Source organism: Strongylocentrotus purpuratus, unplaced genomic scaffold (genome assembly GCF_000002235.5).
Source record: "Strongylocentrotus purpuratus isolate Spur 01 unplaced genomic scaffold, Spur_5.0 spur5_scaffold_17, whole genome shotgun sequence".
Taxonomy (NCBI): Eukaryota; Metazoa; Echinodermata; class Echinoidea; order Camarodonta; family Strongylocentrotidae; genus Strongylocentrotus; species Strongylocentrotus purpuratus.
In genome coordinates, this window is record NW_022145602.1 from 6,066,302 (window position 1) to 6,210,480 (window position 144,179).

Below are 144,179 nucleotides of genomic sequence, written 5' to 3' on the forward strand. Positions count from 1 at the left end.
TTTTGTCAATACAGACATAAAAATGCTTGAATAAGCATTTTCTGCGATGTAAATGCTCTATTTGGTATGCATTCTTAAATTGTGCTTTGGGCCATTGTTACTTTCGTGCCTCCGACCTTGTGCCCGGTTAAGTTGATTATGTAATGCGGGCTTATTTTTTGGTGTAGCATTGAAAACTATGGAAATGAGACTGCCCAAAACAAATCGTTAGTGACTGTTTCATTGTAGTTTAATTATTATATATTACATACACTCGACTTTTTGACATTTTTTGGCCTGCATGGCTGGTTTTGTTTTGTCAATACATACACAAAAATGCTTGAATAAGCATTATGGCGATGTCAATGCCCTATTTGGTCTGTATTCTTAAAGTGTGTCTTTGGCCATTGCTACCTTCGTGCCTCCGACCTAGTGCCCGGTTGAGTTGATTATGTAATGCGGGATATTTTTTGTAGCATTGAGTAATTTTGCAAATGAGACTGCCCAAAACAAATCGTTAGTGACTGTTTCATTGTAGTTTAATTATTATACATTACATATATCGCCTTTTAACTTGAATGCCTGGCCGAGTTTCGACTGATTTTTATTTGTTACTATTGGGCAACTTTGGCTATCAATACCATGCCCGGTGTTCATTATATCATTGTCGATTTCACGAAACTAGTGTACTATTGCTTGTTTTTTGTTGATGGTTTTTCTTGTTTTAAACGTAGTGCGTGGCGACCATGTCTGTGGGCGTGGCCCGCGGTTCACGGTTAGATGATCAGCGGCCCTCACCCGCTGGACTGGTTGCCATGCCGGTTGTCAGGGAGGGACCAACAAGTAGCGTTTGCGCTGCTCTGGCGTTTCGTTGCCTGGTCTGGTGGCTGGCGTATCGTTGGTATTTCGCGCTCCATGATGACGTGACTCATTTGGCGCGGTCTCTCCGCGGTATGCTGGTTCGCCGGTGTCTGGCGGTGTTTCGTCGGTGTGACGTGGATCGGCATGATGCATATAAATTCATTTTATTTCAACTTAACTATTGCTTATTTGTATTACTTGTGCTAAAGCCAAGGTATTATCATACCCCCTGTAAATCCCTATTCTCATGTCAATCATAATCCAGTCATTAATGCTGAACGTTGTTTCCTTCTCACCCCCTTAGGTATAGCACATATGCTTACCTACCTTTCTCTGTAATTTAAAGGTAGTACGTTTCGAAAACAATTCATCACTGTAAATTTAAACGATAACAATACTCAAAACAAAAAACAAAAACAAAAAAAACTTTCTTAAAGTACAAATTTCTAAGTTTTTTTATTTTTTAATTAATGACCACGTTTGAACGCTGTCACCGGCCCCGAGTCTGTCTGATAGTCACGCACAAGTGAACATCATGTACACCCCCCTGATTTTGTTGGTTTTTGCCGACACCCATTATAAATGCACTTGCACTCTTACACGCACATGCACGCACCAAACACATAGTTTTCATTTATACTGGTCGCAATACCACATTTTTAATCTTAATGGCTTTAAATGATATTCTGAATGATCAAGTTTATACACCCCAGAGTAAATATTATACTACTAGTGAATTTAATTCAAATTTTAATTCAACGGGACCCAATAATAACCTTCACTGTTTTAGTTTATTAAACATGAATATTCGAAGCTTACTAAAGAATTTCGATAATTTTGAAGAATTTTTAACAATCCTAAACACATTTTCATTTTCTTTGATAGGATTTACCGAAACCTGGTTACACTCAACTTCTCCTCCAATATTCAACATTGAGAATTATGAATTTATTCATTCAGACCGTAAAAACGGAAAGGGAGGAGGTGTCGCGTTTTATATTCGTAATGATGTACAATTTAAAATAAGACATGATATTCAACTGGAAGGAATAGAAACATTATTTTTAGAAATTATTGATGATAAACATAAGAATAGAATCGTTGGGGTACAGACCACCTAACAATGTAGCCGACACATTTTTTGATGAATTAGAATCATGCCTTGAATTTATTTCTAGAGAAAATAAAGATGTATATATTATGGGAGACTTTAATATCGATATATCCTTACCTTTTACCGTTCTTGGCCAACACTTCACTAATTTATTATCTTCATTTTTTTTTAAACCTCTCATTAATAAACCAACTAGGATTACAAACTTAACACATACTATAATTGATAATATTTTCTCAAACGTATTAGATAATAAACAGAATGGAATAATATACTATGATATTTCAGACCATTTACCAATATTTACGATAGGTCCTAATGATAAACACCTACAAATTCCCAATAAAGAACATACAACACGACGTAAAGAAACCAAGCGTAATATTGAATCCTTAAAGATAGACTTGAGTCAAGAAGATTGGTATGATATTTATTTTGAAAGAGATGTGAACAGTTCATATGACAAATTTATAAACAAACTTCTTTGTCATTATAATAAAAATGTGCCCCTCTCAAGGATTAAGTCAAATAAAAAGAAAAATAAACGACCATGGATTACTCAAGGTATACTTAAATCAATATCTACCCGAATTCGTTTATATAAAATCTCACTTCGATCACCTACAAATGGAAATCAAAATAAATATAAAAAGTACCGTAATAAATTGACTTCATAATTCGTTTATCACGCAAATTATACTATGGTAATAAAATTGAAAATAATAAAGATAATAATCAATCATTATGGCAAACAGTTAATGACATTTTGGGGAAGAAAAAGGATACTCCAAATAATATTGAATTTAATGATAATGGGCATCACATAGACCCAAATGATGTTGCTGAGGCATTCAATAAATACTTTACTAATATTGGACCGGATTTAGCTTCCAAAATAATCAATAAAAAGAATGATTTTTTTCAAATACTTAAATAATAACGTTAATCAATCCTTATTTTTTAATCCAACAAATATTCAAGAGATTTTAGAAATTGTTCGTTCATTAAAAAGCAGTAAATCTAGTGGCTACGATGAGCTAAGTGTATCTTTATTTAAACAAATAATTCACTTCATAGCTTCCCCGTTATCACATATCTTTAATTTATCTCTTTCCCAAGGGGTTTTTCCCGACCCACTAAAAGTTGCAAAAATAATTCCGATATATAAAAAGGATGATCACTCTAAAGTTTCAAACTACCGACCAATTTCTTTACTACCAAGCATTTCAAAGATGTTAGAGAAAATAGTTTATAAACGATTATATTCTTTTTTAGATATCAATAACTTTTTAATTCCTAATCAATATGGATTTAGAAAGAACCACTCTACTGATTATGCTATTCTACAATTATGTGACAAAATAACTGATTCCCTTTCTAAAAAAGAACACATTGTAGGTGTTTTTATGGACTTATTGAAAGCATTATATACCATGGACCATCGTATATTAATACATAAATTAAAAGCATATGGAGTTAGAGGGATTGTACTTTCTTGGTTTGAAGACTATTTGCGTAATAGACATCAATATGTTATGTTTAAATTTACAACATCTAATATTTCCACCATAGAATGCGGAGTACCACAAGGCTCCATATTAGGTCCCCTTCTGTTTTTAGTTTATATGAATGATATTGTTAATGCATCACCACTCCTAACATATGTTCTGTTCGCAGACGATACCAACGTATTTTATTCGCATAAAGACTTAAACATTCTTATTACAACCCTCAATTTAGAACTAAATAAATTATCATCTTGGTTCAAATCCAATAAACTCTCTTTAAATATTAATAAGACTAATTGTATTTATTTCAAAAACATACACTCTAAACATGTACTTCATTATGATATTTTTATAGATAACATGCCCATAATTGAAAAAGAAGTTACAAAATTCTTAGGTGTAATGATTGATTCAAACCTAACTTGGAATAGTCATATTAACAACATTTGCATGCTAGTATCCAGAAGCATAGGCATTTTATATAAATTAAAATATTATCTATCACACTGAAAGTCACTATTCATGCTTTACAATTCCTTCATTTTGTCATACATATCTTATTGTAACATAGTTTGGGGTAATAGTAGTAAGATGAAAATTATGTTAATATATCGTCTCCAAAAGAAAGCACTTCGTCTTTGTACACATTCACATTATTTAGCCCACACTGATCCAATATTTTGTAAACTAAAAACATTAAAAATCGCTGACATTCACAGTTTTCAAATTGCAATCTTTATGTATAAATGTTGGATAAATACTATACCTTTGGCATTTCGAAATATTTTTGTTTACAATAGTGATATACATTCTTATCCCACACGACACTCATCCGATTTCCACTTAACAAACCCCAAAATTATTATGGCCTATAAATCGATAAAACATCATGGTCCAGACATTTGAAATGCTTTACCTGACAATATTAAACACTCTGCAACTCTTTATTCATTCAAAGCATCGATGAAAAAATATTTAATATCTACATATTCAAAAACATCATAAGGGTCTCAGAGGTTTTGATTGTTTATTTAAATTAATTTTAGATGGCCAGTTCATGAACAATACGAATCGAACACTTACCTCACCTGCACACACCCACTTGCACACACTTGCACATTTTTCTTCTTTTTTCTTTTATTAATTTTTTTCCACTTTTTATTCAGATATTTTCTGAACAAAATCTTTATATGTGACTCTCTATTCCCCTACATTTTTCTAAAACAGCGCCAGCGCCAAACATCCAAGGCCATCTGATCAACAACCTCCGCTTCGTTGACGACATAGTTCTTCTTGCATGTAACGAGATCTCCAGTTCATTGTAGATTGTGTGCACCAGTGGAGCTCAAACTTTGGCCTCAAAATCAATATTGCCAAGACAGAGGTCCAGGTCATCAGAAAAAAGCAGCAATACATTAACATTAGCATAGGTGGAACCAAACTACTACAGGTGGAAAAGTTTTTTGACCAGGGAGGTACCATCACTCAATCAGGAAAATGTACAGAGGACATAAAGAATGGGATTGGAAAAGCCCTGGGCGCTGTTCAAAGTCTTCACAGCATATTGACAGCCAAAGACATTAGAGATGTTACAAAACTTGAGCTATATAAGGTACTCATCCTATCCATCCTTATGTATGGATCAGAAACATGGACAAAAAAGATGAGAACAGGCTCCTTACCTTTGAAATGATCTGCCTCCGAAAAATTGTGGGTGTAACAAGATTAGATTAAAAAAAAGGAAATATATACAACAATAAGACAGACTCTATAGGACTGGATGTAACCATTCTGGACAATACGGATGAGACCATCACGATACCCAAAGATACTCCTAACTTCTAATATTCATGGTGATAGACCCCGAGCCGCTAATTTTTTTTTCCCAAACAGGTTTGCCAATGCTAATATTTCCGGTCATCTGATTGGCTGATATGTTACGTCATTAGCAATGACGTAATCGTTAGAGTGAGTGATAGGGTTATAGAAATCATGCAGAAGCACTTTCATCAACCCATCGTTGGCTCAATCGGTAAGGTCAGCGTAATACAATCTAAAAGTTGTGGGTTCAAGTCTCAGTTTTTTTGCCTTTATAAATAGTGAGACAAAGCAATAGAAAATCAAAGTCTAATTGTTTGTGACCTCTTTCCAAGCTGCTAATTAATGACGTAGAACATATCCGCCATTGAGAAGAACGGAAATATAAGAAATTGCAAATCTGTTTGGGAACAAAAATTGCACCCCGGGCCAGACCAGCCAAGAAATGGTTAGATTGTGTAAAGGCTGATTGTGAGGATGTCTAGCTTGGGGTCATGAAGCAGAAGCCATCACACATCTCCCTGGTGGTATGGAAGGCTTAGGTCAAGGGTCAAGGTAAAGGCTATCATAGTCTCAAGCAAACCTACACCATTAAACTTTAAGCTCACTCACACATGATATATTGCGACAACTTCAAGGCTACTTATCATTCCAAGTTCAAGTATATACACTGTTGGTCATAAAGGTGGAATAATTGTTTGTCACCCTCAATTTATGGAATGATTTTGACAATGATTTATTCCTAATAGATCTAGATAATAGTATACATTCTCAGATTTTATTAAATAACAATTTGCGAGTGTTTGTTTTGCGTGACTGCTAAATCATGTGTGTGCTACTATGCTAATCAACTAGGGGACCTACGTCCTTAATTCATAACTGACAGTAATGAGGATTAATGCCTCACAAATGGGCACTTATACAGCTGATCGACACGGTTTTTATTTTGGGGCCTGACAGTAACGAGGCCATTGCTTAGCCACTGAATCATCACGCAGCGGGGGCTAGCTAGGGTACGTCGCCGCCCGACAAATACAAAAAACAAAGAAAATGCATTAAATTATTAATGCATTGCATCCCCCCCCCCCCGGGTCCCCAACAGGAAAAAATCCTCTTAAGGGCCATGCATTATGGTTCAAGGCATGCCCACACATGAATTGGGGGGGGGGGGTAGGACAGTGCTGTTTGCTGTTTAAGAAATTAAGGTACATGTACCTAAATACGCTATATAAATATACAAGTCAAAAAATAGAAAGAAACAAAAACAAAATCAACAACAAAACACACAAAGATAGAAAGAGAGAGATAACGAGACAGATATAGAGGGGTGCAAAGAGAGAGAGAGAGAGAGAGAGAGAAAGAAAGGGGAGGGATATATATATAGAGAGAGAGAGAGAGAGAGGGGGGGAGAGAGAAAAAACATCAACAAAACACACAAAGTTAGAAGGAGAGAGAACGAGATAGACATAGAGGAGTGCAATTAGAGAGAGAGAGAGAGAGAAAGAAACGGGGAGGGGAGTGAGGGAGATATATATAGAGAGAGAGAGAGAAAGGGGAGAGGGAAAGATAGAATTCTAGGACTTTACCTTATGTTTGTTTATCCGTCTTTTTCTTTCACAGGTTGATGTCGATTGCATGGGGTGTTTACACTTCGACCTTTGTTTATAAGAAATCTATAGGTAGCCATAATTTGTGTGCACTGGTGTCAATGCGCCACTGAGCATTTACATGGGTTTTATCACTTTAGCCTATAATTAGTCACTGATTAGGAATATATTTCCATGAACACTTTATGTTTATTCTCTCAGCTAGTTTTCCGTTTGTCCTTATCAAGATAAACCTATGTTCTTCCAATAAGTGTGGTGGGTAGTATCGTTTGTTTGATGCCATACTCGTGTTTTTAAAAAAAGAAGATATTTGAGCGCTTTAATGGGCCTCGATCTATATAAAGCTATCCTCACAATAACTCTCTTCATAATAATATTTACACACACCACTGTCACGTATGGTTCAGTGGGTTTTATTTGCATGTGGTTATTGAACAACGGACGATACCATGGTTAACATAATGTATTGTATATTAGGTATAGCCTTCATCTTGGCAATACCGGGTGCGTTTGTTACGTACATTGCCAGACTAAAGCTGCAGCAAGCGGAGTGTAAATAGGCTGAGATATATCAGTACCCATTGCGATATTTTGTTACCTCGATCGCCGCGCACTGAGGACAACATTACTATATCTACATGACGTGTTTCGCTTAGATTCACAGTGGTTGTATACATGCTGCAAAGCTCACGCAGTTCCTGCTACATTATCATTTGAAACAAATGTTGCAAAAACATGATGGAGATGGATCGCCCCTACGCAATCACACTCTCCCTGTGAATTCAAGTTTGTTCTGAAAGACAGTCGTGATTAAAGATGTCTCCATCCATCGTCGGCGATCCGGCCTTGAAGTCGACAACGAGTCGACCATCTCTTCGACATCGGGTGAGGAGACGATGGGGACGTGTGGTGGTCGTAGCGACGTTCGCCCTCTACTTCGTACTATATGGGATCCTCTTCAGCTACAGTTTGCTCTTTGTCGCATTTCAGGAGGAGTTTAAGAGCAGTGCGACGTTGACAGGTAAGCATGTGCTTGATTTTGTTTCGAGATTTAAACAAAATATATAGCTGTTGCCAAAGTACTCCATTTGTTTTGGCTAATTATGATCGACCCCCCCCCCCCCCCTCCCCCCCCCCCCCACACACACACACACACACACCTTCTCTTTCTCTCTCTCGGTCTCTATCTGTCTTTGTGTATGTCCCATTCCCCTTTCTCTCTAGATGCTGCTCAGTGTAGATGGTAGCGCTCAAAATACACGGGGGCGGTGGGCGATTCGCCCCCGTCAGGTTGCTCACGGGGGCGATTGCAAAATTAAAAATCGCCCCCGTGGAATTATGAAATAAAGATTATCTTTTCTGTTATATCTTTAACACAATATTGAGTTTCAATTTTCAAACCTTAAACCAATGAAATAGAACTTAGATTAGCGTGCAAGATTTCCCGTTCTATGAGTAGGCCTATTATTACCGATTCAGCTCGCAGTGCAGTGCCGCCGTCAGCAGTGGTTATAGGCCTACTGCGCCGTTAGTAACGGTACGTGTGCACGCTGCCGCGCCATGTCTGCTGGAGCTGGAGGCGATCGCGCAAGGGCAGAAACCCCGGCCCCCCACTCAGTGTTATTTAGGGTACGCATATGCTTGTTCCCTCTTTTTGAAAGCACCCCTATCTGAGGACTGCCAACATTTCCGAACCCCCCTTTCGCGGGCTTTTCGTGGGCTTTTCCTGCCTTGGAGACCCCCTTATTCATGAAAATGCTCAATGTACCCACCTTTTTAAAGAAATCTCCGGGTGAAAAGTTAAAACACCCCTTTTTTTCAATTCTCGGGCCGGACTTTGTCGCACGAAAAGTACCCCTTTTTACCGGACATTTTGGTAACACGCATGGGATCCGTCTCTACTCGGAGTGGGGGGAGGGGGGCAGAAACATGGTTATGGAGAAGTTTTTCGTTGTGAAAGCGTAAACCCGCTGAAGTCTGGTGATTTCAAATGATCAGCAAATAATGAACCTCGACCATTAAATTAATATTAGGGACTTTTAGATTTGCACGATGAGAACGTGGGCTACAACGTGTGACTGCCAGTGCCTTAAAAGTACGTAACACGTCCACGTCCACGCAAATCTAAAAGTCCCTATTGAGAGGAAGAGGAAGACCATGATGTCGTGGAATGATATGGTAACATGGGCAGATCTACGGGGGGTAGGGGGTTTAACCCCCTCCTCCCCCCCCCCCGGCCCCCTTGGGCTGCCGAGTGAAAATGTGATGTGCATAGAAAAACGCCATTATGTGTCCAGATCGACCCAAACAGTAAGATGTTAGTAGATGCCAGGGAAACATTACGGGGGTTCAATAGCAACAACAAAATGTTCACCTCGCCGCTATGTGGCTCGTGGACGATGCTTCGCATGTAAGTAGATACCAGGAAAACATCACTTACGGGGGTCCAAAATGAGGGGCGGATCCAGCTGGCGGCAAGAGGGGGGGGGGGGGCCAAATCTTGAGAAAATATTTAGCGGCGAATCAGCCAGCCGGCGATCGGCGATCGACGAATGAGCGGGGTGGGGCTGGATAAATGCACATATATTTGTTTAGGGGGGTCCATTTTTGGGGGAACATTTTTGCGCTGACTCAGCCGGCCGGTGAATATTAAAGCGGGAGGGGGTGCTAGACAGGAGGACCACTAATCTATTCTATTTTTTTCAGGGGGGATGTGAAGCGCCGTTTTAGCATGACTTTCTTTTTAACTCTTACTTTCACCTATCTCAGATAACTCTAAGTTTGTGGTTGCTGCTTTATAATGTAGTTGATAATGCATGATTAAAATAAAGAGAGAGAGAGAGAGAGAGAACCACCATCATTTTGCAATGGTTCAGGGTTTGTGTATTGTACATTTGAAACCATTTCTTAGCGTCTCAACCCTAAAAAAAATAGCGAAACTATTTTTGAGGAAAAGCATTATACTGAACTGAATAAAGAATAATAGCTTTATATTGGCTCATACTAATACTAATACGAGCTAAAGACAATGTGGTATTTGTAAAGAGGTATTCCAAAATGACATTCTGATAATCAACATTTTGTTCTGGTATCATATGTATATACGCATAATACAACTGACCTTTATAATTTCTTAACGTGACATAGCTTCTTCTTCTCCCCTTGCAAACAAAAAAGAAAACAAGGTTATTTAATAAAAGGATCATGCGACAAATAATCATTGTGACTCAAATTGATGCTTACATTTACGGACCCTCAGAGAAGACCTAAAGCCGTCTGTCCTCTGGTTGCTTACTAACAAGCATTTATGCTATCTTGGCAGTCAGGCAAAATAACCACCACATCATCATCATTTACTTATTCTAAAAAAAAACGTTAGTGAGTACTGATTTTTATTGATAATATTTCTTTTTCGATATTACCTTTATTTGGTTTATTCTAATGAAATTTATTAAAAGACAGGATGGCGGCTCCACAGCTGAATTAAATGTCATGAACATACATTATGCAAAGGAATGCAAGGTTAAAGAAATGCAATCAGATATTATACATTCATAATCTCTAAGAGAGCAATAGGTTTCATTATTCCTGTTTTATGCTTCTTCTCGGTGGTTATATAGACCATTTTGTGGCTCGATGATATTGGCGATTATTATTCTCATTATTCTCAAAGAGAAAGACAACTGAAAAATTATTCGTCAACATGTTCACGGATGTCTGGAAGTGATAAGACGATTTTAATCACGATGAAAGAAAAATAAAAGAGGAAGTTATTACCGGGAATAGGGTTGGTTGTACCGTTTAAAATGGTTATGTCTTCCCCCTATTGTTTCTGTTTCAAAGATTCTTTTGTCGCTTAATCCTTTTATTTTCAAAGAAAAGGAAAGTTTGAAAGAGCATTATAAAAAGATGTCACAAATTATAATGCTATGATTTGAAGCCTGCCTGTTTCTTGGATTTAAAAATGAGAAGGGAAGGAGCTGTTGTAGATCGAAGTGAATATGATGGTCTCTACTGCTCAAAGAGGGAGATGTATATGAGGAAGAATAGTTAAAGGGAATCACTCGTCAGTTTCCATGTGCAAAAGGCCATAATTCGCTGACACCAGACTTGGTGGATAATAAAAATCATTAAAGTGTGTACAGGTATTAGGCCTCCACACAGCGAACCCGTTGGCCAATCGACAAATCCCCCTCGTCTATCGAGAGTCTTCGGGTGTCGGAAAAGTGAGATGACTTTACCATCTGGGGAATGGGTGGAAAACGCAGTACGTTACATAAGGCCTGATGGTCATAAAACTGAAGGCTAATTCTGGTGATTGACAGCACCTCTTATTTGGTAAACACCTGAACGGTGTTGAATTCCCAATGAGAGCTAACTACTGAGTGTCTTTAAGCATTTTGTTGTATTGGATTGTTTATATGTTTGTTTATTTTCTTTCAGGTTGGGTCGGTAGTATCCCGCTCAGTATCTCGCTCATGCTCGCCCCATTCATCAAGCTGGCTTCGGAAAGATTCGGCTATCGCTCGGTATCCATCTTCGGCATCGTATTGGCTTCGGTCGGAGTCTTTGTGACGTCATTCTTACCGAGTCTTTTACCCATGTTTGGTACGTACGGGTTGATGGCCGGGGTGGGCACCGGGATCGTCACCGTGTGTGCCTTTGATCTGATCGTCCTCTATTTTCCCGAGAAGAATACAATGCGGGCAGTCGCCATCGCTGTTACTGGATCGACAGCAGGTAAGCTATCTTTTATAGTTTGCCCTTTGTTAAATTTAGTAGAACTTTGCAGAGAGGTGAGACAGTCTCACGTCTCTGCTAGAACGTAGAATCAAAATAAACACACAGCAACAACAACAAAAATGACAACAACAACTAAGTTCATCAGATATTGAAAATAAGATGAGTCTTATTTGTCGGACTCTTCCTTCCTTTTTACTGTCTTTCTTTTCTTTTTCTTTTTTCTTCTTCTTCCACTTCTTCTTCTTCTTCTTCTTATACTTCTTCTTCTTCTTCTTCGTGTTCTCCTTCTCATTTTCCTCATTCGTCGTCGTCTTCTTCTTCTTTCCCTTGTTTTCCTTCTTCTTTTCAATCTTTCTCTGCTTCCACAACACTTCAGTTAATCTTCTACATACATTTTCCACTTGTGTTTATTGTATTCATTCTCTTTTCAATCTTTCAGGTATGCTGGCTTTGACACAAGTCATGGCTCTCCTCATTACGAATTACGGCTGGAGGATCACACTACGAATCATGGGAGCTCTTCTTCTCGCCGTCGGTCTTCCATGTGTCCTCACCTACACCCTTCCATCAGATCACTATGGGAACAGAAAAACGAAGAACAGATACTGCAAAGTTATAACAAAACAGGACGATTATGCCATCGACAGAATCGCTGAAGCTATGCCGGACGATCTAGACAAATGTCCTTTAATTGGTTTACGACCCAGCCCATCCAAGATGGATAGAGAATGCAATAGTAAACTAATTCCCGGTAGTCTGCCAGCTTATATACTTGTAGATGGACTGGGGGAGAATAGGGAGAGTTTGCTGTTAGATGAAGAGCAGCGCGCAGACGACACAACGGTGATGGAAAAGTCAGTTAACGATCGTAGTCTGATATCGGATGCTTGTTCCGAAGATAAGCAGGTAGTAGAGAAGGCGGAGAATGCGAAACTTGACGATAAGAGATACTATCATCAACTGACGACGAACTGTGACGTGTCGTATCAAACCCCATGCGATGAAAGCAGCAACGGTGATGCCACGGTCGATGTTCTTGATTCTGAAGAAAAAGTTTTCACAATGGATCAGTCGAGGGGCACCCAACAGGCTTGGCAGAGCGATGACTGTTCCCCAGCAAACGCGGCCAGACGTTACCCTATCAACAACGACAAAGAGCTGGCTAATGAGGCCCTTGATATCTTAACATCGGAGAAGCCTCTAGAGGATCTTCAAGACCCTGGGATGCTTCTGAAAATAGGTAGGGCCCTGACCTTCCCAGAGCTCTGGATGATTTCTTTGGCAACCATCCTTAATGGAATCGGTGACTGCTTCTACTATGTAAACGCGGTGAGGAACGAGGGTAAAACAAATATTCCAATACACACTTTTACGTTTAAGGCCGCCATTTTTATTTCCGCGTAAACATTGCGTTATCAATGTTTTCAGATGCGCATGCATTGTTGCGTCACTGCCTGCGCTGTACGCTTACATCATATTTACATGGGCGCCATTTTAATTTACGAGTAAACAACTTTGTTTACTCGTAAATTAAGATGGCGCCCATGTCTGCGCACGCGCACTCTTGTAACCGTAAGAGGGTGTGCGCCATTTTAAACAAAGCCAATGACCTAGAGGTCATGTATTTATGCGTAAATTGAGATTGCGCCCATGCAAATTATGATGATATCACTGCTTACGCGCTGCATTGTGCGCGCACATCATCATTTGCATGGGCGCAATCTTAATTTACGCATAAATACCACTGACCTCAGGTCATTGGCTTTGTTTCAGGGCCAATGACCCGAGGTCAACTGTCTGCGCATGCGCACTGATACAACCGTAAACTGGTGTATTGCTCTAACTAAAACCCATGGCTAATAGCAACCAAGAGCAACAAACAGCAAACGGAATATGAGAGTCGAAAATAAGCCGACGAAAAATCCCTGAGCAGCTAAGACAGAGCCAAGATGTTCTTAAAAGACTGCAAGGCTGTTTCAAGGGGTTTTTTTACCACATATTCAGACGGAGATTTAATTTCAGGTCCTAACACTTAAAAACAGATGAGGATCTTGTTTTGAAGATCGATGTGGCCTTTTGGTCGCTTGCATTATGTCAGACGTTGTCAGCTACTGGTGGCTCTTAGCTGCTCTTGGCTGTTTAAGCAAGGATCCCTGTTCAATTCAATTTAATGTTTTCATTTGTCCAATGTACGTTCATCATGGATATTTGTTTCGCTCACATGTATTAAATAATGGCTCAGACAAAGCTTACAAAGAACAGGAATAGGATACAAAATATCAATACATGTTGGTAATGACAAAATAATAGTCATACATGATATTGATTTTCGTTTGGTTACGGCTTGTTACAGTTTCTTAGGTTACGTAATTCAACTGTCTTCATGTATATCTATGAATAACAATTATTTAAAAAACCGATATATACTTTAGGCAGTCTCTAACAGTATGATCGAAAAAAAAGAGTATTGAAATCAGCTACAATCAGCTATCACCTACTTCTTAAACGTAGCAATGCTCCCGAAATTGAAGTGCCGCGCTTCTGATGACGATGAAGGATTGAGAGACAACTTAAAAGATTTGAACCGCTAAAGCGCTTTTGTCTAAAGGATACATGATACCCGATTATATTACACTTTGGTTGTCTCGGCAAATAGTTACACAACAAAAACCAGTAAAATGCACTTCTTTTCTTTATAATTCTGCTGTAATGGTAACAGTTAATTGGTCTCTGGATTGTATCCTTACAGGTCTACCGTAAACTATTTCCACCCCCCCCCCCCCTCCCCATGTTTATATCATACATGTACGTTACAATTTTGGGCCCTGTTGCTTAAAACTTTGACATTGGTGGTAACTTTGCCATTAATTTGATTTGATTGGCTGTTGGGTAATGTTGCCATGGTTGTTAATATTGATGGCAAAGTTACCATCAATGGTAAGTTTTATGCAACGGGGCCTTGGACCTTCGTTATTTCTCCCCAGATCAATTACCTAGTGTCTGTTGGTTTCATGGAGCAGACAGGCGTTCAGTTCGTGTCTTTCACCGCCTTGGTCATTCTTGTTGGTAAAGTGGCTCTAATTTTCATCGGGGAACATCTTCCCTTCCCGAGAATCTTCATCCAAGTCATTTCCAACGTCATCGGTATCATCGTCTGGATCTTACTTATGATCGTGAGGAGTGTTATACCAGTTTATTGCACAGCCATTGGTAAGTTGAATGCACCTTGCCTGCAGTGACCAATCATGAACTATTCTTTATTACATCGATGGTAGTAGTATGATTGCATTTCTTTACGGAAGCCAATCATGTTTTACAATTTTGTTTGTATCGATGACTGTATTTTTTGATTGAATGCAACTTCTATCGCACTAGCCAATCACGATCGACTTTTTGTATAACTGATGGTAATTTGGCGATTTAATGCAAACTTTCTAGCATTAGCCAATCACGATCAACATTGTGTTACATCATAGATGGTAAATTTGGGGATTGAAAGCAAAATCTCTAGCGTTTGCCAACTATTATCAACTGTGTAATGCAGCGCTGGTGATAAGTTCGTAGTTGAATGCAAACTCTATTGCGTTAGCCACTAATTTTGTGGCGTCACTAATCATGCCAATAGATTTCCGGGGGGTTGAATGCCAACTCACTTGCGTTAGCCAATCATGTTTAACATTTAGTTGCATCGATGATGTTAAATTTGGGAGATTGAAGGCAAACTCTAAGGTAAGCCATTCATGGTCAACCTTGCTCAGTGGCGTACGCAGGATTTTTTTCAAGGGGGGGGGGGTTAACATTTTGAAATCGGGCCGAAAATTTCGCAACGACTCAGCCAGCCGCTGAATAAGCATTAAGTTAAAGGTATAGGGTTAGGATTAGGGTTGCAATTAAGATTGAGGTTATATGTAAGGGTCAGGATTTTATAAATTGTGATGGGTCCAGGGATGAAGTTTTTAAAATTCATTAAAAATCACATATAATTGAATTGCCTTTTAGGCGCTGGCATCTCAGTGGCAATAACCAACGTTGTCACGTTCAGCCTTGCTCCTGATTTCTTTGGCCAAGAGAGGACGACGGAGACTTCAGCGGTGATCTTCTTCTGCTATGGTACTGGGTATCTTCTCGGCTCTCTCGTGGGTAAGGAACTGATGTCAAAGTTTTAAAGTAGATACAGAGTAGTTGTCAACAATGCGGGTACTCGAGCATTCGACTACACGTTGCAGCCCTAGTAAAGACCAGTTCTGGTCATGCCATTGCATTGTGAAAGAAACGTTGGGGAATCGACCAGAAAAGGTTGGTCATCTAGCATATAAGTATTGGTGTGTACTGCAAGGTTCCGGAATCATCAAAATGATAAGAAATTTGGCCCAGTCTTGGTAAAGTTACAAGCACTAGCTGTACACAGAAAGATGTATATGGGACTACGCGACACATGCGCGACACGTGCGCGATATCTATCAGGTCCAAATAGATGATTTACCAAATATATCAATTAGTAGTCGGTTTCTCGGCAAAATTTGTATCATCACGTATTAGTCAAAACATATTCTTTCACACGATTGGGAATAGGAGTTTCCATTTCATATTTTGAGAGGAGGGCGTTTCCAAAACTGATCTTTACCTTTAAATTAAGGCAGGGTATTTTTACCGACATCGCTACGACTGCTGTAATGTATTTTCAATTGCGCCATCTTTTGGTGAAGGCGTGTACTGGAGTGATTTCTGGTTCCTGTACCCTAGCATCATAAGTAAACGCGAGCGACATAGGATGGTCGGTTGGTGATACATTGTGGAACAAGGTTGTCGACACATCGGGAAATGTGAGAAGCACGTGGCAGGTTACGTAAATCTGAATTGGTGTTAGTAGAATACCCTGCCTTTAACATAGTTTCTTTGTTTCATATTGATTTTATCAATTTATATCTGTTTCAATATGGGCATGATGACATGCACAAAGCACATATACATGATTGATAAATTCTGTAATCGACATAACGCAATGTAATAAAATAGTACAGATAAAAAAGGCAAAATAGAAATATTAAAGTACTAAGCATGACATCAGAATATTGTTGAACTGAATGTATACTTTGAAACGGAGTGGCATGATGTAGAAGCAATGGTTTTATTGAAGAACATGACATAATCTTTTACATAAAAAAGAAACTGGTAATAGTAGATTAATCAACATATATTAACTTGATTACACCATAAAATGAATGGTATTGGGAAACCTTTAGGAGCTAAGCTTGTGAGCGGGGCCCTATAGTAAACAAAATAAATACGTTAACAATATGGCAACGTGAGTAAAAAAAAATATATAACTATTTTGAACACTTGCCACCTCTTCGATCTTCGGAATTTTCTAACGATGCCAACAGTTTTTCTGCAGAAAATGTATAGGATCCAAGAAAACCGGTGCTGCATTTTAACGTAATCTACATCTAAGTCAGCGCGCTAGCGTTCGCGAAACAGGCCGAAGTTCTCCTCACGCTTCGGTTTCGCGTCTGTTGCACCAAGGAGTTACTACACTCCTTGGTTGCACGCACGTGAATACGTAGGCCTACTGCGGTCGCGTCGTCCGTAGTCGTATTTTACCCGATTTTCCCCGAGTGGGCCTCGGGAAAGACGCATAGTCTCGGCATGCTACAGCCCCTTTAAGTTGTGAGCACTACATATTTATCATTATCATTATCGAATCGTTGGAATATGTCAAACCCTGTAATTAGATCACAATATGTTATTTCCTGTTGTAGATAACATTATTCTCGTTTTAAATTATCAGGTCAAAGCATAGACAACACAGGGTCCTACATAGGCGCCCTCTGGGCTTTCATTGGTATGTACATCACATCCGGGATACTGCTCCTAATGGCGCCCCTTTATCAACGCATCTTCGCGCCCGAACGGTTCGTGACGTTTGACATACATCGGAGGAAACGGGAGGCGAGGAGTGAATGGAGTCGGCTTAGGAAAAAGGACAGACATCGCTGCACGGTTTCAAAGGAAGAGATCATCGTGTGTGAACTAGTGTCAAGTGTGTGACCATGTATGGACCTACTCCAAGGTGTGACCATGATGAATGTTTGTAGGATATCAGTATATTCTCCGTCGACTACTGTTGTTCCGATGTACTTTCCTACACTAACCAAATGCCTAACTACAATCCTAAATTGATTGAACCCTTAACCTAACCTAACCTATAAGACAATAATTGTAGCTTTTGACGAAATGAAGCCCGTGCAAAACTATTTTCGCCAGAATAAATGTCGGATCGCCGTTCAACTGGATTTGGCTAATCATAAAAGGGACCTATGAGACTTCCTTGAGGGACACCACATACCTTCGGGCAGAGCGATTATACTGCCTCCCGCCGCGTGATTATGCTGGAAGGTATGATTGGTTGGTTGAGTACACCGAGAGATGTGTATCCGGGTAGCTGATGTTTTTTAATGGAATATTGGTAATATCGAGATAACCATGCTTCTGGGGACCGACAGTTTTATGGTACCGCTTGCAATATATTCAACTGCAAATAAAGGGAATGATTTGTTGAAGTTTTGATGAAATAAGATATTTAGGTGGGCTGTATCTAATACAGACCACCTTATAATTTTGTTAAAATTGCCTTTATTATTATTATTTATTATTTATTATCAGGTGGGCTGTATAACGTACAGACCACCTTATAATTTCGTTAGAATTGCCTTTATTTATTTATTATCAGGTGGGCTGTATAACGTACAGACCACCTTATAATTTCGTTAGAATTGCCTTTATTTATTATTATATATTTTTCTTATTTCTAACCACTTTTTTGTGAACAAGATAACTTGGAAATGGCTCAATCAAATGCCTAGAAATTTGGCACACATATGTATAGACATATGTACAAAGCACAATAACGTTTTCAACATTGACCTTCACTGATGACGTCATCTAGGCGCCATTTTGTAAAATTTTACGAAAATCAACTCATGATCATATCTTCATAACCAAAAGGTATTTCTCGTTCATATTTATCATGATCAAGGTCAATATCCGTCCGGTCAATAAAAGGTCAAATAACGCGCGCGTGCGCGTACGTCCGCGCGTCAATGCGCGCGCAAAAATTTGAAATGCTCAAAATCGTCTGAAAATCATTTTGCATACGTTTTAGGCCATTCTAAGCATTTTATAAAAAATCGCGCGTACGAGCATGCGCGCGCGTTTTCGCGCGTAAAACTTTTGCACAACATTGAATTGCCTTTTTTTTTTTCTTTCATAATATACCACATATATTTACAAACATATTGATACCATGTTTGTCTCTTTATGACTATTAATAACGGAATGATCGACCGTTTAACATAAATCTCCATGCGCGCGAGCTCTTGTAATACATAGCATATATGGGCAAAAACACGCCTATACAAAATCCATTGTAGCTCTTTAGGATGCAAGGTGACCCCAATTTGTTTTCATATTTTAAAAGAGTATGATTCGGAAATATTGTTTCATGTCTCATTTGACCCTCAATTAACTCATGACGTCATCATAATGGCCTCCGAACTCAAAATTCCAATTTGCATATTATGACGTCAGCATATTTATGGAAAATTGATTGTATCTCTGTAAATATTGATCAATTTTCTTCCAAATTTTAATATGTTCTAGCTGAGACAAATTTCTACAAATGCAGTCAGTACTATTCTTCATTTTGACAAAGGTATCATGGCGTATTTTTGCGATTAAAGGAGGCATGTCAATTTTTCACATTTTGCGTGTATTCTCTATGGGACATGACTTTTTCTCAAAACTCGATTCTACATTCCCGTCTTTCGCGGGCAACATCTACGTCATTTTAGCTTCATTTACGCTGAACTTCGAGTATGATGTAGCTGAGACAATTAGCTATCTCAAATGTGCCCTTCATTTTGTCTAAAATGTTAGCTGGACCAGCCCACCTATACTTGTACCAAACAAGTATTACAAATCTAGTTATATATTTTTCTTATTTCTAACCACTTTTTTGTGAACAAGATAACTTGGAAATGGCTCAATCAAATGCCTAGAAATTTGGCACACATATGTATAGACATATGTACAAAGCACAATAACGTTTTCAACATTGACCTTCACTGATGACGTCATCTAGGCGCCATTTTGTAAAATTTTACGAAAATCAACTCATGATCATATCTTCATAACCAAAAAGTATTTCTCGTTCATATTTATCATGATTAAGGTCAATATCCGTCCGGTCAATAAAAGGTCAAATAACGCGCGCCTGCGCGTACGTCCGCGCGTCAATGCGCGCGCAAAATTTTGAAATGCTCAAAATCGTCTGAAAATCATTTTGCATACGTTTTAGGCCATTCTAAGCATTTTATAAAAAATCGCGCGTACGAGCATGCGCGCGCGTTTTCGCGCGTAAAACTTTTGCACAACATTGAATTGCTTTTTTTTTTCTTTCATAATATACCACATATATTTACAAACAAATTGATACCACGTTTGTCTCTTTATGACTATTAATAACGGATTGATCGACCGTTTAACAAAAATTTCCGTGCGCGCGAGCTCTTGTAATACATAGCAAATATGGGCAAAAACATGCCTATACAAAATCCATTGTAGCTCTTTAGGATGCAAGGTGACCCCAATTTGTTTTCATATTTTAATAGAGTATGATTCGGAGATATTGTTTCATGTCTCATTCGACCCTCAATTAACTCATGACGTCATCACAATGGCCTCCGAACTCAAAATTCCAATTTGCATATTATGACGTCAGCATATTTATGGAAAATTGATTGTATCTCTGTAAATATTGATTGATTTTCTTCCAAATTTTGATATGTTCTAGCTGAGACAATTCTCTACAAAGGCAATTGCTATTATTTTTCATTTTGACAAAGGCATGGCGTATTTTTGCGATTAAAGGAGGCATGTAAATTTTTTACATTTTGCGTGTATTCTCTATGGGATATGACTTTTTCTCAAAACTCTATTCTACATTCCCGTCTTTCGCGAGCAATATCTACGTCGTTTTAGCTTCGTTTACGCTGAACTTCGAGTATGTTGTAGATGAGACAAAAAGCTATCTCAAATGTACCCTTTATTTTGTCTCAATTTTTTGTTGGATCAGCCCACCTATACTTGTTCCAAACAAGTATTACAAATCTAGTTTCTTTATTTTTATTTCTTCCACTTTTTTGTGTGCACGATAACTCAAAATTGAACCGTCCAATTTCTTTCAATTTTGGCACAGTCATAGGTCATTGCCATAAGACGTGACAGGAACCTTTTCAAGGTCATCAAGTCTTCATGACGTCATCCAGGCGCCATTTTGTGTTTTTTTTGGAAAATTTCAAATGATCATAACTTCATAACTGAAAATCATTTCTCATTCATATTTACCATGATCAAGGTCAATATCAGTCCGGTCAATTTCAGGTCAAAAAAAGCGCGCGTGCGCGTACGTCCGCGCGTCAGTGCGCGCGCAAATTTCAAAATGCTCCAAATCGCCTCAAATTCATTTTGGATACGTTTCAGGCCATTTTAAGCATTTCATAAAAATCACGCAAAACACGCATTTTTGCGCGTTTTCGTTCGTAGCGGCCAAACGAAGAATAATTTTCTGTACGTCTTTTTGACGAGGGTATTCCTTATCTTTTTCCGAACAATTTGATACCATGTTTAGCTTTCCATGACCATTATTGACGGAATTAGCGTCCGTTTAAAATACATGTCCGTACGCGCGTGATCTTGTAATACATAGCATATATGGGCAAAAACATGCCTATACAAACTCCATTATAGCTCTTTAGGAAGTCCACAAAACCCCCAATTTTTTCTCATATTTGGATAGAATATGAGTTGGAGATATGATTTTAGGTCTCATTTGGCCATTATATATATCGTGACATCATCATAATGGCCTTGGAACTCAAAAAACGAATTTGCATATTATGACGTCATCATATGTATGGCAAATTGATTGTATCTCTGTAAATATTGATTGATTTACTTCCAAACTTAGGTATGTTGTAGCTGAGACAATTCTCTACAAGATCAGTGCCCATTGTTTTTCATTTTGATGACGTCATCATGGTGAAAATTTCAATTAAAGGCGACATGTCAGAATTTTCTTCATTTGCGTGTATTGTCTATGGAAGGTGAATTTCGTTCACATCGTGAATCTACATGACACTCATCTTTGAGCACTATCTCGCTTGTTCGTGCTCTATTTTATCCCAACTTTTGGTATGTTATAGCTGAGACCATGGGCTACAAAACCGGTGTACTTTGTTTTTTGATCAGATGTTGGGATCATGTCAGAATTTTCAATTGAAAGTTGAAATTGCACATTTTCTAGAACTTTGAAGGATTTTCTTTATTATTATTAGGTGGTCTGTCTTCGACAGACTACCTATTGTTTTCGTCAGAATTTTCTTTCTTTATCAGGTGGGCTGTATAACGTACAGACCACCTTATAATTTCGTTAGAATTGCCTTTATTTATTTATTATCAGGTGGGCTGTATATCGTACAGACCACCTTATAATTTCGTTAGAATTGCCTTTATTTATTTATTAAATATTTTTCTTATTTCTAACCACTTTTTTGTGAACAAGATAACACGAAAATGGCTAGATTAAAATCCTTGAAATTTGGCACATATATGTAAAGGCATATGTACAAAGCACAATAACGTTTTCAACATATTGACCTTTACTGATGACGTCATCTAGGCGCCATTTTGTAAAACTTTACGAAAATCAACTCATGATCATATCTTCATAACCAAAAGCTATTTCTCATTCATATTTATCATGATCAAGGTCAATATCCGTCCGGTTAATTTCAGGTCAAATAACGCGCGCGTGCGCGTACGTCCGCGCGTCAATGCGCGCGCAAAATTTTAAAATGCTCAAAATCGTCTCAAAATCATTTTGCATACGTTTTAGGCCATTCTAAGCATTTTATAAAAAATCGCGCACACGTGCATGCGCGCGCGTTTTCGCGCGTTAAACTATTACACAACATAGAATCCCCATTTGTTGGTCTTTCATAATATTCCACATATTTTTACAAACAAATTGATACCATGTTTGTCTCTTTATGACTATTAGTAACGGAATAATCGACCGTTTAACATAAATTTCAGTGCGCGCGAGCTCTTGTAATACATAGCATATATGGGCAAAAACATGCCTATACAAAATCCATTGTAGCTCTTTAGGATGCAAGGTGACCCCAATTTTGTTTCATATTTTGATAGAGTATGATTCGGAGATATTGTTTCATGTCTCATTTGACCTTCAAGTAACTCATGACGTCATCATGATGGCCTCCGAACTCAAAATACCAATTCGCATATTATGACGTCAGCATATTTATAGAAAATTGATGGTATCTCTGTAAATGTTGATTGATTTTCTTCCAAATTTTGAAATGTTCTAGCTGAGACAATTTTCTACAAATGAAGTCATCACAATTGTTCATTTTGACAAAAGCATCATGGCGTATATTTGCGATTAAAGGAGGCATGTCAATGTTCACATTTTGCGTGTATTCTCTATGGGACATGATTTTTTCTCAAAACTCGATTCTACATTCCCGTCTTTCGCGAGCAATATCTCCATCGTTTTAGCTTCGTTTACGCTGAACTTCGAGTATTAATGAGATATCTTAAATGTGCCCTTGATTTTGTCTCAAATTTTAGTTGGATCAGCCCACCTATACTTGTTCCATCAAGTATTACAAATCTAGTATATTTTTCTTATTTCTAACCACTTTTTTGTGAACAAGATAACTTGGAAATGGCTCAATCAAATGCCTAGAAATTTGGCACACATATGTATAGACATATGTACAAAGCACAATAACGTTTTCAACATTGACCTTCACTGATGACGTCATCTAGGCGCCATTTTGTAAAATTTTACGAAAATCAACTCATGATCATATCTTCATAACCAAAAGGTATTTCTCGTTCATATTTATCATGATCAAGGTCAATATCCGTCCGGTCAATAAAAGGTCAAATAACGCGCGCGTGCGCGTACGTCCGCGCGTCAATGCGCGCGCAAAATTTTGAAATGCTCAAAATCGTCTGAAAATCATTTTGCATACGTTTTAGGCCATTCTAAGCATTTTATAAAAAATCGCGCGTACGAGCATGCGCGCGCGTTTTCGCGCGTAAAACTTTTGCACAACATTGAATTGCCTTTTTTTTTCTTTCATAATATATATATTTACAAACATATTGATACCATGTTTGTCTCTTTATGACTATTAATAACGGAATGATCGACCGTCTAACATAAATCTCCATGCGCGCGAGCTCTTGTAATACATAGCATATATGGGCAAAAACACGCCTATACAAAATCCATTGTAGCTCTTTAGGATGCAAGGTGACCCCAATTTGTTTTCATATTTTAAAAGAGTATGATTCGGAAATATTGTTTCATGTCTCATTTGACCCTCAATTAACTCATGACGTCATCATAATGGCCTCCGAACTCAAAATTCCAATTTGCATATTATGACGTCAGCATATTTATGGAAAATTGATTGTATCTCTGTAAATATTGATCAATTTTCTTCCAAATTTTAATATGTTCTAGCTGAGACAAATTTCTACAAATGTAGTCAGTACTATTCTTCATTTTGACAAAGGTATCATGGCGTATTTTTGCGATTAAAGGAGGCATGTCAATTTTTCACATTTTGCGTGTATTCTCTATGGGACATGACTTTTTCTCAAAACTCGATTCTTCGCGGGCAACATCTACGTCATTTTAGCTTCATTTACGCTGAACTTCGAGTATGATGTAGCTGAGACAATTAGCTATCTCAAATGTGCCCTTCATTTTGTCTAAAATGTTAGCTGGACCAGCCCACCTATACTTGTACCAAACAAGTATTACAAATCTAGTCAGGTGGGCTGTATAACGTACAGACCACCTTACAATTTCGTTAGAATTGCCTTTATTTATCAGGTGGGCTGTATAACGTACAGACCACCTTATAATTTCGTTAGAATTGCCTTTATTTATTTATTATTATATATTTTTCTTATTTCTAACCACTTTTTTGTTGGCAAGATAACTTGGAAATGGCTCAATCAAATGCCTTGAAATTTGGCACACATATGTATAGGCATATGTACAAAGCACAATAACGTTTTCAACATTGACCTTCACTGATGACGTCATCTAGGCGCCATTTTGTAAAATTTTACGAAAATCAACTCATGATCATATCTTCATAACCAAAAGCTATTTCTCATTCATATTTATCATGATCAGGGTCAATATCCGTCCGGTCAATTTTAAGTCAAATAACGCGCGCGTGCGCGTACGTCCGCGCGTCAATGCGCGCGCAAAATTTTGAAATGCTCAAAATCGTCTCAAAATCATTTTGCATACGTTTTAGGCCATTCTAAGCATTTTTTAAAAAATCTTTCGCGCGTAAAACTATTAGACACCATAGAATCGCCATTTTTTTTCTTTCATAATATTCCACATATTTTTACAAACAAATTGATACCATGTTTGTCTCTTTATCACTATTAATAATTGAATAATGGACCGTTTAACATAAATTTCAGTGCGCGCGAGCTCTTGTAATACATAGCATATATGGGCAAAAACATGCCTGTGCAAAATCCATTGTAGCTCTTTAGGATGCAAGGTGACCCCAATTTTTTTTCATATTTTGATTGAGTATGAATCAGAGATATAATTTCATGTCTCATTTGACCCTCAATTAACTCATGACGTCATCATAATGGCCTCTGAACTCAAAATTTCAATTTGCCTATTATGACGTCAGCATTTTTTTGGAAAATTGATTGTATCTTTCTAAAAATTGATTAATTTTCTTCAAAATTTTGATATGTTCTAGCTGAGACAATTCTCTACAAATCTAATCGTCACAATTTTTCATTTTGACAAAGGCATCATGGCGTATTTTTGCGATTAAAGGAGGCATGTCAATTTTTCACATTTTGCGTGTATTCTCTATGGGACATGACTTTTTCTCAAAACTTGATTCTACATTCCCGTCTTTCGCGAGCAATATCTACGTTGTTTTAGCTTTATTTACGCTGAACTTCGAGTATGTTGTAGCTGAGACAAAAAGCTATCTCAAATGTACCCTTTATTTTGTCTCAATTTTTTGTTGGATCAGCCCACCTATACTTGTTCCAAACAAGTATTACAAATCTAGTTTATTTTTCTTATTTCGACCCACTTTTTCGTGGACAAGATAATTTGAAAATGGCTCAATCAAATATCTTAAAATTTGGCACACATATGTATAGGCATATTCACAAAACATAGCAAATGTTTTAACCTTGACCTTGACTCATGACGTCATCTAGGCGCCATTTTGTGAAATTTTCTGAAAATAAACTCTTGATCATATCTTCATAACCAAAAACCATTTCTCATTCATATTTATCATGATGAAGGTCAATATCCATCCGGTCAATTTCGGGTAAAAAAATGCGCGCGTGCGCGTACGTCCGCGCGTCAATGCGCGCGCAAAATTTAAAAATGCTCAAAATCGTCTTAAATTTTTTTTTGCATACGTTCCAGGTCATTTTAAGCATTTCATAAAATATCGTGCACACGCGCATGCGCGCGCGTTTTCGCGCGTAATACCATCACAAAACATAGAATTGCCATTTTTTTTTCTTTCTTGATATTTCTCATATTTTTTCGAGGAATTTGATACCATGTTTATCTCTTTATGACCATTAATAACAAGATGAGCGTCAATTCAAGAAAAATGTCGGTGCGCGCGAGCTCTTTTAATACATAGCATATATGGGCAAAAACATGCCTATACAAAATCCATTATAGCTCTTTGGAATGAACCGTGACCTTCAATTTGTTTTCATATTTAGATAGAGTATGAGTCGAAGATATGATTCCATGTCTCATTTGGCCATTAAGTGTATCGTGACATCATCATAATGGCCTTGGAACTCAAAATACGAATTTGCATATTATGACGTCAGCATATTTATGTAAAATTGATTGTATCTCTGTAAATATTGATCGATTTTCTTCCAAATTTCGATATATTGTAGCTAAGGCAATTCTCTACAAGTTTAAATTTTTACCATTTTTCATTTTGATGACGTCATCATAGTGAAAATTTCGATTAAAGGCCTCATGTCAGAAATGTCTTAATTTGCGTGTTATGCCTATAGAAGGTGAATTTCGTTCACGTCATGAATCTACATGATCCTGTTTTTTAAGAATTTTTAAGCAGTATCTCGCTTATTTTTGCTCTATTTTGTCTTAAATTTTAGTGGACCAGCCCACCTATACTTGTTCCAAACAAGTATTACATGTCTAGTTTGTTAGTAGAGTTGTTACGAACCTTATTGAGTTATTTCCATTTTCTCGGTCTATTTCTAGAAGTATATATTAAATGTTTAATCTTCTGGTGCTTTTATACTGATGTAGTCATGGTAATTGGGATGTAATTACCGATATTGGTTTTTTGTTCATTCTCTCTCATATCTCTGTTTCGATATGTCAAAATTCAAAAAGTAATCCGTTCGTTCCTCCGCGACGTTTTGTGCCTTATCATTGGCACCTCTTCAATTCGTTGCCTGTTATCATGATGTGTCATTGAAGGTGCAATCTACTCAAAGTTCACCCACTCTTCAAAATTTTAATATTCATCATTCGATACTAAGGGGGCCAAAATGAATTATTCGTCTTGCCTTACGAGTATCATAATCTTTTACCAATCACACTGGTTTATTCATTTCTCTTACTCACATTCTTTTCTTTCATTTAGGTGGACATTTCTTTTTCTTTCCGTCCTTTCATCTAATTCACATTCATTCCTGCAAGATTCCTTGTTTATAAAGTGTAACATAATGATTATATAATATAATTTCTCTCATTTTCCGTTTAAAGCAATTTATAAAGTCATATATATAGCCCAATCGTGTTTTATCTAAAATGTATAAAACCGTCACGTAAAAGATGAAATTATACTCATCCATCGTACGTCATTGTAATGTAATAAAGGTATACATATCGGTAAATATTAATAACAATATATGTAAATGGTTTTATGCATCATTGTATCTTACGAAAAACGGTGAGGAATGTGTTACACATCTAAATAATGGTTTCATATTTTCAAGAAAAAAATGGAGTTTTTCTGTGGGAGAGAGAGAGGGTGAAGAGAGAGTGGAAGAAAGAGAGGGTGAAGAGGGAGTGGAAGAAAGAGAGGGTGAAGAGAGAGAGTGGAAGAAAGAGAGGGTGAAGAGAGACTGGGAGAAAGAGAGGGTGAAGAGAGAGTTGAAGAGAGTAGAAGAAAGGGTGAAGAGAAAGTGGGAGAAACGGAGGGTGACGAGAGAGAGTGGGAGAGAGTGGAAGAAAGAGAGGGTGACGGGAGAGTGGGAGAGAGTGGAAGAAAGAGAGGGTGAAGAGAAAGTGGGAGAAAGGGAGGGTGACGAGAGAGAGTGGGAGAAAGAGAGGGTGAAGAGGGAGTGAGAGAGAGTGGAAGAAAGAGAGGGTGAAGATAGAGTGGGGAAAAGAGAGGCTGAAAAGAGAGTGGGAGAAAGAGAGGGTGAAGATAGAGTGGGGGAAAGAGAGGGTGAAAAGAGAGTGGGAGAAAGAGAGGGTGAAGATAGAGTGGGGGAAAGAGAGGCTGAAAAGAGAGTGGGAGAATAAGAGGGTGACGAGAGAGTGGAAGAAAGAGAGGGTGAAGAGAGACTGGGAGAAAGAGAGGGTGAAGAGAGAGTGGGAGAATAAGAGGGTGACGAGAGAGTGGGAGAAAGAGAGGGTGAAGAGAGAGTGGGAGAAAGAGAGGGTGAAGAGAGAGTGGGAGAATAAGAGGGTGACGAGAGAGTGGAAGAAAGAGAGGGTGAAGAGAGAGTGGGAGAAAGAGAGGGTGAAGAGAGAGTGGGAGAAAGAGAGGGTGAAGAGAGAGTGGAAGAAAGAGAGGGTGAAGAGAGAGTGGGAGAAAGAGAGGGTGAAGAGAGAGTGGGAGAATAAGAGGGTGACGAGAGAGTGGAAGAAAGAGAGGGTGAAGAGAGAGTGGGAGAAAGTTAGAGGGTTAGAACATTAGAAGGAATTACGCCTTCAACAATGTTACCGGTTCACCTTAAGCAAACTGTTATTGCCCGAGTGTTTAAAAGGTTTACTGAGTATTGATCTGTCTCATAACTACATTCCACCAATTTTAACAAATGTAAATAATAATTTTCGCTTGGCCGCTGTACTAACTCTCATAAAATAATACTTCAAGTAATGTAAGATTGTTTTATACGCATGCTCTGTCTCATGTTAAGAATTATTCTAAGCGTGCCTCAGTTTTATCTGTACATTAATAAAACTTTAGCATCTAGAAAGCTAAATTCTAATACTGCAAAATCAATACTCTCTCTCTCACTCTCATTGATAATGGCAAAGCTTGGTCTCTATAATAATAATAATAATAATAAAATAATAATAATAATAATAATAATAACGTTTTATTTACCCAGGGTAGCCACTTCAGTTATGAAACTGCTCATTAGCATGCAGTGGCACTCCTCCCCTCCCCCTCCATCCGGCCTCTCTCTCTCTCTCCCTCTCTATCATACATACACACACACGTTTTGTCTGTCTCTCTACCCCGCTCTCTCTCTCTCTCTCTCTACCCCCGTAGGCTTGATTTGGACTGGGGTGACCGGCTGAAGCGTCTAAACTCATACCCATTTTTAAGGGTCACTGTGTCAGAAAATGGTTCCCATTATTAGGGGCTTCCATTCATTTTTCCGGGATTTTGCATCTAGAAATTTCACTTTAGCGACATTATGGAGGAGATAATTATCCTGAAGAAAGTGTTTAAGGCTAAGATATGAAAAGTGGGGACACTGCAGCTCAAGATTATACCCCATGTTAATGGATTTTTTGCAAAAATGTAACCCATTAGAGTGGTACATCCCCGTATAACGTATTAGGCGAGTACCCACCCCCCCCCCCCCGTGGGACTCTACCTCTATCTCCATATCTCTCTCTCTCTTTCTCTCTCTCTCCCAGTCCTTTTCTATTCCTATCTCTCTCTCTCTCTCTCTCTCTCCCCCTGTCTCTCTCTCTCTCTTTCTTCCTCCCACTCTCTCATTCTCCCACTCTCTCTTCACCCTCTCTTTCTCCCACTCTCTCTTCACCCTCTCAATCTCTCACTCTCTCCGACGCTCTTCTCAACCACTCTCTCTCTCTCCTACTTATCCCTATCCGATTTCTTCCGAGTCATTTTTGTAAGTTATTTATAAAGGGGATGGGGATGGATGCACCCTATTACAAGATTCTTAGTCAGCGCTTGAAGATATATAAATAATTCTTAACAAGTAACTTACTGCATGCTACGATTTCTGAAACTGAGAAACTGCATTTTTTTTCAAAAGATTAAACCTTTATTTAGTTGTGTAACACGTTCTTCGCCGTTCTTCGTAAGATACAATGATGCATAGAACCTTTTACATATATTGTTATTAATATTTACCGATATGTTTACATTTATTATATTACAATGACGTACGATGAATGAGTATAATTTCTTCTTTTACATGTGCTTTATACATTTTAGATCAAACATGTTGGGCTATATATATTATATATATATATAGGGCTTTATAAATTGCTTAAAAACGGGAAATGAGAGACATTATATTATATAATTAATATGTTACACTTTATAAACCAGGAATCTTGCAGGAATGAATGTGAATTAGATAATAGGACGGACAGAAAAAGGAATGTCCGCCTAAATGAATGAAAAAAATGTGAGTAAGAGAGATGAAGGAGCCAGTGTGATTGGTAAAAGATTATGATACTTGTAAGGCAAGATGAATAATTCATTTTGGCCCCCTTAGTATCGAATGATGAATATTGAAATATTGAAGAGTGGGTGAAGTTTGAGTACATTGCACCTTCAATGACACATCAGGATAACAGGTAACGAATTGAAGAGATGGCAATGATAAGGCACAAAACGTCGAGGAGGAACGAACGGATTACTTTTGAATTTTGACATCACGAAACAGAGATATGAGAGAGAATGAACAAAAAACAATATCGGTAATTACATCACAATTACCATGACTACATCAGTATAAAACCACCAGAAGATTAAAGATGAAGTTGAGTTCTGGTCATGCGATTGCATTGTGAAAGAAATGGTGTGGAATCGACCAGAAAAGGCTGATCATCTAGCATATAAGAATTTGTGTGTATTGCAAGGTTCTGGAATCATCAAAATGATAAGAAATTTGGCCAAGTCTTGGTAAAGTTACAAACACTGTACAAAGAAAGACATATGGGACTACACGAACACTTGGCGTAAAAATCCTACCTTGGATTTTTACGATGTTAAATGACATATTTAGAATATGAAGGCAATTGAAGAGCCATGCTTTTCAGGGAACATGTCTTATCTGATGTTCTTCCACACTTGCATAATAAGAATGATAACGCTTACATCTTATTTTTCACCTCTTCCCAGAACTCAACCTTCTCTTTAAACACTCTAGAAATAGATCGAGCAAATGAAAATAACTCAATAAGGTCGTAACAACTCTACTGACAAAATATCTTATTTCATCAAAACTTCAACAAATCATTTTCCCCTTTATTTGCAGTTGAATATATTGCAAGCGGTACTATAAAAATGTCGGTCCCCAGAAGCATGGTTATTTGGATATTACCAACATTCCATTCATAAACTTCAGCTACCCGGATACATATATTTCGGTGCACTCAACCAACCAATCATACCTTCCATTATAGTCACGCGGCGGGAGGCAGTATAATTGCTCTGACCGAAGGTATGCGGTGTCCCTCAAGGAAGTCTCATAGGTCCCTTTTCTGATTAGCCAAATCCAGTTGAACGGTGATCCGACATTTCGTCGCTGTTTTCACGAAGTGACGGTAGTGAAAAAAAAATGCATTCACTTTGCGTTACGATTTTCCTCACTACCGTCACTTCGTGAAAACAAGGACGATTTTTGGGGCGAAAATAATTTTGCACGGGCTTCATTTCGTCAAAAGCTACAAGTATTGTATTATAGGTTAATTAGGAATTTGGTTAGTGTAGGAAAGTACATCAGAACAACAGTAGTCGACGGAGTATATACTGATATCCTACAAACATTCATCATGGTCACACCTTGGAGTAGGTCCATACATGGTCACACACTTGACACTAGTTCACACACGATGATCTCTTCCTTTGAAACCGTGCAGCGATGTCTGTCCTTTTTCCTAAGCCGACTCCATTCACTCCTCGCCTCCCGTTTCCTCCGATGTATGTCAAAGGTTACGAACCGTTCGGGTGCGAAGATGCGTTGATAAAGAGGCGCCATTGGGAGCACTATCCCGGATGTGATGTACATACCAATGAAAGCCCAGAGGGCGCCTACGTAGGACCCTGTGTTGTCTATGCTTTGACCTGATAATTTAAAACGAGAATAATGTTATCTACAAGAGGAAAATATATATTTATATTCTTTTTACTCACCTTGCCATATTGTTAATGTACGTATTTTTGTTGACTATAGGGCCCCGCTCACAAGCTTAGCTTTTAAAGGGTTCCTAATACCATTCATTTTATGATGTAATCAAGTTAATATATGTTGATTAATGTGCTATTACCAGTCTCTTTTGTATGTAAAAGATTATATCATGTTATGTGCGGTTTTGAATAAAATTAACTTGAAACTTGAAACTGAACATAAAACTGACATACTGAGGGAGATGGGAGTCATACAAAGGATATAATACTATGATTGTAGTAAGATTCCATGACAATAATTATCCCGAGAGGAAAAAATGCCCCAAGAAGAAAAAAATGCCCCAAGAAAAAAAGTACACACGAGGGCAAAAGTGCCCCATATGAAACTTGAAGTTCTAGGAGTTCTGCAATAAAACCATTGCTACAAAATTCTGATGTCATGCTTAGTACTTCAATGTTGCTATTTTGCCTTTTGTATCTGTACTATTTTATTACATTGTGTTATGTCGATTACAGAATTTATCAATTATGTATATGTGCTTATCACCAACCGACCATCCGATGTCGCTCGCGTATACTTAATTATGATGCTAGGGTACAGGAACCAGAAAATCACTCTATGTACACCTCTTCACCAAAAGATGGCGCAATTGAAAATACATTACAGCAGTGGTAGCGATCGATGTCGGTTAAAATCCCCTGTCTTTAAAACGTCATTTAAACATCAGTTCCTCACCCACGAGAGAGCCAAGAAGTAATCCAGTACCATAGCAGAAGAAGATCACCGCTGAAGTCTCTGTCGCCCTCTCTTGGCCAAAGAAATCAGGAGCAAGGCTGTACGTGACAACGGTGGTTATTGCCACTGAGATGCCAGCGCCTAAAAGGTAATTAAATCATAATATGTGATTTTTAATGAATTTTAAAAACTTCAACCCTGGATCTGGACCCAACACTGTTTTAAATCTCGACCCTTACATATAACCTCAATCTTAATTGCAACCCTAATCCTAACCCTATATAACAAAATGCGCCCGCTTGATTTGACACCTGAGTATTAGTCGCATTTTCTACGCATTCACCATCTGCCGGTACTATATATTTTCATTAATCAGGCATGTCAGATGTATTCAGTCATAATCTATTAGTGAATCGGGGCCAATGGAAGATGTATGCAGTCCTTTCCATTTGCCAATCGAGATCAACGTATCAACGAAATATATTGGCATGATTAGTGACGCCACAAAATGCGTGGCTAACGCAATAGAGTTTGGATTCAACAACGAACTTATCACCATCGCTGAATTACACAGTTGAAAACGCTAGAGATTTTGCTTTCGATCCCCAAATTTACCATCAACGATGTAACATTATGTTGATCGTGATTGGCTAATGCTAGAAAGTTTGCATTAAATCGCCAAATTACCATCAGTTATAAAAAAAAGTCGATCGTGATTGGCTAGTACAATAGAAGTTGCATTCAATGGAAAAAAATACAGTCATCGATACAAACAAAATTGTGGAACATGATTGGTTTCCGTAAAGTAATGCAATCATATTAGTACCATCGATGCAATAAAGAATAGTTCACGATTGGTCACTGCAGGCAAGGTGCATTCAACTTACCAATGGCTGTGCAATAAACTGATATAACACTCCTCACGATCATAAGTAAGATCCAGACGATGATACCGATGACGTTGGAAATGACTTGGATGAAGATTCTCGGGAAGGGAAGATGTTCCCCGATGAAAATTAGAGCCACTTTACCAACAAGAATGCCCAAGGCGGTGAAAGAAACGAACTGAACGCCTGTCTGCTCCGTGAAACCAACAGACACTAGGTAATTGATCTGGGGAGAAATAACAAAGGTCCAAGGCCCCGTTGCATAAAACTTACCATTGATGGTAACTTTGCCATCAATATTAACAACCATGGCAACATTACCCAACAGCCCATCAAATCAAATTAATGGCAAAGTTACCATCAATGTCAAAGTTTTATGCAACGGGGCCCAGGATTGTAACGTATGAGAACATGTTACGGTAGATATGTAAGGATACAATTCAGAGACCAATCGTCTTTCACCATTACAGCAGAATTATAAAGAAAAGAAGTGCATTTTACTGGTTTTTGTTGTGTAACTATTTGCAGAGACAACTAAAGTGTAATATAATCGGGTATCTTTTAGACAAAATCGCTTTGGCGGTTCAAATCTTTTAAGTTGTCTCTCAATCCTTCATCGTCATCAGAAGCGCGGCACTTCAATTTCGGGAGCATTTCTACGTTTAAGAAGTAGGTGATTACTGATTGTAGCAGATTTCATTAATCTTTTTATATCATGCTGTAGAGAACGCCTAAAGTTTAAATTGGTGTTAAATAATTGTTATTTATAAAAATGCATGAAGACAGTTAAGTTACGTAACCTAAGGAAAGGAAACAAGCCGTAACCAAACGAAAATCAATATCATGTATGACTATTATTTTGTCATTACCAACATGTATCGATATTTTGTATCCTATTCCTGTTCTTTGTAAGCTTTGTCTGAGCCTTTATTTTACATGTGAGCGAAACAAATATCCATGATGAACGTACATTGGACAAATAAATACATTGAATTTAATTGAACAGGGATCCTTACTTAAACAGCCAATAGCAGCTAAGAGCCACCAGTATAGCTGACAACGTCCGACATAATGAGAGCGACCAAGAGGCCACATCGATCTTCAAGACACGATCCTCATATGTTTATAAGTGTTAGGACCTGAAACTAAATCTCCGTCTGAATATGTGGTTTCAAAAAAAACCTTGAAACAGCCTTTGCAGTCTTTTAAGAACATCTGGGGGTGTTTCATGAAACAATTAGTCGGTGGTTTTCACCGACCAATATCATGTTCACCGACAATTTAGTCAGCGCTGACTAAATTTGACCAATCACAGGCCTGGAAAATAGTCGGTGACAAAAGAATTGTCGGTGAACATGATATTAGTCGGTGAAAACCACCGACTAATTGTTTCATGAAATGCCCCCCTGGGTTCTGTCTTGGCTGCTCAGGGATTTTTCGTCGGCTTATTTTCGACTCTCATATTCCGTTGGCTGCTCTTAGTTGCTATTAGCCGCGAGTTTTAGTTGGAGCAATACACCCTTTTACGGTTACAAGAATGCGCGTGCGCAGACAAAGTTGTTAACTCGTAAATTAAAATGGCGCCCATATGATGTGAGCGTACAGCGCAGGCAGTGACGCAACAATACACGCGCATCTGAAAACATTGATAACGCAATGTTAACGCGGAAATACAAATGGCGGCCTTAACCGTAAAAGGGTGTATTGGAATATGTGTTTTACTCTCGTTCCTCACCGCGTTTACATAGTAGAAGCAGTCACCGATTCCATTAAGGATGGTTGCGACAGAAATCATCCAGAGCTCTGGGAAGGTCAGGGCCCTACAGATTTTCCGAAGCATCCCAGGGTCTTGAAGATCCTCTAGAGGCTTCTCCGATGTTAAGATATTAAGTTCATCCAGATTAGCCAGCTCTTTGTCGTTGTTGATATGGTAACGTCTGGCCGCGGTTGCTGGGGAGCAGTCATCACTCTGCCAAGCCTGTTGGATGCCCCTCGACTGATCCACTGTGAAAACTTTTTCTTCAGAATCAAGAACATCGATCGATGCATCACCATTGCTGCTTTCATCGCATGGGGTTCGAGACGACACGTCACAGTTCATCGTCAATTGATGATAGTATCTCTCATCGTCAAGTAGTGCATTCTCCGCCTTCTCGACTGCGGGCTTATCTTCGGAACAAGCATCCGATATCAGACTACGATCGTCAACTGAGTTTTCCATCACCGTTGTGTCGTCTGCGCGCTGCTCTTCATCTAACAGTAAACTCTCCCCAGTCTCCCCCAGTCCATCTACAACTCTATAAGCTGGCAGACTACCGGGAATTAGTTTACTATTGCATTCTCTATTCATCTTCGATGGGTTGTGTCGTAAACCATTTATGGGACTCTTTTCTAGATCGTCAGGCATAGGTTCACCGATTCTGTCGATGGCATAATCGTCCTGTTTTGTTATAACTTTGCAGTATCTGTTCTTCGTTTTGCTGTTCCCGTAGTGATCTGATGGAAAGGTGTAGGTGAGGACACATGGAAGACCGACGGCGAGAACAAGAGCTCCCATCACTCTTAGTGTGATCCTCCAGTCGTAATTCGTAATGAGGAGAGCCATAACTTGTGTCAAAGACAGCATACCTGGAAGATTGAATAGAGAATGAATACAATAAACACAAACGGAAATTGTATGTAAAAGATAAACTGAAGTATTGCGGAAGCAGAGATAAAGACTGAAAAGAAGAAAGAAAACAATTGAAATAAGAAGAAGACGACGACGAATGAGGAAAAATGAAAAGGATAACACGAAGAAGAAGAATAAGAAGAAGGATAACACGAAGAAGAAGAAGAAGAAGACGAATAAGAAGAAGAATAAGAAGAAGGATAACACGAAGAAGAAGAAGAAGAAGACGAAGAAGAAGAAGTATAAGAAGAAGAGGAAGAGGAAGAAGAAGAGGAAGAAGAAGAAGAAGAAGAAGAAGAAGAGGAAGAAGAAGAAAAAAAAACAAAGAAAGAAGAGAAAGACAGTAAAAAGGAAGGAAGAGCTTAACAAAATAAGACTCATCTAATTTTCAAATTCTGCTGAGCTTAGTTGTTGTTGTCATTTGTTGTTGTTGTTGCTGTGTGTTTATTTTGATTCTGCGTTCTAGTAGAGAGGTGAGACTGTCTCACCCTTCTGGGGGGGGGGGGCGTTTCATGAAGCAATTTAGTCGGTGGTTTTCACCAACTAATATCATGTTCACCGACAATTTAGTCAGCGCTGACTAAATTTGACCAATCACAGTCCTGAAAAATAGTCGGTGACAAAAGAATTGTCGGTGAACATGATATTAGTCGGTGAAAACCACCGACTAAATGTTTCATGAAACGCCCCCTAGGTTGTAGTAAATTTAACGAAGGGCAGGCTATAAACGATAGCTTACCTGCTGTCGATCCAGTTACAGCGATGGCGACTGCCCGTATTGTATTCTTCTCTGGAAAATAGAGGACGATCAGATCAAAGGCACACACGGTGACGATCCCGGTGCCCACCCCGGTCATCAACCCGTACGTACCAAACATGGGTAGGAGACTAGGTAAGAATGATGTCACAAAGACTCCGACCGAAGCCAATACGATGCCGAAGATGGATACCGAGCGATAACCGAATCTTTCCGAAGCTAGCTTGATGAAAGGGGCGAGCATGAGTGAGATACTGATAGGGATACTACCGACCCAACCTAAAGGAAAATAAAAAAACATATAAACAATCCAATACAACAAATGCTTAACTATTCTTCCTCATATACATCTCCCTCTTTGAGCAGTAGAGACCATCATATTCACTTCAATCTACAACAGCTCCTTCCCTTCTCATTTTCAATTCCAAGAAACAGACTGGTTTCAAATCGTATCCTTATAATTTGTGACATCTTTTTATAATGCTCTTTCAAACTTTTCTTTTCTTTGAGAATAAAAGTATTAGGCGACAAAATGATCTTTGAAACAGAAACAATAAGGGGAAGACGTAACCATTTAAAACGGTACAACCAACCCTATTCCCGGTAATAACTCCATATTTTATTTTTCATTCATCGTGATTAAATTCGTCTTATCAATTCCAGCCATCCGTGAACATGTTGACGAATAATTTTTCAGTTGTCTTTCTTTTTGAGAATAATCAAAATAATAATCGCCATTATCATCGAGCCACAAAATGGTCTATATAACCACTGAAAAGAAGCATAAACAGGAATAATGAAACCTATTGCTCTCTTAGAGATTACGAATGTATATGATTGTGAATTTATATTTTGTGTAGATTAACGTAGGATTCTATTAATCTATGAACTATTTGTATTTTGGTTGTAAGTGATTTGTAATTATGTTCATGTATTATTTTCATTTGCAAAGTTTTAACGTTAATTAAATTGATGTAATTTGTAATGCAAATTCTGTTTTCTTTACCTAACAACTTTTTTCCCCTTCTAAACCGCTTAGAGGCAATTTGCAATTTGCGGTATACAAATATCTTATTATTATTTTTATTATAATATCAGATTGTATTTCTTTAACCTTGCCTTGCTTTGCATAATGTATGTTCATGCCATTTAATTCAGCTGCCGAGCCGCCATGCTGTCTTTTAATAAATGTCATTAAAATAAACCGAATAAAGGTAATATCGAAAAAGAAATATTATCAACAAAAATCAGTGATCAACAGGGGCGTACGCAGGGGGGGGGGGGTTTGGGGGTTCAAACCCCCCCCCCCCTTTGGGTTTTTTTTTTTTTTTTTTTTTTAATTATTAAAAAAAAAAAAATTATACCCACGGTTAACCTAAAAAAGGTGACCTTACCCCCCCCCCCCCCCCCCCCCCCAACGAAGAAAAATGTCAAATTTTGAAATTTCGAGACCAAAAAAAAAAAAGTGTCCGCTTGCTTTAAAAAAAAAAAAAAAAAAAAAAAAAAAAAAAAAAAATTATACCCACGGTTAACCTAAAAAAGGTGACCTTACCCCCCCCCCCCCCCCCCACCAACGAAGAAAAATGTCAAATTTTGAAATTTCGAGACCAAAAAAAAAAAAAAAGTGTCCGCCTTATAAATCATATGTATTATTATTATTATTATTATTATACATCTGAAATAAGTTTCCTTCCTTATCTATAACATGGTACAATGTATGTTTTAAGAAAAGATTTTCATCAAAATATAGCACCCCCCCTCTTGTAAATAATTAAAAAAGAATTAATTTCCTTTATTGGTAGTATTTTTTAAATAAGCACATTCATATCAGGCCAGACAAACAATATTTCCTGGTAGTATTTTGGTATTATATGGTATTTTAATCATGTTAGATAAAACAGTACAATAGAATATTAGGTTATTACCCCCAAAGGGTCTCAATAGACATTTGAAATTTTGATTTCACTTTCTGGTCTCCGGAAAACTAAACAATATCATCAGCAAAATGTTTGCCTTCTTCTGTTTATTGGCGCAGATTTTGATGATTTCATGATCGTATTTATTAACTACCGGGTGATAACCATTTTTCTTTAATCCTTTCTTTCAGAATTCAGAACAAAAGCAACCGCAAAAAATAACTCTTGGGGATGTGGTGAGATTGGCAAAGATTTTCCCTTGGGAAAACAAATGCCCGGCCCCCTCCCTCACTCAGAGTTATTTAGGGTACGCGTATGCATATTCCCTCCCTTTAAAAGCTCATGGCTGCCAACATTTTCTGAACCCCCCTTTCGCGGGCTTTTCCTGCATTGGAGACCCCCCTTTATCCGGACCACTGCTCAATGTAACCCGCTATCTATGATATTCAAGATATTTTATAACCCCCTTTTAAAAATTCTCAGGAGACCAAAGAGAGAGAGAGAAAAAAAAACACCCCCTTTTTATATTTTATAACCCCTATTCTAATTTCTCAGGAATTCAAAGCGATAGAGGGGGGGGGGGGCGAAACAAAATGTGCGTCTGTCCTCCGAGTTAGAGCCATCTATACACATAGTTTGGCCAACACGGTTCGATTTGGACACAACATGGTGTGCACTCATCAGAGCCATCTATACACAGAGTTTGGCCAACACGGTTCGAGTTGGACACAACATGGTTTGCACTCAGAACCATCTATACACAGAGTTTGGCCAACACGGTTCGAGTTGGACACAACATGGCGACTATTGCTCCCGGTCAGCTCGGAGCCGGTTGAATTGGCGGTGTGACTTGGGTTTGCAGGGGGTCCGATCAATACAGCTAACACGGAATTCGATAAACGCAATTAAAACAATTCTTTTCGATGAATTGGAATTAATTACATGCTGTGCATACCCTGACATCATGGAAGGAATAAATGAAAAATGTTCACTCGTGATCATTGAAATATTGAGCTACTTCTTAAATTGCGTGATTGCAATAATAATGTAATAGACTTACGGACACGTATTCATCGCCGAAGGATGATTGAATGTCAACTTTCAATTTGTTACACTTTTGTGCTTGGTCGCTTCATTCTCTTGCAAAGTCCTCGATTTACTTTGATGAAAATGCGATTTTCCGTCACAATAAAACCATTGTAGGTAAACATAATTATAAAGGCTATTACTACCTGAATTTTGTTTGGTGAGTGTAAATATATAAATTATCGGGTGTCCGAAAAATATGAAGTATCGGGTGCTTGATTTCGGGGGAATATCACAATTATCGGTGGCAGGAGAGGGGTGCATCCTCCCGTTCCTACCCCCCCCCCCCTCCCCCCACACCCCACCGGCCCAATCATCTCATACAATTACAGCAATTTCAGGAGCTAATATGTGCTTCTCAGCTATATACCAACTACAATGAGCAGCATTTCCTGAAAACCACTATTCAAGACTTAATTTTGAGAGAAAGAGAGAGAGATAAAGAGGGGGAATGGGACAGACATAAAGACAGACAGACAGAGACCGAGAGAGAGAAAGAGAAGGTGTGTGTGGGGGGGGGGGGTTGATCATAGCAAAAAAACAATGATGGAGTACTTTGGCAACAATTACGTATATTTTGTATAAATCTCGAAACAAAATCAAGCACATGCTATACCTGTCAACGTCGCACTGCTCTTGAACTCCTCCTGAAATGCGACAAAGAGCACATTGTAACTTAAGAGGATCCCATAAAGTACGAAGTAGAGGGCGAACGTCGCTACGACAACCACGCGTCCCCATCGTTTTCTCACCCGATGTCGAAGAGATGGGCGACTTTTTGTCGACTTCAAGGCGGGACCGCCGACGATGGATGGAGACATCTTTCAGAACAATCTTAAATTCACAGGGAGAGTGTGATTGCGTAGGGGCGATCGATCTCCAGATGTCATTCGCAATATTTGTTTCAAATGATAATGTAGCAGGAACTGCGTGAGCTTTGCTGCATGTATACAAACACTGTAAATGTAAGCGAAACACGTCATGTAGATATAGTAATGTTGTCCTCAGTGCGCGGCGATCGAGGTAACAAAATATCGCAAAGGTTTATGATATATCTCAGCCTATTTACACTGCACATGCTGCAGCTCTAGTCTGGCAATGTACGTAATATACCCGGTACAGCAATCTTAAAGCCCCTGAATGTTGTTTGCCAATATGAAGGTTATACCTTTATTTTTTTAAAGTACCATAATGCTAACCATGGTATCATCCGTTGTCCAAATAACCATATGCACCTAAAACCCACCGAACCATACGTGACAATGGTGTATGTAAACATTATTATGAAGAGAGTTATTGTGAGGATAGGACCATTCAAGCGCTCATATATCTTCTTTTTTTTAAACACGAGTATGGCATCAAACAAACGATACTACCCACCATCGAATTGGAAGGAAATAGGTTTATCTTGATAAGGACAAACGGAAAACTAGCTGAAGAGAATAAACCTAAAGTGGTCATGGAAATATATTCCTAATCAGTAACTAATTAAAGGCTGACCTGATAAAACCCATGTTAATGTTAAAGGGATAGTTGAGTTCTGTTGCTGAGGGCGCTACACAATATAATTTTGTGTAAGATAATGAAAAACTAAGTGTCAAATTTGAATTTAAATGACAAAATCATCTTTGTTTGATCAAAATCGGTTCCTTAGACGGCTGAAATATCCATAAATTTAACGATTTCTAATACTTGTGTACAGGGCTCAAATTAATTTTTTGTCCACGGGGGCTCTTCCCCCCAAAAAAGAGCCCCTGTGAGCCTTCTCACGGGGGCTCTTTTAGTACTGACGGGGGCTCTTTTTGTATACAAAAATCCATTGAATTGGTACCTATGATACTCCTCAATTATTTGCTATTTCATCATTATCATTTCAATCAGCATTTTCCCTCTTACAAATTTACAAGCTACATAGCTGTTACTGGCCTGTGTATATAATATATACGCATACAACACTGATCTTTATCTTTAACGTGACATATCTTCTTCTACCCTTGCAACCGAGAAAGAAAACAAGGTCATTAAAAGGGATTAAGCGACAAATAATGATTGTGATTCAAATTGATGCGAATATTTGTTTGAATAAGCACTGCTATTCACCCGAATCTTCTTTGTAAAAACAACTTTTACAAATCTCAGCCATGCTTACTGAGTTGAGACGTTCCATTCAATGTAAAATACTCATTAAAGAATACACTTCTCCTAATCTGAAAGTGATCTTACAACACAGTGGCAGATTTGCATGGCTGAGATTTGTAAAAGTCGTTTTTACAAAGAAGAATCTGGTGAAAAGCATTGCTTATTCAAAAAAAAAAATCCTTGCATCAATTTGAATCACAATGATTATTTGTCACATGATCCTTTTATTAAATAACCTTGTTGTCTTTTTTGTTTGCAGTGTTTGCACTGCGAGCTGAATCGGTAATAACTATGCCTACTCATAAAACGAGAAATCTTGTTCCATTTCATTGGTTTAAGGTTTAAAAATTGAAACTCAATATTGTGTTAAAGTTATAACAGAAAAGATAATCTTTATTTTATAATTCCACGGAGGCGATTTTTAATTTTGCAATCGCCCCCGTGAGCAACCTGACGGGGGCGATTATGTAGCTCACGGGGGCGAATCGCCCACCGCCCCCGTGTATTTTGAGCGCTGCTTGTGTATGACCACAAAATTAATATTAGATAGTTTTAAAAAGCCGTTGAAAAAAAATAGCGCCTTTTACGTAGTATTACAGCCAATGCCGGTGTTTGCTTTATTGTTGGCATTTTCGTGTTGGTTATACTACGCACAACCAGCCGGCCCATGTATTGTTATTTTTAATTAAATAATTAATTAACGGTCGCCGTATTTTGTTTAAAGTGGAGCTGCTTTGGTATGATCGTATTGGCTAAATTTCACCCAATTTGGGGTATACAATTACCTTCATAGCAATTTTAGGTTCTAAAAGGGCGCTAGAAATGTCATTGATAAGAACAATAACCATGCACTTCGAAGGCATATTCGGTCTGAAGACAGAACTCAACTATCCCTTTAAGTTTAAGTGGGGCATTGACACCAGTGCACACAAAGTATATGGCTATACGTATACATTTATTATCAACAAAGGTCGCAGACACTCCATGCAATCGACATTAAAGATAAACTTTAGTACCGGTAATGCGATTGCATTGTGAAAGAAAAGGTGTGGAAAGGATCAGAAACAGTTGATCATGTAGCATGTAAGTATTGGTGTGCACTGCAAGGTTCTGGAGTCATCAAAATCATAATGAATTTGACCGAGTCTTGGTAAAGTAACAAGCACTCACATATAAAGCTGTATATGGGACAACACACATGGTGTCGGGGCTAGTACTACCTTGATTTCCTTGTCTTTCTATGCTCATTACTCAGCCAGTATACATTTTCTTCCAAAATTGTTTGGCACATGTCATTTATTTGTAATCTTGAACATTCAGTGTAAGTTTCGTTTGATTCTGTGAGAATTATTTTTTTTTAATTTTATCTTTAACCTGTGAAAGAAAAAGACGGATAAACAAACATATAAGGTAAAGTCCCAGATCTCTATCTTTCTCTTCCCATTCTCTCTCTCTCTCCCTCCCCTCCCCGTTTCTTTCTCTCTCTCTCTCTCTCTCTCTCTTTGCACCCCTCTATGTCTGTCTCGTTCTCTCTTTCTATCTTTGTGTGTTTTGTTGAAGTTGTTTTTTCTCTCTCCCCCTCTCTCTCTTCCCCTCTCTCTCTCTCTCTATATATTATCTCTCTCTCCCTCCCCTTTCTCTTTCTCTCTCTCTCTCTCTCCCTCTCTCTTTGCACCCCTCTATATCTGTCTCGTTATATCTCTCTTTCTATCTTTGCGTGTTTGGTTGTTGTTGTTTTGATTGCTTCTTGCTATTTTTGACTTGTATATTAGCGTGTTTAGGTACATGTACCTTAATCAGCAAATACAACCACCATACGAACCATATAGAAAATGATATCAATAACTTATCTGCATTTACATAGAGCCTATAACGAATTATAAGATGATGACGTGGATCCAAATCAAATGATTAGTTGAAAGCATACACGAGACCATGCATTTGTTTTGCTTAACGCGCAATTTGGAAAATGACCGGTCATTATCCAATTCTAATGACCGGTCATTAGTAAAATCATGTTATAAATATCATTTTATAAAACAAATAAAACATAATCTAATAAAACAAATAATACACATTATTTGTTCAGGCATAGTAACTCGGTACCTTCAAAACAGGCAAAACACCCTCGGCTAACGCCTCGGGCGTGTTAGACTGTTCCAAAGATACCTTGTGTGGGCAAAATTGAAGAAAATCTAAGCAATATCAGATAAACAATAGAGAATAAAGTTATGCAGTTTTGAAGTTATCTTAATTGAAACACAAATTGGCTTTCTCCGACTCTCTCTTCACCCTCTCTTTTTCCCACTCTCTCGTCACCCTCTCTTTCTTCCACTCTCTCGTCACCCTCCCTTTCTCCCACTCTCTCTTCACCCTCTCTTTCTCCCACTCTCTCGTCACCCTCCCTTTCTCCCACTCTCTCTTCACCCTCCCTTTCTCCCACTCTCTCTTCACCCTCTCTTTCTCCCACTCTCTCGTCACCCTCCCTTTCTCCCACTCTCTCTTCACCCTCCCTTTCTCCCACTCTCTCTTCACCCTCTCTTTCTCCCACTCTCTCTTCACCCTCTTATTCTCCCACTCTCTCTTCACCCTCTCTTTCTTCCACTCTCTCTTCACCCTCTCTTTCTTCCACTCTCTCGTCACCCTCTCTTTCTCCCACTCTCTCTTCACCCTCTTATTCTCCCACTCTCTCTTCACCCTCTCTTTCTCCCACTCTCTCTTCACCCTCTTATTCTCCCACTCTCTCTTCACCCTCTCTTTCTTCCACTCTCTCTTCACCCTCTCTTTCTTCCACTCTCTCGTCACCCTCTCTTTCTCCCACTCTCTCTTCACCCTCTCTTTCTCCCACTCTCTCTTCACCCTCTCTTTCTCCCACTCTCTCTTCACCCTCTCTTTCTCCCACTCTCTCTTCACCCTCTCTTTCTCCCACTCTCTCTTCACCCTCTTATTCTCCCACTCTCTCTTCACCCTCTCTTTCTTCCACTCTCTCGTCACCCTCCCTTTCTCCCACTCTCTCGTCACCCTCTTATTCTCCCACTCTCTCTTCACCCTCTCTTTCTTCCACTCTCTCTTCACCCTCTCTTTCTCCCACTCTCTCGTCACCCTCTCTTTCTCCCACTCTCTCTTCACCCTCTCTTTCTCCCACTCTCTCTTCACCCTCTCTTTTTCCCACTCTCTCTTCACCCTCCCTTTCTCCCACTCTCTCTTCAACCTCCCTTTCTCCCACTCTCTCTTCACCCTCCCTTTCTCCCACTCTCTCTTCACCTTCCCTTTCTCCCACTCTCTCGTCACGCTCTCTCTCTCTCTCCCACTCTCTCGTCACCCTCTCTTACTCCTACTCTCTCGTCACCCTGTCATTCTCTTCACCCTCTCTTTCTTCCATTCTCTCCCACTCTCTGCACTTAAAGGGGCACCAGGGACCCGTTTCATAAAACCTTTTTTTTTCAATGACAGACGAAAAAAAACAGTAACAAATCTGCTGATAACCAATCAGAAGCAAGGATTTTACTAGCTTATAACAAAATCTGTCATTTGTCACTGATAACAAGTTTCCTGACAATTGCGCTCTACGAGACTCCACTGTCATTATTATTATTGTTGTTGTTATTGTTATTATGACAACTGTGAACCACGACTAAGAACAGGAGAGACAAGTATAATTATGTGTCGTATATTTTCTCTTTAATATAGTATGAGACATAGAACAGGATCGTTTAAAACAAAGGCAGCAAAAAAAATATGGTATTTACTACATCAATTTTGTGTCAAAAAAGTAAGCAATGCAGTAACCAAATATTTTCAATTTCACTTTTTTTATTGTACAAAGGAAATTTCCGGAAATTTTCTGGCACTCTTGAGCAATGCCATGACTTTGTAAAAACTATGCGCGTTCATCTACTACGGGTCATCCTAAAATACCAACAGCCCATGAGACCGGAAGGAAAGAGAAACAGCTCCCAAGACTGACAAAACAAAACAAAACATAACGAAAGAAAGAAACGTGTTGGTCAGTGGACTTTCAGTCTCGTAGGCCGTTGGTCTAGTAAATCAAAGAAAAGTTGCCAAAAGTAGACCCACAAGACCGACACTGTCAGTCTAGAAGGCTTTTGGTTTTGTGAGATGTCCGTCTAAGAAATGCTAAAACAAGTTGTCAGCACTACGGTCTCATAGGCTATAGCCGATCATCACAGATTGTAATACATGAATGATCTATTTAGAAATAATAATCTTAAATGATTCTTGGTCTTCGAGAGGCACATGCCCCTCACTTTGAAAAGCATGGACCGCCTTAGGCCATGTAAAAAATATACATGTTTAGCGTCCCCGCCCGCTTCCTTTTTGAGGGCCGCCTCCTATTTTTTATTTTTTTTTTTTTTTAATGAAAAAAAAACATAAAAAACACTGCTAAAATGGATCCATTTCTGAATTTAAAAAAAAAAAAAATGCGGCCATCTTGAAAATAGCCCGACTGTCAGGGAAAATGAACTGCGTGGCCATTTTGAAAGAAAGAAAAAAAAAGGGGGGCCTCCTCCTTCCTATTTTTCAAAAAAACAGGACGCTAAACATGTTATTTTTTATTTGGCCTTAAATGAGCGATAAAAGGCCATTTCATTGAAATTCATCCAAACCAATCATGCGAGGCAATCCAAAGAGTATTTGGTATAGTGCCTTTACCTTAATTTGCTCCACAAAGTTAGCAGCATCATGCAGTAAGTCGTACGTCATCCTATAACTGCTTTAAATACCGTCATTATTGCCAACCATTGATATATGTTATTTTCGACAAAATAAAACCCTAGTTTGGGCTTATCGAGTACAAAGTCATGTGGAGAGTGGCAAATCTAAATTAATTTCTTGCCAAAGGGCATCAGTACTGCAGGACTGCCGCAAACCATGTGATCTACATAATGATTAAAGATAAACTTTAGTACTGGTAATGCGTTTGCATTGTGAAAGAAAAGGTGTGGAAAGGATCAGAAACAGTTGATCATGTAGCATGTAAGCATTGGTGTGCACTGCAAGGTTCTGGAGTCATCAAAATCATAATAAATTTGACCGAGTCTTGGTAAAGTAACAAGCACTGACACAGAAAGCTGTATATGGGACAACACACATGGTGTCGGGGCTAGTACTACCCTGATTTCCTTATCTTTCTATGCTCATTACTCAGCCAGTATACATTTTCTTCCAAAATTGTTTGGCACATGACATTTATTTGTAATCTTGAACATTCAGTGTAAGTTTCGTTAGATTCTGTGAGAATTCATTTTCTTTTTTTACCAGAACTCAAGATTATCTTTAATAAAGGACAGAAAAATATTATTACTGTACTTGATTAAAAAACAACCGAACATGATTTCACCATTTGCCTCAAAATTTGCTACCGGTAACCATTATAAATTATGTAAATAAAAACATCAATACAAAAACAATGAGCTGTGCAACAAATACTGCATACTTAAAGCACTTTAAATCAATTGTTACATTTAAATCACAATTATGGTCCGTCATGTTTAATACATAAATCATATAAATTTACATGTATTTGTTCTCATTAAAATGCAAATCCATGGGCATTCCTCCTAACACACACAAAAAATATACATCGAACATGAAAATAAAATAAAGAGTAAAGAAAGCCTGATGGTGTAATGTATCAATCGTTTCTAAAGGTGCAGCCTAATTAATGTACGAGGCTTTATATGTACAAGGCGTATAACTGTTAAAGTTGCTCATGCGTGGGTATACAGAGGGCAGCACACTGAGCCAACGGGTATTACGCCCCCGCGCTTAATAGTGTCCCTTTGTGCGTACGTCCGCACGAACATCTGTATACCCTCGCATGAACATCTTTAACGTGTTAATCATTAATTTCATTTATTTATTTTTGTACATACCAGTATTTTAAAAGTTCACATACACTGTATAGATGATAGGCAGTATGCTACGTGTCTCACTGAGGAGATACAGTTTTACCTGTGACCCCCCAAAAAAGCATATATCTATTCTTTAACCTTCATGCGCAACCATTGCATCCTTGCACTGTACGCACAAGCAAAACTTTGCCCAGTCAATATTTTTCGCTATTCCGCATGCCCAGCAGTCAGTAGCATATTTCACGCCTGCAGCTTCGACCAATCATAGGCCTAGAATCTTCATATGCAGAATATAATAGCAGAGAATTGCATTTGTAGATACGTGTACCTGTACCAGGGAGATGTGACTTTCTCCCTGCCTATACTATGCAATGAGTGATTTCAAGTTGGGTGTTAGTGTTAAGGGCAGTCAAGAGCTCTTAAATCGAGCAAAAAAATTGCTGATGAAATTAAGAGCTCGATACCGAAAACAATATCGATAGCTTAACACCACTGTGCGCCCTGTGACTTTGCCACACAGACTTGATTTCACAAAGATGATTTAAAAATATTACATGAAAACTAAAGATATCATAAAAAGCACAGAATAAAAAGCACAGAATAAATTAAACTTATTTCTCTGGTCTTATAAAATAACTCATCTTACACAAAAGAATGTATGGATCACATAGTAAAGGACCTGTTTCACATATTTGTATTTGATCTTCAGACAATAAATTAGCATCGTTCGTGCGTTGACTGTTGTGCGGGTACAACACTAACACCGAACTGGAAATCAACATTTGCTAAATCCCTAGGGGCTAGAATAGGACATTTGTACGTAAAATATTAACACCAGCCACAAAGGTCGGTTCAGCAGACGACAATTTTGCAAAATCAATAACACTAGCTACCAGAAGTTGACAATATTCAGAGGTCAAAGCCTTAACACCAGTTGATTTCCACTTTGGTGTTTAGGGCTGGTGTTCGTGTTTATTTAACACTAAAACCAGCCCTAAACACCCCACTTGAAATCACTCAATGTACCATTTGATAGTTCAATGAGAAAATGTAATATCATTTCATATCAATTTGAGAGTATAATGTAAGAAGTACAAAATTGGATGGAAGGGCATATTTTAAAACTAGATTATATCTGATGCGTATTTTGGAAAGAAATATGTAGACACACAAAATGTATAGCATAGCACTCCCTTCATTGCCATGGTAGTGAGGAAGGTAATTTATAAATTTACAATATATCATTAAAAAATGTTTTTAAAAAGAGGCAAACTGCTTATATGTCATTTTCACTTTATCACAGTCAACTATGCCCACATATCAATAACATGATCAATTAAAATTGCACCAAATTACTCTATGAAATAAAACTATGTCATGCTCGAAGGTACCACTTGCAGTCTTTCCTATCGCCATTTAGGAAACTACATGTAGCGGTATATATTTTCTGGAAGAACTGTCAATAGCTGCATGTTTTATAATCTGCAGAATGATTTCATGATGAAATGGTCTACGAAAGATAATTTAATACTATGTTACTTTCTCAATACTGCTTTTCAGCATTCATAATTTACAGCACGGTAAAAGGTGGGGGGGGGGTGGGGTGTAACCCTTTTAACGTCACAATTTGTTATCAGAATTTATATTTCATGATCAAACAAAATCATATCCATTCTGATAAATAATGTAACTTATTAATTCATCCTGGCATGATTGATTTATAGAATTCATAGAAACGGATTAGCCATCCATTACTTATCTAATACTGTATCAACAAATATCATTTCACTTTCATCCATTATAAATACTGCAACATATCAAGGCCAATTAAAAAAATATACATGTTTAGCGTCCTTTTTGGGGGAAGCCTTTTTTTTTAATGAATTAAAAGATGAAAAACATACCGGTACTGCTAAAATGACCTATTTCTGATTTTTTTTTTTTTTTAAATACCAGCGGACATCTTCAAAAATAGCCTGACTTACCGGAAAAATGTACCGAGCGGCCATTTTGAGCGGCCATTTTGAAAGAAGAAAAAAAAAAAGGGCCTCCTCCTTCCTATTTTTCAAAAAAAAACAGGACGCTAAACATGTTTTTATTTTTATTTGGCGTAATTCCTCATGGAATGGTTGACATAAAAGTTATAAAACCTGATTATCCATCCATCATTTATTCATCATTATCATACATTATTTCATTATTCATTATCACATTCATTCACCTGGCATGACTGACATTCTTATTATATAACCAATTCTCCATTATTAATCATATATTATTTCATTCAATCTGAAATATAATATAAATATACTGTACTGTACTTTTGACGCTTGTGAAACAATGATTTAACAATTATTTCACACTACTCTTGATACACATGAATGAGCACATACATGTACATGTACACTGAAATATAAAAACTTTAGATGCCATTAAAGGTACTATGTCCCATTTGCAGGCCAAAAAAATGAAAAGGTTAAATTCCAAAGGCATTTTAAAGATAATACTAATTTAGAACTTCCCTATAAAAGGTTTGGCTTGAAAATGTCTTCAAGTGGGAAAATAACGACTATTAGTAGTCAAATTGACTTAGGAGCTATAGAGCCAATAAGTAATAGTCTTGATTTTCAGACCATTGTACCGAATGGTCATACATTTTGTGCTACGCAAAGATTCAATCAGTTTAATTTTGGCCATCACAAGAAGTGGGTTATTGATGTAGACAAAAGCTCATGTACCCCTTACAGCTCATTTTATGTATGTTATTACCAAAGAAGAAAAAAATCCAGTCAGTCACTCAATAGTGTCTGTCAGTGAAGTCTAGCAAGTAAAGGGGTTTCCTTGCATAATTTGAATATTAAGACACTGCTAACGTTTAAATTTCACAGATAGAACATACATGACATATTCCTAATTCCTGCAAAATTCTACAGAATTTGAGGTTGGCTGCAAAAGAGATATAGTACCTTTAAAATATTATCTGTGTGTTTTCTGTTTAAGTTAACTAAGCGTTGTGGCATGCACCTGCAATCCAGCTAAAAGTGGAAGTTACAAACTGATTCAGCCGAGGACGCAGGTTCGAAACCAAGTCATGTCTTTCGGATGGTGACGTTTAAAAGGTCGGTCCCCAGACGTAAATAATCATATCTGATTGATACATGTCTGTAAAAACCCAATACACACACACACTCTGTTTAAGTCAACAATAATATGGGTTTTACCCTCTTTGAAGTGAATGTCTCGTTATAGATGTTTCAAGCTAAAACAACAACAACAGCATAGAATGATCATTCAAGCATGCAAAACAGACACTGCAAATAGCCTCAGCGACTGGCACAGAATCCACCCTCTACAAAAACCTGGAAAAACCTTCAAGTCTGAATGCCTCATGATGTCTATGTGGAGTTAGAGAGGCGTTAAATCATAAACTTTAACACAGAGTTATTAGGGACTTTTAGATTGAGTGGACGAGAACACGACGAACGCCGACTGATCATGCGTGTCAACCTACTCAACTGCCCATGTTGACTACAATTAGAAATCTTTTAGATTGCACTCGACGATATACATGCATGCAGGAACACTATATACATGACGGACAAAGAAAGAGGACAAAATATACAGTTCCTCATTCTACCCTCAACAATTGCTGTGGTAGAACATCCCTTATGTAAAGATGTGTAGAACAGGTGAATATGCATGCGACACCTGTTCTACACATTTTTACATGAAAGCAGGGAAGGGATGTTCCTTTGTTTACCTGAGGAACTGTATATTGTATGCGCACGCGGCATATACTAGTACCGTACAAGATTTAGGAAAATCAAGGTTGACGCATTCTCGATCGCCGACTGAGACGACGTGATGCATGCGCAGTGCCTTAAAATGACGTCACACGTTGCAGTCAAAGCTGTCGACGTGCAAATCTAAAAGTCCCTAATGTCTTTCTTGCTCCAACCAGATGATATCGTCTGGGGAGTGTTTCACAACGACTAAGAAACTATGACAGGCAGTTCATGCCACTAGTTCCTCAAACCATTCCTTGCATTGTTTTCTCAAGGGACGTATAAAATAATGGTCACAAATCTACAGAATTTACATTTTTTGATAGTTCATTATTGAAGGAATTTGTTTTAATCTATAGATCATAATTGCGAGACCAATGGTGAGTGCAACTAGTGGCATAAAAGGCCCGTCATAGTTAAGACCAACTTAAAGTCGATCTTAGAGGCTCACCACAATGAGATCTATCGTAGCACCCCCTTTTTTCTAGCACGCGCTATCTCTCGTGGACCACCCCCAAGAGGTGCTCCAGTAGGACGCCGTTTTGGCTCGCTGTTGGTCAACCCGAAAAGACATTGTACCTTCCACACTGTAGAGATAGCACGCACTAGACCGCGCTATCTCTGCCGGTCTGAACAGCCTCTTAGTCTTTGTGAAACACTCCCTGGTTGGAGCCAGAAGGGCATTAATTCTGTGTCAAAGTATTTGAGTTAAGCCCTCCTCGCTCTTAACACTTGATATGTACCCTGATGAAGTCAAAGAGGCAGCAACTGTGCTTTAATATACAGTACTGGTACACAGTACACAAGTACTGTACATGCATGCTCAACTAGGTATATAAGAGTCATTTGCAGTATAAAAACGGTTCATTTTACTATCTTGCTAGGGAAATACAAACCACACAGAAAGCGTTCATTTTGTGCAACACTGTAAACTGTAAACTTGTTTAAAATGTTTACAGTAGCTCAAAAATCGTAAGTGTATTAAGTAGTCTACTCATAACATTTTTTTACAGTTCACTGGAAGTGTATTTAAACTGCAATAATTCTTTGTAGAAGAAATATTTGAAGCTCTTTGACTACACTATTAACTCATAGCCTGCCATAAGGCTGCATGCACGCTACCGTTCTGTGTACATGCGAGCGAGCCGAGCAAAACATGTATTGGTGATTTGTGAATTTAAACCTATATCTACTGTTTTTGTCTTTGATTCACAGTTCAGTACACACAAATCGAGCAGCAGCTGTAGCTTAATCATGAATAGATGTTAATAAATTTATTAGAATTTTACATCCTGCAATGCGCTGTGCAGAACTTTTTGAGCTGATGGCTTATATACAGTACTGTAGAAATGTTCAATCACAGGAAAATATGATGAAATAGTCTAAATTACATCTATACACACTGTACAAGAGGCAATGAAAACTGTTTAAAAGGGCTGAATGCATGTAGGTGAATACTACCTCCCTGGTCTGCTGTTATCAAGGTCAATTTGTCTTTGTCTTAAGAGACCAATGTAGGTGAGTTCCGGTCTGGTCATTTGCTCACATAGATGGTTACCATGAGCATTGCTATTAAGTACAAAGCTTTTGACATGAACACCAGGTGGGTAATACACCCTTTTATCTCCTGCTTGCTTGGTAGCACCGATACATAGCTGCGTCAGCTCGGCGTTCCGTCTCTCCAACTCCGCGACCTCACGTGCCATGCGAACGTAACCAAACGCCTCTATCTTCTCCCACAGGGTTCTATTGAAAAACTGGTACAAGGTGGTGTCCCCGCTGTTCCAGGCTCGTATGCGTTGCTTCATTGCATCTGTGGGCGGTCTCACCGAGACCTTGCTCCTGGCGTTTTGATTGAAGAAAACGATGTCATCCATATCCCAGCAGAGGGCTTCTTTCAGAAGAATCAGGGATTCCTTGAAGTATTCTGCTATAAGAACAACATCAAACCGCTGGGCAAGTTCCTGGATGTATCTCGTGACTCCGGGATCATCCTTCTCCCTACGGCGCGCGTCCATCCCGATGTCAAACAGCATTGGGTTGCGACCGACTTGTTTGGTGAAATGCGGCTCGTTCTCAAAGTAGAGGCGTGGTCTCTTGAGGAAGTGCTCCAGGGTCACGGTGTACCTGCCGTCGAAGCGGTAGTAGTTATACATACTTTCATACTGAGTGTCTGGGTTTCTCAGGAGGGCAATGTAAACCGAGTCTGCAGGCATCAGATCTTCGGTGGCTGTGTGCAAGAACAAAAGAAGAAGAGACAAAATATGGTTTACATATTTTTTCATTTTTCATTTCGTTTATTTCCATTTCCAACAAAATAAATAAAGTACATGGGATTGCATTGTACATAGTAAAACAATGAAACTTAACAATATATTTGTAATTGGTCCACAGTGTACAACACGCATATAAAACAGGTTGGTCATGGAAGGGACTGCTGAAAAGCTGGGCTTATAGATTGCAGCCCCCTATAACTTATAGTTGCAAAAATAGTATATCAATAATAAAGGAACGCACAAATACATAAACCAAATAGACATACATGTAACATAGAAGGAGTGAAATGGACAGGGAAAGAAGGTGTACCTCGACAACATTGACTTGGTGAAATCATGTCAAAAGTGTAAATTTGATATGTCCAATTACAAATTTTAAATCGCCAAAATCACCAGCAAGTGTGCTTCCTGTGTTCTGGACATGATCTTTTGTGCCACTAAATTTCCCTATTAACCTGTCGACTACTGGATTCTCACATTCACATATGCTTAATACAGGAGCCACCCGGTTCCAGTAGGCAGTGGGTTAAAGAAACCTTATAGGCAATGGGTTAAAGAAACCTTTTAGGCAATGGGTTAAAGAAACCTTATTGACCTATGCTCATGTGTCAACATGCATGGTAGCTGTACCTGCAAACCAGTCATTATGCCAAAATAAGCGAGTTCGTAATTAGGATTTGCGCATGGGCAGATAAAGGTCATTCGTACCCAAATTGTAAAACCATTGAGAGGAATACTCGGATCGTGCTCATGAAAGTTATGTAATCAGTATTCATTTATGCACCAAAAGTTTATCTATGTGATACACAGGTGGAAGTATTCTTTTCAAGAGGCAAAACAAAATGTAGTCATGAAGCACTTCCATCACTTTGGCAGTGATTTATTCTAAAAAGCACAGGTGGGAAGTATCCATCGTGTCTAAGATTTGTGGATATTTTGGGGTCATGCGGTCCAGAGCTATTTACAAACTCGCTTATAGCAAGGAGACATGTGAACACATACATTCTTGGTTGAAAACCATATGGTTGGAATTCGGCAATGATGTTGTATTGACCATTGAGGGATTCCATGACAGCATTCTTTCCTGGCCTGGCATTACATTTTCCAATAAATAGACACTTTATGGACCTATACCCATGGGTCAACATGACAGCTGTAACTGCAAACTGGACAATTATGCTAAAACAAGTAGGTAACGAGTGAACACATACCTTCTTATACAGTAGGCTTGCGGGTGCACCATGTGAGAGAGAGGGAGGATTGAGGAGTCCTGAAAATGACTCTCGGTAATCTTTCTTGAGGGTTTGTAGTCCTGAAAAGGACTGTTGGTTATCTGTTGGTTATCACTCCTGACGACGGATAGTCAACCTGTTCGAAACGTCGAGCCAGTCCTTTTCAGGACTACAAACCCTCAAGAAAGATTACCGAGAGTCCCTTTCAGGACTTCTCACATGGTGCACCCGCAAGCCTACTGTATATCTACATCACCATGCAAGCCGACACTTACAAGCAGCATCTACATACCTTGTTGGTTGAAAACCATATGGTTGGCAATGATGTTGTAGTGACCATTGTTGGATTCCATGACGGCATTCCGGGTGAAGGGCTGCGGGCTGCCAAGGTAGACGCCACTCCTGGGGAAGGCGAAGGTCAAGTTTTGATTTTCACCCCAGCGGAAGATGATGTTCTGCATGGTGGAACTGGAGCACTTGTGCGTCTTGACCATCACAATGTTGTTCTTGGGTTGACAGTCTCTCTTTGTTTCTACCGAAATTTATAAAAGAAAACTTTTTTATTGAAAGCAGGAGGGCACAACTTACTGTTTATTGCCTAGCTGGAGCTACATGTAGCAAGGTGTTACCTCAAATAAACACAAAATTCTGGGCCCGGTTGTTTAATAAAACTTGATATCAGAATTCCCCTGGCTCTCAACAGAGAGGTTAAATTATAATACATTGTTATGTTATTTATGTTATTTGTAGTTATTGTCTATGATATGTTAATGTATTGTTATATTTTATACAAATGTGAGCCGTAAAATGATTTTTAGGCCTTCATTTTATTTTGTGCATGACAATAAAGAAATTCAATTCAATTCAAATTCAAAAGTATTATGTGCAATTTACTTTTACAATGCTTCATTAAGCTGATTCAACTCAATTCTCGTTCATTTGCTTACATGTACATTTTGTTGTCATGAAGTGAACTCTCTTTTCTTTTTTTCTCTACCGTAATATCCTTTCCCTCTCCCCCTCTTCCACTTTTCACTCTTTTTTTCTTCTTTCTTCTAAATTCACTGACAAACTGATTATCACAATTTTATAATTTACAATCATTTTTTGTTTTGTACTTTAAGTTATTACTGAATTTTTAAATCAACTGTTTTAATGCATTTTTATACGATACAATGTGAGCAATGTACTTTAACTTATTACTAAATTTTTAAATCTAATGTTTTTAATGCATTTTTATATGATACATTGTGAGCCCATTATTGTTAGTCTTTGGACTTTTTATTTGGTATATTTGTAATAAAATTCAGTTATTACTGAATTTTTAAATCTACTGTTTTTAATGCAATTTTATATGATACATTGTGAGCCCATTATTGTTAGTCTTTGGACTTTTTATTTGATTTGATTTGATGTGACTTATTGGTTTCTGCATCTTTTTTCTTTTTTTCATCATACATTTTCATGAACATAATATGGCTTGATACAATATTTCAAGTGTATATAATTTTATACAGATAATAAACGATATTAAAGAAATATATTGAATTTAAACAAATATATTGAACGCATAATTAACATACATTAGATGCAGGAGGGCTACAGAAATAAGCAAAGTAGCTTGACGTGCCCGCAGCCCTCAACTTAGATACAACAATACAAATAAAAAACATAAAAGAGCGACTTGCAGAGAAGAAAAGGAAAGGGGAGAGAAGAAGCGTTGGTAATAATACAATAAATCTCATACATCTGCTGATTGAATGCAGGTTCATTCATGAATGGAAAAACGATGCCAGGTCATGGACGATTACACATAATTTGGTATACCGTATTTGTAATAAAACCGAAATTGAATTGAATAACAAGTTGCAAGCTACTGTTATAAGCTACTGTTATACATGTAAGCTACTGATGAGAGCAAATTGTCATAGAAATGTAGCAGTTGTTATAGATAACAAGTTTTATGAAACGGGCCTCAGACCCTTCTAGCTTTGATAAGATGGTATGGGAATAACACAACTAGAATGCACCTTCCATCCATCTTAAAGAGCACGAGAAGGTTAACGACACCGCCCAGGACTTGTGTAATTTTGTTTTCAGTACCGGTAACTCATTTATTGTTAAAGGGAACCAAAACCTTCATACTAAGTTACTTTTATTGTAAAGTTTACAATATTTGGAATAAAATCAGTGAAAATATGAACAAAATCGGGCAAGGAATAAGGAAGTTAAAGCTTTTTGAAATGACTAGTCACTAGAGGGCGATATTTAATTTGATGCGTCATTTGTGGACAACTCTCCATGCCTTTTGTACTTCAAATTTCATGTTTTACCTTCTTTCTTGTGATTGAGATAATCTACTCTCCTGAAAGCAAGATACCGGTATCGAATGCAAAATGATATTCTATTTCACATGTTATGAAGTCAGATCGAGAACACAAATAAATACGAAGAAAACGAAAGAAATGTGAAATTTGAAGTACAAAAGGCATGGACAGTTGTCCACAAATGACGCATCAAATTGAATATCGCTCTCTAGTGACTAGTCATTTCAAAAAGCTTTAACTTCTTTAATATTCCTTGCCCGATTTTGTTCAAATTTTCACTGATTTTATTCAAATATCTTAAAATTTACAATGGCTATGCTCACTCTTGCATGAATGGTCTGATTCAACCTGCATATTATACTAAAGAGGATTAATTTAAGTTTATTTTGATTTAAGAAAAATAACTTAATATTACATAATAATTTCAAAATCCTAACAATAGATAGTGTCCACTTTCTTTATCTGATGGGTGTAGAATTAACTGTCCATAATTTACAGTAGAACCTATGTACATGTACGTACCGAAAACGCAGGCTTATTTAGCCTGCTTTGAACCTGCGTCTGGCCTGCATTCTTAAATACATGCTAATTATTCCATTGCATGTTAAATTTTAGCCTGTATTTTGCAAAAGCAGTCTTACATGTTTTAGCAGGTTAAGTTTTAGCCTGTTTAAATTTTAAGCAAAACACAGTCTTACAGTTTAAGCAGGCTAAATCTCTGCCTACAATTTAAAAATTAGTATGCATTTTGCAAAATACAATGTTTAGCATGCCAGATGAGATGGAGTTTAAAGGTAAAGACCAGCTTTGGAAATGCCCCCCTTTCAAAAAATGAAATGGAAGCTCTTATAAACAATCATGTGAAAGAATATGTTTTGACTAATACATGATTAAATTTTGCCGGGAAACCGCCTACTAATTGATATATTTGGTAAATTAGTTTATCTATTGGGACCAAATAGATAATACGCACGTGTCACGCACGTGTGCGTAGTCCGATATACATCTTTCTGTGTACAGTGCTTGTAACTTTACAAAGACTGGGCTAAATTTCTTATCATTTTTGATGATTCCAGAACCTTGCAGTACACACTACGGTACTTATGCTAGATGATCAACCTCCACATCGTTTCTTTCACAATGCAATCGCATGACCAGAACTGGTTTTTATCTTTAGCATGTAAATTTCGATCATAATTTGTCAAACCTGCAATCTGAAGAAATGTCCTCTGAGCAGGTTTTAGAACACAAATATAACCTGTTATTGCTTATTACATGTAGCATGCACGTTATTTTTCACATGCACGTTTAATGTTATATATATTATATATAACCAGTGGGCTTTGAATTTCGATAACATTAAGATAACAGGTGTTGCTTTCATTGATTTGAGGAAAGCATTTGACACTGTCGATCACGATATTCTGTTACATAAATTGACAGCCATTGGATGTTCTGATAATTCAGTGGTTTGTATCATATCTGTCCAACCGAGAACAGATGGTTTGTTTGAAAGAGGCTACTTCGAGTTCCTCAAAAGTTATGATGGGAGTCCCACAAGGTTCGATTCTAGGGCCACTCCTTTTTTCTATCTACATAAATAGTTTACCCAAATGTATTCATGATGGCATTGTTGATATGTATGCTGACGACACAACTCTAACAGTCAGCGGGAGTAATGTCACAGAAGTAGAACAAAAGCTAACCAAAGGTAAAGAAAAAATATTTTCATGGGTAACAACAAACCATCTAGTTCTTAATGCGGATAAGACAAATGTGATGCTTATTGGACCAAGATCAGTTCTTAAAAGTAAATGATTTTTCTGTCACACTAAACGGCAGCTGTTTGAAAAGAGTAAAAGTGGCAAAATGCCTGGGTGTCATGATTGACGAGGAGTTAAGTTGGACGGAGCATGTGGAAAAAGTTATTAAAACTGCTCAAAGAAATATAATTGTAATTAAGCGAGCCAAAAGTTATGTTCCAACAAGATCTCTAAAACTTCTGTATTTAATGCCATCGTACTTCCTCATTTTGATTATTGTTCCTCGGTGTGGTCTGAGCGATTTCAAAGACAAACAACTAAATTACAAAAGGTTCAGAAACGAGCTGCACATGAAGTGCTGGGAGAAGGGTTTGAAGTATCTTCAAATGATATGTTTAGTCGCTTTAATAGGATGGATGCCTATTCAGACACGTTTCCAGTTTGGACGTGCAGTGATGATGTATAAATCAATGCATGACATGGCACCAACATATTTAAAACAAGATTTACATCATGTTAGTTCACTACATGATCACAACACAAGACATGCTGTAAGGGATGCATTGGGTGTACCCAAATTTAGGACGGACCTGCATAATTTACATATTTCAGTGTTTTTGCAGGTTAGTGCAGTTAGTGCAGGTTAAAGACAAATGGCAGGCTATTCAAAGCAGGGCAATTTTGCAGGCTAATTGAGCAGGTTAAAATGATTTTGCAGGCTATTTAAGCAGGCTACATTGTGTAAAATAAGCCTGCTTCCTGCTTTTAAAATGTACAGGCTAAATTAAGCCTGCCTAATTTGCATATTTCTGTGTTTTTGCAGGTCAGTGCTTGCTAAGGAATTAGCCTGCATAATTTACATACATGTATTTCAGTGTTTTTGCAGGTTAGTGCAGGTTAAAGACAATAGGCAGGCTAACAAAGCAGGGTAATTTTGCAGGCTAAATGAGCAGGTTAAAATGATTTTGCAGGCTATTTGAGCAGGCTAAAATAAGCCTGCTTTTAAAATGTACAGGTTAAATTAAGCCTGCCTAATTTGCATAGTTCTGTGTTTTTGCAGGTCAGTGCTTGCTAAGGAATTAGCCTGCATAATTTACATATTTCAGTGTTTTTGCAGGTTAGTGCAGGTTAAAGACAATAGGCAGGCTAACAAAGCAGGGTAATTTTGCAGGCTAAATGAGCAGGTTAAAATGATTTTGCAGGCTATTTGAGCAGGCTAAAGTAAGCCTGCTTTTAAAATGTACAGGTTAAATTAAGCCTGCCTAATTTGCATAGTTCTGTGTTTTTGCAGGTCAGTGCTTGCTAAGGAATTAGCCTGCATAATTTACATATTTCAGTGTTTTTTAGTGCAGGTTAAAGACAATAGGCAGGCTAACAAAGCAGGGTAATTTTGCAGGCTAAATGAGCAGGTTAAAATGATTTTGCAGGCCATTTAAGCAGGCTAAAATAAGCCTGCTTTTAAAATGTACAGGCTAAATTAAAGTGACTCGGTAACATTGTTGAAGGTTGATGAAAAAATTGCTTAATTTTTGTATAAAATGTTATTTACTATATTCCTTCTACTTTACTAACCCTCTGACATGCGAAAAATCCTGAAAAAATTCTCAAACCACAAAGATATCTATGGTTTTCTTTGTCAATGTACGACACCCTCTAACAGTGATTAACAGTCAATTCTGCCAACCATTTTTGAATTTTCCCAACCGTTTTTCCATGAAAAAAAAGACATAAAACAGGCTATAAAAAATCTGTCAACACTTAGATGTCTGGAATGGAATGTAGAGCCATTTTATTGCTTTGTGAAGATTCACATTCACCTAAAATGTAATTAAATTGTAATAATATAGTTGGGAGAATTAAGGAATTGATCAGTTCAGTTTTTCCCAATTTGTACCATGAATAGTTGTATGTTTTCACTCAAATTTTCAGATTATCTTTAATTGTACATCTAGCATTGAAGTCACTACCTTAGCACCACTATCTTTCATCTGCACAATGTTACAAAGTCCCTTTAAGCCTGCCTAATTTTGCTTAATTCTGCGTTTTTGCAGGTCAGTGCTTGCGAAGGAATTAGTTTGCTCTTTAGCAGCTATGCAGGCTTTGAGGCTAGCCTATCCGATATGCGTCAGGCTTTATGGCAAATATACTGATCGCTTATGGAGATTGACATCGGCTCAGTCAGCCCGAGCGCCTATCATCACTGGTGAACTTATCATTATTCATATATGTGTATCGTATGTGTGACGAGCGTATTCTCATGCATGATTCATACGACTAGCCTTATTTGGTGATCAATCACTTTGTTTCAACCAATCAAATATCATCTCCAGGTTCCTCATCGCTCATTGGCCTATTTTGGTCCATGCTACATAAATATCCATGAAAGAGCTTTACAGGGGGTTCGTAGATTTTCTACGAACGAAACATTGTACATAAAAGAAAATAAAACTTTTTGTATGCACCAGTGATGATTGGCGCTCGGGCTGACGCCCGCGCCGATGTCAGTCTGCATAACGCGATTATACTTGTAAAGCCCGACGCATATCGGATAGGCTAGCTTGAGGTAGGCTATAAGCAGGCCTGCCTTTTCGGTTAAGATACCTCTGATCATATGCTCCTCTGGATGTCGCAGTAGATCTTGCACTCCGCCGTCGTACTTCTGCTTAAACTTGCTCGCGGTGCCAGAGATTTTCATGTCCGACATGGTGCTTCCTCTTCCACCTTTCTTGCTAGCATCCATCGGTTCCAGGTCTCCATTCTCCGTTATCCTGAAGCTTTTGCCCTCGGGCTGGACGACATCTCCATTACCGTCTGCATTCACCCTGTTAGCATCCACCACATGCGAAGCACTATGGTTCAGTCCGACACCACCACCACCACCACCACCACCACCACCACCACCAGGGATGGCATCATCCCGAACCACAGGTATATCACCGCGCATTACAGGAGCATTAGCATGTATCCCACTGGTGCCACCAGTTTCCGGTTCATCTCCACCAACGATACGAATACTGCTAGGTCTAGAATCCTCCTTAGCTTTGGCCTTCTGCAAGGCATTAGCCTCCTCACCAGCAAGCTTCATGGGCACTCCTTGCTCAGTTTTTTTCTCCAGCTTTTTCTCCTGATCCAGCCAGGCATTTTCTGGGTCTGAACTCTCGCTCCCGACCTCCTCATCCGCTCCATCCCCGTCGTCGTCGTCATCGCCATCGTCACTGTAATCCTCTACCCTGTCTGGCTGCTGGTCTACTAACTTCCCTGCCTTGTCCAGGAAATTGGTGCCCTTGATTCCCCTCATTGAGTTCCTGCATGAAAACAGAAAAACGTGTGGTATTGGAGGTAAATGATATTCATGCTTTATTAAAGTTAAGATAGTTACCCCAAAATTTAAGATATATTAGGATGGTTCACTCACTTTTTATAGTAGTTTGAAATCAAAAAGAATATTATTAAAAATAATAGCAACCCAACACCCTACAAAAAATATAAGTCATAATTCACAATTCAAATGTTGTGGAGTTTAAAGATATATACTGGTCCTGGTAAATTTTCATATGTGAAGTCAATGTGGTAAAATGAATCACCATCGTCACACACAGATAACCTGTTTTCATTTCACAGGATTAAAGATAAACTTTAGTACTGGTAATGCGATTGCATTTTGAAAGGAAAGGTGTGGAAAGGATCAGAAACAGTTGATCATGTAGCATGTAAGTAATGGTGTGTAATGCAAGGTTCTGTAGTCATCTAAATCATCATAAATTTGGCAGAGTCTTGGTAAAGTAACAATCACTTACACAGAAAGATGTATATGGGACAACACGCGTGGTGTCGGGGCTGGTACTACCCTGATTTCCTTATCTTTCTATGCTCATTACTCAGCCAGTATACATTTTCTTCCACAATTGTTTGGCACATGACATTTATTTGTAATCTTGAACATTCAGTGTAAGTTTCGTTCGATTCTGTGAGAATTCATTTTCTTTTTTTTACCAGAACTCAAGTTTATCTTTAACGTATACTGCAAACGTTTACAGTATTCAAATTTATACCTCACGTCAAGAATTTAGGCATGAATGCAATGCAAGGATGCAAGAAATTAATAATGCATGTGTGCATTGGATATGCACACTTTTCTCAGAATTGAAGAGAATACTTTGCTTATTTTGGGGGCGTCACGATTTCAACTTCCGGTATAGCTTCCTGGTGATCTTCAGCCTGCATTATGCAGTCTGGAGATCACCTTGGGCTATAGTTTTAACCACACCCCTGAAAAGCAGTCAATATTTGTATACCGATACTAGATATCAGACAAAAGGCTTGACTAATTAGTCATCAATGAGCAAAACATGACTAAGCAGGTTAAAGGTAAAGACCAGTATTGGAAACGCCCCAATTTCAAAAAATAAAATGGAAGCTCTTATTACCAATCATGTGAAAGAATATGTTTTGAATAATACATGATGATAAAAATGTTGACGGGAAACCGCCTACTAATCAATATATTTAGTAAATTAGTGTATCTCTTGCCTGTTGAGAGATACAAATGCACGTGTCACGCACGTGTGTGTATTCCCATATACATCTTTCTGATCATTTTGATGATTCCAGAACCTTGCAGTACATCTATGCTAGATGATCAACCTTTTCTGATCGATTTCACAATGTTTCTTTCACAATGCAATCGCATGACCATAACTGGTCTTTAGCTTTAATAACACTTCTCACTACAGAGGTAAATATTCAATAAATATGAGGCGCCGTTTGTAAAACAATTATATAGACAAATTATATGTTATATAATCATTATTTAACAAATAATAACCATTATTTACATATAATGCAAGAAAATGTACATTTTTATTTGTATATAATTCTTAACACATTTTTATTATTTATAAATAATGACAAAGAACGTTTCATTATTTATATATAATTGCCATTATTTATAAATAATTACAATTCACACTTTCATTATTTATATATAATAAAAAGCGTATTTCAATTATATAATATATAATGAAAAGCACATTTCCATTATATAATATATAATGAAAAGTCATTTCCATTATATAATATATAATGAAAAGCGTACATTATATAATATATAATGAAACGCACATGTCCATTATATAATATATAATGAAAAGCGTATTTCCATTATATAATATATAATGAAAAGCACATTTCCATTATATAATATATAATGAAAAGCGTATTTCCATTATATAATATATAATGAAAAGCACATTCCATTATATAATATATAATGAAAAGCACATTTCAATTATATAATATATAATGAGAGGCGTATTTCCATTATATAATATATAATGAAAAGCACATTTCCATTATATAATATATAATGAACAGCGCATTTCCATTATATAATATATAATGAAAAGCGCATTTCCATTATATATTAAATAACGATTGTGTATGCAAATGTCAATGGTTAGTAACGCCCATAATATGAATATTCATGAGCTTGACTGATATTATTATCCTCTATTCCAGGCACCTTTCCATTTTGTGTTCTTTGTGCATTCTTATCAGAAATCCTACGTGCGGTAAATAAGTCTCTGTATCACCATTCTCCTTCTTATTTGTATGCAGATTTGGTTATAATGATTGATAACTGTAATCATCCTCATTATTTTAATAAGAAATTTTTCTATCTGTGATGGAAGTTTTTATGTAGGCTACGATTGCCTGATCTGATGCCTTCTTGGAGCCTTTCTTAGCAACTTGAGCTGTTGGAGCCATGATGAATTGAGGTTTTCTGGTCTGTAAAGATGCAGCGAAACGTGTATGTAAAATAGTGTGTGGCAAAAATAGTCAACTGTGACTGATTGCCTAACAAAAACAAATCAAGAAGAAGAAGAAGAAGAAGACAAGACTTTCGCTGCGTGCATATTTAATGTATGACGTCACCCACACAGAGTGAGAGCTCGAGGTTTTCTTTGAAAGTTTGATGGTGAGTACAGCTGTAATTACGTTCAAATCTCGTAAATTGAATCATATTTATAAACATATCTGCTGTAGGTATGAATCTGCTGATTTGTCTGTACATTGTGAAGTGGTTTAAAATGGTTATATCTGATGAATTTAGGAGTAATATACACTCGAACTTTTGATTCGTTATTTATCGTCGTGAGAATATTTCAGCTCGATTGCCATCGTCACTCCTTGATCCTTGGCCCAAACTTTCGGGCGAGACCCTCTCTGAAAATTAGATACGAGTATAGGGTCTATAGGCAGATCACTTCACTAGCGCTAGCTGCATCAATGATCCAAGCTTTTTGTTACTTTTAGGTCCAACTGTTGAAAAACTACTTTCATAGTTGGGTCAGAAGAAAGTTAATAGCTAACACTAAAAAGCATGGTCACAGTTGACATGAGTTGTGAACAAGCGCCAAAATTTGGACCAGATACCGAGATAGTTAGACGAGTACGAGAGTAGAAAATTTGAGGCCTATAGGCCTACAGACCAGTAAATAATTGGACTACCTGTGAACAGGCGCGGATCCAGGATTTCTTAGGGGGAGCCCAAATTTGAAAAAAATCTGCACCACCCCACTCGATCAAGTAGAGCGTTGTGAAATTGGCGTGGTGTCTAAGGGCAAAGAACGTGCGGGGGTCAAGGGGTGGAACCCCCAGAAGCTCAGGGGTATAGGCATTTAATTGCGGTCAGATGAGCATATTAGCATAACTTATTTGTGACACTGGCAGGACACTAATTGGCGTCACTATTCTTTCTTTCTTTATGAATTTGCCATTGTCCCACAAACGCATTAAAAAGTATAATTTATTAAACATTAAGGAAAAATCTCGGAAAATTATGTCATTTCAGCAACATTTGTAAATCACCGGTAATTACCGGTATCGAATTAGAAATAAACCACGTTTGAATTATATTTGGGGGGCATCTGTTAACCCCCCCCCCCAAGTCCCCTTCCCCATCAGTACGCCAGTGTCCCTCCCCCCCCCCCCCCCCCGATCTACACGTAACTGATCTCCCCTACCTTTCTTCTTTCTCTTTTTTTTCTTTCCCTTTCTCTCCTATTTCCCTTTCCTTTCCCTTCCTACTCTCTGTTTTAGGTTTGCTAGGGGGAGGCAAGGGCCTTTTGGCCCCCCCCTCCCCGATCCACACATTGTTGGCGGGATTAATCGCAACTGTTCTCCCCTTCTTATCTCTCTTTTCTTTTCTTTTTCCTCTTTTTTGTTCCCTTTTAGCTCTCCTCTATCCCTTTCCCTTTCCCTTCCTTCTCCTTTTTTTTTTTGGGGGGGGGGAGGGAGGAGGCAAGGGCCTTTGCCCCCCCCCCCCCCCCCCCGAACTACAACTTGTTGGCGGGAAAATTGCAACTGATTTCCCCCTTCTTTTCTTCTTCCTCTTTTTTCCTTCTCTTTATCCCCTCTTTACTTTTTTTCTTTCCCTTTCCTTCCTTCTCTTTTATTTTTTGATGGGGGGAGGGGGAGAGGTTACAGCTGGGAGGCAAGGCCCTTTCGGCCCCCCGATCTCCTTTTCCCCATTTTCTTTTCTTCTTCCTCTTCTTTCTTTCCCTTTCTCTCCTTTTTTCCTTCTTTTCCTTCTCTCTCTCTCTCTCTTTTTTTCTCTGTCATATATAGATCTAGGTCCATATCTATTTTGCGTTTTTTCAATTTGATAGAATGAACAGTTACAAGACATGCATCTAGATCATCTAGAGACTGTAGATCAACTAGATCTGGATCAAGGAATTGAATATAAATTTCAATGTTAGATAATGAAGGAGGGCTTTTTTGGTAAAGAGAAAATCCAAATTAAAATAGAACAGTTAATTCTGCAAATGCTCATCAATGTTTAAATGATCATGCTCATTTCCTTTTATTCTAAGAATTAAATCCCCCCTCTCTTTTACAGGAAAATGTACAGAGACACTTGTCGCAGTTAATGCATGCAGTACCAAATGCTTGCTTTCTTGGAGTATGTGCTTGAAACAAGAATGTCCTGGAGAAAACAGACCACCACAAGAGAAGGTAAACATATTTACTTTTGATCTAACTTGATCTGTTTTTTTTTTTTCAAGTAAAACAACATTTTGAAATGAGTGAGGTCAAGGCCAAGCTGGAGGGGATGCGAAGGGCTGGTTTGAGAAGTATGTATTAATGGGATGGCTATGTATGATTCCACATGAAAAAATTTGAGGCCTAGGCCTACAATGTACATGCAAGACATTTTTATGTTACAACAGAGATACATGTATGATGTAGGTAGTATCAATGTTTAACTTTCATTCTCTTCTCTTTTCATTCAACAGACATACATGTACAGTATGGACTATGAAGTTCTACTTAGCCTCTTCAATGAACTGCTGTAGCTGCGACTGGGTATCAAAACCTTGGTATTATAAACTTCATAACCAGTGTCGGAGATATGTTGTTAGCCAGGGGGGAGGGGTCAGTGCCCCCCCCCCCCCCCCACTTTTTCAAGTACCCCCAGTATGCCCCTTTTATGGCCTTTTCACATAGGTAAAGTGCCATATTACTTTGACAAGTTCCCCTATTAATTTGTAAAATTGCCCCTTCCCCATTTCACCTCTGATAAGTGCCCCTTATCCTTCGACAAGTTCCCATTATTCTATGCAATAAGTGTTCATTTTCCATTCTCATAACTGCCCTTTTTAATCTCTAGTAAGTGCCCCTTTTCAACTACGAGAAATGCCCCTTTTCACTTTTGATAAGTGCCCCCTCCATCTCCTGATTAGTGCTCTTTTCATCTCTGATGAGTGTCCCATTTTGTCTCTAATAACTGCCACTTTTATTTGACACGCCCCCTTTTCCTTCCTAATAAATGCTCTTTTTTCTGATCATAAGTACCCCTTACCCTTCTCATAATTACCCCTTTTCATCTCTCATAAGTGCCTTGTTTACTTTAACATGTGCCTCTTTTTCTTTTTAATAAGAGCCACTTCCCCATTCTCATAAAAGCCCCCTTTCACCTCCAATAAATGCCCCTATTAAAATCTGATCTGCACCTCCCTTTTTGTCTCGCCTACGAGCAAAAAGTGAGACATAGGCGCTGCTTTTCCGGTGACGGCGGCGGTGACGGCGTCAACATCAAAATTGAATTTTGATATAATTTTCAAAGTTTAAGTTTTTAGTCAATGAAACTTAGACTATAGGGTTATCAAGTATTCCCAATCACGTGAGAATTCCCATTCTGATAAGTGCCTTTTTTCATTCCTGGTGAGTGCCTCTTTCTGTAGGTCTAAGAAGTGCCCCATTTTCACCTCTGATAACTACCCTTTTTACCTGACACATGCTCCTTTTCCCCTTATCCCTGTAGTGTCCCCTTTTCCTCTCATCATTAAACGCGCCCCTAATTTCAAGCGACTAAGAGTAAGTTCCCCCAAAGCTCGCTCGCATTTATAGATGATATAATTACGTTACTTATTAAAGGTCTTTTCAGTCTTCCATTGTAAGAATGTGCTTATAACCTCATCAGGATTGGGTTTTTCCCTCTTAATAAGATGCAATTTTTTGTACTGCGACCTCACAAAACTTAAAATTTTCCTCGCTCGCAAATCAATTTGCATACCATCACACCAAACTGATACTTAAGCAATATCTTGTATGGTGTATAAAGAGAAACAAATGTTGAAATCGTCCCTGATAATGTAATCACAATGTAGGGGTATATACCATTGTCTAAAAAAATGGATATTTTCGCTTTGAGATTCCCTTTTTTTTCCAGAAAGTGCCTATTTTGTTGGTGCCCCCCCCCCCCACTTTGGAAGACGCTCCGCCACTCCTGGGGGGACACATCAGTCAAAAGCGCGCACAGGGGGGGGGGGGGTTGAGGGGTAATGCCCCCCCCCCCCTCCGAAGCTGAAATTTTTGAACCTGGATTTGGTCAAACTCCCAATAGATAAATATCATTCACAATTCTCTTCAAGCAGTACGTGTAACTTCACCTTGCAAGCAGTATGTTTAATTTTTTAATCACCTTGTATATAAGGCCCTGTATTTCAGCTCAAATTGTTTAGTGATTGTGGACAGGCGAAGCAGGAAAGTAGAAAATTTGGCCTTCATACACACAACCACACCAGTGACACCATGAAACAGAAACACTATTACAATGATTACCGGTACTGAAACATAGTTTTCAAACTACCAAGGAGAGGTAACCAGGAACCAAGGTATAATACAATGATGCAATTTTACCCATGTTGTAGTAGTACATGGTAGTAGTAACTATGGATATCCCGCCTCTTCTTTTATGCACATCCTTTCCACTGCTATCGCAAGTTTTAAAAAAAGGGCCCAATGTCTGCATAACTAAGCAAGGTAGGAGTTCATTAAAAACATGATGTAAAACATTAAGTATATCACACCAAAGCATCTCAATCTGACAGCATGATGTGGAGAAAAGTTAATGGTGTAGATAAATACACAAGAAATATGTTCATCGGCAGTCTAAGTCAATCATTTATAAAACTGAGGCTTTGCCAAGGCATCCATTTTAAGTATGTGTCTATAGGGCAAATAAGATGTAGTCAAGTACTCAAGTTACCACCTGTCAGACAAGATCAAACTTTTGGAATATAAGAGTTTTGGGGAGGGGTCATCTTTTATCAATTTCTGTTTATTGATAATAATTATAACATTTGGGAATGGGCCTATGAGTCTGATATACCTTGGTGCGTGTGTGGACCACGGAGTAACCATCACACTAAAGGATGTTATATACTATTGTACAGTATTATTGTTTCTCTGGAAAAAATTGCAATCATTGAGTCATAGGTATTTTTTTTTTTTTAAAGAAATCAGCATGTTTTTATAATGTGTTTTATAATAAGGGTGCAGGTCATGATACAATACATTCCCTGGAGAAAAAAACAGTGCTCAGATTTAGCCTAAGTATGCTTTGTTGAATTTTTAAAGAAAAAAGTAATCTACAAATGGAAGTAGCAGATGAGGTCATTTGTGCTTAATATTTGACCATCAATGTTATAATCTGTAAACATATTAGTTTGTTGTAATAAAATGAATAAATTAAACATGTTTATTATCTTATATACAGTATTCCCTTCATATCTTTTCTTTTTAGTGTGCATATATGGTTGGATAAATGGAATCATATGTGGAAAAAATCTGGAAACAGAACGTGAGATTTCAGAGAGAGAGAGAGAGCAAAAGAGAAAGGAAAGGAAATGAGAGAACTGTTTAATGGTGAGAGATGTTGATGTCGTGAAAATGAAAAATTTATAATGCAGTGAGACAGCGAGAGAGAAAGAAAAATTAAAAATCCATCTTATAAATGCGTTAATCGCCTCGCCGCTATGCGGCTCGTGGGCGATGCTCTGCATCGTCATAGGGACAACCCCCCCCCCCCTTAGCAAAAAGCTAGATCCGCCCCCCCCCCCCCCCCCTAATAGGCCCTGACAATGAAATCTGGAGAACATACAGATTCACAAGGGCTGGACTACTCGGTCTCGTGGATCAAATAAAGAAATAATGGAAGTTATTATAAAAGTATGTTTTTCTCTCTTGTTATGATAATTGGAGAAAAAAACCCTGTTAATTAGATTATATTAGTTTTAGCTTCAAAAAATTCAATAGGATGGTGTACAAATCGAATATATTATGCCATTCTTTCCACTTAACTTCATGTTATTCAATATCCGTGTCATTCAAACATTACAGGCAAACATTCCCTGATGTCATTAAGTTTACATCAATCTATCTTGCTTCTCTCCTTATAAACAAGCCATCTTCATTGGAATTCACATCCTGAATTCCAATGAAGATGGACATCTCTCTTGCATTGTACATGAAATATCCATTCACTGATCTCCGCACGAAGTACCCTCAATTTTACGCACAGAAAGCTCACACTAACCCGTAACCAAAACCACCCTGAAATGATGTCAATATTCAAAAGATCAATTCATTTGTAATCAAGTGTGGATTTTAATTCATTTGATCCCTTGATAGTCTGGGTTCGGTATACCGAAACAGGGGAGGGAGCAGCTTGTGGCGTGGAACCATAAGGACCAATGAGGTTCTTTTGGGACATAGTTTATATAAAATTACCAAGCTGAATCCTACCCTAATACCAGTCACATAAATCAATGCTCAACTGAGTATTTGTTGCATTTTCCTCAATCATGACTTGTTGAGTTTTGTGCAGAAGTGCTACAATCCATTGTTTGAGAATGTATATAGCGAGTAGTCCAAATCAGGAGGGTCGCAAACTCCTTCTCAACCTCCATTGTTACATCTTGATTCCTGAAGAGCCTTGTGATTTGAGATGAACTTGGGAGAAGTTCCCACGTTGTTTTGGAGGCACACGCTCCTTGTGCTGACTGCTCCTCTTCAGCAACTACTACAGACAAGTCCACTTGTATCTTTGTAACCAATTCCAATAAGCCAGCTGTTCATGAATAAAATGTTAATTGAAAGAAGAAAAAAAAATCCAATATTGTTACAAGCACTTTAAGATCTAAAGCTGACATCACAAGTATATTTCTTTTTCTTCTTTCTTGTTGTTTTTCTTCTTCTAGTAATCTTCAAAGGGCTATTAGTTTTATATAAATTCATTGTTTGCTCAACAGGAGTACATTCCTTATTTTCCGTGCCAACGAGAGATCCCAGATCTCATTATGGTCTGAAATGAAATACCATATTGCCAAACATGTATTTTATTACTAATATACTACATGTCTGAGTAAAAGATCTAATCAAACATTCCGATCATTGTTTTAAAGACCGTCAATACTACTGGGCCAGAAGGGATTAGACCACCCAGCCAGGTCACTGACAGGTGGCTATCTCATCAACTCAGTTCTCAACTAACATAAGAAAGAGAGGATCATGGGGGACCAACAGACACCGATTGGGGAAGTTTTCTATATAGAGAGAGCAAGTAGGACAGTGGGGCTTTAAGAATAGCAATTAGCATTCATAGAAATGGCATAGAATTTACATCCTTAAACTTTAAGCTTTGAAAACCTCGTTTTGATTTGAGTGTAACTTTTGAGTTATTAACAACCAAAAGTTTCCAGTGATTTGTTTTTGTTTCACTTTTAGTACACAAACATATGGTGATTTTTCTTTATCACACTTGCAGGATATAATCATATAAGATAATATGATCTTGTACTGCTAGGCTGCCCCCCCCCCCCTCCCCCTCTATTATACGAGTGTGAAAAAAGAATACAATTCTTTGTAGCCTTTCTTAATCACTAATCAAAATTTTGAACTTCAGTTAATGTTGTTTAAAGAATATATTATGAAAGTGAGATGGATTGCAGGTGGCAAGGGTGTATTGGTTGAGAATTGCAGGTAATAATTCATGCTCTACTATGAGCCAACTTACTTCAAACACTATCATCTTGCAGCAGGGTAAGGTTTTTACAGAAATTTTAGAACTTGCAATGGGATGTACTTAAATATCAACTTTGTACAATAGCAGTATGTAGAAAGGAATTTAGGATAACCTGACTTTGGGTCTGCCAATGCTTAACACAAGCTTTATTTCATCAAGATATATGGTTATTGCTCAAGTTGTGATAGGGTTTTAGATTAGCTTTAGGGTTAATATTACGTTTAGCTATGGATCCAGGATTAAGATTAAGAATTCATTTTGTGTTACAACATAACCACTAAACAATAGAGCAGGTCGTTTCACAAACTGGGGATCAGCGTATTTTTAGTTTACTAATACAAAGGAAGATTTTTAAACTGCCAATGATGAGTATCAATACATACAGCTCCACCAGCACCTGAAAAATCTGATTGTACGACACTTGTTCCTCAAGACATTTGCTCAACATCAATTTCCTACACTATTATCCAAATACTGAACTTCATCCCGGGATCCAACACTAGACCTTACCCTACACCTAACCTCAATCCCAATTGCAACCCTCGGCCTAACCCTACACATTTGACAAATAAAGCCTTGAGCAGTCGTTGCAGGAGCAAATGTTTGGTCACTCGAAATGCCATGACAGGCTCAGTTGCTATGACTTTATCTGTTTCTTTACCAGATTTAAAAAAAAAACATTGTAATATTCATTATTAATTACCAGTCCATTGTGCTTTGCTCCTAATATGTCAGGCACAAGAGGCCATCGCTTTCAGGTAAGGGGCAGAACATCAAGAGTGGAACCTCAAGGCACCCCCTGATCTGTCAACAGGAAGCCCTCCTTCTCAATCCCTGGAACAGAATTATAAACAATTCAATAAATATTAACCAAATTTGAAATAAATAGCACTATTTAATATTTTAGTTGTCTTTAACAATTACTTTTTCAGCAAAATTTGAAGGTCAATTGTTTTTTGTTTTTTTGCTTGTCGTTCCTTTTCATGTATTGGACCCCCCCCCCCCCCCTTTTCCCCCTGCACATGAGCTTAAAATGTTAATTCTAAAAAGAGAAACACTTCAGCAACGTGTTAGTAGACATGTGGATTCATACATAGCCATCCCATGAATACATCCCGGCCCCCTCACTCAGGGGTCGGAATGACCGCATGCGTGTTGCCAAAATGTCCGGTAAAGGGGTACTTTTCGTGCGACAAAGTCCGGCCCGAGAATTGTAAAAAAAGGGGTGTATTTGACTTTCACCCGGAGATTTCTTCAAAAAAGGGGTGTTTTTTCTTTTTTTTTCTTATCTCTTTGGACTCCTGAGAAATTATTCCGAATTTAGGGGGGTACATTGAGCATTTTTCCTGATTTAGGGGGGTCTCCAAAGCAGGAAAAGGCCGCGAAAAGCCCGCGAAAGGGGGGTTCGAAAATGTTGGCAGTCCTCAGATAGGGGGTGCTTTAAAAAATAGGGAACGAGCATATGCGTACCCTAAATAACACTGAGTGGGGGGGCCGGGGAATACATACTTCTCAAACCAGCCCTTTGCATCCCCTTCAGTTTGACCTTGACCTCACCTATTCAAAATTTTGTTTTACTTGAAAAAACTAAACAGATCAAGTTAGATCAAAAGTAAATATGTTTACCTTCTCTTGTGGTGGTCTATTTTCTCCAGGACATTCTTGTTTCAAGCACATACTCATAAGAAAGCAAGCATTTGGTACTGCATTAACTGCGACAAGTCTCTGTACATTTTCCTGTAAAAGAGAGGGGGGGGGTTTAATTCTTAGAATAAAAGGAAATAAGCATGATCATTAAAACATTGATGAGCATTTGCAGAATTAACTGTTCTCTTTTGGATTTTCTCTTTACCAAAAAAGCCCTCCTTCATTATCTAACATTGAAATTTATATTCAATTCCTTGATCCAGATCTAGTTGATCTACAGTCTCTAGATGATCTAGATGCATGTCTCGTAACTGTTCATTCTATCAAATTGAAAAAACGCAAAATAGATATGGACCTAGATCTATATATGACAGAGAAAACTTAATCGTGTTTACAGCAAACAAAAATTCAAAGATAGAGCCTAGAGCAGAGGCAAATTAGGCTAAGCCAACAAAGAGTTTAAGAAACACACAGGCACCACTATACGTACCCCTGTATACAGTGTAGTCTAATTTGGGGGGATCCTGTTTTAATGTGTTAGACAGCTATAAGACTCTGTACGACTAAGAGTATCACATTCACAGGCAGGCACGGATCCAGGGGGGCCGCCCCCCCCCCCCCCCACCCGCAAAAAATAAAAAGAGAGAGAGAGATAGAAGGAAAAGAAGGGAAAAAGGAGAGAAAGGGAAAGAAAGAAGAGGAAGAGGAAAAGAAAAGGGGGAAAAGAAGGAGATCGGGGGGCCGAAAGAGCCTTGCCTCCCAGCTGTAACCTCTCCCCCTCAAAAATAAAAGAGAAGGAAGAAAAGGGAAAGAAAAAAAGTAAAGAGGGGATAAAGAGAAGGAAAAAATAGGAAGAAGAAAAGAAGGGGGAAATCAGTTGCAATTTTCCCGCCAACAAGTTGTAGTTCGGGGGGGGGGGGGCAAAGGCCCTTGCCTCCTCCTCCCTTCCCCCCCCCCCCAAAAAAAAAAGGAGAAGGAAGGGAAAGGGAAAGGGATAGAGGAGAGCTAAAAGGGAACAAAAAAGAGGAAAAAGAAAAGAAAAGAGAGATAAGAAGGGGATAACAGTTGCGATTAATCCCGCCAACAATGTGTGGATCGGGGAGGGGGGGGCCAAAAGGCCCTTGCCTCCCCCTAGCGAACCTAAAACAGAGAGTAGGAAGGGAAAGGAAAGGGAAATAGGAGAGAAAGGGAAAGAAAAAAAGAGAAAGAAGAAAGGTAGGGGAGATCAGTTACGTGTAGATCGGGGGGGGGGAGGGGCACTGGCGTACTGATAGGGAAGGGGACTTGGGGGGGGGGGGGGTTAACAGATGCCCCCCAAATATAATTCAAACGTGGTTTATTTCTAATTCGATACCGGTGATTACCGGTGATTTACAAATGTTGCTGAAATGACATAATTTTCCGAGATTTTTCCTTAATGTTTAATAAATTATACTTTTTAATGCGTTTGTGGGACAATGGCAAATTCATAAAGAAAGAAAGAATAGTGACGCCAATTAGTGTCCTGCCAGTGTCACAAATAAGTTATGCTAATATGCTCATCTGACCGCAATTAAATGCCTATACCCCTGAGCTTCTGGGGGTTCCACCCCTTGACCCCCGCACGTTCTTTGCCCTTAGACACCACGCCAATTTCACAACGCTCTACTTGATCGAGTGGGGTGGTGCAGATTTTTTTTCAAATTTGGGCTCCCCCTAAGAAATCCTGGATCCGCGCCTGTTCACAGGTAGTCCAATTATTTACTGGTCTGTAGGCCTATAGGCCTCAAATTTTCTACTCTCGTACTCGTCTAACTATCTCGGTATCTGGTCCAAATTTTGGCGCTTGTTCACAACTCATGTCAACTGTGACCATGCTTTTTAGTGTTAGCTATTAACTTTCTTCTGACCCAACTATGAAAGTAGTTTTTCAACAGTTGGACCTAAAAGTAACAAAAAGCTTGGATCATTGATGCAGCTAGCGCTAGTGAAGTGATCTGCCTATAGACCCTATACTCGTATCTAATTTTCAGAGAGGGTCTCGCCCGAAAGTTTGGGCCAAGGATCAAGGAGTGACGATGGCAATCGAGCTGAAATATTCTCACGACGATAAATAACGAATCAAAAGTTCGAGTGTATATAACTCCTAAATTCATCAGATATAACCATTTTAAACCACTTCACAATGTACAGACAAATCAGCAGATTCATACCTACAGCAGATATGTTTATAAATATGATTCAATTTACGAGATTTGAACGTAATTACAGCTGTACTCACCATCAAACTTTCAAAGAAAACCTCGAGCTCTCACTCTGTGTGGGTGACGTCATACATTAAATATGCATGCAGCGAAAGTCTTGTCTTCAGATCAGGCAATCGTAGCCTACATAAAAACTTCCATCACAGATAGAAAAATTTCTTATTAAAATAATGAGGATGATTACAGTTATCAATCATTATAACCAAATCTGCATACAAATAAGAAGGAGAATGGTGATACAGAGACTTATTTACCGCACGTAGGATTTCTGATAAGAATGCACAAAGAACACAAAATGGAAAGGTGCCTGGAATAGAGGATAATAATATCAGTCAAGCTCATGAATATTCATATTATGGGCGTTACCAACCATTGACATTTGCATACACAATCGTTATTTAATATATAATGGAAATGCGCTTTTCATTATATATTATATAATGGAAATGCGCTGTTCATTATATATTATATAATGGAAATGTGCTTTTCATTATATATTATATAATGGAAATACGCCTCTCATTATATATTATATAATTGAAATGTGCTTTTCATTATATATTATATAATGGAATGTGCTTTTCATTATATATTATATAATGGAAATACGCTTTTCATTATATATTATATAATGGAAATGTGCTTTTCATTATATATTATATAATGGAAATACGCTTTTCATTATATATTATATAATTGAAATGACTTTTCATTATATATTATATAATGGAAATGTGCTTTTCATTATATATTATATAATTGAAATACGCTTTTTATTATATATAAATAATGAAAGTGTGAATTGTAATTATTTATAAATAATGGCAATTATATATAAATAATGAAACGTTCTTTGTCATTATTTATAAATAATAAAAATGTGTTAAGAATTATATACAAATAAAAATGTACATTTTCTTGCATTATATGTAAATAATGGTTATTATTTGTTAAATAATGATTATATAACATATAATTTGTCTATATAATTGTTTTACAAACGGCGCCTCATAAATAAAGACAGCAGTTTCGTAGAGACTTTTCTGACATTCTGACCACTAAACCATCAGTTTGGAACCAGAAGGGTATTAACTTGTATGCATGTATAATAAACAGTGTTAAGGCCTCTCTAGCTCTTAATACACAAGAAGTAAGCTCATCTGTATGCACATAGGCCTATACTACCCTCTCCCTTAAAGCCCCACTGCACTACTTATAGCTACTTGCGCCCTCTATATAGCAAACAATGCATACCGGTAAGCGGTGCCCGTTGGTCCCCCATGATCCTTTTTTTCTTATGTTAATTGAGAGCTGAGTTGATGAGATAACCACCTGTCAGTAACCATGCAGGGAGGTCTAATCCCTCCTGGCCAAACTAATGCAGAGGGGCTTTAAGCTAAGATTCTTCTTAATCCATTCATGTATTTCCATATTGAGTAACAAGTAATTCTTTACATCGTATGGTGGGGAAGGAAATCAGACAAATATTCCGACAGGTGTTTTCTTGAGCTGAAATAGAATAATTATCATAAAATAAAAATCTGAACGATTGAGAGAAATGAAGGGACGTAATCTTCTTGCAGCTATAAGAACTGGATGAAGACACAGCCAAATCTCTTAGCACACTCAGACTGGAGTAATAAAAAAAGGAGGCATGCTGACTGTTATAAATTCAAAATTGTACCAGAGGTTGGTTTTAGAAATTTTGAATTTCAATCATAAATATCTTGATAATCAAACAAGCGATTGGCTTGTAAAAGTCATGGGATTCCTGACTGACTTAAATAACTGGTCTTTATCTTTAATCTACAATGTATGTTTCTTTGTAAAATTGTGATTGCTTTTATTGGCTGAAGTATGCCACCGTGCTAGAATAAAATAAACAAACAAACAAACATTTCTTATATCTTCATCAGACCTATGATGATTTAATTTCCAAGAGGTCTAAAGCTATGTACATACATTATGCATCGCTCCTGTGTAGTTCTTTTCTTTCTTTTCCCTTTGGTGCTGTAGTGGTTATGTGGTCAGTAGAGGTGTTGCATTGCAGTTTTCTAACTCTGTGTTCAGGTTACCAAAAGCTATACCTACATGTACATGTATACAATAAGTAATTACTAATTCCTAATCTGAATGTCGTTTGAACTTTGTTGTTGAACGAAAATTCGATAAAGAATCATATCTTATTTTATTTTAAAAAATCGTATTTATCAGAACATCATATATTAAAGCCCCAGTGTACTACTTGTACATGTAGCTACTTACTCCCTCTATATAGAAAACAATGCCTAAGCGGTGCCCGTTGGTTCCCCATGATCCTCTTTTTCTTATGTTAATTGAGAGCGGAGTTGATGAGATAGCCACCTGTCAGTGACCACGCTGGGTGGTCTAATCCCTCCTGGCCAAACTAGTACTGATGATTGACCAGCTGTCAAGTCAATAGACCTCTTCAAAATTAGCTTCTATATTCAACGTTTCTTAATATATGTCGTTTTCTAGCGTTTCTATAAAGCCCATCTGCACTAGTTTGGCCAGGGGGGATTAGACCTCCCTACAAGGTCACTGACAGGTGGTTATCTCATCAAATCAGCTCTCAATTAACATAAGAGGAGGCGCGATAGCTCAGTTGGTAGAGCAGTGGTCTCGTTATCCGGTGACCCAGGTTCGAAACCAAGGCGATGCGCTAGTGCCCTTTGGTAAAGGCATAAAGGCATACTACCAGGTCCCTCGGAGAGGACCTAAAGCCGTCGGGTCTGGTTGCGTACTTACATGTACAAGCACTTATGCTTTCTTAGCAGTCAGGTAAAATAACCATCACATTGAAGAAAAAGGGGATCATGGGGGACCAACAGGCACCGATTAAGGTATTGTTTGCTATAAAGAGGGCATAAGCAGCTACAAGTAGAGCAGTGGGGCTTTAAACAAGTTTAACATAAAATTTCCTGGAGTCTGAACGAGTCAATTGGCCTCTTCAAAATTAATTTATATATTCAACATTTCTTTATATGATATGTTTTCTAGTCTACATTGTCTCCTTTCTCTGTACGATGATTCTTTATACAACGTTTCTTTACATGATAATCATATACATGTACATGTAAATGTCCAGAGCCTTTTTTCAATGACAAATGACAAATATCAGTGACAAATCTGCTGATAGCCAATCAGAAGCAAGGATTTCAGTAGCTTATAACACAAATTGTCATTTGTCACAGATGACAAGTTTTGTGAAACGCCCCCCTGGAGCCTGAACAGACCCTAAGACTAACGAGGGTTTGTGCCTGCAAACTAAATGCTGATGCATGAGAGAACCTCTCTATCCTAACATATGGTTTATAATTCATGAACTTGACACATCAATATCGTCTCTAGACTATTACGTGTCGGTGGATACCTCATTGATATCCTCAAAGAACCCCTCGCTACCAGAGTAGGAGAGGTAAATTGAATCAAGTTTATCGTCTCGATCTTCTTTTAAAGGTAAAGAAATGATAAAGTTGTGGTTTTGGGTGCAAAATATCCATTCAATATTGTTTAAATATCACTTCAGAAGTTTAGATGGCAATACTTCAACCTAAATTCGCAAGAAAGCAGAAATATATGCCCAAATGTTCAATGTTGAAGTGCATTCGCGATATCTATCCAGGCCGGATCGATATGATCAATATGATAAGTTACCAAATATATCAATTAGAAGGTGGTTTTCCGGCAAAATTTGTATCATCAGGTATTAGTCAAAACATAATATTTCACATTATTGGTAATAAGAGCTTCCATTTCAATTTTTGAGAGGGGGGGGGGGGGCGTTGCAGGACTTTCTAGAGCTAAATTGATCACATAGAATTCTTCAAATTGGCAACAATATTATTTTATTATCTTTTATCGCTACGGTGATGAATACAATGCAATGTCTCTGAAAACAATGGGCAGGAACGCTGTTGAAATGTATACAATTAATGGCCAGTTTTAATCGAAAGACAAAGGTTTCATCCCTCAACTTTTTGTCGATTTCAGGATTTTAAAACTTGTTTTTCTTTTTTTCGAATTACTACCATCAAATGCAATATAGTTGCGAAACAAAACGGGTGTGTTGTGTGCTGAATTGTTTGCCCTTTCTGCTTGTGCACCTCACCATCTGGGGGGTGTTTCACAAAGATCCTAAGTAGAACTTAACTCTAAGTTGGACTTAAAAATTATGGACAGCCATTGGAGTCCTTAAATGAAATATATTCAAAAGCAGAAATTCAAGTATTTTAGACTTTTTATTAATTCCACATCCAGAACATGAAATCTCCTTGATGATAGAAAATATGAATGATTTCAATAAACAATGAATGCCTTTCAAAATAACTTTTACAAAATATTTTCAAAGATGCTAATGGCTTTCCATATTTTTTAAGTCCAACTTAGAGATAAGTTCAACTTAGGATCTTTGTGAAACACCCCCCTGGTATCTTTTTTAGGGCTCTGATTCAAAAATTATTGAGCCAGACCACAAAATGTGGAGTGATTGTCGCGAAAGGGTTAAATTCCCCGGTGGGGTCACTTGATGTGACTTCCGGACCGCATGACCGTTACCAAAATCGCGGAAAAAGGGGTCAATTTAAAGCAATGTCCGCGGACAAAATATTCCTCGAAATATAGAAAATAGGGGTGCACAGGTGTTTCCTTGAAATTGATAAATAGGGGTCAGGAAAAGGGAAAAGAGAAAACCGTGAATAAAAATTCTTGGAGCCGAGTCTTGTCCTTGAAATATGGTAAAATAGGGGTAAATTTGCGAAAGTATCCTTACAATCTTATAAATAGGGGTATTCCAAAGTCGATTTTGTCTTTGTTTTGACGTAAAAAAGGGGGTTAAATTTCGCAAAATGTCCTTGAAATTGACCGCGAAAGGGGGTTATTTGCATTTGTGGTAACGGTCATACATGTACGTGTCATCGTCTGCGGGGGAGTGACCCCAAAGGGTTAAATACAGATTCAATGATATGATATACATGTACAGTACGTAGAGTGATAAAGAGATCAATTTCATCACAAATTTTCCTTGGAATAAACTGTTTGACTAAACTGTGAAGTTGCACTATTCAAGTAATTCTTTAAAAGGTAATTACTTCATTATCTAAATGTACAGCAAAATCACACTGAGTTCCTATAGGAAATCTATTTATTCATATGGTCATATCTCAGCCAATACTTTGATGCTCTTTCAGGAAATGAAGAAAATGTTGAGATATTCTAAATCTAGATTTTTATGATGTCACAGATTTGGTACTCTATTTTTAGATTGCATAAAGACAGAGTGTGTTCTTGAATCAGGGCTTAATGCATATAACATTTCGAGCTGATGAAGATGCGATCCGTAACTTCAGGCTAATTTCCTGAATCACAAAATGGCGGCTATTTGGCAATTTTGAACTGATGAGGACAGGCGTCATGAGGTAGCTAGCATCACATCAAATACAATTCCTGCAGGCCTACATGTACTGTACAAGTCAATTGGCCTACCTGGATGGGGTGAAGTAGGGGTGTGCCCCTTTAATTGTAATTGTCTTGTATTGTGAGTCTGTATAAATCCTCACTGCACTACTTATAGCTACTTGCGCCTAACAATGCCTACCGTAATCGGTGCCTGTTGGTCCCCCATGAGCCCCTTTGTCTCATGTTAATTGAGAGCCGATTTGATGGGATAACCACCTGTCAGTGACCTTGCAAGGTGGTCTAATCTCCCTGTCCAAACTAGTACAGACGGGCTTTAATACATGAACAACGTGTCCAGACAGAATTTTTTTTATCCCGAAACTCTATAAAGAAACGTTGTTTAAAAAATCAACATATAAATTGCAGAGCGTCCACACACACAAGAAAGTAGTCCCGAAACTCTACAGCGAAACGTTGTATAGGTGCGCAGTTTGCTACTGCGGTCATGAAACAGAAGCGGAAAAGAGAGGTCAGGTCTCCTTTCGCACACAGTCACGTTAAGCCCCGCCCAGTAATACCGTTCTATAGTTCGACTAGTTATACTAGTTATGTCCACACACAACACATTCCGTGATTCTTTATCGAGTTCTAATTTAAAACGATGCCAAGACCCACGTTTCATTATACAATGCTTCGTTATAAGACGTGTTGTTAATAAAGCGTCCACACACAAAATTTCATTGTATAACTATCCCGAAACGAGTACATTATACAATGAATTTGTTGTGTGTGGACACGGGGCTAGTTGCTGTACTGTAGCACTCAGCTAACTTGAGACTGACTGATTTAGTTACATGTATGCCAGAGCAAGGTCTTGTGAAAAAAATGTTCCAAGTGTCAAACTGTCTTTGAAGTCTGAACCTGCAGACTACCAAAAGTGTGCTAACCATCAGAGTATCAGCATCATTTAATATTGAGAACATCATTAAATATTGAGAACATCAAACCCTTAAAGGGATCCGGTAACTTTGTCTCAGATACTGAAACAAAATTCTGGATTTAGCTCATGCTGCAATGATAATTATAATTTATAAACCTTTAGGTCAGTAAGAAACCCCATGAATTTTACTAGCCGATCGCCTCAAGATATTTATGATTGGAATTACAAATTTTGAAAACCGTTTGCCAAACGGTTTTCATAACACTACAGTCTATTGGGGAAAACGAGTAATGTAAAACCGGTCACTCAAAGATTTTTACTTTTTTTGCCGTTTACTTGTAATTCAATATTTATAACATGTTTCTTTGGTATGTCTCTCACTTTTCCTTCCTTTTCCTTTCTTCTTTTTCTTGCGCTTAGAAACATTAGTATTAAAGCCCCATTGTACAACTTGTATCTACTTGCTCCCTCTATATAGAAAACAATGCCTAATCGGTGACCATTGGTCCCCCATGATCCTCTTTTTCTTATGTTAATTGAGAGCTGAGTTGATTTATTTTTTTTTTTTTGAAAGAAAAAAAACATGAAAAGCACTGCTAAAATGTATTTCTGATTTTAAAAAAGAAAAAAAAAAATTGTCGGCCGCCATCTTGAAAAATAGCCGAATGTCAGGAAAAATGTACGGAGCGGCCATTTTGAAAGAAAAGAAAAAGAAAAAAAAAGGGCCTCCTCCTTCCCATTTTTCGAAAAAACAGGAAGCTAAACATGTTTTTTTTTTAATTTGGCCTTATATAAAAATTTAAAAAACGATCCAACTGTACCGGTAGTTATTCTTTAAGCCATTGGAACTGCGTAGAGTTCCGTATTGTGGCGTACCGACTACGCAGAAATTAGGCTGCGTATTAATGGGGAAATAGTCCCTGCGTAGGTTATGCGTAGGCTGGCGAAAAAAATTAAACAGGTTGAATTGTTTTCGTTCATCTTGCGTACCCCTTTCCGTCCCTCAGCATATAGTAACGTAGGCCAGCGTAGTTGTTACGCAACACTACGCAACTCTACGTATTGACCCCACGCCAATTAGTGACCCGCAAGTGTCACAAATAAAGTATTAACTAGATGGAATTCGACTGCGCGCAGTCGAAAATGATGCCTCCGTTATAGAGCAATTTTACAAACCAAAACAGAAAAAAAAATTGAATTCACGTTCAATGGTAATCCATTGACAGGTTCTCAGAATATTGTGATTACAAGCAATTTCTCATATACATATGACCCTTTGATCTTTGACCTCATGACCATAAAATCTACTCAGTTCATTGGCTCTGCAAGATGTTCTGAGTTAAATAGTAATCCATCTGTCAGTTCTAATGAGAATGCGTTCACAAGCTATTTTTGCATACATAATGGGCCCATGACCTTTGACCTTTGACCTTATGAACCAAGAATCTACTCAGTTCATTGGCTCTGCAAGTAACAAACATGAGCTAATTTTGGCATGAATCCATGAATCGGTTCTTGAGATAACGCGATCACAAGCTGTTTTTGCATTCATAATGTGCGCTGTGGCCTTTGACCTTTGACCTACGTGCTCCAAAATCTAATCAGATTGTCTTCCTATGGTGATACACACTATCATTAAGTTTGAAGTTTAAATCTCCAGTGGTTCTTGAGATATCATGATAACAATCTCAATGTATGGAATTTCATAAGTTGACCTCTGTGACCCTTGACCTTTGACATACGTGCTCCAAAATCTAATCAGATTGTTTTCCTATAGTGATACACACTATCACTAAGTTTGAAGTTTAAATCTCCAGTGGTTCTTGAGATATCATGATAACAATCTCAATGTATGGAATTTTATAAGTTGACCTCTGTGACCCTTGACCTTTGACATACGTGCTCCAAAATCTAATCAGATCGTCTTCCTATGGTGATACATACTATCCTTAAGTTTGAAGTTTAAATCTCAAATGGTTCTTGAGATATCGCGCTAACACACTCAATACAAGGAATTTCATAAGTTGACCTCTGTGACCTGTGACCTTTGACCTACGTACTCCAAAATCTAATCAGATCGTCTTCCTATGGTGATAAATACTATTCCCGAGTCTGAAGTTTAAATCTTAAATGGTTCTTGAGATATTGTGATAACGGTCAAACGGGACGGACGTACGGACGGACGTACGGACGGACGGACGGACGTACGGACGGACGGACGGACGGACGTACGGACGGACAACCCGAAAACATGATGCCTCCGGCACCACCTTCGGTGGCGGAGGCATAAAAATATGCTCATCTGACCCTATACGCCTAAAACCCCCGAGCTTTCGGGGGTTTATGGCCCCTTGAAACCCGTGGACCCCACGCCTATATTATATATACACTCAACTCGCTGCGATCTGATCTCCCCCCCCCCCCCCCCCCCCCCAACTTTGAAAAACGTAACCCCCGAGCTTTTGGGGGTTTATGGCCCCTTGAAACCCGTGGACCCCACGCCTATATTATATATACACTCAACTCGCTGCGATCTGATCTCTCCCCCCCCCCCCCCAACTTTGAAAAACGTAACCCCCGAGCTTTAGGGGGTTTATGGCCCCTTGAAACCCGTGGACCCCACGCCTATATTATATATACACTCAACTCAGGACCCGCGGAAATCCGCGGGATTCTAGAGGGGGTGCGCAGGCAAAAAATTAAGTTTTTCATTTCGGGGGCTCCATTTCAAATTTTAGGGAAATTTTCGGGGGCTCTTTTTTCTGGGGCTACTTTTTCATTAATTCATATAAGGATAGGCCTACACTTTGTTGAGATTTGTTTAGTAGGCTATTAGGTTTCAGGCTTCCTACTTCATAATTGCCTACAGTCTATTTAAAAAAAAAAAACATTTTTCTAGTTCAATAACTAAGTTTTCATGCATTGATTTGATGCAAGAACTGTAACATAATAGACCCTAGATTGTGATTATTTCTGACCATGAATTTCGATAATCATTTTTTCAAAGTAAAATTTTCACAGGAAAATCAAACAGTCTTTTAAAAACGTAGACATTAGAGTCTAGTAATACTTTTACTAATTCTAAGCTCAGGTTTCGTAAATCTATTCACGAAACTATATTGAAATCGCGGCAATAATGATGCAAACCAACAGATAACAATTTCAAAGTGTCAAATCTCTTCGACTCGAATTCAACTCACACACTTTCAACTGCAACTCAGCTCATCTCACACACACTACACAGTGGCAATGCACTGTCAGTTACGGTGATTTTGTCTGATTTTCTTTACTTTGAAGAAATGATTATCAAAATTACGTAAACATGGCGAGAACATCACAAAATAGGCTTTAATTTCATACCTCTATTTATGGAAACTTTATAATATTGCAGCAATCGTGAATTCGTGATGGAAATCGATTGCAGTTTCGCGATGTTTAGTGGTTCATGGTCTAGATTCAGCTTCTACCAAAACAAAATCGACCGCCAAAAACTCGAGCCCTACGCTCCGTCTCGATCTCGCAACTGCGAAAATGTACGTGTTTTGGCGTACTTGCGTGCGACATGGTAAGCCAGGTAAGGTATGGAATATGGTTCGAGTTTTTTTACGACCGATTTTTGTGTATACAATTTTATACGGATAGTCATCGGTCGTGTGTCTACGGATGCAATGTTGAATATCCATGAGGTATCTCTGTCGTCAGGCATATCCTGCATTATGCATGTCGCGTCTGTTTTCGCCCTGGACGTCGACACGGAGGAGGACCTCGGGCGGAGTATAGCCAATTCCACAGAGTAGACTCTCCCGCGGACGATGGCACCGGGCACGGGTACCCCGAGGGGAGGGTTCAGGAGGAGATAGCTGCACCTACTTCGGTCGGCGATCTCATTAAAAAACAATAGAATACAAAGGCCGGCGGAGACGTCGCGCCCCCCGCGGAGCCTTAGCGTATTATTATTATAGATGAATTTTTTTTTCCTTCTGCCTGATGGGTAAATATTGCATCCTGCATTCCAAGTGGTTTGCACTTTGCATCTACATGTACACAAACCCTTGTCAGAGAGGTACATGTAATGGAGTCTGAAGCACTAGACTACATGTACAGTGTAGCTTGAGAAGGCTACACAGTAACTACTGGAAAGGCATAGATTTTTTTAAATGATGTATTCTGTTAAGAACTAGAGGTGTGCTGGCAAAATTTCATGCTACATATACATGTACATGTAGGTTGTTTTTTTCTTGATACAAGAAAGGCCTACTGGTACTTCATATATGGATTTGATTACCCCCCCCCCCCCCCCTCCCCATACTTCCACTATTGCATTTTTATAACTCAACAACATTTCAACTTGTAGTCTCAATTTCTTCAGGCTAGTTTCAATTAAACTTTCACTGACATTGTCAAACAGACTTCATCTAGCTTTTTCATTGCTTAGTTGTGCACACAATCCTCATATGGCTCGCCCACCGCTGCGGTTCACCATGGCGGTTTTAACTGTTGTAAAATTAATGATAACAGTGTGGAAGAAAAGATGCACATTGTAGCTACAGCATGCAGCAATGGTCCTACAGTGTACATGTACTCACTTGTGTGTTAAATATAAGGAGCAAAATAAGAAATCCAGTAATACATGAACGTACATGTATGCTTAAAGAGAAGGTCGAGTTCTGGGAAGAAGTGGAAATAATTTGTGAGCATTATCATTGTTATTATACAAGTGTGGAAGAACATCAGATTAAAAATGTTCCCTAAAAAGCATGGCTCTTCTAAATATGGCATGTACATGTACATGTAACAGCATACAAATCGGGATGGATTTTTATGCCGTGCATGTTTAGTCCCATAGACATCTTTCTGTGAACAGTGCTTGTAACTTTACCAAGACTGGGCCAAATTTCTTATCATTTTGATGATTCCAGAACCTTGCAGTACACACCAATATGCTAGATGATCAACCCGCCTTTCTGATCGATTCCACACCGTTCTTTCACAATGCAATCACATGACCAGAACTCAACTTTATCTTTAAAGGCATCGTTTAACAATGTTAAATCTGAGATGCATGGCCCTATACGTGTTATCAGTGTCTGTGGTACCGGTACATGTATGTATTGAAGTCCTAAGAAAATTGCACTTCAAAAAATGTAGAATCTTTGAGTGACTGGTTTTACCTATTTTCTCCAATAGACTATTGTGTTATAAAAACCCTACTTTACGGGTTGCCTGTAGAGTACAGTACAACAGTGCTGTGAATGAATACTTAAAACTACATGTAACACTGAGGTCTGCAACTCAAGACTAATTTGACAGTCTGTGAAAGTTGTGTAAAACATATGATGGATGGCCTGCATTTGACACTGCTTGCTACTTCAGTTTACCATTTGCCATACCATACTATAGCTAGCCTGGATTCAAGACTCTTTTTGGCGTTTTAAAGATAAAAACCAGTTTAATATGGTCATGCGATTGCATTGTGAAAGAAACGTTGTGGAATCGATCAGAAAAGGTTGATCATCTAGCATATAAGTATTGGTGTGTACTGCAAGGTTCTGGAATCATCAAAATGATAAGAAATTTGGCCCAGATAAAGCTACAAGCATTGTACACAGAAAGATGTATATTGGACTACCCCCACACAAATGCGCGACACGTGCATTATATCTATCAAGTCTAAATAATAAGTTACCCAGTATATCAATTAGTAGGCAATTTCTCTGCAGACTTTATATGATCACGTATTAGTCAAAACATATTCTTTCACATAATTGGCAATAAGAGCTTCCATTTCATTTTTTGAGAGGGGGCGCTTCCAAAATTGGTCTTTACCTTTAAAGGCTTGCGAATCCCTGATACTAGTGGCTTGAAAGCTTATCTGCCGTAGTTTATAGGAGGGATTAGACTGCCCTGCAAGGTCACTGGACAGGTGGTTATCTCATCAACTCAGCTCTCAGTTAACATAAGAAAAAGAGGATCATGGGGGAGCAATGGTCACCAATTAGGCTTTGTTTGTTATATAGAGGGCGCAAGTACCTGCAAGTAGTGCAGTGGGCCTTTAAAGGGAGTCACTCTCAGTTTCCATGTGCAGAAGGCCATAATTCGCTGACACCAGACTTGGTGGAAATATTACTAATGGGAGTACAAATCTGCACACAGCGAACCCGTAGGCCAGTCAAGAATTACCCCCTAATCTCTCGGAGAGCTCGAGAGGAGAGCTTGAGAGTCTTTGGGTGAGGGAAAAGCAAAGCATTACATAAGGTCTAATGGTCATAAAAACTGAAGGCTAACCCTGGTGATTGACCACACCTGTTATTGGGTAAACACCAGAATGGTGTCGAATTCCCCATGAGAGCTGACTTCTATGTGTCTCATTGTAAATAATTAACGTTTCCCAATTGATTGACCCCAAACAACTTCTTTCACAATGTACTTTGATTGCATAACTAGTACAACCAGTACTAATCAACAGTGTACAGGTATATGTACTATTAAGCTTTCATCCTGAATTCTTCTCATATTACATTATTAATTACAGATACTATACATGGAGCTCCACTGTACAAACAATGCCGGGTAATTAAGGGTGCGTTCAAGGGACACTTTTTCACCCTAGAAACACAGTTTTCAAAGACGTTTAGTTTAAAACAGGGTTGCGTTCAAGCGATTTTAAGCGATTTTTCGCCGGTGGTAAAAATAAACGTGTTTCGAAATGCAAACATGAAACGCTGAAAAAGATGCGTTTTGTAACGTTCTGCAGAATCAGGGCCGCTAAAAATTGCTTGAACGAATCAGAGATCTCAATCATGATTCTATGACGTCATTATCGTGGCCTGCTTCCGGTTTTGCAGACAGTAGACCGTAAACAGCGCCGAAGTTGACCTATACTTCCTGGGTCAAATTGCCCCATGTGATGTGCAGTAGTTGGGCTTGAAATGAGCGAGAATCAGCGTTGATGGGAAATCACTTGACGATCTCCCGCTGTCACCATGTTTTTTAACAGCGTTTCGATTTGGGATTCATTTTTGTGATTCTAGCTTTAAAAAATCGCTTGAACGCACCCTAAGTCGAAAAGTACACACAGTGTGGTATTCATGTAAACAATCCTATCTATAGTGTACGATGTACTGTAACTGAATATATAATACATATATGCCTGTGACAGCTGCTACTTGGTAAATTTCCTACCCTGATCGAATTCTAAACTTCAATATTGGATCGAATAGTTTTGGCATAATTATTCAATTAATTCTCATACAAATTAAAAGAACAACAGTAAAACAAGACAAATGCAACTGCGTCTCCTACAGGTACAGTGTATATATGTCTCCACAGTGAAAACAAAAATCCTATAACCAAATGTGAACCGATGGTCATGATCTAATTCTTGACCTACAAGCCAAAATGTACATGTAACTGGACCATCTTCTATACCATCACCATATGTTGTGATAGCAAAGCTAAAAACCTTAAATTTCAGAAATTGATCTCTGTGAATTTTGACCGACATGTACTCAATACCTAATAAACCTAATGAAACTGTCTTCCTATGCCTACGGTGACTGTGATACATACATGTACATGAACGTGACACGTGTACTATCACCAAGTTTGACGCTACTATCTCTAATGGTTCTTATTAAGATATTACCACATTAAAGATATCTTTTGGTCTCGCTTGCTGGCTTTGCTCACCCACAAAATTTAGAAAGAAATATGCACATACTTGTTTTTTTTATACTGGTTGAATAAATGAAATGAAATGAAATGACTTTAAGAGAAGGTTGAGTTCTGGGAAGAGGTGAGAAATAATTTGTGAGCGTTATCATTCTTATGGTATGCAAGTGTGGAAGAACATCAGATAAGACATGTTCCCTGAAAAGAATGGCTCTTCAAATGCCTTCATATTCTAAATATGTCATGTAATATCGTAAAACTCAGGTGTTTGTGTAGTCCCATATGCATCTTTCTGTGTACAGTGTTTGTAACTTTACCAAGACTTGGCCAAATTTCTTATCATTTTGATGATTCCAGAAATACACACAAATTCTTATGCTAGATGATCAACCTTTTCTGGTCGATTCCACACCGTTTCTTTCACAATGCAATCGCATGACCAGAACTCAACTTCATCTTTAAACTTTAGCCCATACTAATGTACATGGCACTTGACAAGTGCCAGAGTTTTGGAAAATGAATCTTCTGTGATTTGGGGACTGGGGTGGCAGGACTAGAAAAACAGGTTGAAAAGTGTTGAAAAGTGTTGAAAAGTGCTGATAAAGCAAAACATACGATTGTCATAATTTACATCTGTAGCCATGCAATGAAGTTTGGTATCCTCTAAACATTTTTAATCTGGTGATATAATGCATTTCAGGCCTCTGTAGCATGACTTTGGAATGACCTGCCATGATCTGTCCACCTGTCTCCTTCGATAGATGTTTTCAAGAAGGCTCTCAAAACTCCCCTGTTCAATGATTATCGTTGAATGTTTGAACCCTGCGAAGCGCTGTGGAACCATTTAATATGTGTAAGAGCGGTACATGTACAGTGTATATACCGTATTTGCCGGCGATAAGGCCGCACCCCAAATTTGACATTTCAAAGAGGAATAAAAAAACAAAAACAAAACAAACGGACCAAACAAAATAATCATAATTTTCTTGTAGAACACTTTTTTTTTTTTACAAACTGATACCATATTCATCAATATTCTTATAAATTGCAAGCAGTTTACCTAAAAATGATCGCAGGCAGATTTACCACAATGTACGGTGTAATGCAAAATTGCATGAAATGGATACAAAGACCAGAAAATAGATTTGGTGTGACTTCGGCTGGATGCGCGATGGTGCTCACGGCAGCTCCATAATGGTCCCTTCTTTTACTTTTTAGTGATGCATTGGCACAAACTTAGATCAAGATCTATTGGCAGATGTAATTGTTTTATGAAGTTTTTTTCGTCTTCATGTCAGCAATGCAAGATAAAATTGTCAGTAAGATGTGTGGAAATGTCCTGTACCATAGTGGTATAGTTATTGTAGTCCCATATGTACAAACTTGTGCTATTTTTTCATGGTTTTGAACTTGCGATTTTTTTTTTTTTTTTTTTTTTTTTTTTTTTTTTTACTCTTTCGGCGCAAGGGCTGCACCCCAACTTTCCGATAATTTCTCTTCCAAAAATACTGCGGCCTTTACGCCGGCAATTACGCTACATAATTGACTTTGTTATTAATATTCGTATTATTATTATTAGTAGTAGTAATATCATCATCACCATCATCACCAACACCATCATCATCCCTTCCACCACCACCACCACCACCACCACCACCACCACCACCATCACCACCCTAACACCACCACCACCACCACCACCACCACCACCACCACCACCACCACCACCACCATCATTACTTACGGTGGGGCACCATCAGACAAAGCATCGACCTTGACGACCATTTCCCTGACATCCGAGCCGGTATCGTTGTACATCACCATGAGGATACATATTGTGACAACCAGGCCTGCTATACATAGCATCATGTAAGTCCGCACCATTGAAGCCATGTTTCTCTGTATGAAAAGAGAGAGCATCGTCAAGTGAACAGTGGAAAATATTTACTTTTACATTTGTATGGTTCATCAGGGCCCCGTCTTATAAAGAGTTACGATTAAATCGTAATCAATCGCAAGTCCTCCAATCAATCGCAGGTTTGCAGTCTCCTATCTCTCATGTGCATAGTTGCGATCGATATCAATCGCAAACAATATCAATTCTTTATAAGACGGGGCCCAGGTCCCTTTGTGATTGGTTTGAATCGATCGCGACTCTTTAGAAGACAGGCCTAGGACAACACACTAACTTATCTGAAAGGTCTCCAACAAGTGGTATAGTTTCTCAAGTAATCACAAATTAACAATAAACATTGTACCGATAGCTTGAATGTGGTAAATGATACTATAACAAATAATTCTATGACACTTACCAGCCTATGTTTGACAATAAAGATACATAACAAACGGGAATGAGAATTTCCTAATTGATGTTCTAAATAATAAAAAAAATAGGATGTTAAAATTCCCCTCGAGTATTTATGATTGTTTTAATACAATTACAGAAGTGATCAATTATTTTTTCATTCTCAAGTTTTATAATGCTTACAAATTTCTCTTCATTGCTAATCAGATCCAGGGGGGTGTTTCACAAAGATCTTAAGTTGAACTTATCGGTAAGTTGGACTCAAAATTTATGGAAAGCCATTATCATCTATGAAAATATTTTGTAAAAGTTATTTTAAAAGGCATAAAATGTAGATTCACATCATTCATATTTTCTATTATCAAGGAGATTTCATCTTCTTGGTGTGGAATTTATAAAAAGTCTAAAATGCTTAAATTTTTGCTTTTGAATATATTTTATTTTAAGGCTACAAATGGCTCTCCATAATATTTAAGTCCAACTTAGAGTTAAGTTTGACTTGGGATCTTTGAGAAATACCCCCCTTTCAGCCTTATACTGTATACATGTACAGTACAATCCATTGTGGTATAATAATATTGTTATTTAACGTATATACATGTAGTGAAGCTCATTGCCCTTTACTACATGTATTACCCTGGACGTAGCCGAGCTGCCAAAGTAACTAGCGCTCAAGCATATCAGGTACCCATTTACACCTGGGTGGAGAATGGCAAATGTAGATTAAAGTCTTGCTAAAGAACATTAGTGCCACGGCAGGACTTGAACCCCGTACTGCAGTTGGGTGACTTATCCACTAGTCCACAACACCGCTACGTTTGAAATTTATCACCAACCCTTCCAAAGTTACAGTCATTACAAGTTCTTAAATGTGAAGGTATTTTTTACCAGAGGTCTACAGTTGTTTGTCTTCCGGTTTACCGTTCTAAATCGGCAAATATTGGTTTGTACGTAGTCTACAGTTTTTAACGGTTAATAAAAAAGTCTCTGTTTGTATACTCTGCTTAAATAGATTATATGTTCTCAATTTATTGTAACATAATAATAATTGCTACTTGTATAGCGCACAGGTCCACCTTTCGGTGCTCATGGCGCTTTAATAGAGAAAAATAAATGTAACAAACATAAGAAACAAAAAAACAAAAAACAAAATGCAATAATTACAAAGAAAAAAACAAGTTTTCAGATGTGATTTGAATGTTTCTGTTGACGACAGTAGACGTATTTGTAGAGGGAGTTCATTCCAGAGTTTTGGACTCATGGTTGAGAAAGCCCGATCGCCCCAAGCATGTTTAATTCTAGGTGTATGAAGCAATAGCATGTCTGATGACGAGCGAAGACTTTGTGTGGGATTGTATTTTGAAAGAGAGTTGCTCAGGTACGTTGTATGTAGGGGAAATAAGAAAGTAAACTGAATGATGCACTACATGTAGTAACAATAATAATAATATGGTTATTTATATAGCGCCGGTATCAACTGGCAACCAATGGAGAGAATGGAGAGTTGGTGATATATGGAATCAGATTTTTTTGTGAATGTTAATAGCCGGGCTGCAGAATTTTGAAGTCGTTGAAGTTTTGTGACGTCTTTTTTGGAAGGTTACAGAACAACAAATTTTGTATGTTAAATAAAAATGTGATGGGCTTCCGCACTAACATTATGTGGGCCTAAATGTACATGTCCCGCTTCTGTTTATAGTAATGAGCAAACGTATTATCTCCGAAAAGAATTCGCTGAAAAGGGAAGTTGTTTTATTCCATTGGCATCTTTCTGAATTATTATTTAATACTTCTTTTTTCCCTTCTGTTTTCTTTTCTTGTCCTTTTCCTTTTAAGATGAGTATTTTTACACCTCTTGGTTTCGCAGGATTCAAGTTTTTTTTCTCGAGGTGACCACAAGAATTCCTGGCTGTCGCCAATCGGTGTCGTACCCTACCTCGATTCGCAGCGGGATACTTCCATCTTACACTTAATATTTCTGCTAATAAACTCGACATGTACCATCTACGAGCACAGCATCACAGGTTTCTATCAAAAAACGCTGGAGTAGAGGCGTAGCAGTAGGGGCACGGGGGACGCCCCTCCCCCTCCCATTCAATGGCGAAGAAAGGACGCTTACTAGAGAGGGAGAGGGGATTATGATGTTACATTGTCGACATTTTCTCCTGACTCGATCGCTTTGTTCAATCGCATACCTTCTACTAAGTAAGCCTGGTGCCTCTCCCCCAGTCCATGGATGCAGGACCACCCCCCCCCCCCCTCAATGACTGGACCTACGCCACGCCACTGACGCGGGTATAATAATAATATACTCCTTTAGCTTGCTCTCTTGTGTCTTTTTTCTTTAAAGATAAAGTTGAGTTCTGAAGAAACTGTTTGGGAGTGATTGGAAAAGGTTGATTAGGTAGCACATACGTAATGCTGTATACCCCGAGGTTTGGGAATCTTCAAAAGGATATGCAAATTGGTCTAAACACATGCTCTGTACACCGAAATGGGTATATGGGACTACACTTACATGTGGCATTATTGTGGTCCAAGACCTTTAGCTGTACATTGTCATATTTTGAATATGAGGGTATTTGAAGAGCCGTCCTTTTCAGGGAGATCTTTTTCTACGATACTCTCCAACATGCACTAACATATTAAAGGCTCACACAAATTAATCACCTTTTCCAGGATTGAACCTTCTCTTTATAAGAAATAAACTGGAGGTACGGGAGGGGGGGGGATCAGTGGAGCCAAAATATGCATAATTACGATTATATTTCATTAAATATCACGAAGTGCATGGAAAGAAGGAGAGAGCAAGAGAAAGGGGGTGGGCGAGGCAGGAAGACAGAAGAGAGGCAGAAAACAGGGAGAGAGAGAGAGGAAGAAAAAGAGGGGGGGGGGTGTTTCAGCACTGTAATTCCAACTAATTATTTTCATTAACATTCATTACAAGTAAGCGATATTGACATTCATTTCCCTTTATTGACGGATGTAAAGACAAACGCTCTACAATTTTTTTTACAAAACATGATATATTAAAAATGAATATGAAAAATGAGATTTGTTCCCTTGGAAATTGGAACATAAAAACTATTTATCCACAATACCATTAAGAACACTTGTCATTATTTTCTATTGCATTTATTTCCGACGAATACCTTTCAACAATAGCAACTTTTGTTGAAGTGCGTAACAGTCGACTACCTGCTGAGTAAAAGCTAACAATTCTGTTCAAAAATTAATCCCAGAATTTGAAGTAATAACGGAATGGTTAGATTTTGCGACAAACGTTGGAATGTTAAATAGTGACACAGTCATGGCTCAAAGAGTTTTATTGCAGATCCTTTCCCATCGCATGCTCGTGCATGGAATGGTAAAAAAAAAAAACATATTCCCACGTCAGCCAAGCTTATTTTTAAATCATTGTATAATTTTTTATTTAAAAAAAAAAATGATTTCATGTGATTCACTGTGACCTGTAAACAATACTGACTGTTTGTAAATATTGTTATTTGATGGTGTATTTTTATTTCCAGGAATATCATGTTAAAATATGAGTTGATCAGTGCATTTTCTCGTGATGATTGCTGAACAGTTTATGAAATTAATTACCTGTACATCACAATAAACATAATGAATGATTTATGGTAAGTATAGCAACATATCAAATTAACAAACGAAAAATATATATTAACACAATAATTTGCTTCCTCCGTTTTTGTTTTTGTTTTTGAAAATTGTGTTTCATGTATTAGCACTTGTATTGCAAATGTGATGTACATGTATATTACTTGTACCCATTTGTGTTGCCCTTTTAAACACTGGTAATTAACATGATTAAGACGGGTAGCTTGAGATCATTGACTTCATTTAATGGTTAATAAATTGAGATACATAAAATTATATCATCTCTATAAGGCATGTCTACCGTCGCTGACGTGTTTTATGTTTATGTTTCCAGTACCAATTAAGCATTCATCGTTCTATATAGTTTGCAGGGACACTGACTCTAGGCAGTCGATGTGTGCAACAGTGTCTGCACATTGAGACTACGATGGGTCTTGTTTGACAGAGTCAGAAACTGATAGATCTAGGCTCTGCTCAAGACTTTATGGATTGTGGTAACGTGTCAAATTCCTTAATCCTAATTGGGCTATGTAGAGGCGTATCCAGGATTGTGTAAAGAAAGAAAAAATGTATATAATGTGATAAATAAATAAACAAATTTATAATAATAATATTGATAAAACAAATATTGATGATAATGAAGATGATGACAGTAATGATATTAAAGATAATGATGTTAACAATAATAATTACAATAATGTTGATAAATTATGGTATTATTAAGAAGAAGAAGAAAAAGAAGGAAAAGAAAAGGTCGCCACATTTTCAAGGGCAAAATAAGTCAAATTTTGAACAGGGTTCAATAACTAATGAAGAGGGTTCAATAATCATTAATTTCTTTTGATAACATATTAAGGTAATATGTCACTTTGGTTTTGAAGGGGCGGGTGCAGACCGTGTCCTCATGGACGGTAAATGGGCATGTGATTTTCTACAGCCTTTGTGACATCACTCTCGTATCTAAGTCCATGCATGGTAGCACGGATGTTTTTTTCATGGGGACCAAGGATTTTGTTTTTGGATAAGCGTATGCGTGTTCCCAGCACCCCCGCCCCCCTTTCAGCATAAGTCCGGTGTGTAAAGTCAATACAGGTAGACCTTTTTCTTTTGTTACGAGCCGGAGATTTTGGGAACACGCATGAGGCGGTCCCTCCATTCCCGGAGTGGGGGGGGGGGGGGACGCCACCTAAGCGGCTTGTACAAAACCCAAGCCCAGCAGACAGTGAGGGGTTCTGGAAGAAAAGCAAGTTGCAGACACAAGTTGCAGACACCAGTAAACTCCGTTTCTCGTCAGTGTTTTTAATGCCGTTTCGCAAAGGCTAGAGACACAAAACCCGTGAACCCTTTTCGATGCAATCAAAGTTCAAACTACCACTCGAGAATAATGGGGGCTATTTACCCCTTGGAATCCTCCCATTGTGCCCTTCTTTGGACGAGGATCATTCCCAAGTCGAGCACTGTGTTTATAAATAAAATAATGCAATAAAAAATATATATTTGTATACAAATATCAACATGTATCTCCTATTTTATTGGTCTGATTTATTTCAACATTTCGCCATGTACATGTACATGTACATGTATGTTCCTCTTATTTTTCCGCTCTCATACAAATAAAATTGTAAGAAGCGCACTAATGTCCTTTGGCAAGGCAATAATCTACATTTGCCACTCAATAGTAAGGCTGTGAAGGGTAGTCGAATGCTCGAGTACCCGCACGGTTGACAACTACTCGGGTACGATTTCTCGTACCCGAATATTCGGCCGCAAAAAAAAATTTTAAATGTCCAGGCCGACGCTTACCCGTGCCTGGGTGAGCGGCGGCCGCTGGCATGGTGCCGTCGGTAAAAATGTTTCCCAACTCAAGCACTGTCAAACTCACCACTCAGAAACTGGGACCAAATGTCTGGATTTCTGCTTGGACTTGGAGGAAAATGGATTATTCTGCCATCTTTGGTTTTTAAAACAGCATTGTTCACTGTTATTATTATTATTAAATCGGCGCCTTCAACTGCAACTCAAAGTAAAATTGCATGCGTTTTCGGCGACAGAACTGGGATACTGCTCCAGTGGTATGTATGGTGGTGGCAACAAAAAAAAAAATCAAAAAATCCAACAAAAAAATTCAAAACAAAACAAAAAAACAAAACAAAAAAACATGGCGTCCGAATACTCGAGTATTCGCCTGTAAGCATGGGAGTGTACTCGGGTACCCCCATGGGGGCCCGGTAGGATGACGAAAGCATTTGTGTTAAAGATTGCCTATGCCCTCACGGTGACCATATGGTAAGAATACTCCCCAGGGAGGGGAGATGGTGCACATTGTGTGTGAATGCATCTATAGTGACCGGAGTAATAATATAGATCTGTAAACCGCTTAGAGAATAGAGATAGTGGGTGGTATTCCGGTAGCGCGTACTAAGTTAGCGCATGCTAAGTTAGTCCACACTTTTAAGGAGTGCCTGTTGCCACCTCATTTACCCTGTACAGATTATTTTAATCCTTCAATGAAAAGTGTCCAAAAAATTAATTTTGCATTGAAATGGGAAGAAAAAGATAATATGACTATGAACTGAATTTCAACAAAGTCTTTGGTAGATTATCTTTGTCATGAATATTGAAGGAGGAAGATGAAACCTAGCATTCCATAGAAGTGTGAACTAAAACTCTAGTTTAGTCTGGACTTAGTCTCAGCTTAACTAATGAGAATACCACCCAGTATTCCATATTAAGCGCTATATAAATCCAGATGATTATTATTATTCCCCTTTCAAGGAAAGCAGAAAAAACAGAGAATCACTGGAATGCCGAGTCTGCAACTGAGAATAAAGGGTAGGATTTAAAACGCATACCAGATGGCAATGTGCAGTAGATCGGGAGGCATCGAACACGTACCATTAATTGGCCCGCCATAGAGTGGTGAAGTGTGATGTCATTAAAAATCAATTTTTTTAATTTCTCAATTTTTTCTTCATTTTCCGAAAGACCATCAAACCATCGAAAAACCAATATGACCATCTGAAGAAATAGCTCAGTGTTATTTTGCTCTGGCTCATAATATTAAGAACCAGAGCAAAATAACACTGACCTCCTCATATAGGAAATCTATTTCTTCAGATGGTCATATCTCAGCCAATACTTAACATGTTCAATTGGTTTTCGACATTTGGACATTATTTTAGACGCTCTTTCGGAAAATGACGAAAAAATTGAGAAATTAAAAAAAAAATTGTCATGAAAAAATTGTCAAGCTAGTACCTCCTGCTAGTACAGTATACATGTATGATCTACTGTCATCACTCTTGTTGAAGCATTCACATTGGCCATTTAACTGGGGATTGAAGGGCCCTACAAAGTGTAGCCTATACCCCTACCAGTACATGTTTTTCAAGTGGCAAAATTCCATTGATAATTTGATTTACAATAAATGGATGATAGCCAAGTTCTAAAAAAAACTTGTGAAGTCGTAAAACAGAAGTAGAAGAAAAAACAAATTGAGGCCTATTTTAAACACAGTCCAAAAATCTTCTTTTATTTTTAGGTGATCTTTGTCAGAATCTCTTTTTCTTTCTTTTTAGGTGGGCTGTCAACGACAGATCACCTATTGATTTCGTCAGAATTTTCTTTCTTTATTTTTTATTTATTTATTTATTATTTATTTATTTTTATTTCTTCCGTACACTTTTTTGTGTACACGTTTACTCAAAATCGATCAACATCATCATGATCATCATGACCATTATCATCATTGTCATCATCATCATTAGCATTCTCATTATTATCATCTAACATTATCATAATCAACATCATCACCATCACCATTACTATCATGATCATCATCATGTTTATTTATTTATTTATTTATTTATTTATTTATTCCGTTTTATTTTAACAGGGTAGCCCCGTCAGTAATCAAAGTACTGTTTTCCAGGGGGCCCTGTACATAAATGAACATATATGAAGAAACAAACTACTTGAACAATGTAAACATCATGGAAAACATCAATACATAGCAACATATAACAGAAAGTGAGTAAAGAGTAAGAGTGAATAATGAAACAAAGCCGTAGTAAGAATGATAAATTTCAATGAGCAATTTCAAATCGATAACAATATACTCTGATTATTATCATTGATCTATTTAGATTTTAACAAATTATTATATTGAGAAATTTATGTAAATATTCATGAAAGAAATAAATAAAGAAAGAAAGGCAAATTTATCTTTAAGATCGCTGCTTAAAATAGAGAGAACAAAAATTATTCTTGGTCGGGGCATTTCGAACTGAGTGGGGTAGGCTATTCCACTGAAGAGCACCATCAACTGAGAAGGCACGTTTTCCACATTCTGTTTTAATTCTTGGAATAATGACGCCCAAATTGTCAGCATTCCTTGTTGAGTATCTATGAGTATGGGCGGACAGGGTGAACATATCATATAAATATGATGGGGCACTATTATTCATAACATCATACATTAATTTACTTTTATTGAACTCCCATCTTTTTTCCATGTCAATCCATCTCAGGGTACTAAACATTTCAGATGTGGGAATCAAAGTATTTATTTTCAGGACAATTCTTGCCATCTGCTTGTGTTGCTTAATCAAGATATCTTTTGTTCTTTTATTACAAGTACTCCATGAAACACTACAATAGTCATAGTAAGGAAGGATAAGGGAATTGGCAAGTAGTTTGGCACTATCGATTGTGAGATATTTCCTGACTCTACGAAGTAGGGCCAACCTAGAGGCAATTTTATTTGAAGTGTATTTCACATGATCCTGCCACGTCATGTGCTGGTCTAGACAAACTCCCAGATATTTTACACTTTGAACTTGCTTGATTGGTACATTAGAAACTTTTATTGCGATTGGTGTGTATTGCAAGTTCAGCAATTTCTGCGGTGTTCCAAAAATCATGAAGCATGTCTTGTCTGTATTCAGGGTAAGTTGGTTTCGTTCTAACCACTTTCTCACACAATCCATCATCATCATCATCATCATCATCATAATTGTTTTAACTTCCCCTTTCTCTATATAGTAAATATTCAAGTCTATCAAAAGATTGAAGACAGACCACCTAATTTGTCAAAGTGAGGAATTAAAATCTATTTTTCTATTCTTTCTTTATCAGGGGATGCGACGCGGTGCAATTAACTCGCTGATAACACCGAAATCGTATGGAATATTTAACGGTCATCAAAGTACTCACGTTGCCCAGCTCACTTTATCACTGAAAATTCCCCCTCTCATACATGTATGTATCTGCTTTATTTGTCAGCCGATTTCGCTCAAACTATGAGGAATGAAGGGGGACCAATATTAATAATAATAATCTTTTAATGGTCCACTCCAAATTTTATTTTTATTAAATTAAACCGAAAATGGAAATTCTTTTTGCCCAATTGATCGTGAGCCCGGCAGCCACTGAGCAGCACAGATCGACGTTGCTCTATCCATAGGCGCCGGAAGTGGGGGGCAGGGGGGGCAGTTGCCCCCCCAGTCAAAAAAGTGGGGGGGCAAAACGCATTTTTGCCCCCCCAAAACGCCCCCCCCCCCTCCAAAAAAAAAAAAAAAAGCAGTAAAGGAATAAACATGGTTTGTATTTTTAACCCAAAAGAACATAACAATAATAAAAACCTGAATTAAAGCACATATACCATTCCATTCAAAGAAAAGGAAAGTTCACAGGAATTAAATTTTTATAAACATTGCGCATGCTACCTATACGGTTTATAATAGCGATACGCGCATATCGTGGACATATTGTGCGAGAATGGGAAAACGTGTCTGTTTTTTTGGTTTTATTATAGGGGTGAGAAGACATGAGCCCCTGAACGCTGGCGTACTGATGGGGGGGGGGGGGGGTATATCTATACGATACCAGTGATTTACACATGTTGCTATTATGACATGATTTTCCGGTATTTTTTCTCCATTTTTTTTAAAGTCATACCTTTTTATGCGTTTGTTGGAAAATAAGAAATTCCCAAATTACAGTCGGGCGAAAAATACGCTTATTTAGAAGCCTCTATGACATGGTCTGCAAAGTGGCTGGGCTCGAGCCCCTCCCCCCTCACTTTTTGAAAAAGTATGTTAAAGAGAAAAAGAAAGAAAGACGGAAAGAAAAATAAGTGACCTGCCAATGTCACAAATAAGGCATAAAAAATGCTCATCTGACCGTAATTAAATGCCTAAAACCCCAGAGCTTACGGGTGCTCCGCCCCCGGACCCCACCAAGGGCCCTAAGGCGGGCCCCTGGATGCTCATCTGACCGTAATTAAATACCTAAAACCCCTGAGCTTCCGAGGGCTCTGCCCCCTGGACCCCACCAAGGGCTCTAAGGCGGGCCCCTGGATGCTCATCTGACCGTAATTAAATACCTAAAACCCCTGAGCTTCCGGGGGCTCTGCCCCCTGGACCCCACCAAGGGCCCTATAAGGCGGGCCCCTGGATGCTCATCTGACCATTATTAAATACCTAAAACCCCTGAGCTTCCGGGGGCTCTGCCCCCTGGACCCCACCAAGGGCCCTATAAGGCGGGCCCCTGGATGCTCATCTGACCATTATTCAATACTTAAAACCCCTGAGCTTCCGGGGGCTCTGCCCCCTGGACCCCACCAAGGGCCCTATAAGGCGGGCCCCTGGATGCTCATCTGACCATTATTCAATACCTAAAACCCCTGAGCTTCCGGGGGCCCTGCCCCCTGGACCCCACCAAGTGCCCTAGGGCGGCCCCTGGTTGCTCATCTGACCGTAGTCAAATATTAAAACCTCTGAGCTTCTGGGGGCTCCCCCCCCCCCCCCTCTGGAACACGTCAATGGCCTTAAAGAGGCCCCTGGATGCTCATCTAACCGTAATTAAATACCTAAAATCCCTGAGCTTCCGGGGGCTCAGCCCCTTGACACCCTGCCGAGGCTGGACCCCACGCCAATTTACGCTCTACCTGATCGTTAATACTTCACTTTGAAAAACGTTCCGCGGGACCTGCATGTAACGTGTAAGACTGGTGGTGATGCAGATTTTTCGTCTGCCCCCCCCCCCTTCCGAACGTTTTTTCTCATTACGTCACTGCCCTCGGAAGGTGAGCCCCCTGGAATGTTTGCCCCCCCAATCCCAAACTGCTTCCGGCGCGCCTGGCTCTATCCCTTTATTGTTGAGCGCCAAACAAGGTAGCAGTAACTCCCGTCTTTTAAAGTTTTTTTGGTATGATGCGGCCAGGGTTCGAACCCACGACCTCCTGGTTGTGAGGTGGACGCTCTACTGACTGAGCCAACACACCAATTAGGCATTGTTTGCTACATACATGTACTGTAGAGGGCGAAAGTAGCTATAAGTAGTGCAGGGGGATATAAATTTATGTTAAAATAGCATTCAACCAGGTTTCTTCTCATGAACTGAAGGTTCCAATGGTCTCTAGGGGCATTTACACTGCAAGTGCCAGCAAAAACCATAGTTTTTCTCACATTCTCACAAGGTAACTACAAAACAATAAAAAAAAAACTTGCATATGATTTAAAAAAATCCCTCTGCAGTGTTGCTTTTGAAACGCGGGCCAACCTTCACCAATTTCTTTTTTTCCGGTCATGTGACCGACTCTCCTTGCTTCCCCAAGATCAACGCATGCAGAGCAGCGACATACGATGGTTGTGCACAACTCACACCAAACAAACATAAGAATTATCAAACACTTAAAGGTAAAGACCAGTATTGGAAACGCCCCAATTTCAAAAAATGAAATGGAAGCTCTCATTACCAATCATGTGAAAGAATATGTTTTGACTAATACATGATGATACAAAATTTGCCGGGGAAACGCCTACTAATTCATATATTTGGTAAATTTGTTTCTCTCATGGTCTGTGAGAGATATAGGGTAGTCCCATATACATCTTTCTGTGTATAGTGCTTGTAACTTTACGAAGAATGGGCCAAATTTCTTATCATTTTGATGATTCCAGAACCTTGCAGATGCTAGATGCTAGATGATCAACCTTTTCTGATTGATTCCACAACGTTTCTTTCACAATGCAATCGCATGACCATAACTGGTCTTTACCTTTAAGTTTTTTTTCTGTTATTTCGTCAAAGTGAAATTAAGTTTACAAATCCACTAGTTTTTCAAATTTATTTTTTTCTGCAATGTAAAAACTAAAAAGGCCTAATGATGCAAAGTATGATGCCCACCTGATAATAAATAAAGGCGATTTTAACAAAAATATAAGGTGGTCTGTATTAGATACAGCCCACCTGATAAATACAAATTGTACATACCGGTAAACAAAGGACAGCCATAATAGTGGACTCCACGCTTGACTGGTAATCAAAAATCACAATACCAATGCACTTGTCTAGCACTGGCTACTACCAAAGGACATCCTTCGCAATCTCGTCTGGTTTCCTGTTTAACATTCAGCATGTAGGGAGATGAGAGTTTAATGCATCACACAACAGCCAGCAAATTTATAGACTCCAAGAAGCTGTATCGCCTCACTATTTCCAGTTTTCCACCCACGTTAGTCATGTTCCTTATATATGCCTACTTTATAATGTACATAGTACACCTGTTCATGAGTAAACCAGGGTATGAGAGTTTTAAAAAAAATCACCTCCCTCAGTAAACATAGAAGATGTTGTTTGTACAAATTTTAATATGTAGCAATACGTTAGTCTGTAAGCACCGACTCTATATAGTCTCTAGTTGACACTTGGACACAATTCTGTAAAGTTCGTAAAAAAACCTTGACTCCTTGAGCAAGCCTAAGATTTTGGAGTCTCTGGCTGTGTCTGGGGCAAATATAGTACAGGGCCTATGGAGTGCCGTAGACTAAGAAGTCTGCATAGACTTATGGTCCAGACTCTCTGCTTTGGATTACTACTGTGTCATGGATTACTAGCGACTAACAAGAGTCTGGGCCTTGAGACTAGCCAGACACCATAAATCATCCAGTCCCACATCTGTTTGATAACTACCTACATATGATCCCAGGGTTAAAGAGAAGGTTGAGTTCTGGGGAGAAGTGAAAAACTAATATGTGAGCGTTATCTGGACTTACATGTACATGTAAATACGATAATGGTACCAAAGAGTATCCTTAGGGCCATTTACACTGTCATCCAAACATGCCAAAAAATGCCAAACCAGAGCCTGACCACGATGTTTCAGTGATGTTACCTAGGCAACTACCCTTTACCGGCAAAAATGCCAAGCCCGAAACATTCCAAACTGAAGTGTGATTTTTGGGTGTAATTTGGCGTTTTGGGTTTATATAAACGTTCGCAGCTGACACTTCGCAATGTTAGGTCACATGACTATAGCAGTTTAGGAACGGGGCTAGCTGTTGTCCTTAAGAATAACATAAGAGAAGGTGATAGAACAAAGAAACAAAGAATAACATAATGAAAGACAGAAAGAGAAAGTGATAGAATGATAAAAACAAAGAATAACATAACAAAAGGTGATAGAAGGAAGACAACAAGAATAACACAAGGAAAGACAGAGAGAGAAAGTGAGAGAATGATAAAAACAAAGAATAACATAAGAAAGGTGATAGAAGGAAGAAAAGGTGATAGAAAGAAGGAAAAAAGAATAACACAAGGAAAGACAGAGAGAGAAAGTGAGAGAATGATAAAAACAAAGAATAACATTAGAGAAGATGATAGAAAGAAGAAACAAAGATTAACATAAGGAAAAAAAGAAAGAGAAAGTGATATAAATGATAAAAACATAGAATTACATACAATGTAAGAGAAGGTGATAGAAGGAAGAAACAAAGAATAAAGACAGAAAGAGAAAATGATAAACAATAGATAATGGAAAGATAGAAGAGAAGATGAAAGATGGAAAAAAGAAAGAATAACATAAAGAATGGTAGGAAGAAAATTATAAAACGATAAAAACACAAAATTACATAAGGGAAGGTGATAGAAGGAAAAAACAAAGAATAACATTAGGAAAGACATAAGGAGAATGTGACAGAATGATAAAAACAAAGAATAACATAAGAGAAGGTGATAGAAAGAAAAACAAAGAATAACTAGACATGACCATATTTTGTAATGTGATTTGTAGATAAGTACCCTAAGGGTGCCTATAATATTATGTCTGCAGAGTTGTGCGCAATATAATTGTAGAATTACTATTATTATTAAAGTGTGGAAGAGCTTTAATTCAAACTTTCATCAGTCTGCTTTCTTTTACAGTAGTTGTCTGTTAAGGTTAGGAAGTCCATCCTAATAATTAGCTGGTTTTAAAGGTACTATGTCCCATTTGCAGGCCAAAAAATGAAAAACTTAAATTCCAACTGCATTTGAAAGATGATACTAATTTAGAACTTCCCTAAAAAAGGTGGGGCTTGAAAATGTCTTCAAGTGGAAAAATAACGACTATTAGTTGTCAAATCGACTTTAGGGCTATAGAGCCCAAAAGTAATAGTCTTGATTTTCAGACAATTGTACCGAATGGTCATACATTTTATGCTGCGCAAAGATTCAATCAGTTTAATCTTGGCCATCACAAGAAGTGGGTTATTGATGTAGACAAATGCTCATGTACCCTTTACAACTCTTTTCATGTATGTTATTACCGAAGAAGAAAAAAGTCCAGTCAGTCACTCAATAGTGTCTGACAGTGAAGTCTAGCAAGTAAACGGGTTTCCTTGCATAATTTGAATATGAGGACACTGCTAACGTTTAAATTTCACAGATAGGACACACATGACATATTCATAATTCCTGCAAAGTTCTACAGAATTTGAGGTTAGCTGCAAATGGGACATAGTACCTTTAATGCAAGTAGGAAAATAGAAATTTCTGATTTTTTTTTTTTTAGAACAGATACGTGACAGTGTTGCCAATTTTTTATTTAACAATTAATAACTTTGTTATCTTCAATCAAATTTCCCTCAAACTTTCACTGACTTTTTTCTCTTGTTTTTGCTTAGAACTATTAAAAACCAAATTCATATTGGAGTGGACTTCCCCTTTAACATGCTATCGGATGTAAGTTGTCAACCTTGACACTGCCAATCTGAACAACTATACCCTCATACAGAACCCAAGGGGGTAAGCTGCTATTGGCCCATTTCACAATCTACATGTACACATGACGGCTTTGCAGCCCATTATATTGCAGAAATACCATTTGAAAAACCATCAGAATTTTGAACTACTATCAGTATCAACAAGACTGAAAAAGAACTGAGGAAATCTTTTAAGTTAGGCGGAGCAGGAGTTTGTGTCAGATAATCGAGCCAAAGCGGCGCTGTTCAGAAGTCTATCCAAAATTTGACCCATCACTCCGGCGTGGAGATACCCTACTAAAAGTAAAAGGGCACTTGTTCAGAAACCTATCCAAAATTTGACCCGTAACTCCGGCGTGGAGCATCCTAAAACATACCCAAAATGAAGTAAATATTCATTAAATTTCCAAATAAAGATCATTAGTTAAAAGTCGTAATGTCTATTATTACCCGCTTCGTGTCAATTTTCTTGTTATTTTTGTTATTTTTTGGAAAAACGTGCATAGCCTACCGATGGTGGGTTGCACGCGCGTCTGTGCAAAGTTATCTACTGTAATGTCTCAGATCCTCATTATGGTCGATAATTTCACACAGGTGCGCGCCCGCCCGCAACCCACCATCTATACTTGTATTAGGGTATCTGAACGATTTTTCAATTTTCAATTTAGGATTGTTTTTCACCATTTTTGTTGGATATTTGAATAAAAAATGTAATATTCATAGCATTTTGGTCAGAATGGACAAAAGAGTGGTTCACGCCGAATTATCATGTTTTTCTCAACAGCTGCATTCTAATGCATTGGGCTATATGCAAAAAGTGGGGGAAGGGTATTTTCAAACTTAAATCCTACGTGATCCCTTGGGGCTAGCGAAAAAAAAAGAACATCAACATATTCTTTACGACTTGAACTAATTATCCCTCGGGGGGTCGATTCTCAAAAGTTGGAAATCTCCAGAGTTGCCATGGAAACACATTTAAATCGCTGTTTTGACCAAGATATTTTTTTAGAATTCCGAGATGCAGCCCCTTCGGAAATATGGGGATTCACCTGCTCTTTCATATGACACCTCATTTATTGAGTATCACCTTCACGATCACAACAGATTAAGGTTTACCTTGAATACCTTGAATACCAAAGCTTCTGGAAGAAAGCCGTCTCCAGCTGCCAAGCTTCCAGGTCTAACTTCAAGGGGGGGGGGGGGATGTCCCAGCTTCCGGGTATTGCACCATAGTCATTTTACATCTGTATCTTGCTTGCTGGGTCATATCAGGATTGTCATAATTGGAGTGTCAACTGGGAGAAGGGTGAATGATATTGCTCCTTCTTCCAGTGTTTGTCAAGTCTGGCTTTAAAGCTGTTTACCGAGGTTGCAGATACTACCAACTCAGGGAGGGAGTTCCAGTCGTTGAGGACCCTGTGGCTAAATGAGTCTTGTCTGAGTTTGGTGTTGCACCTGGGTTTGGTCAGTTTGAAAGCATGCCCTCTCGTTGTTGAATTGATTGCAGGTGTGAAGAATTGGGTAGAGTCCAACCTGTCCATGTTCTGCATCAACTTGAACACCTGAATCATGTCTCCTCGGCAGTGGCGGTGGCTAAGTGAGGGAAGCTTCAAACTCTCAAGTCTCTCATGGTAGCTTTGGAGTTTTATCTCTGGTACCATTTTTGTTGCTCTTTTTTGTACTTTCTCTATGATTTTTTCGTCCTTCACATAGCGAGGGGGCCAGATTACATTGCCATATTCCAATATGGGACGAACAAGACCTTTATAGAGGAGTGGAATTGTTGATCTGTCCCCCAGCCCCCCACTCAGAGGTCGGAATGACCGCATGCGTGTTGCCAAAATGTCTGGTAAAGGGGTACTTTTCGTGCGACAAAGTCCGGCCCGAGATTTTTAAAAAAGGGGTGTATTTGACTTTTCACCCGGAAATTTCTTTAAAAAGGGGGTGTTTTTCTTTTTCTCTCTCATCTCTTTAGACTCCTGAGAAATTATTCCGAATTTAGGGGGGTACATTGAGCATTTTTCCTGATTTAGGGGGGTCTCCAAGGCAGGAAAAGCCCATGAAAAGCCCGCGAAAGGGAGGTTCGGAAATGTTGGCAGTCCTCAGATAGGGGGTGCTTTCAAACAGAGGGTACGAGCATATGCGTACCCTAAATAACACTGAGTGGGGGGGCCGGGATCTGTCCTTGCAAATGAATGATCTACGTATGCGAGCTAGTACTCCATTTGCTTTTCTAGCAGCAATTGCAGATTGTTCACAGGTTTCACGGCAAACCGCTGCACAATACGAGTGCATACCGATGGTGGGTTGTGGGCGGGCGCGCGCCTGTGTGAAGTTATCTACCGTAATGAGGATCTGAGACATTACGGTAGATAACTTCACACAGGCGCGCACCCATCCGCAATCATAATAAACATAACGACTTTTAACTCATGATCTTTATTTGGTGATTTAATGAATATTTACATCATTTTGGGTATGTTTTAGTAGGGTATCTCCACACCGGAGTTTTGGATAGGTTTCTGAACAAGCGCCAAATTTTCTAGACCCTCTAAAAGGCTCTAGATCTAGTTGAACCAATCTGTAGACCCCTGACGTAAAAACTTTGCCGTCCATTTGGTAATAGGTCTAGGCCTAGTCTAAATAGATTTCTAAATTAAATGAATTTGTGTAGAGTACATGTAGATCTAGACTCCTAGATCTATGAGAAATCATAGATCTAGATCGAATATCACATTTTGTAATATGTTCTTAAACGTCCGCGAACTTTGGTCACCCCTTTCATCTGTTCATACACTAGGCCTAGACTATGTACATGTATTGATGTAGATCTAGCATCTGAGATTCTCGTGCCAGCCAGCGCCAGCCAGTAACGTATCCCAGCACTGTGCACTGGCATGAATGGGGACAAAGTCTAGACCCGTTTTACTACGTAGCTCGGATACTACTTACCATTATGAACATCACCCCTCAGACTAAAGCTGCATGAAGATCCACAGATGATTAACAATCCCGACGAGTTTTTTCGTTTTTCACGAGCATTCTATGATTTTATCCCGCATATATACATGTACAGTATCTGTTGAGCTCCTTCAAATTCACTGCACTGTACGCTGTACGTGTACCTTATACACTGTACGTGTATTGAATTCTTCCAAGATTTCTCTCGATCGCTAGCTAGCTAGCGAGATATCTTTGTTGTTGTTGTTTTAGCTTATAGGCGTTGCAGGAGCGGAGCCATGCACGATCGTCGGACAGCGAAGACGCGAGTCAAGATTGTTGATTATATAATGCTTACTGGCCTCACTGGGTTCTACCTTTCGTGCCCTGCAGCTATTATTTGACACAATTAGACAGAGGCTGATAAAATTGAGATTAAATTTAATAAGGCTCCATCATTCAGATCTATAGGCCTAGATAATAAACGTTCTTATATGGGCTCCTTCCAGTCTTTGAAAGTTGGGCCGATTCCGTATGGGGTAGGGAACCGGTTTTGATTTTGATACTCGGTGTTGTGTTGTTCCCAATACCTGAGAGACTGTACTTAAACTCCATAAATGGAAAATGTCTGTTTTTGTCTCTCCCCCGGCCCCCCTTCCCCTTTCAACATTCAGTGTAAGTTTCGTTTGATTCTGTGAGAATTCATTTATTTTTCTACCAGAACTCAAGTTTATCTTTATTTTAACTATTAACAACGATCAAGGAGCCTGTGCCATGATCTCATTGTATCCAAGTTATCTGTATATAGATGTTTCCCTCAAAACTTAAATAAAGAGAATAAGTTTAGTACTTTGATTATGTTTGGATTGCATGTTTTGTTGTTGTTTTTGTTTTCGAGTCTTTCGGGTTTTTTTTAATTAGTTTCAAAACAACAACATGGAATGGTCTTTTTTCAGATTCATAAAGAATACTTTCTTGAAACGTAGTATTTGTGAATTCACCTATAACGTGCAATGGGTTCCGTTTTAAGGTGAAAAGAAATTCCTGAGCTTTTTCTTTCTTTTTTCCCCCACGGTCTGAACGTGGAAGATTAGGGACTTTTAGATTCTGCACGACGAGAACGTGGACTGCCCTTTTAAGGCAATGTGACGTCCTTTTAAGGCACTGGCAGTGAAAGTCTAAAAGTCCCTAGTGTCGCAATGAAGACGAATGACCTTGAAATGCTCTCAGATCTAAAGAGATTACAACTTTCGACCAAAGTGTAGCCCCCGGGTGTAGCCCCACCTTTTTGGTCGGGGGGGGGGTGCAAGGCCCGCTCGGCCCCCATGGATCCGCGCACTTCATCTCGCTCAAAGGCCGCTTCACGGTTTAACAATATTTCCAGTTTTACGAATTTATATGCCAAGTATTTTTCATGGTATGTGATATTTAGAAAGAAGCGATCAAATTAGTAGGATTTTGATGCTGATTCCAACAACACCTAAAACTGTTCATTATAGCTAGGAACACGATCGGAAAGTCTTTCGCAAAACAAAGGATAAAAAAGGATAATTCTAATGTCCTATTGGCTGTCCTATAAATAGCTGTGAAATCATATTTGGATTATGTCATATTAGGTAATTGTAATGTTCGCACACACTTCGCGTGAAGGACGAGGCTAATCAAAATTGCCTGAGGCAGATTTTTCGAAAGTTTTTGCTATCGGAGTAGCTTCTAGACAGTTTCTGTCATCATGGATTATTTTTAATTTAATTTTAATCCGAAAATAAGGGGGTGCTGGGAAGATGACAATTTGCTTGGTGGCATCTTGACCAATTCAAGAGGAAAATCTCCCTTTCTATTTAAGATGATTACCAACTTACTGTTATCAGATTATTATTGTACATTACTATAAGATTTGAGCAAAAATATATTTAGTTTTTTCTTGAAAGATTAAGGGATGGACTATTTTTAATACCTTCACTAATTTTTTAGAAAATTCCAAAATCTATATGACCATCATAAAACATAAAAGACTTCTTCGCTAATAAAGTTCTGAATTAAGAGTTGTATAGGCGAAACTCGTCATGCAGACCAGGCGCGTACGCAAGGGGGGGGGGGGGGGGGGGGGGGTAATCAAAGACGTTTAGATATAATTAACCCCCCCCCCCCTTGAGTTTTTTATGTGTGTATTATGTGTGTATTTTTGAGCACCCCCCCCCCCCTTTTGTGATTTTTTTTTTTTAATAATTTTTTTTTTTTTAAAGTGTTCCCCCCCCCCCGCATATTTAGCGGCGGGCTGAGTCGTTGCGAAATTTTCCGCCCGATTTCAAAATGTTAACCCCCCCCCCCCCCCCCCCCCCCCTTGAAAAAATCCTGCGTATACGCCACTGATGCAGACTGTCTATAGTAGGGTAATCATGAAATGGCCGATTTGGAACAGGTCTTTCAACTGTAGGAAATTTTCCTAAGTGAAATAGATACAGGTCATTTGTTTTTAATATTCTGCTATTAACAAAATTAATAACGGTTCTGTGTACGAGAGTATAGCCGAATTATAGATACGGAGAGACTTCTTTTGTAATGATAACATTTAAGTATTTAGTAGAGTTTGCTGCATATTGCCCCAAGCAAGTATCCCATAATTCAGATATGGTAACATTAAAGATGAATAAAGCATGTAGGGATGATGTCGGAAAATGATATTTAAGTTTATTTATTATGCCAATATTCCGTGAAATGATCTTACATAATCTATATGGTATTTCCACAAAAGTTATCAACAGTAATGCCTAGAAATGTAATGAATGAAACAACTTCCAAGGGGTATCGTCAAAAATGATAATCATGGGTAGTGTGTCTATTATGTTTTTTGTATGGAGGTTAAGGAATAGTTTATTAGCTTATTTATTGGGTGACTTTTTCAAGTTCAGAATTTACAATATTGACTAAAGTATTTGGATTTCTATGGGAATAAAATAAATTAGAATCGTCTGCAAAAAAGTATAATTGAAAGGACATCGGATGATTTACAAAAGTCATTCATGTAAATAATAAGCAATACAGAGCCCAACAAACTTCCCTGCAGTACTCCACATTTACGTTCTGCATATTGGAAGTATTATCATTCAAGAATACGTATTGCCGTTTATTGGATAAGTAGCTCCTGAACCACTCTCCCACGCACCCCATAATGAGAAACCTTGAATAATAAGATTTCATGATTGATGGTGTCGAAGGCCTTAGAGAAGTCCAGAAAGACACCGACCAGGTGAGAGCATTTGGCATGAGCTACTTTGTCAATAAAATTCAATAACGCATGTTGATAATTATGTATTATGTTTTTCTCTGAATCCAAACTGAAAGTCGGAAAAAATATGGGTTTTTAAAAAGTTAACAGTTCTACGATAAACAACTTTTTCTAGAATTTTCGACAAAGAGGATAATAAAGAAATTGGTCGATAATAATACTAACGTTCAACTTACCACCTTTTTTGTACAGGGTATGACCTTTGAGTTTTTAATGTTATCTGGGACTTTTCCATTAAGTAACGACAGATTAAGAATGTGTACTAAAGGATTAACAATAAAGATATTACACCTTTTAGAATAACATTATTAATATCATCATAGCCGGGACCCTTTTTGTTATTCAAATTAGATACAATATCAATGATATCTTCTTCAACTATATAAGAGTGAGAAATAGGATTGTGTGTAGGCCTATAGGTAATCAGAGAAATGTTTGGCGGAAGATGGAATAACTTCAGCCAAGTTTTTCCCTCACGCTATAGAAGAAAAAAGTTGTTAAAAGCCTATTGGCTATGTGTTCAGGATCTTCGACAATATCATCATTATACCTAATTTTAGTAAGACATTTTATCTGATTTGTTATAAGATAAGAAACGATAAGATAAGACATTTATTCGTCTTGAATTCTTTCAAATGTCACATATAGAGCATAACATTAGATCATTCATTAACAATGCATTTTTTTTTTTTTTTTATGGCAATGATAAAATAAAGTTATCTTAAAGAAAGACGAGGAGACCCTGGTAAAAGCAGAGCTTGTAAGCTTTATGGTCCCCTCTGTAGTCTTGTAGTCTTGACAATAGTCCAAGCCACTAGTGGCAATCTCTACGTCATCCTTTTGTTTCAGGGAGGGGAGAGGGGATCTTAATTGTCTCTCCTTCGAACTCAACATAAAGATGACACAAAATCGCTGCCACTGCCGGGGATACATTGGCATTGCGCGGCATTGCGCGGATTGCAATAATTCTAGTTATATTTGGTATAACGGATCATTGAGAATTATTAGAGGTGTTGTGGTCGAGTGGATACGTCGCCGGACTGTCGATCACAAGGTCTGCGGTTCGAGTCCCGCCGCTGCACTAATGTCCTTTGGCAAGACATTGATCTACATTTGCCACACTCCACCCAGGTGAAGTAAATGGGTACCTGGTTGGAATTTATTCCTAGAAACGCAGCGCGCGTAACAAGCTGCACTGCTAAAGCCAGGGTAATTATGCTGCATTATTGTAGAGCGCTTAGAGACTTCTGACAAAGTAAGTGTTAGGCGCTATATAAGCACTGTAATTATTATTATTTTTATTTTAAAAAAAGGTGAATGCATGCAAGAGAATTCAATACCGAGTACGTTCAGCTTAATTGAGAATCACAATTGATTTAATACATGCGGTGAGATACTTTTGAGCTTGCGACTAGTACAAAATCAGGCTCTTAATCTGAAAAATACTTGAAATAAAGCTCATTTTTATGGTACCCATAATTTCTTACAGACACGCGTAAGATACTCGATTTTTCAGATTCGGGTAGCGGGACCGCCGATTACATAGCTAAAATGTGATATTTTAGGATATATTTTTCATTGTAAATGTGGTTCTTCAGTGACTCTGGCATGGTATGTTATGTGTGGGATATGTGATATGCTATTATGCGATGTTTTACCATGCATTCAACCAATCGGCCGAAAACTGAAGCTGGTCGATTACCCACTCCTTTAGTACTCTACCGATGGTGGTTGCGGGCGGGCGCGCGCCTGTGTGAAGTTATCTACCGTAATGAGGATCTGAGACATTACGGTAGATAACTTCACACAGGCGCGCACCCATCCGCAACCGTAATAAACATAACGACTTTTAACTCATGATCTTTATTTGGTGATTTAATGAATATTTACATCATTTTGGGTATGTTTTAGTAGGGTATCTCCACGCCGGAGTTTTGGATAGGTTTCTGAACAAGCGCCGAATTTTCTAGACCCTCTAAAAGACTATAGATCTAGATCTAGATCTACTCTAGATTCTAGTCTCTAGTTGAACCAGAATCTGTAGACGTAGTAAAAAAAACTTTGCCGTTTATTTGGTATAGATTTCTAAATGAATTTGTGTAGAATATGAGAAATCATAGATCTAGATCGAATATCACATTTTGTAAGATGTTCTTAAACGTCCACGAACTTTGGTCACCCCTTTCATCTGTTCATACACTAGGCCTAGACTATGTACACAATAGCATCTGAGATTCTCGTGCCAGCCAGCGCCAGCCAGTAAGACATTTTATCTGATTTGTTATAAGATAAGAAACGATAAGATAAGACATTATTCGTCTTTCTTTCAAATGTTTGGTATAACGGATCATTGAGAATTATTTTTATTTTAAAAAAGGTGAATGCAGGCAAGAGAATTCAACAACGAGTACGTTCGGCTTAAAAGTAATACAAAGTTTGGGTATGGGGTCATGAATTTGGTTCAAATGAACATATTGGAAGCATATGCGATCTATATACAATATTTAGTGATCGTTGTCGCGGTTGAAATCGAAAGCTATGGAAATGTAATAATAAACGCTTTATGTTGTATAGCTCCCTCTCAAGGTCAAGGTATTAATCAAGCTATAAAAACAATGTTTCTTGACTAAAATCGACCGATTAGCTTTTCCTGTTTGGAAATTATATATCACAACTACATATTCTGAGATTTTCATGGTCTCAGCTAGCATTGCACGGCCGTATAGGCGCTATTTGAAATTTATCAAAATTTACTGGGAGCACCGCTAAAAAAAAAAAATCAATATTTCTCGAAAGCAGAAGTGTTTTAGGGGCTAAATTTCCTAGTGATTATAATGCATCCACAGGGGCATCCAAATACATCAAATGAATCACTATCCGGCCAATTTTCAGAATTTCCAAAACTTTGTATTATGTTTAAGAAATAATAAAGAAATAATATTGATAATGATGAAAAAATAACGTACTTTCATATTTGAGAAATCACACTGATACAAACACAAAAATCCTGAAAGAGGAACGTGCCCCCAAAAATTTCCAAGATCGGTTGAACTTTTTTAGACCCCTTTTTTTGACCTCGATCGATTACATGTATTTGCCCCTCCCCCCCCCCCCCCCCAAAAAAAAAAAAACATCAAACTCTAGCTACGTGCCTGTACGTTCGGCTTAATTGAGAATTTAAAAAAAGAAAGGGTGAAAGCATGCAAGATATTAGGTACGTTCAGCTTAAAAGGCCATTTTTGTAATGTAACCAAATTTAATGCATAAGTGAAGTGCCTCCACACAAATTATTTCACTGGCCTGGTAAGTATAATAGTATTTCAATAGACATAACCCAAACTGCATACATTAGTTGTTGCCAGGTTGGACAAACATTATGGCTTGATCTACCACCCCTGCTTATTCAGCGGCTGGCTGAGTCGTTGCGAAATTTTTCATCAAATCCTGGACCAAAAAATAAATAAAATAAAAAATGTGCTCTTACCCCCCACCCCAGGCGCGGATCCAGGATTTCTTAGGGGGGGGGGGCCAAATTTGAAATTATGCGAGCCAAATATTGGTACGTAATGGTGACCAGCAGTGACGTAATGCCGGGGGATGTAGGGAGGGGTGAGTTTCCCCCCTCCCTCCTCTGCAAAGCGCGGAAGCTATATATGACGTTTCATTAAAGTATTAGAGAAAGAAGACAAGTCGTTGTACCGTTCTCGACTCTTAATCCTTCTCTTAATTCACCCCCCCCCCCCTCCGCGCAGCGCGGAAGCTTTGACGTTTCATTAAACTATTATTGAAAGAAGACGATTCGTTATAGCGTTCTCGAAAATTATCCTCGTTTGAATGCAATTTTCCCCTCCCGCGTGAAGCGCGGAAACTTTTACGTTTCATTAAATCATTGACGAAAGAAAACGATTCGTTGTACCGTTCTCGACTCTTAATCCTTGTCTTAATTCAGCCCCCCTCCCCCCCCCCCCCCCCCCCGTCTCGCGCGAAGCGCGGAAGCTTTTACGTTTCATTAAATCATTGGAGAAAGAAAGCGATTCGTTGAATCGTTCTCGACTCTTAATCCTTGTCTTAATTCAACCCCCCCTCCGCGAAGCGCGGAAGCTTTGACGTTTCATTAAATTATTAAAGATAGAAGACGATTCGTTGTACCGTTCTCTATACTCTTAATCCTTGTCTTAATTCAGTCCACCCCCCCCCCCTCCGCGAAGCGCGGACGCTTTGACGATTCATTAAATTATTAGAGATAGAAGACGAATCGTTGTACCGTTCTCTATACTCTTAATTCTTGTCTGAATTTCAAAGATGTTTTTTGTCTGCTACTTTTTCTCCCTACGTCCTCTTCCTTTCCTCTCCTCTCTATTTTTTCTAACCCCCCCCCCCCCCTGGCTACGCGCCTGCGGTCAGATAAACAAATTTTGATACCTTGTCCGACCCGAGAAGCTCAGGGGTTTTAGGCATTTGATTACGGTCAGATGAACATATTTTTATACCTTATTTGTGACACTGGCAGGACACTAATTGGCGTGAGGTCCAGCGGGCGAAGCCCCCAGAAAACAGGGGTTTTAGGCATTACATTTCCGTCAGATTAGCATCCAGGGGAGTCTAGGGCCCTTGGCGGGGTGCAAGGGACGGAACCCCGGAAGCTCAGGGGTTTTTAGGCGTTTAATTTCGGTCAGATGAGCAGCTAGTTAACTATTCTTTCTCTCTTTATTTCTATTTCTCTTTACTATACCTTTTCAAAAAAAAGTGGAGGGGAGGGGGGGGGGGGGGAGCTCGAGGCTTGCGATTCCAGCCGATCCCCGGGCCCTAACTTTTCTCAAGAATCATATTTCTTGCCTGGCTGTAAATTTAGGAACTTGTCATTTTCCAACAAACGCATACAAAAGTATAATTTACTAAAAACTGAGGAAAAATCTCGGAAAGAATTCAGCATTATTTGTAAGCCACCGTTATGGAATTAGAAATTAACCACGTTTGAATTTGAATTCCCCCAAGCCCCCCCCCCCCCCCCTATCAGTACGCCAGTGCCCCCCCCTTTTCTTCTTTCTCTTTTTTATTCTTTCTCTTTCTCTCCTCCTTAAGGTTTGCCGAGGGGGGGGGGGGGGGGGGGGGGGCAAGGGCCTTTCGGTCCCCACCCCGATCCACACGTTGTTGGCGGGATTAACCGGAACTGATCTCACGTTCTTTTCACCCTTTTCTTTTCTTCTTCCTCTTTTTTGTTCCCTTTTAGCTCTCCTCTTTCCCTTTTTCTTCTTTCTCTCTTTGTTATAGAGGGGGCGGGGGAGGTAAGGGCCTTTTGCCCCTCCTCGATCCACCGGCGGGAAAATTGCAAATGATATCCCCTTTCTTTTCTTTTCTTCTTTTTCCTTCCCTTTATCTCCTCTTACCCTTTCCCTTTCCTTCCTTTTCTTTTTTTTTTATTAGAGGGGGGGGGGGGGTGCAACAGCCTGGGAGGCAAGGCCCTTTCGCCCCCCCCCCCCGATCTCCTTCTTCACCCGTTTCTTTTCTTCTTCCTCTTCTTTCTTCTGGCGCTACACCTCTTACAAAAACAAAATGCAAAAATATCCAAAAAGAGAGGACTGCAATGGGGAACTTTGATTTAAGCTACGCGACCATTATTCTCTCAATTCCTTTCGGCATTGTATCTCATAACCATGAGAATTGCCAAGCTATTGTATACGTTATTTCGTTACACGAACACACACAAACACACGCACACACACACACACACACGCACACACACACACACACACACACACAAGATCATAACCTGCACGAGTCTACAAGGTGTGAGAAAACTCTGATTAAGGAAAGAATGCAAGGGTGTACGGAGCCCGGGAAGGGACATGGTAAATATATTTTTATCTCGTTAAAACGAGATAGTTATCTCGTTTTAATGAGATAGTATCTCGTTAAAACGACATAGTATCTCGTTTTAATGAGATAGTATCTCGTTAAAACGACATAGTATCTCGTTAAAACGACATAGTATCTCGTTAAAACGAGATAGTTATCTCGTTTTAATGAGATAGTATCTCGTTAAAACGACATAGTATCTCGTTTTAATGAGATAGTTATCTCGTTTTAATGAGATAGTATCTCGTATAAGTCCATTGCATACTGGAACCGGGTGGTCCCTGTATTAAGCCTATGGGAGTGAGAGAATTCAGTAGTCCACGGGTTAACAACATAATACCCGCGAGGCTAGACCAGGCCCCCCAAGCTCCGCCATTTTGTCCGGATCCATTAGAAGCCAAAATAAGCCCCTTGCATAATTCATGAGCCCTATGAATTATGCATTCTGAAGGATGCTCCCCACGAAACGTGTACTGGAATGATGTTCACTACATGGTAAAAGACAACACGCGTATCAGCGTAATTAGAGAGGTCAAATAATCTACTGTACGGAATTATGGGTAATTTATTCATCACGCTGCGCGCCAGCAACGCAAGTGATTCAGCGAATCAGCGTAGATTATTCTGATGCGATCACCGTTAGGTGAAATACGCGCTCGAACTTGTATTATCGATCACCAGTATATATATAATATATGTAATATGTAATATTCGATATAACTAGGTTGATTGTAGTCTGTACTTTGTTCCAATATGTTATAAATTATAATATGTAATAGGGATTAATTCATTCAATATAATTGAGATTACTGTATTTTGTACTCTGTAATTGGTTTCAATATGTTATATATTACAATTTGTATGAATTAATATTATTTATTGAGTGAATACAATAAAGAATATTACAAAACAAAAAAAATATAACAGCTGGTGTACCCAGAATGCATCGGGAAGTGGACCTCTCGTTGTTGTGTTGTTGTTGTTTTTAAATATGGGGGAGTGGCCTTAACTTCATTGAATAAGAAATACTGATCCGATCTTATTCCCTTTTTAGTCTATCAATAACTGGGTCTGTTTTTGTTTTATTAACTCAAACATGCTATAAGCCATATAACAACACATTCTCTGGCTATGATTATACATGTTAAATATGCTAATGTATAAAGTGTCCTTATTTTATACAAACAAATTATGTGGCAAAGAGGATGGTTTTTCTCCACCCACTCTCATCGTACCTTAATGATTCCCCTTCTCTCTCTTTCTCTGTCTTTCGTAAATTATCTTCTGCAACTAACGGTTTGTTGTCTTGACTGAACAATCTGTTGCAGTTCCTTTCTGTCTCACTTTCAGTCGTAATACCATTCATTTACATTTACTCGTTATCAACTACGATCAACCATTGATCCATATTCACTCCATTACTGTCCACATTTCACTTGGATTATCTTCACTTTTCCTTTTTGCAGCCTTTGCAGGAGCTTTGAACATTTTTAATGTAGAGACCAGAGAGATCGGAAAATATGTTAATCATTTTATTCGAATTGAAAACGGAAAGTGAAACATTGTTTTTCAATATCTTGACATATTTTTTGTTTAAAGACAATGGAATTTAACACTGGAAATTTTGAATTGGGGCGCCCCCCCCCCCCTCCAAAAAAAAAAAACAAAAAAACAGGAGTGGTACCAGGGTTAGTTAGTTGGGAGGCCCATGTCCTTTATAATTTTATTTTTAGGAATAGTTTTCTCTTTTTTATCAATTTGACATTGGTATACCGTTAATTTCACTGGGAAAACCACCCCTTCCCTTACACATCAATACTGTCATTACTTCTAGTAACAGTAATTCTATAATTCAAAACGTTTTCATTTTCTAAATCCTTCTAATATAAACATATAACAAATATAATATTGTTTACACTTTTGCAACCTGTTACATGGTCCATTTAGAAACAGCACCAGGAAGAGGATAACAAGCCCCCCCCCCCCCCCTGTTTTCTTAAGCTAGGAAGTATCAAAACATGATTCTATTAAAATTAGCAGTTTGGATACAACAGGCAATGATGATTAGCAGTTTCCATATTTAGTGCATTTAGAGGGTTGTCTTTCAAACCTTCTTACATACAATACTTGAAGCAGCAATAATGTAATAATCTACAAAACTTCAAATACAGAAGTCCATAGACTGAGGACAGGTAAATGAATTTCAACATGTATAATTATAATTATAAATATCATTGATTGATTCAATCTTTGATATAGACTGATAAATCTTTATCACTCAAATTTCAAGGAAATTTCTTTCTGCCCAGCACTCAGTTTCATCCTATAAGATGGTAGTTGACATTGTTAAAATGTCATTAATGTTTATTCATTGATGATTAGTTATCTTTAATTATTTGAAAGTTGACAAGATGATAAATTCATTAGCTTTTTTTAAATGTGGTATTCTACAAACATATAATACAAATAATAAATAAATAGTATGTAAATATTCAAGATTAAGCCCATCTCTACTGTCCTCTTTCATTATATGAGGGGGCATCTTTAAGACGTAGTCCCATGTAGATGTCTTCTGCATTCAACGATGAAGTTGTAGGCTAGTTTTCAGAAGAAAGGGCTGTGATGATAACCCAAGTCTGTTGAATGGAAAAATGAAATAAGATACAGTGTATAAGAAAATAAACAACAACTAATAACATACACCCTGATACCTGCTCTGACAAAAAGAGGAAGGACTAATATTCACTTGGGGTTCTAGTGGGAAAACCTAAACTTTTTTCCTACAAAACTAGTTACTGACCACATGTTAGATTATTCCTGATGATCCCATTAAGACAATAGGCCTGATGGAGCTTGGATCAGACAAGTATGAAATAAGTAATACTGGTACATGTACAATGTACTTGTAATGTAAACTTGTGGTCATAAATGAATAATACTCGGTTTACATAAAATGACCAAACAACTTGGAACAGAGAATGTACAGGAAATAATGCTATTGAAACATACGTTATGTAGACTTATATTTCATGTATATTGACATTTTAGTTTTAATCTAAATTACAATTGTGATATTCAGTCAAGTATTCTTTTACAAGTCAATGGACAATGAAAAATATAACTGTCAGATCTATAACTTTCTGCATGATAAATGTGTCCTACAATAGTTTATTGGGGGTACCTACATGGTATATTAGCACACTTGCTTGTATGAAGTGCAGTAGGCCCACATCTCTAGATATGATTCTGTCAATATCTGTTCTTTATTCCTCTCCTGGGTTTGTAATCAGCATGCTTTCATCATCCACTGTAGAGAAGCATCATCCTACATAAGAGAAAGCAATGTAGGTACTTCAATTAAAAAGTGATAATAATAGATACATATCAACCATAACTCATCGTATAAACAGACTTTCGTTAATCTTATGTTGTGTTCTTCTTCATCTTCATTGCTCAAGAAGTGAAAGGACCACTTACAAAAAAAAAGTAATGAGTGGTCCTGTGTATACCCTACATGTATGATCATTATCATTATTATGTAGTGCTTTGAATGTGCATTAGACATCGTTCTTCTACACACAGGACCTCCTGTAAATAAGGACAAACCCCTTTGTAAACAAAGAAAGGGAAGAACTAGAATAAAATATTCCCTCCACTATACACACTTGAAACATACACTTAGTTCCATTTCCTTTTTAGTGAATTAATAGGTGGTCGTTTAATATTTGTGTGCTAAATATCCTGAAAATTTTACCTGCATGGGACTTTCAGCTTCATCTTGAAAATATAAGAAATGTTGTAATGTCTACTCATCAGTTAGCTCCTTCCAGCTCTTCATCAGTTTCCATCTGTTGGAACAAAAAGAAAACAAAATCAATACGACAATCAAGGCGTCCCTTTCTCCTTAACAAAATAAAAATAGATCTAGCATAAAAGCTATTTTTCACGTCATGGTTGGCCTTAATTTTAATAAAGTGTGGAAATCAACATTCCAATTTAATGGACCACAGTACAAAGTAAAATCAAATGGAAGATTTAACTTGTGCCTCAAAAAGTGCTTCATATGGCCTATAAATATAAAGTAGTCTCAAGTAGAATTGGTTTATTAAGACAAGAAGAAGTGGACTTCATAAGTAAACATAATTGTGGAAAAGGGGTCTTCTCTTACACAAATAGATTTATCAACATGATCTGCACAATTCAAAGAAAAAAATCTCTAATAATATATTAAAAGTAATAACAGGAGTCAGAAGCGTACGCAGGGGGGGGGGGGTAACCCCCCTACCTTCATTTTTTTTTATGTGTATGTTTTTCTGGAACCCCCCCCCCCTTTTTTTAGAGTTGGTTTTTTTTTTTGTTTTTTTTTTGTTTTTTTAATACAAAAAAAAAATCCAAAAGGATGACCTAACCCCCCCCCCCCCCCCCATGCTTATTCAGTGGCTGGCTGAGTCGTTGCGAAATTTTTGGTCCGATTTCAAAATGTTAACCCCCCCCCCCCTCCCCCTTGAAAAAATCCTGCGTACGCCACTGATAGGGGTCTAGATCTAGATCTAGTAGACTCTAGTAAGGTCAAGGTCTAAACTCTAATGATAACTTGACAAGCATGCTGGACCCACACAAAATCTAATTATTAAATAAACAAATCCTAGTGTTGATGTTTTTTGAATACTTTTTATTAATAAGTTCCAGGTTTAAAGTTACATCTAAATGAAATAGGATTTCGAGTTGTTTGATTATCAATGGTCACAGATAATTTTGGTCTATATAAAGTTGACACGGATGCAACTGAGCGAACGGATGGCACTGATAAGTAAAGCCATCAGAGTCAACATCTATGATCTACTAAAGATTTTAACAAGAATTAATCCACTTGGATTATCAAAAAAATCATGCTTCAGAGATTATTGTAAGGTGTAACGTTAAATCTATATTTAAATTAAATCGATGATTGGTGAATTAGATACATGATGACGATCAAATCTCAAATAAAACTTGATTAGAAAGTTTGATCTTGATGCAGATGAGCACCGAAATTCCCCGGGGTGGGCCTGGCGGAACGGCCGGGCCCCTAACTGGAGTACTAGGGTGAAATGACGGCAAACCGCAGTCAAACTACTTCATGACGATGAAAATCAAAGTTCAATTTCAAGAGCAATAATTTCCTAGTCTTTTCACCAAAAATCTGTTGAGAACGGTCTCACAATGTAACGAAATTACCGTAGATCACAAAGACTATTGCAGCTTTTTCAAAATTGATGACTAAATTCACTTAATCTACTCATATTTCAATCAATTACTCACCCATTCTCAATGAACTAAATCTTCTCAGTTTGTGCGAGTATACGTACAAGGCCTGGCATGGCATGGCCGCCTGGCTATATACGCTATTACTGCATTGAGCGCGCTAGCGCCAGGCAGGGCGCGCAGTCTAGTCTAGCCTCGCGGGTATTATGTTGTTAACCCGTGGACTACTGAATTCTCTCACTCCCATAGGCTTAATACAGGGACCACCCGGTTCCAGTATGCAATGGACTTATACGAGATACTATCTCATTAAAACGAGATAACTATCTCGTTTTAACGAGATACTATCTCATTAAAACGAGATAACTATCTCGTTTTAACGAGATACTATCTCATTAAAACGAGATACTATGTCGTTTTAACGAGATACTATCTCATTAAAACGAGATAACTATCTCGTTTTAACGAGATACTATGTCGTTTTAACGAGATACTATCTCATTAAAACGAGATACTATCTCATTAAAACGAGATACTATCTCATTAAAACGAGATACTATGTCGTTTTAACGAGATACTATCTCATTAAAACGAGATAACTATCTCGTTTTAACGAGATACTATCTCATTAAAACGAGATAACTATCTCGTTTTAACGAGATACTATGTCGTTTTAACGAGATACTATGTCGTTTTAACGAGATACTATCTCGTTTTAACGAGATACTATCTCGTTTTTAACGAGATACTATCTCATTAAAACGAGATAACTATCTCGTTTTAACGAGATAAAAATATTTTTACCATGTCCCTTCCCGGGCTCCGTAAGGGTGAAAGTAAAAGCGAAAAAAGTGGACACTCTCACATGGCTTCCATGGATGCCGTCTTTGTTCTCTTTTTGCCTTCTTCTTACTCCTTGACCGTTCGCGCATATTTTTTTTTACAAAACTGTTTAGCCATATATAGTTCATGTGCAAGCACGTATACCCAGGGAAGAGAAGGTAATAGAAAAGGGAAAACAAAAAAATACATAAGGAGAGTGCAGAGGATATGGAGAAAGAAAGACAAAGAAATACATAAGAAATACATAACGGAAGGGCTTTTAGGCACCAAATTACGCATCTAGGGACCCGCCTTAGGCCCCTTGGTTGGGTCCAAAGGGCAGAGCCCCCGAAAGCTCAAGGACTTTAGGCATTTAATTACGGCCAGATGAGCAAACAGGGCCCGCCTTAGGGCCCTTGGTGGGTTCCAGGGGGTAGAGCCCCCGGGAGCTCATGGAAAAATACTGCCATTTTAGCAATACTTGTAAATCACTGGTATCAAATTTAAAATAACCCATGTTTAAATTGTATTGGGGGGGGGGTTACTGCCCCCCCCATCAGTACGCCAGTGAAAGAGGCGGAGGTGACGGAAGGGACTACCCCCATAAAGCTGTATGATAAGTCTTATATGTAAACCCCTCACAGGTTTTTGAAGTTTTGTTGTGTTACAAAATTACATTCTTTAGCAAAACTACAGCATAAAAACAAGCAATATACTTTTTTCACGCTTCACTTTTACTTTGCCGATATCTAGTGTGCAGTCCGAAGGGTTGTAAATATTTACTAGGTAAATTTTAGTTTGACTGAGCAGGAAGGGACTTCTTAAAAGAGCAAGCTGAATATTCATTTTTGGAACACTGATCTACTTCTATAACTTTTAATCTTGTTAACATACAGTGTAATTTGTACATACGTGATACCAACAGAATACATATTTTCTTCAATATTTACTTGTATATTTTTAGGATATTATGCGAAGGAGCGTAGCGACCGAGCGAGAAGATTTTAGCATTTCTATTAGTCTAAACGCTGTACTCTTGGGCCCACCAGAGCCTTAAAGCGTGTTGCAGTCTTTAGTCAGTATTTGCTATACATTTTGTTGGTGTGCACTTTTTCAAATTATCCATGGGGGACGATCCCCCTCAGAAAATTGAAGAAAGACGTGTACCCCGTCCTTCCACCTATTTTGTGTTTTGCTCAAAAAACTATCCACAAAAAAGGACTATGTATGCCCCTTTTGTGAAGCGACCTATCAATATTAATGTTCACATATCAGTCCCTTTTTGGATTGCCCTCCTCCCGCCCCCCCCCCCCCAGAAAAAATATTATCACATTGTTACATGTGTGCACAATATATATTGATGTGTCAACCTTACGAAAGTGGTGTTTTCGTAATGATTATTGACCTCCTTTAAATTTATATTTATATGGAAGACTTTTTAAGAAGACAACTGTTTACAGTCCAACTAAGGGTGTAGAGCATATCGTGTAGACTAAAATGTGCAATGTTGTTCAATTTCTGAATTCTTTGTTTAAAAAACTTGCTTGCTGTCAATAGTGTATACATTTTTTATACGTTTCAAATGTCTAGTCTGGTTAAAAATAGCACGTAATGATTTCATTATTTGACACGTACTTCACATTGATTTATCTTATCGATAAGCGAAACGATTTGCTTTAGTATCATATAACAAATATAACAGTAATGACAAGTATGGTTTTCCTGAAAATTGCATCATACAATGTATATTCATCGTTATGGAAAATGTTGTATAATATACAACAATGGGCATTAACATTTTCCAGACCATTGATTTAATAACGTTTAATATTGAAGCTGTTGCCCTTTGTATATACATGAACTTGAAATAATAAGTAGCCTTGAAAGTGTCGCAATAAATCATGTGTGAGTGAGCTTGAAGTTTAATGGTGTAGGTTTGTTTGAAACTGTATAGCCTTTACTCTGTTTTTAATGAGATATATCTCCAATCAAATCAAATCAAACTGAGTAATGTTATCGTACAACTAAACAATATCAATCTTCTGTACTCCTAAATAGGCCTGGGAAACTTAAAAATTGCATTACAATGTGAATTCATTGTCAGTGAAAATGTAATACAATACACAACAATGGGCAAATAATTGTTTCCAGACCAATGATTTAAGTAAGAAGAACTTACATTTTATATTAAAACTGTTGCCGCTGTATATATACATCAGGCGCGGATCCAGGATTTCTTAGGGGGGGGGGGCAAAATTTGAAATTATGCGAGCCAAATATTGGTTCGTAATGGTGACCAGCAGTGACGTAATTGGGGGTGGGTGGGTGGGTGCAGGGAGGGGCGATTTCCCCCTCCCTCCTCCGCGAAACGCGGAAGCTTTGACATTTCAATAAATTATTAGAGAAAGAAGACGATTTGCTGTACCGTTCCCAAAAAATAATCCTCGTCTGAATTGAGTTTTCTTCCTCCCGCGCTAAGCGGAAGCTTACGTTTCATTAAATCATTAGAGAAAGAAGACGATTTGTTGTGTGGTTATCCCCCTTTTTTTTCTTTTCTTCTTCCTCTTTTTTCCTTTCTTGTATCTCCTCTTTTCCTTTTTTTCTTTCCCTTTCCTTGCTTCTCTTTTATTTTTTGATTGGGGGGGGGGCAACAGCCTGGGAGGCAAGTCCTTTTGCCCCCCCCCCCCCGATCTACTTCTTCCCTCTTTTCTTTTCTTCTTCCTCTTCTTTTTTCCCTTTCTCTCCTCTTTCCCTTTCACTTCTTTCCTTCTCTCTCTCTCTTTTTTTTTTTTTTTTTTTTTTTTTTGCGGGGGGGGGGGGGGGGCCAAGGCCCGCTCGGCCCCCCCTGGATCCGCGCCTGCCCCACCCCCCCCCCCCCCCCCTTCGAAAAAAAAATCCTACGTACGCGCCTGCAATCAGCCGTAGACGAAAGACTTCATGCATGGCTGATTATCAACGAAATGGAATGTATTGTACTTCAGTGCACCTGTAAGTTGAATCAAGAGTGAAGCATTTCACCCTATATAGCTAAGAATAGCAATATGGCAACCGTAGATTACGATTTTAGGTTTGCACCATGGTTGTATAAATATTAAATTCAGAGACATAATTTTATGAGGGTGAAATATCTGATTACCAGAACAAGAGAATGGTTCTTAAGCAACCCAGTCTCATGAGTCATGGTTGAAACAAAAAGATATAATTACGCCGGGAGTTGTGAGATGCTTCCAGATTATTCATATACACGTACCATTGTAAATGCACAGGATCATACGAAGTTCTATACAGATTTATTTATTTATTTTTTTTTTTTTGTAAAATGAATTTATTGATAAATATATGCATTTGAACAAAACAAACAATCATACACAATCAATTGAAATAACATCGTAGCATCTTAGCATCTTAGCATAGAGATATACAGATTTATTCGTACCAACGTTACTGGTGAAAATGGAGGGGAAAAAAAGAAGTTATGCAAATATTATGAGCCAATATCGTTCAAAATTCAAAGTCAAACATGGCTTCGCTTTTATTGTAATGGTGGAGGGGTTGAGAAAGGAAGCCAACGACGTAGACTTAGAATGTTCTCAGAGAAAGGGTTATTAAGAATGAAACGGATAACTTATTGACATTCATTTAGTATTGATAAAGCGAGTCCAAATTCATATAACAAAACAAAATTTCCGCATTCATTTTTGCCACCATTGGACATCGAAAAGTTTACTTATTTTTACAAGTTGCTTTCAGTTTCAGTATAGTACAGTTCATAATATTTTTTGAAACGATCAGGTTAAATGTTGATCATTTTACAAGTTCCTTTCAGCAAAGTGCAGTAAATTTAGTCAATAAAATTGCGTGTGAGTGTAAACTTGCCTCGCACGGCAGTGAGCTGTTATTCAGACCAGGGGGGCGTTTCACAAAACTTGTTATCAATGACAAATGACAGTTTTTGTTATAAGCTACTGAAATCCTTGCTTCTGATTGGTTATCAACAGATTTGTCACAGATTTTTGTCATTTGTCAATTGTCATTTAAAAAAGGCTTTGTGAAACGGGCCCTAGGTAGCCCAAGCAGAGTTTTGTGATCCACCGGTGGAGTATGTACGAGTTTGAAAGACGATCTTAGATCCAACATTCTCGTAGAGACCCTCTCCTCGCGTCATACATTTCCGTTTAAATCAATTATAGTAAAGTTGATAATGATAAATTACTTCATCATTTCATGTTCATTTTTTTTCTTCAAAATCGCTTTATCTGTTGAAGGAAACAATATAAATAAATGCTTGTAATATTATAATCTGTCAGTACAAAAAAAAAAACAGTACTAGTTCTGAAAAGGGAAAGAGAGAGAGTGATAAAGATTTTTTTTTTTTTTTAAATAACCAAAAACAACATCTACAAAAAGAGTTTACTTAGTATCAATTTGAAAGATGAAGAAGAAATATACATCGTTATACAGTTTACCGTGGCATAACCGGAAAGGGGGGGGGGGGTACTCACATAATAAGACATACGGGGTGTGCCGCTCTAATGGCTAACCTTTTCCCCAAAAATCCCTAAACAGCTTTTTCGAATGTTTCACAATTTTGAAAAATAGACTTTATTTCTAGAAAATTCAGCCAAAATCCCCCTTAAAAATGAGTAGGGTTTCGAGGCTTTAGCGGCACGTATACACCCCCGTGAAAACCAAATCTAAGCATCCCCTCCTAACCCCCCCCCCCCCCCCCCCCCTCCGTGGCATAGCTCATTAATAACAGTTTTACTTGGTAGCAAAGAAGACGTTATCAAAGAGTTTATTTAGCATCAATTTAAAAGATGATGAAGAAATAAACATCGTTATACAGTTTATCGTGGCATAGCTCATTAATAACAGTTTTACTTTTAGTATTAAAGAAGACGAAGGACTAAAATAATATCAAAGATTTTATTTAGTATAAGTTTGAAAGATGACAAAGACGTATACAATACTATATAGCTTATCCTAGCATAACTCATCAGTTAATAACAGTTTTACTCAGTATCAAAACAAAAGATCAAAGAGTCTATACTTAGTTAAGTATCAATTTGAAAGATTACAAATTAGTATATTGTGCTAAAAAGCTCTCTTGGCACAATAACTAATAACAGTTTTACTTAGTATGAAAGAAGACGAATGAGTTTGATAATATCAAAGAAATTACTTCGAGAGATGATGAAGAAGTATAGAGTGGTGAATTGTGATGTCATCAAAAATCTATTTTTAGAATTTCTTAATTTTTTCTTCATTTTCCCAAAGAGAAATAATGTCCAAATGTCGAAAACCAATTGAATATGTTAAGTATTGGCTGAGATATGACCATCTGAATAAATATATTTCCTATATAGGAACTCGTTGTTAATTGCTCTGGCTCCTAACCATTACGAGCCTGAGAAAATAACACTGAGTTCCAAGAGGAAATATTTATTTATTCAGATGGTCATATCTCAGCCAATACTTAACATATTCAATTGGTTTTTGACATTTGGACATTATTTTTGATGCTATTTAGGAAAATGAAGAAAAGATTAAGAAATTCTAAAAATAGATAGGGGGGTAAGAGGACACATTTTTTTTTTTTTTGGTCTCGAAATTTGAAAATTTGACATTTTGCTCCGTTGGGGGGGGGTAAGGTCAGCTTTTTTAGGTCAACCATGGGAATTTTTTTTTTTTTTTTTTTTTTTTTTAAAAAAAAAAAAAAAAAAAAAAATCCAAAAGGGGGGGGGGGGGGTTTTAGAGAAATTTAGGGGGGGTTTACACACAAAAAATTACCAAACTACCCAAACACCCCCCCTGTGTACGCGCCTGACGTGAGACGTAGTAAGTTTATTCCGAAAGTATTTCTCGTACTAATTTTTAATATGTTCATGATGCTTGACTATGATTGAGTGATATTAAGTCTGTATGACATGTACATTTGTTCATACAATGTATTTGTTTTTGTTTGTTTTTGTATGTGTTTGCACTTCAGAACCTGAAGAAGGCCTCCCAAGCCGAAAGCTCGTAATAAACTTATGAAGTACAGCTACGTCTCACGTTCCTAGACTTTTTTCTTCACGCCTATATAATATATACATTTGTATAATTATGATGCATAGAGAGACAGACAGACAGACAGACAGACATCTCAGAGAGAGAGAGGGGGAGAGAGACACAGAGACAGAACAAAAACAAATACGGCCAAAAAAAGGCCTATATAATAATCGAATTTGAAACAAAGTTTTCAGATCCCATTGAAACAAATCTAAAAAAACTTGATCAGTTTGTAGATTTGAAATGTTAATGTGGGAATAAGCAAATGGAATGATATAAACGAGGACATAAGATCAATTTCAATTTTGTCTAGATTTTAAGTTTTGTGCAAAAGGGAACTATAATTTATTAATTTGAAAAACTTGGTAGGACTATAAGTTTTAATCTCATGTTTCGCATTTTTCATGTGCTTCCTCTTCTTTCTTTTTCTTTTTAAAATTCTTCTCTCTTCTTCTCTTTCTCTCTTATAATATGATTTAAAGTGCATTGCACTGTGTGTGAGTATGACTGAGTGTGTTTGTATTATTTGTAGTTGTTTTGTAATAAGTATGAATATACATAATTTATGGTGGCCACTCGATGCTCATCTGACCATAATTAAATGCCTCAAACCCTTGAGCTTCATAGGGCTCAGCCCCCTGGACCCCCGCCAATTAGTGACTTGCCAGTGTCACAAATAAGGTATTAAAATATGCTCATCTGACTGTAATTAATGCCTAAAACCCCTGAGCTCCTAAGACGGGCCCGTGAATATCATATGACCGTAAATAAATGTCTAAAACCCCTGAGCTTCATGGGCTCAGTCCCCTGGACCGCACTCCAATGACCTGCCAGTGTCACAAATAAGGTTTCTAAATATCTGACCGTAATTTAATGCCTAAACATCTGAAATGTCGGGGGCTCCGCCCCTGGACCCCACGCCAATTTATGCTCCACTCGCTTCGCTCGCTTCGCTCGCTACACTCTACCTGATCGTTAATACTCCACTTTGAAAAAAGTTTCCGCGGGGCCTGCTTGCAGGGGCGGATCTACGGGGGATCTAACCCCCCCCCCCCCTGGGCTGCCAATCGAAATGTGATGGCACTAACACAATGGCATTGTGTTAGTAGATGCCAGGAAAACATCACTTACGGGGGTTCAAAATAACACCAAAAAATCGGCGCGCCTATCCAAGAGCATTACAAAATAAGTAACCTACAAAGTTTGTATTCATTTTACTATTAAATTTAATATGGTGTTTACCTTCATAGGGGCTTCATGTACAAGCACAAGTTGCTATTTAGAGGTCTTGGCCTATCATTTTGTTCTGTATTTATGATTTTTAATGTTTTGTATGATGCCAACTAAACTGAAACTGAATTAAATTAAATATTAATTTCCATGAGTTAAGATCAAAGAGGATATTATATCACCTTTTACCTATAGGGACTCACGACTTCTTTAATTATTCGTTGATACATTTTTACCGAGATACATTATTTAATTGAAAGCGCCCTCTGTTGCGATCATATCAGAAGTGGGTGAATGCATGGACCTAAAAACCAATGGTCTTCTTGTATCGTTTTTTGTTTTTGTTTTTTTGTTTTTTTGTGTTTTTGTTTGTTTGTTTTTTTGTTGTTTTTTTTGTTTTTTTTGTTTTCTGTTTTTGTTTTGTGTTTGTTGTTGTTGGTTTTGTTTTTAAAGGGGGTAGGGGATATAACAAACTTTATTTATTCGATATACTAGGTTGATTGGAGTCTGTACTTTGTTCCAAAATGTTATAAATTATAATATGTAATAGGGATACTATAGTACTGCAGAACAAAATATAGAGGGGGGGGGGGGGTTATAACAATATTAATTCATTCAATATAATTGAGATTACTGTATTTTGTACTCTGTAATTGGTTTCAATATGTTATATATTACAATTTGTATGATTAATATTATTTATTGAGTGAATACAATAAAGAATATTACAAAACAAACAAAAAATGGTGAAAGGGCGGGGCGTGGGAAGAAGTGGGACGGGGGAGGAGTCACGTGTAACCGGACTTCAATACAAATTTCATTTGTAAAAATATTTGGCACATATTAATTTTAGTTTGACACACTCTTCTGCCCCGCTTCGGGTAAAATTCTTTCTGGATCAGGACTATAGAATCGAGCCAAAATAATACGAACAGAACGGTTTTGGGGTAAATATAGGCTTGATCTTACCCAGTTTTACGTCGTTTATAACAGAGCACCACTATTACTATACAGGTGATGATGATGACGAATGCAGGAAGAGCAACAACAACAATGAAGAAATCTGAACAGGAAATAATTTGAATAAGATCACTAAACATAATCTCAGAGGAAATGGAAGGATGACTTTCTTCAATGCGCCCCAGTTTAGCGATCGACTTTTTTTTTTTTTCAAACACGAAATCATTGTTCATTACGCAAACATAATAAAATAATTCAAATTAAAGAAACGCTGAAATAGAAATTTAACAACATCCTGATCTTATTGATAATTTATTCATAACATTGCATGTCATCACTTAAACAGCGCTTTAATTATTGCATAACACGAACATGAACACGAACATGATAAATTGAAATTGGCCAAAATGATGAAATACAGTTAAAACCCACCTCGATCCTAATAATCAAAAAAAAAATATTAATAAATTTAAGCTTACATGACACTTGAGCAGTGCTGACATCACTCTGCTTGCCGTTGCTAATAGAAACCACTGACATCCAATGCTGCACTCCAGTGAGCTTTAGGTCGGTACAATAAGCTATCAACGTCTGCCCGATGTCACTGCTGTTCACAGAGATAGATGCCGGGGAGGCAGTACCCTCCCTACACGTGATATTGAAGGCATCCACCACACTATCTGGGACCACCCACTTTACCGAAATTGGCGGGACGAAGAAGAAACCCCCTGTGAGGATCACAGGCTCTGGTACTAAATGCAGTTTAGATAAATAAAAAATAAAATATATATATATATAATTATGCGTCCAGTTTAACACGTTTTTCATTCAAATTCACCTTTGTACACTTCAATTTCGCCCTAGGAATCCAGGATCGTGCAAAATATGTCAAAGTTAATTTAGCCATTGGTCATTCAAGTTTAGTCGATTATTGATCAATGTCAACACTTTCCCACTCATTTTTAGAATAATGTCATTCGAATTCGTCTCACCTGGTGGTCAGCTGCAGAATACAATAATCAAATTCGTCTTGTGCAATCAATTTCAAGAGAATTTCGATCAAATTCGTCGCATAGACTAGACCTTATAACGAATGAGTGACGAATTTGAATGACAATAATTACGACAAAATCAATTGCAATGACGAAATTGATTCATGCAATATTATATATTGGCAGCTGAGGATGACAAACTTGATTTTACTTTGATGAAATCGGATGCAAAATGATGAAAATAATTAGACAAGGCTCGAAAATGAATGACCAAAGACGAAATTGACAATGAGATTTGCAAGATTAGGAAATTTGGGACGAAATTGAATGAAAAAAGTGTCAAAACGAAGGGGAAAACCTACGGTACATGTATTATAATAGGTTAAAAATAAATCAAAAATTAAAGAGAGTAAGTTAACGAAACAAACTTTCATAAGATTTGAACAGATGACCACCTCCTTTTTTTCTTTGTAAATTCGCATTTTATTTTCCGAGCAGGACCCCCCCCCCCCCCCCCCCCCCCCCCCCCCCCCCCCCATCGTCCCAGTGCCCCTTCAATGGGTGGACTCTTCTTCCGTCACTGATGATTATGGACGACGTCCTGGTAGGGCATCACTGGAGAAGCTAGGGTTGAACATGGGCGGGGTGGGGGCTGCACCGTTCAAAGTTTCTGTTATAGCTACCTACCCCTATTTAAATGGTGTCAGCAAAACACAATTAAGAAAACGACATTCACGAGGTCCCCAGTTTCTTTGTTCTGCTTGTTTTGTTGTTGTTTTTTTTTCTTTCTTCGTCTTCATTTCTTGTCGGAAAAAGAGAGGAGGGGAGGGAGGGACAGAGGGGGAAGGGGATAGGAGAGAGGGAGGAGAGTCAGCATTCAGAGTCTACAAATTTAACTCCCATTTATTCTGCAAAGTAATGTTTTAGCAACGCCCCTAATGTATACCATGACCTTTAAAACATACATGCAGTCATTCTGATGGCAGACTTTTCACTCCGTAGACCATTGCTGACTGACGTCACAAAAACGTCATAATCATCGCCTGGGGTCGGTAGGTCGGTACATGATGCTCTGAGGTCATCCTGCAGGGGATAGACCCGGGCCGGAGAAGGTGACCCAGACGTACAGGACACTTCGTAGTATTCCACCACGCCCATGGGGACATGCCATGCTGCGGTGATGGACGTCGTCGTCGTAACCGCGTCACTCTCTTCCCTCAAGGTGACCGCGTCAGGCACTAGAAGAAACCAAACCGAGAGAGAACGAGACATAGAAAGCAAATGAGAGAGGAGGCCAGGAGAGAAAGAGAGAGGAGGGGAGAAAGAGAGATGGGGAGGGAGAGAGAGAGTGAGATAAATGATTAAACAAATAATCAAGTTAATTTATTATCCGTCCTAGGAGGATAGTTGTCCTATCGGGTTAGATCACAAACTTACATGCAGTGATTGTAAGGGTATCTCTCTCACTATGTAGACCATTGCTGACTGACGTCGCAGACACGTTATAATCTTCACCAGGTATTGGCAGGTTCACACACGATGCTTCAAGTTCGCCCGACTGATCAACTTGGGCTGGGGAAGGAGTTCCGACTGAACAAGACACCTGAAAGTATTCCACAACACCTTCGGGTCTACTCCATGTTGCAGTGATGGACGTCGATGTTACCTCATTTCTGTCCTCTGTTAAAACGACTGTTTGGGGCACTGCAAAGAAAGGGTAAAGAATTAAATTGCTTTATTCATAATGTACGCTCATTTCATTTTTATTCATTCTATTCACTTATTTATTCGATTATTTTTATGCAGACATTAAATTTTTATCTATTCATGGGTCAGATTTTAAGTGTCTATTAATTGCTATATAGAGCTTTCCATTTTGCAATCACATATACCTGTCTACTTAACCACTTTATTTCCGGAAATGACGCGGCAAAACCGCTGCGATTTTTATTATTTTTACAATGACGTGAAAATGTTATACGACGTACTCTTCAAAATTCATGATCTTATAGCACAGAGCTCTATATGCTTACGCGCAATTGCCATTTCGTTTATAAGTTTTTTTAAAAACCCGCGTTGGCTTTTTTTTCGGCGGTTTACCGCGCCATATCTGAATAATTTGGATGACACTACCTCCACCTTCACCTCCACCGGGTGCTATCACTGTGAACCTGACGGACAAAGAAAGAGGACAAAATATACAGTTCCTCATTCTACCCTCAACAATTGCTGTGGTAGACAAAAGAACATCCCTTCACTGCTATTATCATGTAAAAATGTGTAGAACAGGTGAATATGCATGTGACACCTGTTCTACACATTTTAACATAATAGCAGGGAAGGGATGTTCCATTGTCTACCTGAGGAACTGTATATTTTGTCCTCTTTCTTTGTCCGTCATGTTCATAGTGATTATACGTTCTTGACCTATAGTCATGATAGGTGTCGTGGTATAGTGGATAATTCACTTGACTCTCAATCCAAGTGGCGATGGTTCGAATTCCGGCCCGGCACTAACGTCTTTTGGCAAGACATTAATCCACATTAGCCACTCGACTTCCAGGTAATAGGGACTTTTAGATTGAGTGGACGAGAACACGACGAACGCCGACTGATCATGCGTGTCAACGTACTCAACTGCCCATGTTGACTACAATTAGAAATCTTTTAGATTGAACTCGACGATATACATGCATGCAGGAAGTTATGACGGACAAAGAAAGAGGACAAAATATACAGTTCCTCTTTCTACCCTCAACAATTGCTGAGGTAGACAAAAGAACATCCCTTCACTGATGTTATGTAAAAATGATTAGAACAGGTGAATATGCATGTGACACCTGTTCTACACATTTTAACATAATAGCAGGGAAGGGATGTTCCTTTGTCTACCTGAGGAACTGTATATTTTATGCGCACGTGGCATACCTTGTGCATGTTTACGTAAAGGCGCTATATAAATATCAATATGTATGTAGATCTATGTATGTACTAGATTTAGGAAAATCAAGGTTGACGCATTCTCGATCGCCGACTGAGACGACGTGACGCATGCGCAGTGCCTGAAAATTACGTCACACGTTGCAGTCAAAGCTGTCGACGTGCAAATCTAAAAGTCCCAATTAAAATGATACCCGGTAGGAGGCGAAAGTCGGTGTATAGTTCGCTCAGCATTGTGAGCCTCTGTAAAATGGCGCCTGGCTTGAATGCTCCCCAGGGAGTGAGGAATGTGCATTCATTGTGTGCGGGTAAGCCTGAATCCGATGACAGGGGTATTAATATATAGGTCTAGTGGCATTAATTGTCAATGTATTACGTGCTATACAATTCCAGAATACTAATATCATTATTATTTTATAATAATTATAGACTAGACTATCTTAATCAAACCTCTTGCAAAAGGACGTTAGTGCCGGGCTGGGATTTGAACCCCGTACCTTGTGATCTACAGTCCGGCGATTTATCCACTAGACCACATCACCTCATTTCATTTTCATTTTATTTTATTTCAACACGGACCACTTGCTTCAGCCAATGGCTGTTCTTCAGCCAGTCCGTGCAAAGACCTCTACAATATAACATTGATATTGTTATAACATTGCTATTATTACATGCATACATCACCGCCGTGTTGATAAACATCACTTTATCCGAGACAATAGACACCACGGATAGTTTATACTGCACGCCTGGTGTGGGTAGATCAGTACAATATGCTATGAAGGTCTGACCGATGTGACTGATGTTCGTAAGAGATATGGATGCCGGGGAGGCAGCACCACCGGTGCACGTGATATTAAAGGCATCCACCTCATCGTTGGAGATCTCCCATGTTGCTGAGATTGATGTTACGTTGAAGATACCTTTCGAAAGCTCCATGACTGGAAAAGAAGAAACAAAGAACAAACGAACAAAGAAACACACAATCAACAATTATCTTGGTGAAGCAGAAAATAAAGTGCGTTATGACTGACAGACTATAGAGTATAATATTTATTTTGTAAAGTATCATTGCTAGTTTAGTCAACCGACAACCATTCAATCGGTTAAATTGTAATCAGTTTTCGATTGGCCAAGGTCTTTTTGTTGATTCAAATTAATTCATCATTTTATTTCTTTGTATAATAATTTTCCTCAGTAAACTGAAAAGTCAGGTAATACAATTTGTTCGCGGTTGGAAATTTCGTCGCTGTTTTCACGAAGTGACGGTAGTGAAAAAAAATTGCATTCACTTTGCATTACGATTTTCCTCACTACCGTCACTTCGTGAAAACAAGGACGATTTGTCGGGGGATGACTGCCCCTTGCCCTTTGCCCCCCCCCCCCCTCTCTCTCTCTCTTCAAGTATACACTAGTGCTCCTAAGCTTTCAACTCTATAGCTCTCACCTCCTTTAATAAGTTCTGTCGATACCTCCTGGGAGGTCGGTCCTTCCAGCTTACAAGACCATGTTCCCACGTCCCTGGAAGCATTCATCTTGTTAATCATAAGTATCCAATGAAACACAGATGATTTGCTCGGATCCTGTCTGATCTCGAGCGTGTAAACGCCCCCAGGATTCCTTAGGAGTGATGGTCCAAAGCTGATGACATCATCCCCGCGATACCACTCAACGGTTTCATCGCTATCTGCGTCGGTCACCTGACAGTCCAAGGATGTCGGGTCGCCCTCATTGACCGGGTGGTACAGAGGGAGAGGTTCCAGGTGAGGCCCGCGCCGTGCTTCCGCAAGTCCTGCAGAATGATAATCATGCTGTTTACTGTGATAATGTCGTATACGTAACATGGGCCTAGATATTGTGGGCCAGGGCAACCGACATCAAGGGGAAGGGTCCGATGGTTTATTGCCATTTGGTCTATAGCCTACAACCAGTTGGCCGGTGTAGTAATATGGGTCCATATCCCATACGGTCTACACCCAGCCCGTCTACTATCCACATGCATGGTCTAATAATCATGTTGATTATGGACGGTAAACGGAATGGGCATCACCATAGACAAACTAGGAATTATACTAAATGAACAATAGACCAAATGGGTAGTAGATCTAGTCCCCGTTGCATAAAACTTACCATTGATGGTAACTTTGCCATCAATGGCAACTACCATGGTAACAGAGCTCAACAGCCAATCAAAATCAAGGTTTCCATGTATACCATTGGTGGCAAAGTTACCATCAATGGAAAGTTTCGTGCAACGGGCCCCTAGACTATTCGGAGATTAGACCATATGGAAATTAGACAAACTGGTTTAGACCAAACGGCAATTCACCCGAGGGGCATTAGTCTTACACCACGGTCATGCAACCTGACAAGGTCCATTAATGGGGGCGGGGGTAGTTGTATTTTATTCTAAATATTCGTGCGGTGGCGGGGGAGGGGCGTACTTTGTTTTCACCCTATGCTGTTTACGCCACGTCTAGTTGAATACAATATTGCCTGGTGACGTAAACGTTTGCATTAAGAGTTAAAGGTAATATGGCATTTAAAAATCGAAAATAATGACCTTCTTCCTAATTTATATACGATTAGAACCATTATCATTTAGGATCTATATAGGAAATGGATCAGTAGCGGATCTAGCTTGCGACAAAGGGGGGGGGGGGGGGGGGGGGGACCGATCCGTGAGAAAATATTTAGTTGCGAATCAGCCAGCCGGTATATTTTGCGCCGACTCTGCCAGCCGGTGAATAAGCGGGGGGGGGGGGGGGGGGGGGGGGGGGGGTAAGAGGCACTTTTTGTTTTGTTTTGGGGGTCCATTTTTTAGGAAATATTTTGCGCCGACTCTGCCAGCCGGTGAATAAGAGGGGGAGTAGTAAGAGGCACCCACCCCACTCCACCCCCCCCCCCTGGATCCGCGCCTGAAATGGATAGTAGCCTGTAGTTTGACGATTCTCGTCTACGAATTAGATAACAAACGAATAAGAACCGAAAGCATAATAGCCCAATGACATACAGACAAAAACAATGACCATCAATAATTCATGCTTTTGTTTGGGCGCAGAATAGCTGGTGATAATAACTGTCACCGGCATCGTGTGCTATAACAGCTATGCAGTTTTGTCTAAATTTTAATATAATAAGTATTTATTTCATAATAAAATTGAGCAGTGGTACAAATACATGTAGATCATAATTTGTTTATAGCAGGAAGTCGAAAATGAAAATCGCAAGATTTGGAAATATTTTGCGCCGACTCAGCCAGCCGGTGAATAAGCGGGGGGGGGGGAGTAGTAAGAGGCACCCCCCCCCCTTGGATCCACACCTGAAATGGATAGTAGCCTGTAGTTTGACGATTCTCGTCTACGAATTAGATAACAAACAAAATCTGCTAGTAGTAAATAGAAGCAGAACCAAATCTTTCGGTGACAGGTCGTTTGAATGTGCTGCACCAACCCTTGGAACTCTCTTCCTAGCACTCTACACACTAAGAAAAAATGGTGCAACTGTGCACCTTTAGGGGTTCAAACCGATGCAACAATAGCAGCACCTTTAGGGGTTAAATCCTGCACCCTTTTTAAAGGTGCAATCCTGCACCCTTCAAAAGGGTGCCAGATTGAACCTTTTTGGGGAAATGTTAGTACCCTTTATGGTTCAATCCTGCACCTTTAGGGGTGCAAACCGATGCAACAATAGCAGCACCTTTAGAGGTTAAATCCTGCACCCTTTAGGAGGGTGCCAGAATGCACCTTTTAGGAGACTTGTTAGTTCCCTTAATGGTTCAATCCTGCTACTTTAGGGGTGCAAACCGATGCAATAGCAGCACATTAAGGGGTTCAATCCTACACCTGTAAAAGGTGCACTTCTGCACCCATCATCGAGGAATACTCGTGACATTTGCTCGTACACAAATACATATTAAACATGCATGATGTTTCTTGGTTAGTAATCATATAATCAATATATATATTGCTAAAACGTGAATGTAACTGTAACATGATCAGACAAACTAATCTATGGTTAATGATTGCCGAAGGAAAATACAAATCACAAAAATTGATGTGCATTGTCATAATTTGCTTAACAAATCATATGATAAATGTATTTTTATGTGAACACGTGGAAAGTAATCATGAATATGCATGCAATATGCAAACTTTTATTTTGCACCTTTTGGGTCGTTAGGGTTCATTTTGTGGGAAGGGTGCAAAATCTTATATTGCACCCTTTTATGAACCCCTTTTCCTTCAATAGGGTTCATTTTTATGTAAAGGGTGCAAACTCTTATTTTGCACCCTTTTTTGCACCCTTTTTTCTTTGAGTGTACGTGCTCAATCAAACATAGACATATTCCAGAAAGAACTCAAGACATATTTGTTCAACATTTCCTTTTAATTTTGTACTGGTTCCAAAGGGTTTGGTGCAGCACATACCATCTTTGTGACTGACTGAATGCTGATGTTTATTTATCTATTCATATTTATATTGTTGTATTGGGCCTTCCTCACCATTATAATAATTTTCAAATATTACATGTATTACCTTTAAAGGTACTATGTCCCATTTGCAGGCCAAAAAAATGAAAAAGTTAAATTCCAACTGTATTTGAAAGATCATACTAATTTAGAAATTCCCTAAAAAAGGTGGGGCTTGAAAATGTCTTCAAGTGGGAAAATAACGACCATTAGTTGTCAAATCGACTTTAGGGCTATAGAGCCCAAAAGTAATAGTCTTGATTTTCAGACAATTGTACCGAATGGTCATACGTTTTATGCTGCGCAAAGATTCAATCAGTTTAATCTTGGCCATCACAAGAAGTGGGTTATTGATGTAGACAAATGCTCATGCATCCTTTACAACTCTTTTTACTTATGTTATACCAAAGAAGAAAAAAGCCAGTCAGTCACTCAATAGTGTCTGACAGTGAAGTTTAGCAAGTAAACGGGTTTCCTTGCATAATTTGAACATGAGGACACTACTAACGTTTAAATTTCACTGATAGGACATACATGACATATTCATAATTCCTGCAAAGTTCTACAGAATTTGAGGTTGGCTGCAAAAGGGACATAGTACCTTTAATAGAAGCTACTTTCGATTTTTCTAATGTATAATGTATGCCTTCTTACTTGTAAGTTTTGATTATAATTATAATGTAATTATTTCTATATATGTCTTTATTTCTATTGTCTTCTACATTAATTTGTAAAGCGCATTGGTATTACCTTCGGTAATTAAATGCGCTATATACGAGCTAACTATTGTTATAATTATTATTAATAAGAACCGAAAGCATAATAGCCCAATGATGACATACAGACAAAAACAATGACCATCAATTCATGCTATTGTCGGGGCGCAGAATGGCTGGTGATAATAGTAATTGTCACCGGCGTCGTGTGCTTTAACAGCTATGCAGTTTTGTCTATAGTAAATGTTAATATAGTAAGTATTTATTTCATAATCAAAATAGACAGTGGTACAAATAGATCATAATCATACAAATATATACATATATCACACTATTGCATATTGGCCCATGATGGCATTAGATTTGCCAAAGCAGACCGTAACATAAAATAGACACAAAATAAACAGTTGTACAGATACAATACATAGTCAAATTAGATAATAAACGAGATAATTAACATTTTAGAAATATTTATCAATTTGAAATCAATTAAACATGAGTTTTGTTTTTAACACATTAAGAGAATGGTGTGGTAAGTGACGTGGAGTATATTGACGACCGTGTGCGGTAGACTCGTGTCAGTGAGAGAGAGAAGAGAGAGAGAGAGAGAGAGAGAGAGAGAGAGAGAGAGAGAGTGAGTGGTGAAATATTCAAACTAATAGATATTTTAAAAAACAAGTAAATCTATCCCGACGTGCATACTAACGAGGATGTAGAGTGCAAAATGATAATATTGAGATTATTTTGTCAGGCGCCGAATCCATTATAAAGCAATTAAGGCGCATGCACTTGTGAGACAGAAAAGACAAAAGTAAGAAAA

The 144,179-nt window shown here is 38.3% G+C and overlaps 3 protein-coding genes and 3 long non-coding RNA genes across 8 annotated transcripts; 2 read left to right on the forward strand and 4 right to left on the reverse strand.

Moving 5' to 3' along the window:
* The first annotated feature begins 7,152 nt into the window (after nucleotides 1–7,152).
* On the forward strand, nucleotides 7,153–18,207 carry LOC100894070. The gene is made up of 6 exons (XM_030988559.1): nucleotides 7,153–7,908; nucleotides 11,331–11,627; nucleotides 12,070–12,959; nucleotides 14,615–14,840; nucleotides 15,630–15,770; nucleotides 17,419–18,207. Exons 1-6 carry the CDS (start codon nucleotides 7,704–7,706, stop codon nucleotides 17,676–17,678), a joined length of 2,019 nt encoding a protein of 672 aa, XP_030844419.1. The 5' UTR covers nucleotides 7,153–7,703; the 3' UTR covers nucleotides 17,679–18,207.
* Nucleotides 18,208–31,647: 13,440 nt separating this feature from the next.
* Nucleotides 31,648–41,462, reverse strand: LOC105441349. The gene is made up of 6 exons (XM_030988560.1): nucleotides 40,825–41,462; nucleotides 37,189–37,485; nucleotides 35,514–36,406; nucleotides 33,779–34,004; nucleotides 32,892–33,032; nucleotides 31,648–32,092 (listed from the first exon to the last, which is right to left on the reverse strand). Exons 1-6 carry the CDS (start codon nucleotides 41,027–41,029, stop codon nucleotides 31,833–31,835), a joined length of 2,022 nt encoding a protein of 673 aa, XP_030844420.1. The 5' UTR covers nucleotides 41,030–41,462; the 3' UTR covers nucleotides 31,648–31,832.
* A 10,869-nt stretch (nucleotides 41,463–52,331) lies between these two features.
* On the reverse strand, nucleotides 52,332–111,299 carry LOC100893134 (galactosylceramide sulfotransferase). Of its 3 annotated transcripts, none has more exons than XM_030988562.1 (6): nucleotides 110,800–111,299; nucleotides 105,101–105,227; nucleotides 92,642–92,796; nucleotides 62,208–62,911; nucleotides 55,809–56,048; nucleotides 52,332–54,238 (listed from the first exon to the last, which is right to left on the reverse strand). In XM_030988562.1, the coding sequence occupies exons 2-6, from the start codon at nucleotides 105,119–105,121 to the stop codon at nucleotides 53,466–53,468; spliced, it is 1,893 nt and encodes a 630-aa protein (XP_030844422.1). In that variant the 5' UTR covers nucleotides 105,122–105,227; nucleotides 110,800–111,299; the 3' UTR covers nucleotides 52,332–53,465. The 3 variants fall into 3 exon arrangements, with proteins under 3 accessions (XP_030844422.1, XP_030844421.1, XP_011670589.2); XM_030988561.1 differs by having other exon boundaries at nucleotides 55,809–56,051; nucleotides 110,800–111,298; XM_011672287.2 differs by lacking the exon at nucleotides 105,101–105,227 and having other exon boundaries at nucleotides 55,809–56,051; nucleotides 110,800–111,296.
* On the forward strand, nucleotides 65,496–68,235 carry LOC115925171. The gene is made up of 3 exons (XR_004064580.1): nucleotides 65,496–65,583; nucleotides 67,510–67,625; nucleotides 67,907–68,235. It is a non-coding gene; the product is annotated as an uncharacterized LOC115925171 (long non-coding RNA).
* LOC115925170 lies at nucleotides 71,538–74,659 on the reverse strand. The gene is made up of 3 exons (XR_004064579.1): nucleotides 74,605–74,659; nucleotides 73,682–73,812; nucleotides 71,538–72,024 (listed from the first exon to the last, which is right to left on the reverse strand). It is a non-coding gene; the product is annotated as an uncharacterized LOC115925170 (long non-coding RNA).
* An 11,114-nt stretch (nucleotides 111,300–122,413) lies between the features above and the next one.
* Nucleotides 122,414–125,298, reverse strand: LOC105439874. The gene is made up of 4 exons (XR_004064581.1): nucleotides 125,234–125,298; nucleotides 123,687–123,780; nucleotides 123,118–123,257; nucleotides 122,414–122,568 (listed from the first exon to the last, which is right to left on the reverse strand). It is a non-coding gene; the product is annotated as an uncharacterized LOC105439874 (long non-coding RNA).
* Nucleotides 125,299–144,179: the final 18,881 nt, after the last annotated feature.

Excerpts from the sequence above, each read along its gene's own strand:
- LOC100894070 (XM_030988559.1), top strand. The coding sequence starts at position 7,704 with ATGTCTCCATCCATCGTCGGCGATCCGGCCTTGAAGTCGACAACGAGT. Across the intron at positions 7,909-11,330 it reads GAGCAGTGCGACGTTGACAG|GTTGGGTCGGTAGTATCCCG; the intron begins GTAAGCATGTGC and ends ATTTTCTTTCAG. Across the intron at positions 14,841-15,629 it reads AGTTTATTGCACAGCCATTG|GCGCTGGCATCTCAGTGGCA; the intron begins GTAAGTTGAATG and ends ATTGCCTTTTAG.
- LOC105441349 (XM_030988560.1), bottom strand. The coding sequence starts at position 41,029 with ATGTCTCCATCCATCGTCGGCGGTCCCGCCTTGAAGTCGACAAAAAGT. Across the intron at positions 33,033-33,778 it reads AGTTTATTGCACAGCCATTG|GCGCTGGCATCTCAGTGGCA; the intron begins GTAAGTTGAATG and ends ATTACCTTTTAG. Across the intron at positions 32,093-32,891 it reads ACTTCTTGGCTCTCTCGTGG|GTCAAAGCATAGACAACACA; the intron begins GTGAGGAACTGA and ends TTAAATTATCAG.
- LOC100893134 (XM_030988561.1), bottom strand. The coding sequence starts at position 105,121 with ATGGCTGTCCTTTGTTTACCG. Across the intron at positions 56,052-62,207 it reads AGAGGAGCATATGATCAGAG|TAGAAACAAAGAGAGACTGT; the intron begins GTATCTTAACCG and ends TATAAATTTCGG. Across the intron at positions 54,239-55,808 it reads TATGGTTTTCAACCAACAAG|CCACCGAAGATCTGATGCCT; the intron begins GTATGTAGATGC and ends TCTTGCACACAG.